The sequence below is a fragment of the Bubalus kerabau genome, chromosome 11 (assembly GCF_029407905.1).
Source record: "Bubalus kerabau isolate K-KA32 ecotype Philippines breed swamp buffalo chromosome 11, PCC_UOA_SB_1v2, whole genome shotgun sequence".
NCBI classification, from domain to species: Eukaryota; Metazoa; Chordata; class Mammalia; order Artiodactyla; family Bovidae; genus Bubalus; species Bubalus kerabau.
In genome coordinates, this window is record NC_073634.1 from 107,007,451 (window position 1) to 107,109,140 (window position 101,690).

General features: G+C 55.4%; 8 protein-coding genes and 5 non-coding genes across 18 annotated transcripts; 8 read left to right on the forward strand and 5 right to left on the reverse strand.

Moving 5' to 3' along the window:
• Positions 1-20,693: 20,693 nt before the first annotated feature.
• SURF6 (surfeit 6) lies at positions 20,694-32,119 on the reverse strand. Its single transcript, XM_055541569.1, has 5 exons — positions 31,831-32,119; positions 28,325-28,519; positions 27,698-27,786; positions 26,589-26,792; positions 20,694-26,469 (listed from the first exon to the last, which is right to left on the reverse strand). Exons 1-5 carry the CDS (start codon positions 31,922-31,924, stop codon positions 25,990-25,992), a joined length of 1,062 nt encoding a protein of 353 aa, XP_055397544.1. The 5' UTR covers positions 31,925-32,119; the 3' UTR covers positions 20,694-25,989.
• A 1,902-nt stretch (positions 32,120-34,021) lies between these two features.
• On the reverse strand, positions 34,022-40,700 carry MED22 (mediator complex subunit 22). 2 transcript variants are annotated; one of them, XM_055541579.1, is made up of 5 exons: positions 40,563-40,700; positions 39,914-40,075; positions 38,235-38,315; positions 37,234-37,442; positions 34,022-34,778 (listed from the first exon to the last, which is right to left on the reverse strand). In XM_055541579.1, the coding sequence occupies exons 2-5, from the start codon at positions 40,034-40,036 to the stop codon at positions 34,586-34,588; spliced, it is 606 nt and encodes a 201-aa protein (XP_055397554.1). In that variant the 5' UTR covers positions 40,037-40,075; positions 40,563-40,700; the 3' UTR covers positions 34,022-34,585. The 2 variants fall into 2 exon arrangements, with proteins under 2 accessions (XP_055397554.1, XP_055397553.1); XM_055541578.1 differs by having other exon boundaries at positions 38,223-38,315.
• RPL7A (ribosomal protein L7a) lies at positions 40,672-44,103 on the forward strand. The gene is made up of 8 exons (XM_055541577.1): positions 40,672-40,807; positions 41,465-41,585; positions 42,111-42,260; positions 42,540-42,680; positions 42,876-42,955; positions 43,270-43,400; positions 43,688-43,757; positions 43,945-44,103. The coding sequence occupies exons 1-8, from the start codon at positions 40,805-40,807 to the stop codon at positions 44,047-44,049; spliced, it is 801 nt and encodes a 266-aa protein (XP_055397552.1). The 5' UTR covers positions 40,672-40,804; the 3' UTR covers positions 44,050-44,103.
• On the forward strand, positions 41,239-41,313 carry LOC129623906 (small nucleolar RNA SNORD24). The gene has a single exon (XR_008700658.1). It is a non-coding gene; the product is annotated as a small nucleolar RNA SNORD24 (small nucleolar RNA).
• LOC129623907 (small nucleolar RNA SNORD24) lies at positions 41,962-42,032 on the forward strand. Its single transcript, XR_008700659.1, has one exon. It is a non-coding gene; the product is annotated as a small nucleolar RNA SNORD24 (small nucleolar RNA).
• On the forward strand, positions 42,727-42,801 carry LOC129623902 (small nucleolar RNA SNORD36). Its single transcript, XR_008700655.1, has one exon. It is a non-coding gene; the product is annotated as a small nucleolar RNA SNORD36 (small nucleolar RNA).
• On the forward strand, positions 43,126-43,198 carry LOC129623901 (small nucleolar RNA SNORD36). The gene has a single exon (XR_008700654.1). It is a non-coding gene; the product is annotated as a small nucleolar RNA SNORD36 (small nucleolar RNA).
• LOC129623903 (small nucleolar RNA SNORD36) lies at positions 43,524-43,588 on the forward strand. The gene has a single exon (XR_008700656.1). It is a non-coding gene; the product is annotated as a small nucleolar RNA SNORD36 (small nucleolar RNA).
• Positions 44,104-44,338: 235 nt separating the features above from the next.
• Positions 44,339-48,101, reverse strand: LOC129623727 (surfeit locus protein 1). Of its 2 annotated transcripts, XM_055541570.1 has the most exons (9): positions 47,991-48,101; positions 47,843-47,894; positions 46,804-46,937; positions 46,641-46,723; positions 45,819-46,010; positions 45,049-45,121; positions 44,809-44,971; positions 44,602-44,683; positions 44,339-44,514 (listed from the first exon to the last, which is right to left on the reverse strand). In XM_055541570.1, the coding sequence occupies exons 1-9, from the start codon at positions 48,063-48,065 to the stop codon at positions 44,445-44,447; spliced, it is 924 nt and encodes a 307-aa protein (XP_055397545.1). In that variant the 5' UTR covers positions 48,066-48,101; the 3' UTR covers positions 44,339-44,444. The 2 variants fall into 2 exon arrangements, with proteins under 2 accessions (XP_055397545.1, XP_055397547.1); XM_055541572.1 differs by lacking the exons at positions 46,804-46,937; positions 47,991-48,101 and having other exon boundaries at positions 47,843-47,864.
• A 14-nt stretch (positions 48,102-48,115) lies between these two features.
• On the forward strand, positions 48,116-52,100 carry SURF2 (surfeit 2). 3 transcript variants are annotated; one of them, XM_055541573.1, is made up of 6 exons: positions 48,116-48,271; positions 48,369-48,523; positions 49,712-49,815; positions 50,626-50,814; positions 50,969-51,135; positions 51,605-52,100. In XM_055541573.1, the coding sequence occupies exons 1-6, from the start codon at positions 48,194-48,196 to the stop codon at positions 51,770-51,772; spliced, it is 861 nt and encodes a 286-aa protein (XP_055397548.1). In that variant the 5' UTR covers positions 48,116-48,193; the 3' UTR covers positions 51,773-52,100. The 3 variants fall into 3 exon arrangements, with proteins under 3 accessions (XP_055397548.1, XP_055397550.1, XP_055397549.1); XM_055541574.1 differs by having other exon boundaries at positions 48,117-48,271; positions 51,689-52,100; XM_055541575.1 differs by lacking the exon at positions 50,626-50,814.
• A 910-nt stretch (positions 52,101-53,010) lies between these two features.
• SURF4 (surfeit 4) lies at positions 53,011-63,729 on the reverse strand. Its single transcript, XM_055541576.1, has 6 exons — positions 63,518-63,729; positions 56,687-56,873; positions 56,065-56,141; positions 55,514-55,557; positions 54,943-55,129; positions 53,011-54,315 (listed from the first exon to the last, which is right to left on the reverse strand). The coding sequence occupies exons 1-6, from the start codon at positions 63,563-63,565 to the stop codon at positions 54,049-54,051; spliced, it is 810 nt and encodes a 269-aa protein (XP_055397551.1). The 5' UTR covers positions 63,566-63,729; the 3' UTR covers positions 53,011-54,048.
• STKLD1 (serine/threonine kinase like domain containing 1) lies at positions 63,564-88,733 on the forward strand. The gene is made up of 22 exons (XM_055541781.1): positions 63,564-63,713; positions 64,003-64,104; positions 70,640-70,726; positions 72,721-72,765; positions 74,032-74,106; positions 74,829-74,930; positions 77,684-77,754; positions 78,429-78,544; positions 80,617-80,735; positions 81,190-81,353; positions 81,836-81,966; positions 82,633-82,716; positions 84,170-84,325; positions 85,152-85,391; positions 85,530-85,640; positions 85,711-85,842; positions 86,123-86,251; positions 86,789-86,917; positions 86,989-87,117; positions 88,158-88,298; positions 88,455-88,534; positions 88,656-88,733. The coding sequence occupies exons 1-22, from the start codon at positions 63,564-63,566 to the stop codon at positions 88,731-88,733; spliced, it is 2,571 nt and encodes an 856-aa protein (XP_055397756.1).
• Positions 88,734-88,883: 150 nt separating this feature from the next.
• On the reverse strand, positions 88,884-97,582 carry REXO4 (REX4 homolog, 3'-5' exonuclease). Of its 2 annotated transcripts, XM_055541581.1 has the most exons (8): positions 97,297-97,582; positions 94,947-95,281; positions 93,103-93,240; positions 92,724-92,917; positions 91,893-91,981; positions 90,988-91,062; positions 90,251-90,325; positions 88,884-89,825 (listed from the first exon to the last, which is right to left on the reverse strand). In XM_055541581.1, exons 1-8 carry the CDS (start codon positions 97,507-97,509, stop codon positions 89,712-89,714), a joined length of 1,233 nt encoding a protein of 410 aa, XP_055397556.1. In that variant the 5' UTR covers positions 97,510-97,582; the 3' UTR covers positions 88,884-89,711. The 2 variants fall into 2 exon arrangements, with proteins under 2 accessions (XP_055397556.1, XP_055397557.1); XM_055541582.1 differs by lacking the exons at positions 92,724-92,917; positions 93,103-93,240 and adding an exon at positions 96,830-96,838 and having other exon boundaries at positions 94,947-95,090; positions 97,293-97,582.
• Between the last annotated feature and the right edge of the window lie 4,108 nt (positions 97,583-101,690).

Sequence of the window (101,690 nt, forward strand, 5' to 3'; positions counted from 1 at the left end):
ATATATATATATATATATATATACACTGAATCTTTAGGATTCGTATATATCACAAAGGCTATATATACACGAATCTTTCCTATATACCTGAAACTAACACATTGTAAATAAACTATATTTCAATAAAATATTTTTAAAAAAGAGTTGAATGAAAATCATCTGTCACCTTTACCTCATACCATATACACAAAAGTTAAATCCCTTTTTAGTTAATTTTTGTGAACCTAAATATAAGAGCTTATAAATGAAAGCTCTTAGGGGAAAACAGAGGTTTCTTGACTTGGATTCAGTGATGGACCCTTAGATATGACTCCAGAAGCATAAGAACAAAAGAAAAAAAAGTAAGCTGCTTCATCTGATTTTGAAACTTTTGTGCGTCAAAGAACACTATTGAGAGAGGGAAAGCAATGCAGTGAAGGGGGGGTATTTGCAAACTGTAAATCTGATAAGGATCCAGTGTTCAGAATGTGTAAGGGACCTTTCACATCAGATCAGATCAGATCAGTCGCTCAGTCGTGTCCCCGACTCTTTGTGACCCCATGAATCGCAGCACACCAGGCCTCCCTGTCCATCACCAACTCCCGGAGTTCACTCAGACTCACGTCCATTGAGTCAGTGATGCCATCCAGCCATCTCATCCTCTGTCGTCCCCTTCTCCTCCTGCCCCCAATCCCTCCCAGCATCAGAGTCTTTTCCAGTGAGTCAACTCTTCACATGAGGTGGCCAAAGTACTGGAGTTTCAGCTTTAGCATCATTCCTTCCAAAGAAATCCCAGGGCTGAGCTCCTTCAGAATGGACTGGTTGGCTCTCCTTGCAGTCCAAGGGACTCTCAAGAGTCTTCTCCAACACCACAGTTCAAAAGCATCAATTCTTCAGTGCTCAGCCTTCTTCACAGTCCAACTCTCACATCCATACATGACCACTGGAAAAACCATAGCCTTGACTAGATGGACCTTTGTTGGCAAAGGAATGTCTCTGCTTTTGAATATGCTATCTAGGTTGGTCATAACTTTCCTTCCAAGGAGTAAGCATCTTTTAATTTCATGGCTGCAGTCACCATCTGTAGTGATTTTGGAGCCCAGAAAAATAAAGTCTGACACTGTTTCCACTGTTTCCCCATCTATTTCCCATGAAGTGATGGGACCGGATGCCATGATCTTCGTTTTCTGAATGTTGAGCTTTAAGCCAACTTTTTCACTCTCCTCTTTCACTTTCATCAAGAGGCTTGTGAGTTCCTCTTCACTTTCTTCCATAAGGGTGGTGTCATCTGCACATCTGAGGTTATTGATATTTCTCCCGGCAATCTTGATTCCAGCTTGTGCTTCATCCAGCCCAGCGTTTCTCATGATGTACTCTGCATATAAGTTAAATAAACAGGGTGACAATATACAGCCTTGACAAACTCCTTTTCATATTTGGAACCAGTCTGTTGTTCTATGTCCAGTTCTAACTGTTACATCCTGACCTGCATACAAATTTCTCAAGAGGCAGATCAGGTGGTCTGGTATTCCCATCTCTTTCAGAATTTTCCACAGTTTATTGTGATCCACACAGTCAAAGGCTTTGGCATAGTCAATAAAGCAGAAATAGGAACCTTTAGAACGCAGCAAACACCACTCAATTTCAAAATGGACAATTCTCAAAATACACATCGCCAATAAGCACGTGAAGAGATGCTCAGCCCCCCAGCCGTCAAGGACACACACACACATCAAAGCCACAATGAGACAACCCTTCACACCAAATCCAAAAAAAAAAAAGGAAAATGAAAAGTGATGTGAAGGTGTGGAGACATCGGAACCCTCACGCTTTGCCTGGGAATGGAAAGTGGTGCAGTTGCCGTGGTAAACTGTTTGGCAGTTCCCCCAAAATGTAAATGCGGAATTATCCTATGACCCAGCAATTCCACTCCTCAGTATAGACCCAAAGAAATTGAAAACAGACAAGTACACGCACCCAAACGTTCATAGCAACGCTGTTCACAGTAGCCAAAAGGTAGAAAGAACCCCAGTGTCCATTAACAGATAAATGATTAAACACAGTATGGTCTACTCTCACCACGGAGTGTCATTCAGCCATAAAGAAGAATGAAGTATTGATACATGCCACCTCGTGGATGGACCTCAAAAAACAATGTGATCAGTTAAAGAAACGAGACACAAGGGCCCAGATCAATCACGTAATTCCACTTATAAGAAGTACTCAGAAGAGGGGAGTCTGTAGAGATGAACCCGGACTGGTGGTTGGCGGGCGAGGACTAGGAGGGAACTGGGAGTGACTGTTCGCTGGGTCCTGGATCTTTTTAGGGCACAATGAAAATGTTCTGGACAAGATTCAGATGATGGCTCCATAGGATTGTGAATTGACTAGGCGCCACTGAATTGCACACTTTAAAATTATTAATGTTGTATGTGAACTTCCTCTTAACATTTTTTAAAAAATCGACTGTGTTGTATTTTCTACCACAGGCTCGTGATGAATAAATAAGGATATTTGCTTTCCCAGAAACCACGTCTCCCAGTTCCTGGGACTGGGTTTGTCTTACCAGGAGAAGTTTGGGCTTTGATGGGTCTGGCGGGGGATGTGGGGAGAGGCAGAGGGAGGGTCTCCAGTGCTCGCCAAGCCTGGGATGTCTGGACATCTGCTGGGGGCATGTGCAAGAGTACCCGTGGGGCTGGACACTGAGATGGAGGCCTGGGGAACAGAGCGTGGGACCCCAGAGGCCCAGCCTCAGGTCAGGGCTGAGGACGACCATGTGGCTGAAGGAGCAGTGGTCACCACGCGGCCAGGAGAGATAGGAACGGGGCACGCTCATGGGGCAATGACTCAAATTGGGTCGAAGTTCCAAATGCTAAGCACATAGGTTAGGGCAGTTAGGGCAGAGCCTAACTCAATGGAAATTAAGGAAAAATAAAGGTGATGTTGCTCAAGCCCGGCTGGCAAGGAGCCCATCCAAACAGGCTACAACCTCCCTACAGCTCTGGCTCTTTCCTCAAACTTTCTTCCGCCCTTGTCTTACCAAAGGGGGCATCCTGCGGGTCTTCTCTGTCTCTGTGCCCGGCCTGCCGGGCCCCTGCCCCTGGGCTCTGTGGTCGTGCTCCCCACGGTTGGCCCCAGCCTTGCCCCAAGCTGGTCTGGTCAATCCAATCTCCCCTGGCCAGGGCTCCTGGCACCTTATTTCCAGACTCTCGATACCCAGGACCATTTCCTTGTCGGCCGAATAAACGGCATTCGCTCCTTTCTCTCCACACCCCTCAGTCACCCAGCACCTACATGGCCAGGTCACCTTAGAGGAAAAGGCTTTGAACACAGGCCCACAGATCCAGCGTGCCCTCCATGTGACCCACTCACCCACCTTGGCTCCCCTGCTGCCTGAAGCCCACCGGAGAAAACTCCCTGTGGCCCCCCAGAAACCCTTCATCTCTCCCCTACCTCCACACCTGCCCCGGCACCCCTCCCCTCTGACTGGCCTCCAGGCCACCCTTAGGCACAGCTCCCCCGGGGTTCTCCCTGACTCCCCAGGCCTGTGGGCATCGGGCACTGCCCCATGGAAGGCCTGCCCACACCACTGAAGCACTTCGTGTCCCCTGCAGAATGCGAGCCTGAGGGCAGGCTGGCACACATTCTGTCGCCGTGTCCACAAGATGTCACATAAAGGTTCACGTAGTAGGTGACTGGGGTTGCAGCTGGCTGCGCGGCAGATGCTGTCGGAGGTAGGAGGTTCGGAGGTCTGGTGAAGAAAGGAGGGTAAGGACCCCTGCCCCTGTCTCTCCTCAGCACAGCAGCCTCCACCCAGCGCAGTGGCCTCGACCCTGTTCCCCCCACCATAAGCTAGGTGCCCCCCAGATGTCTGCCTCCTCCGTCCCTGCCTCCAGGAGCACTGTGGGCAGGCGGAATCACCCACTTGGACCACGTGGCTTCAGCACAGGCGTCCGCCCTCCAAGGAGCCTCAGGGCCTGCTCACAGGCCTGTCCCTGCCTCCCTCCCCGGCTGCCTTCATCTGTGCCGCTCTCTTTGCACCCAGCGGACGATCCCTTCTCCTGGTGCACCCCAGGCTCACCATGACTCCTGTCTTGTCTCCTCCACAAGCTCTGCAGGGACCCTCCACTCCAGCCAGTGGCCCCCACCCTCTGCTCCGCTGCACCCTCCTCTTGCCACCCATCTCCCGCCCGAGCCTTGCTCCCTCCCCTCCCCGGGCTGGACACAAGCTCTCTGCAGTGCGCCCCTGCATCTAGTTATCCGTTCGATTTTTTTTAAAATAAGGGAAATGCCTGAAACAGGTTCACAATGTTAAGAAGCAATAATAGATTCTGCTCCAAACGTTCTCCACCCCCAAGCCCCCCACCCCCCAGAGGCCATTTCCATGTTGTTCCTGATTTTTCTGGAATTTGCATCCATATTTTAATAACTCGCATCTATGTATTTCTTTATGAATCTACTTTGGGGTGTTTTTTTATTTTCTCTTCCAGTTTTATGGAGATATAATCGACACACAGCTCTGTGTAAGTCCAAGGTGTGCAGCATAATGACCTGATCATCACAGTAAGTTTCCTGAACGTCCATCATCTTATATAAATACAATATTAAAGAAGTAGAAAAAATTGTTCCTTGTGATGAGAACAATTAGGGTTTACTCGTAACAATTTTCATATATAACATACAGCCGTGTTAATTGTATTTATTATGTTGTGCATCAGATCTCCAGTATTTATCTTAGAACTGGAACTCTGTACCTTTTCAATGCCTTCCTCCAATTCCCCCCCGCCCTCCACCCTCTTCCTTCGGCAAACACAAGTCTGATCTCTTTTTCTATTAGCCTCTTTGTTTTTGATGTATAATTGACGTCCAACACAGTTAGTTCCTATTACACAACATAGTGATTTGGAATCTCTATGCATTTCAAAATGATTGCCATAAGTCTAGTTACAGCATCAGTTCAGTTCAGTCGCTCAGTCGTGTCCAACTCTTTGCGACCCCATGGACTGCAGCATGCCAGGCCTCCCTGTCCATCACCAACTCCAGAGGTTTACTTAAACTCATGTCCATCAAGTCTGTGATGTCATCCAACCATCAATCCTCTGCCTTCAATCTTTCCCAGCATCAGGGTCTTTTCTAGTGAGTCAGTTCTTCGCATCAGGTGGCCAGAGTATTGGAGTTTCAGTTTCAGCATCAGTCCTTCCAATGAATATTCAGGACTGATTTCCTTTAGGATAGAATTCCATCAGGAGGGTCTTTAGTTCCTCTTCTCTTTCTGCCATAAGGGTGATGTTATCTGCATATCTGAGGTTATTGATATTTCTCCCAGCAATCTTGATTCCAGCTTGTGCTTCATCCAGCCTAGCATTTCACAAGAGGTGCTCTGCATATAAGTTAAACAAGCAGGGTGACAATATGCAGCCTTGCTGAACTCCTTTCCCAATTTGGAACCAGTCTGTTGTTCCATGTCCAGTTCTAATTGTGGCTTCTTGACGTGCATACAGATTTCTCAGAAGGCAGGTCAGGTGGTCTGATATTCCCATCTCTTTCAGAATTTTCCACAGTTTGTTGTGATCCACACAGTTAAAGACTTTAGTGTAGTCAATGAAGCAGAAGTGTATGTTTTTCTGAAATTCTCTTGCTTTTTCTATGGTCCATGTTGGCAATTTGATCTCTGGTTCCTCTGCCTTTTCTAAATCCAGCTTGAACATCTGTGACTTGTCAGTTTATGTACTGTTGAAGCCTAGCTTGGAGAATTTTGAGCATTACTTTGCTGCGTGTGAGATGAGTGCAATTGTGCGGTAGTTTGAGCATTCTTTGGCCTTGCCTTTCTTTGGGATTGGAATGAAAACTGACCTTTTCCAGTCCTGTGGCCACTGCTGAGTTTTCCAAATTTGCTGGCATATTGAGTGCAGCACTTTCACAGCATCATCTTTCAGGATTTGAAATAGCTCAACTGGAATTCCATCACTTCCACTAGCTTTGTTCGTAGTGATGCTTCCTAAGGCCCACTTGACTTCTCACTCCAGGATGTCTGGCTCTAGGTGAGTGATCACACACACCATCGTGGTTATCTGGATCTTTTTTTGTATAGATCTTCTGTGTATTCTTGCAACCTTTTCTTAGTATCATCTGCTTCTGTTGGGTTCATACCGTTTCTGTCCTTAATTATGCCCATCTATGCATGAAATGTTCCCTTGGTATCTTTAATTTTCTTGAAGAGATCTTTAGTCTTTCCCATTCTATTTTTTTTCTCTATTATCTTTGCACTGATCACTGAGGAAGGCTTTCTTATCTCTCCTTGCTCTTCTTTGGAACTCTGCATTCAGATGGTTATATCTTTCCTTTTCTCCTTTGCCTTTTGCTTCTCTTCTCTTCTCAGCTATTTGTAAGGCCTCATCAGACAACCATTTTGCCTTTTTGCATTTCTTTTTCTTGGGGATGGTCTTGATCACTGCCTCCTGTACAGTGTCACGAACCTCCGGCCATAGTTCTTCAGGCACTATCAGATCTAATCCCTTGAATTTATTTGTCACTTCCACTGTACAATCATAAGGGATTTGATTTAGGTCATACCTGAATGGTCTAGTGGTTTTCCCTACTTTCTTCAATTTAAGTCTGAATTTGGCAATAAGGGGTTCATGATTTGAGCCACAGTCAGCTCTTGGTCTTGTTTTTGCTGACTGTACAGAGCTTCTCTGCCGGGGTCCAGCCCCGGGTGATCCAGGGTATTCGAAGGAGAGACGGCTAGGCGACCTATTCAAATGTTAATTAGAGATAATAAAGAGGAATAGAATGAGGATAGCTCAGTAGGAAAATTCAGTGGAGAAAAGAAGCTGAGTGGCTTGGTTTACGCAGAAAATCAATATAACCCGTGACACCAGGTTAGCTCTGACCACGGAGGCCGCAGGCGCCCTCTCGAATAGCGGAAGGTGCCCCACCTTAGACACCTTCTCGAGTGGGTCTTAGAAGCCCAGGCAAATAAATGGTCGCAGAGGATATCCACGCTCCAGATGGACACTCAGCTGGAAGTTAAAGGGAAGAATGACATGGGGAGACCAAGCGTTGGTGAGCAAGGCCCATAGCTTTATTTTCAACAGGGGCTTTTATACCCTAAGTTACACATAGAGGATAATAGGGGATGCAAAATCAGCAGTCTTTGATGCTTATCAAAAACCAGGGTTTCTTTCCTGCAGATTTATCGTATACAAATGGTTTAGGTGATTTACATCATCTTCTGGCCAGAGGCCTATTAACATTTTATGACTCTTGACAAGCACTTATCAACAAAGACTTATTTTCTCTAAGAGTAATTATTTTAAGGTTTGGCGCCATCTTCCGAAGATAAGATTACGTTCCTATAGGGTGGATGTGTAATGGGTTTACAAAGGAAAGAATTTACTACCTTAAGGGTCTAAAGTTACTAACACCAGGCCACTACTTATTTTTTCTACATACCAACTATATTAATTAATGCACATTCAAGGATACAATTCAGGGGATGTGAAAACTTGGCAACAAACATTGGCTCATCAATGAAATCTTTTACTAGTTTTATTCTGACAGTTTCTAATTCTCTGAGAGGCTCTAAGCTATTTGAATATCTTAAGCTTCCCGTGCCTCTGGAGGCTGGGAGACTGTAAACAATCGTATGCATAGCTGTAGGTGTCCGGGTAAACTTGTCAGGCGAGTTAGAGAGCCATCTGAGGGGTTTGGATTTAAACACTCCTAATTGCCCAGGAACTTTATTAATTGGAGCTGTAAGTTAACTCTTTGACAGAGAGAGTGAGATGGTGGTGGGGGACAGCCCCCAGTAAAGTCAGAGGTGAGAGCACAAAGCAATAAAGTAGGCAGACTCTGGTTTTTTGGGGGGTAGATGCTCGAGAATATCCGGGGGCACTCCCGAGGCTCGATCCCGCCTTTGCGTATGCCGAGCCCCCTTCCTCATGACCTTTGTCACGAGTGGAATGTCTCTCGCCGGCTCCCGGCACTTCTCCATCTTTGGCTGTAAAGAATATAATCAACCTGATTTCAATATTGACCATCTGGTGATGTCCATGTGTAGAGTCTTCTCTTGTGTTGTTGGAAGAGGGTGTTTGCTATGACCAGTGCATTCCTTGGCAAAACTCTGTTAGCCTTTGCCCTGCTTCATTTTGTACTCCAAGGCCAAATTTGCCTGTTACTCCAGGTATCTCTTGACTTCCTACTTTTGCATTCCAGTCCCCCATAATGAAAAGGACATTTTTGGGGGGTGTTAGTTCTAGAAGGTCTTGTAGGTCTTCACAGAACCATTCGACTTCAGCTTCTTCAGCATTACTGGTTGGGGCACAGACTTGAATTACTGTGATATTGAATGGTTTGCCTTGGAAATGAACAGAGATCATTCTGTCGTTTTTGAGATTGCATCCAAGTACTGCATTTTGGACTCTTTTGTTGACCATGATGGCCACTCCATTTCTTGTAAGGGATTCTTGCCCACAGTAGGAGATATAATGGTCATCTGAGTTAAATTCATCCATTCCAGTCCATTTTAGTTTGCTGATTCCTAGAATGTCGATATTCACTCTTGCCATCTCCTGTTTGATCACTTCCAATTTATCTTGATTCCTGGACCTGACATTCCAGGTTCCTATGCAATATTGCTCTTTACAGCATCGGACTTTACTTCCATCACAGTCACATCCACAGCTGGGTGTTGTTTTTGCTTTGGCTCTGTCTCTTCATTCTTTCTGGAGTTATTTCTCCACTGATCTCCAGGACCATATTGGGCACCTCCCGATGTGATGAGTTTATCTTTCAGTGTTCTGTCTTTTCCCCTTTTCATACTGTTCATGGGGTTCTCAAGGCAAGAATAGTGAAGTGGTTTGCCATTTCCTTCTCCAGTGGACCATATTTTGTCAGAATTCTCCACCATGACCCATCTGTCTTGGGTGGCCCTACACGGCATGGCCCAGTTTCATTGAGTTAGTCAAGGCTGTGGTTCATGTGATCAGTTTGGTTAGTTTTCTGTGACTGTGGTTGTCAGTCTGTCTGCCCTCTGATGGAGAAGGATAAGAGGCTTACGGAAGCTTCCTGATGGGAGAGACTGACTGAGGGGGAAACTGGGTCTTGTTCTAATGGGCCGGGCCATGCTCAGTAAATCTTTTATCTAGTTTTCTGTTGACAGAATGTGGTCCACTGGAGAAGGGACTGGCAAACCACTTCAGTATTCTTGCCTTGAGAACCCCATGAACAGTATGAAAAGGCAAAATGATAGGATACTGAAAGAGAAACTCCCCAAGTCAGTAGGTGCCCAATATGCTACTGGAGATCAGTGGAGAAATAACTCCAGAAAGAATGAAGGGATGGAGCCAAAGCAAAAAGAACACCCAGCTGTGGATGTGACTGGTGATAGAAGCAAGGTCCGATGCTGTAAAGAACAATATTGCATAGGAACCTGGAATGTCGGGTCCATGAATCAAGATAAATTGGAAGTGGAGATGGCAAGAGTGAATGTCGACATTCTAGGAATCAGTGAACTGAAATGGACTGGAATGGGTGAATTTAACTCAGATGACCATTATATCTACTACTGCGGGCAGGAATCCCTCAGAAGAAATGGAGTGGCCATCATGGTCAACAAAAGGGTCTGAAATGCAGTACTTGGATGCAATCTCAAAAACGACAGAATGATCTCTGTTTGTTTCCAAGGCAAACCATTCAATATCACAGTAATCCAAGTCTATGCCCCAACCGGTAATGCTGAAGAAGCTGAAGTTGAACGGTTCTATGAAGACCTACAAGACCTTTCAGAACTAACACCCAAAAAAGATGTCCTTTTCATTATAGGGGACTGGAATGCAAAAGTAGGAAGTCAAGAAACACCTGGAGTAACAGGCAAATTTGGCCTTGGAATACGGAATGAAGCAGGGCAAAGACTAATAGAGTTTTGCCAAGAAAATGCACTGGTCATAACAAACACCCTCTTCCAACAACACAAGAGAAGACTCTATACATGGACATCACCAGATGGTCAACACTGAAATCAGATTGATTATATTCTTTGCAGCCAAAGATGGAGAAGCTCTATACAGTCAGCAAAAACAAGACCAGGAGCTGACTGTGGCTCAGACCATGAACTCCTTATTGCCAAATTCAGACTTAAATTGAAGAAAGTAGGGAAAACCACTAGACCATTCAGGTATGACCTAAATCAAATCCCTTATGATTATACAGTGGAAGTGAGAAATAGATTTAAGGGCCTAGATCTGATAGATAGAGTTCCTGATGAACTATGCAATGAGGTTCGTGACATTGTACAGGAGACAGGGATCAAGACCATCCCCATGGAAAAGAAATGCAAAAAAGCAAAATGGCTGTCTGGGGAGGCCTTACAAATAGCTGTGAAAAGAAGAGAAGCGAAAAGCAAAGGAGAAAAGGAAAGATATAAACATCTGAATGCAGAGTTCCAAAGAATAGCAAGAAGAGATAAGAAAGCCTTCTTCATCGATCAATGCAAAGAAATAGAGGAAAACAACAGAATGGGAAAGACTAGGGATCTCTTCAAGAAAATCAGAGATACCAAAGGAACATTTCATGCAAAGATGGGCTCGATAAAGGACAGAAATGGTATGGACCTAACAGAAGCAGAAGATATTAAGAAGAGATGGCAGGAATACACAGAAGAACTGTACAAAAAAGATCTTCACGACCCAGATAATCACGATGGTGTGATCACTGACCTAGAGCCAGACATCCTGGAATGTGAAGTCCAGTGGGCCTTAGAAAGCATCACTACGAACAAAGCTAGTGGAGGTGATGGCATTCCAGTGGAGCTATTCCAAATCCTGAAAGATGATGCTGTGAAAGTGCTGCACTCAATATGCCAGCAAATTTGGAAAACTCAGCAGTGGCCACAGGACTGGAAAAGGTCAGTTTTCATTTCAATCCCAAAGAAAGGCAATGCCAAAGAATGCTCAAACTACCGCACAATTGCACTCATCTCACACGCTAGTAAAGCAATGCTCAAAATTCTCCAAGCCAGGCTTCAGCAATATGTGATCTGTGAACTTCCTGATGTTCAAGCTGGTTTTAGAAAAGGCAGAGGAACCAGAGATCAAATTGCCAACATCTGCTGGATCATGGAAAAAGCAAGAGAGTTCCAGAAAAGCATCTATTTCTGCTTTATTCACTATGCCAAAGCCTTTGACTGTATGGATTACAATAAACTGTGGAAAATTCTGAAAAAGATGGGAATACCAGACCACCTGGTCTGCCTCTTGAGAAATTTGTATGCAGGTCAGGAAGCAACAGTTAGACCTGGACGTGGAACAACAGACTGGTTCCAATAGGAAAAGGAGTTCGTCAAGGCTGTATATTGTCACCCTGTTTATTTAACTTATATGCAGAGTACATCATGAGAAACGCTGGACTGGAAGAAACACAAGCTGGAATCAACATTGCCGGGAGAAATATCAATAACCTCAGATATGCAGATGATACCACCCTTGTGGCAGAAAGTGAAGAGGAACTCACAAGCCTCTTGATGAAAGTGAAAGTGGAGAGTGAAAAAGTTGGCTTAAAGCTCAACACTCAAAAACGAAGATCATGGCATCTGGTCCCATCACTTCATGGGAAATAGATGGGGAAACAGTGGAAACAGTGTCAGACTTTATTTTCCTGGGCTCCAAAATTACTGCAGATGGTGACTGCAGCCATGAAATTAAAAGATGCTTACTCCTTGGAAGGAAAGTTATGACCAACCTAGATAGCATATTCAAAAGCAGAGACATTACTTTGCCAACAAAAGTTCGTCTAGTCAAGGCTATGGTTTTTCCTGTGGTCATATATGGATGTGAGAGTTGGACTGTGAAGAAGGTTGAGCGCTGAAGAATTGATGCTTTTGAACTGTGGTGTTGGAGAAGACTCTTGAGAGTCCCTTGGACTGCAAGGAGAGCCAACCGGTCCATTCTGAAGGAGATCAGCCCTGGGATTTCTTTGGAAGGAATGATGCTAAAGCTGAAACTCCAGTACTTTGGCCACCTCATGTGAAGAGTTGACTCATTGGAAAAGACTCTGATGCTGGGAGGGATTGGGGGCAGGAGGAGAAGGGGATGACAGGGGATGAGATGGCTGGATGGCATCACGACTCTATGGATGTGAGTCTGGGTGAACTCCGGGAGTTGGTGATGGACAGGGTGGCCTGGCGTGCTGCCATTCATGGGGTTGCAAAGAGTCGGACACGATTGAGCGACTGATCTGATCTGATCTGTTGATGGAAGGGGCTGTGTTCCCTCCCTGTTGTTTGACCTGAGGCCAAACTATGGTGGAGGTGGTGAGGATAATGGCGACCTCCTTCAGCAGGTCCTGCACGCACTGCTGCACTCAGTGCCCCCGACCCTGCAGCAGGCCACCGCCGACCCACGCCTCCACCAGAGACTCCCGGGCAAGCCTGGGGCAGTCTCTTGTGGGGTCACTGCTCCTTTCTCCTGGGTCCTGGTGTGCAAGGTTCTTTTTGTGCCCTCCCAGAGTCTGTTTCCCAGTCCTGGGTAAGTTCTGATGGCTCTGTGGTGAGGTTAATGGCGACCTCCTCCAAGAGGGCTTGTGCCATACCCAGGTCTGCTGCACCCAGAGCCCCTGCCCGTGTGGCAGGCCACTGCTGGCCTGTACCCCCACAGGAGACATGCAAACACAGTTCTGGCTCAGTCTCTGTGGGCTCCTGGTGCGCATAAGCTTTGACTGAGCCCTCTGAGCGTCTCTGGCAGGTATGGGGTTTGATTCTAAATGCAATTTTGCCCCTCCTACTGTCTTGCTGGGGCTTCTCCTTTGCCCTTGGACATGGGGTATCTTTTTTTGATGGGATCCAACATTCTCCTGTCAACGGTTGTTTAGCAGCGAGTTGTAATTTTGGAATTCTCGCAGGAGAGCACGTTCTGCTTTGCCATTTTGTAGTCCCATCAACATGCCACCATCAAAAGGTATTCAGAGTTATTCACTACATTCCCCCATTTACACACACACACATATGCATTTGTTCTTGCAGTTGTTGTTCAGTGACTAAGTCCTGTCCAATTCTTTGTGCCCCATGGACTGCAGCACACCAGGTTCCCCTGTCCTTCACTATCTCCCAGAGCTTGTGCAAACTCATGTCCGTTGAGTTGGTGATGCCATCTAACCATCTCATCCTCTGTCGTCCCCTTCTCCTCCTGCCTTCAATCTTTCCCAGCATCAGGGTCTTTTCCAATCAGTCAGCTCTTTGCATCAAGTGGGCAAAGTATTGGAGCTTCAGCATCAGTCCTTTCAATGAATATTTAGGTTTGCTTTCCTTTAGGATTGACTGATTTGATCTCCTTGCTGTCCAAGGGACTCTCAAGAGTCTTCTCCAGCACCACAGTTCAAAAGCATCAATCCGTCAGGGCTCAGCCTTCTTTGTGATCCAACTCTCATATCTTTATGTGACTACTGGAAAGAACATAGCTTTGTCTATATAGACTTTTGTTGGCAAAGTGACATCTCTGTTTTTTAATACCCTGTCTAGGTTTGTCACGGCTTTCCTTCCAAGGAGCAAGCGTCTTTTCATTTCATGGCTGCAGCCACTGTCTCAGCGATTCTGGAGCCAGGAGAAGGAAGCCTGTGACTGCTCCATGTCTTCCCCTTCTGTTTGCATGAAGTGATGGGGCTGGATGTCATGATCTTAGTTTTTTGAATGTTGAGTTTTAAGCCAGCTTTTTCACTCTCCTCTTTAACCCTCATCAAGAAGCTCTTTAGTTCCTCTTTGCTTTTTGCCATTAGAGTGGTATATTCTGCATATCTGAGGTTGTTGATTTCTCCCGGCAATCTTGATTCCAGCTTGTGAGTGGTCCAGTCTGGCATTTTGCATGATGTACCCTGCATATAAGTTAAACAGGCAGGGTTCCAATATACAGCCTTGACGTAATCCTTTCCCAATTTTGAACCAGTTTGTGTTCCATATCCAGTTCTAATTGTTGCTTCTTGTTCTGCATACAGATTTCTCAGGAGGCAGGTAATGTGGTCTGGTATTCCCACCACTTTAAGAATTTTCCACAGTTTGTTGATCCACACAGTCAAAGGCTTTCGTGTAGTCAATGAAGCAGAAGGAAGTGTTTTCCTGGAAATCCCCTTGCTTTCTCTATGATCCAACAGATGTTGGCAATTTGATCTCTGATTCCCCTGCCTTTTCTAAACCAGCTTGAACATCTGGAAGTTCTCGGTTCGCATACTGCTGAAGCCTAGCTTAAGGGATTTTGAACATAATCTTCCCAGCATTTTAACAACCCTTCGTTTTTACTACACCACTCTCAACATTTAGTTTTTGACATCTTTGTGTGTGTGTATATCCCTTAACTACTTATTTTGGATATAGATGACCTTTTAACCTTCCTACTATCGTTGACATGTTTGCCTTTACCAGGGAGCTTTAGCTGTGGCCTTCTCTTTTCAACTTGGAGAGGTTCTTTTAACACTTCTTGTAAAGCTGGTTTGATGGTGCTGACCTCTTTTAGTTTTTGTCTGTAAAACTTTCGATCTTTCCATGAAATGTGATTAAAGCCTTGCTGAGTCTTCTTGGTTGCAGGTTATTCCTTTTCATCACTTTAAGTATATCATGCCACTCACTCTCTTCTGGCTTAGAGTTTCTGCTGAAAAGTTAGCTTAATGGGAGTTACCTTGTATGTTACTTTTCCCTGTTGATTACAATACTGTCTCCTTATCTTTAATCTTTGCCCTTTTAATTACAGTGTGTCTTGGTGTGACCCTTTTTGGGTTTATTCCCTTTGAGATTGCCTTTGCTTCCTGGACTGGATGTCTGCTTCCATTCCCAGGTTAGGGGAATTTTCAGCTATTATGTCTTCAAATATGCTCTCAGCCTCTTTCTTCCTGCCTGCTTCTTCTGGGACTCCTATAATCATGACTTTCCCCCCCATGTCCCTTACAGTGTTTTTAGGAGGGTTTATTCTTTCATATGGAGAAGGCAATGGCACCCCACTCCAGTACTCTTGCCTGGAGAATCCCAGGGACGGGGGATCCTGGTGGGCTGCCATCTCTGGGGTCGCAGAGTTGGACACGACTGAAGCGACTTAGCAGCAGCAGCAGCAGCATTCTTTCATATGGGCTTCCCTGGTGGCTCAGATGGTAAAGAATCTGCCTGCGATGTGGGAGACCCGGGTTCTATCCCTGGGTCAGGAAGATCCTCTGTAGAAGGGAATGGCTACACACTCCAGTGTTCTTGCCTGGAGAATCCCAGGGACAGAGGAGCCTGGTGGGCTAGAGCCGCTGGGGTCACCTCGACGAACACAACACAGCCAGCCATCCTTTCATATGCTAATTCTAATTTTACTTAATTTCTGTGATGATTTTTTTCCACTGAGTTTGTCTCACTTAGATTTTTAAACCCTTCTGTTGACTATTTCCTCCATAAGCTCATATTTTTCTGTTTTGTGCTTTAAGGAGGAGATTGCTTCATTTTTTGAAAATTCATGGAGAAATATCAGACAAAAGTCCATCTGTTTTTTTTTTTAATTTTATTTTTAAACTTTACATAATTGTATTAGTTTTGCCAAATATCAAAATGAATCCGCCACAGGTATACATGTGTTCCCCATCCTGAACCCTCCTCCCTCCTCCCTCCCCATTCCATCCCTCTGGGTCGTCCCAGTGCACCAGCCCCAAGCATCCAGTATCGTGCATCAAACCTGGACTGGCAACTCGTTTCATACATGATATTTTACATGTTTCAATGCCATTCTCCCAAATCTTCCCACCCTCTCCCTCTCTCACAGAGTCCATAAGACTGTTCTATACATCAGTGTCTCTTTTACTGTCCATCTGTTTTATAAATTTTTTTTGGTATGGCTTCTTCATTTTCCACAAGTTTCACCTTTTCTTTTCTTCCTTTTAATCCTGTAGGTTATTACATAGATCCTCTGCTATTTCCCATTTTGAAACTCATCCACACATAAGGAATTTCCTGGCATAGATAGTTGCACAAGTGTCCTTGTGGGAGGGAACAAGATCATAATTAAGGGCAATAAGGATTTCCTTGATGTGTCAGTTCCTTTAGCCTTTACTTCCCTGAGTCAGAGGAAGCTTTAAGGGTGTTCCCAGTGCAATCACTCTCTAACCCCAGCCTCCAACACGGCCCTGCAAATAGGCCTCATCATGTAGGTCTCCATTCAGCGCCCAGCCCCCTGCTGCTCAGAAGCAGAGCTCCACGCAGGCTCTGGCTGCTGCATCGCCCATGCCATCCTCATTGCCAGAGCAGGATTTGGGGTTTGCACCTTGGAGAAGGGGGCTCACCAGTGCTTCCGGAGCTTTGGAGCCAAGCACAACCCTTGCTCCCTTCATTTGGCTCTCCTGATGCCCCACACCCTGTCCACTTCTGTATGGTCCAGGATATTAAATGCATCGTTAGTTACCTCTAGGAGGTGGTTTCTGTTTTTTTTTTTTTCCTCTCCAAGTTGCTCTGTGGTACTTTCTGAAAGGAGACTAGAGGAATATTTAAGTTGGACATGCCCTAATATCTTTTTAATAAATCCCCTTTCTGCTTAAATTAATGCAATTAATTGCACCTAAGAGTCCTGACTGACATAAACATTTGTGCCAAGACTGGCGGCAGGTGGCACTTGCTTAGGAGGCATCAGGGCCTAAGAACACCCTTGCTCTCTCTTTCCAGGCCCCGGGAAGAATTGTAGCCATGTGACTTGCTTTGGGCAGTGAAGTGTGACCAGAAGTGATACACCACACTTCCAGGGAAAAGCGTTCAGTTTCAATGATCACTCTGTTTTTTCAACTAATAAACTTTATTATTACTACTTTTTTGGCCATGGCAAGCAGCATGTGGGATCTTAGTTCACTGACCAGGGACTGAAACCATGCCCCTTGCAGTGGAGGCATGAAGGCTTAACCACTGGACTGCCAGGGAAGTCCCTAAATTTTTTTTTCAAGAGCAGTTTTAGGTTCACAGCAAAATTGAGTGCAAACAGTTCCCATAAAACCTCTTGTCTCCACACACACGGCCTTCCCCACTATGGACGTCCTGCACCACAGATGATGATCAATGAACCTACAGTGACACGGAAGGTCCAGTTTACATTAAGATTCACTCTTGGTGCTGTACATTCTTCAAAAGTGAAAAGTGAAAGCATTAGTCACTCTGTCGTGCCCGACTCTTTGTGGCCCCAAGGACTGTAGCCCGCCAGGCTCCTCTGCCCATGGCATTCTCCAGCCAAGAATTCTGGAGGGGGTATCCATTCCCTTCTCCAGGGGCTCTTCCTGACCCAGGGATCGAACCCTGGCCTCACACGTTGCAGGTGGACTCTTGGCCATCTGAGCCGCCAGGGAAGCCCCCGTGCAGCCAATGGGTTTTGACACATGTATAATGGCGTGTGCCCTCCATCACAGGATTGTGCAGAATCGTTTCAGTGCCCTAAACATCCTCTGTGCTCTGCCTTTTAGCCCCTCCACCTCCCCTTACTCCCTGGCAACCACTGATCTTTCTACTGTCTGCATGGTTTTGCCTTTTCCAGACTGTCATAAATAGCTGGAATCAATCAGTCTGTAGCCTTTTCAGATTGGGCTCTTTCACTTAGTACTATGTATTCATGTTGGGCTGAATGGACCAACATTTATTTATTGGTCTCCTTAAGGACATCTTTTTTTTTTTTTTTGAGGATAATTGCTTTCCAATATTGTGTTGCTTTCTGCCATACATGGACATGAATCAGTCACAACTATACATATGTTCCCTCCCTTGTGAGCGCCCCTCCCATCGCCCACCCCACCCCGCTCCTCTAGGTTGCCACAGGGCGTCAGGTTGACCTCCCTGGGTCACACAGCAAACTCCCACTTGCTATCTGTCTTCCATATGGTAATGTATATGTTTCAATGCTACTCTCTGAGTTCATCCCCCCTCCTTCCCCTACTGTGTCCACAAGTCCGCTCTCTATGTCTGCATCTCCATTGCTGCCCTACAAATAGGTTCATCAATACCATCTTTCTAGATTCCACACACGTGTGTTAATACACAGTATTTGTCTTTCTCTTTCTGACTTACTTCACACTGTATAATAGGCTCTGCATTCATCCACCTCATTAGGACTGACTTGAATACATTCTTTTTTATAGTTGTGTGAATCACAACAAACTGTGGAAAATTCTTAAAGATTTGGGAATATCATACCACCTTACCTGCCTCCTGAGAAATCTGTATACAGGTCAAGAAGCAACAGTTAGAATTGGAAATGAACAATAGACTGGTTCCAAATCTGGAAAGGAGCACGTCAAGGCTGTATATTGTCACCCTGCTTATTTAATTTATTTAACTTTCACAGAGTACATCATGAGAAACACTGGGCTGGATGAAGCACAAGCTGGAATCAAGATTACCAGGAGAAATACCAATAACCTCAGATATGCAGATGACACCACCCTATGACAGAAAGTGAAGGAGAACTAAAGAGCCTCTTGATGAAAGTGAAAGAGGAGAGTGAAAAAGTTGGCTTAAAGCTCAACATTCAGAAAACGAAGATCATGGCATCTGGTCCCATCACTTCACAGCAAATAGACGTGGAAACAGTGAGAGACTTTATTTTTGGAGCTCCAAAATCACTGCAGATGGTGACTGCAGCCATGAAATTAAAAGATGCTTGCTCCTTGGAAGAAAAGCTATGACCAACCTAGACAGCATATTCAAAAGCGGAGACATTACTTTGTCAACAAAGGTCCGTCTACTCAAAGCTATGGTTTTTCCAGTAGTCATGTATGGATGTGAGAGTTGGACTATAAAGAAAGCTGACCACCAAAGAATTGATGCTTTTGAACTGTGGTGTTGGAGAAGACTCTTGAGAGTCCATTGGACTGCAAGGAGATCAAACCAGTCAATCCTAAAGGAAATCAGTCCTGAATAATCATTGGAAGGACTGATGCTGAAACCACAATGCTTTGGCCACCTGATGCGAAGAACTGATTCATTGGAAAAGACCCTGATGCTGGGAAATATTGAAGGCAGGAGGAGAAGGGGCCGACAAGAGGATAAGATGTTTGGATGGCATTACCGACTCAGTGGACATGAATTTGAGCAAGCTCTGGGAGTTGGTGATGGACAGGGAAGCCTGGAGTGCTGCAGTCCATGGGGTCCCAAGAGTCAGACACGACTAAGCAACTGAACTTCTGACCTACTTCATTCTGCATAATAGGCTCTAGGTTCATCCACCTCTTTAGGATTGACTTGAATATATTCTTTTTTATAGTTGAGTAATATTCCATTGTATATATGTACCACAATTTTTTTCTCTACTCATCTGTCAATGGACATCTAGGTTGCTCTGAAGGACATTTTGATTGCTTCTAAGTTTTGGCAATTGTAAATAAGGCTGTTATAAACATCCTTCTGCAGGATTTTGTATGGACATAAATTTTCACTTTATTTGGGTGAATACTAAGGAGTATGATTGCTGGGTCATACAGTAAGAATTTGTTTCATTTTGTAAGAAACTGCCAGTGTATTTTTTTTTTAACACAGCTGTATCATTTTGCATTCTGGCAGCGAATGAAACTGTACTGCTCCATATCTTCACCAGAATCCAATGTTGTCAGTGTTCTGCATTCTGGCCATTTCTAACAGGTGTGTTAGGGCTTCCCTGGTGGCTCAGATGGTAAAGTGTCTGCCTGCAATCTGGGAGACCCAGGTTCGATCCCTGGGTGAGGAAGATCCCCTGGAGAAGGAAATGGCAATCCACTCCAGCACTCTTGTCTGGAAAATCCCATGGATGGAGGAGCCCGATAGGCTACAGTCCATGGGGTCACAAAGAGTCAGACATGACTGAGTGACTTCACTTTAACAGGTGTGTTAGTGACAACCAGTTATTTCACCACCACCACCAACAAAAGTAAGCCTATTCAGGAGCAGCAAATAATTGCAATTCAGGACATGCAACTATGGTGAACTGCATGCAAGTCCAGTAAAGGAGACTTTTCAAACAGTTACTGGCTGCATCAGGCCTTCGCTGCAGCATGTAGGATCCTCTGTCATATGGGACCTTCTCCTTGCAGTCCGTGGACCCTCCAGTTGTGGTGCACGGGCTCAGCAGCTCTTCCTTGTGGACTAGGGTGCTCTATGGCATGTGGGATCTTAGTTCCCTGACCAACGTTTGAACGCACATACCCTGCATTGCAAGGCAAACTCTTTACCACCGGGCCACCGTGGAAGTTGCAAGGAAACTCTTTTATAGAGCAGAAGGGGAAGTTGGAAAGGGCTACTAAAAATTAAATGTCCATTGGAGTAACTGGGACTTGACACACAGTGGATTTTCATCGGCTGAGTTGTGACAGCCTGACGTTGAGCCATCACCAGGCAAGGAGGAATCCTCTCCCTCCTGTCGGCAGTAGCGGTATCATTCCTGCCTGAGGCAAGGCCCAGCCCTACTGACACTCTATTGAGTGATATGTGCACGAGAGCTTCCGCTTCTGTCCTTTCAGCTCCGTTTCCGCGAGAGCGCCCTTTACAGGCACAGCTCTCCCTGCGCTTTGCCTTACTGCGCGTCAAGGACACTGCTTCCTTAAACTGAAGGCTTGCGCGCCAAGCGTCTGTCAGCACCATTTTCCCAGCAGCGCTCCCTTACTTCACGCCTCTGTGTCCCGTTTGTGACTCTCACCATCTTGAAAGAAATGTTACACTGTTATTGTGTTTGTTACAGTGATCTGTGATCTTTGATTTTAACACAACTCACTGCAGGTTCAGATGATGGGTAGCATTTTTTGCTAATATTTAAAAAATTAAGGTGTGGGTATGTGAATTTTTAGACATTAATGTTATTGCATACTTAATAACTGACCACAATATAGTGTAAACGTAACTTTTATATGCTCTGGGAAACAAAAGAAAAAGGTGTGACTTTATTGCAATATTCACTTTATTGTGGTGGTCTATCTGCAATATCTGGATATTGCAATAAATGGCAATATATCTGGGGTATGCTTATATCGATTTTCATAGTGTAAATGATAATATGTTATTGATTTTAAAGCCCACTTGTTCATTACTGGTATACAGGACAGCGGCTGACTTTTACATTTATTTTGTACACCGCAACCCTGATATAGTCACTTATGCGTTTCAGGTTTTGTCGTCTTTTGGATGTTTATATAGATGATCATGTCATTTGCAAAGACAGTTTGACTTCTTCCTTCCCAATCTGCATGTTTTATTTTTCTTGTCTTATTGCGTGTGCTAGGACTTCTAGTGTGACACTGAAAAGCAGCTATGAGAAGAGACATTCTTGCCTTGTTCTTCATCTTAGCAAGAAAACTTGGATGATGGTATTAAGTATGATGGTATTTTTACACTTTTGGTAAACTTTTACCCAATTGAGGACACTTTCCTCTATTCCTGGTTGCTAAGACATATCCAGTCATCAGCGTGGCTTTTAACTACTAGTTTTGTTAAAAAGCACTTTTGTGGACGCAACACAACATGACCTGTCATGAATGAGTCAGGGAAAACCTGGGATTTGTTATCTGGCTGGATTTTAGCTGTGTATGCTAAGGTGCTTCTGTCGTACTGACCCTTAGCAACCCTATGGGTTGTAGCCCACCAGGCTCCTCTGTCCGTGGGATTCTCCAGGTAAGAATACTGGAGTGGGTTGCCATGCCCTCTACAGGGGATCGTCCCAATCCAGGGACTGAACCCACATTTCTTGTCTTCTGCGTCACCACGGGGGCTCCTTACCACTAGTGCCGCCGGGGAAGCCTATGATTTTAGCAGAGGGCAGTGATCTAGATAGCACCAAGGGAGGGGACCCTGGATATACTGGCACACAGCTACAAAACAACTTATCTGGAGATGTGGACACCAGAGACAAATATCTTTTGAAGGCAAGACTTTGAGACTAGCTGACACCACCTTAAAAACAGTAAGACTTGAGAAACTCAAGGACTACTCAAGGCGGCTGGGGATGGGGAGGTCTCCCTTAACAGTGCTGGGTAGTCAATAGACAATGACAGGCTCCAAGTCCTAAAGTTTCAGGTTAAGACAAGAGCTGAGAATCAAGAACTTTCTCTTACTTTGTAGTAGAATCTCTGAGTTTGCAACTGCCAAGACTGAATTAACAGAAAACTGAAGTTTTAGCTAGTTCACTGGCAAATCCTACCAACAAGTGAATTCACAACCTTACCAGATCTCTCATGGGAGAGCTGGAGCACTCATCAGTCCTGGGAATTGAGATGGGGGTATTTGGACAATCTTGGGTACCTCGGGTACCCTGAATATCCAACCTACCGAGGACCACCTTGAGAAATCAGTCCCTGCCATATCTAAAAACTCATCTGAGGAGTCACTTCCAAGGTGAAACGAGTCTCCTCCATTTCACCCCCATCTCACCTTGTCTCTATACTGATACATAAGAGAGAGATCTCAGCAGGACCCACGTGGTCAATTACAAAGTCAAAGTCAGAAGAGTTTGAGGGGCTTCCCTGGTGGTAGAGAATTTGCCAGCCAATGCAGATGACATGGGTTCGATCCCTGATCCGGGAGGGTCTCACATGGCAAAGAGCAACTAAGTCAGTGTCTCCCAACTACTAAGCCTGTGCTCCACGAGAGGCCACTGAAATAAAGCCATTTAGAGAGGAGCCCCCATTCACCACAACTAGAGAAAAGCCTGAGCAGTAATGAAGACCCAACACAGCCAAAAAAAAATAAACTCTTCTTTTTTTAAAGGGAGAAGAGCTCCCTTAAAAAAAAAAAAGAAAAAAAAGTTTGGAAAAAAAAAAAATCATGTAACTATGTGGGAACTAATTCTAGAAGTGCTTGGCCAAGAAAGGAGTGGTGCAGTTTCAGATATGGTTCCTTCCAGAAGCAAGATCTAGTGGGCTGGCTAGGGAACTGGAAAAGTTCCCATTACTTCCTTTGGTGCTCAGCCAAAACCTGGAACCCACAGTGGCCCAAGCTAAGGTTAAGTGAACTTTACAGAAATCCCTAGGAATAACTTACAAGAGCTAAGAACTCTCAGTCGAGGGCCAGGCTTGTTGGAGGGTCTTAACTGTGTTACCTGCTCATCCACCTCATAGGTTGGGGAGCCTACCGAAGACTCATCCTCTCCCAAGGTCCTGGGAAAAGCACCAGAGAGGCACCACAGTGGCTCTTTGAAGGCTGGATGGAATGCCGTGGGAGACACAGGGGTAGAACCAAGTTCCCCGGCCAGTGCAGACCGGGGACCTGAGGGCAGCAGGGAACACGTTGTGACATGGTTGTGTGAGGTTCCTCTACTGTTGGCCAAGCTAGTGCTCAGTGCAATGACCCAAATGAGCCAGCCCATGGGGGTCTGGAGACAGCTCTCTGCCCTCTGCACCTGGACGGCAGCTCTGGTGAACAAGAGCTTCACTGAGCTACTCAATTGCTTACAGCCCCTCACTGAATTTCTAACCATGAGTTCATTCAAGTCCTGGAGCCCCCAAGGAGAAGGAAAGGCTGGCTGGGAGCCTTCTTCCCAGCTTCACCCAAGGGGGGCCAGTGGACTAAGAGTACCGTCTTTGCAGGACTGTTGGAACCCCAGATCCTGGTGAATGTGTCCTGTTTGGGGTTATTTTTATCCAACTCACTGGATAGACCAGGAAGGGGGCCTTCTGACCTGGAGACTCTTGTCATTTGGTCCTGAAAATATGAGATATGAGGCCTGTTGGAAGTTTTCTCTTTACTCTGCATTTCACTTTCTGCGCTCGAGGCACACAGCACCCAATAAGTTGGCATCAAGCTTCCTAGACTCAACCAGTGATGTTCTCTTCCCTGCAGGTGAGATGCTTCTATTGCCCTGAATCCTGTGTGGCGCGTCCTTGCTTCTGTGCACCACCAGCTCCCAGCCCTGGCTCAGACAGGAGCGGGCAGCCCAGCCCAGGGCGGCTGCAGTGTTGTTCTATACTTGGACACAGATGGGCTCCCACCAGGTGAATGCTCCATACCTCCTCACCCTTCCTTCCCTCTAACTCCTATTGTCCAGGGCTGCCTGATGCTACCTGCCACCAAAGCGCACCATTTGCTCGCTTCGCACACGAGCTACATGAAACTAAGGCCACAGCAGCACTCTAGGGTGGAGGGGCGTGCTTCCTGGCCTTCCAGGCTTCAGGGAAGGAGCGGAATACCCAATGACACATACCCACCAGGCCTTGGGAGATGCTCCTTCAACTCCCACAGGGGGTTACACTCTCCCAACTCTCCTGCCTGCAACGTGTGGACGTTAATTTGGGAGCAACTGCCAGGGGCAGAGTGGGTCAGCAGAACCCAGGAATGAGGCTCTAGGTCAAGCAGAAAATTGTGCTGCATGGTGGACTCACTTCCTAAAACTTACAATCAAGGACACACGTAAGCACAGCTTTGCGGCTATGAAGCGCTTTTGGCACCGTCTCAGCTGAGGCCCACAAATGTTGATGCACGCTGCTTCCATTATTTGCCAATCCTAAACAGTCTCTCACGTCTATGAGGATTCTTTGACAGGTAATTTAGAAGTGTGTTTTTAAATTTCCAAACATGTAACTTTACAGTTACCTCTGGAATTTAAAAACTGTTTTATGGCCCAATAACACACTTTGTATGATGCCGAAGCTTTGAAATATGCCTTGCTTTGTGGGCCAGGTGATGGTCAGTTTTCACCACTGTTCCGTGTGTGCTTGAGGTTTTTTTTTAATTTCTTAAAAAAAATTTGGCCACACCCTGCAGAATCCGGGATCTTAAGTTTCCCAACCAGGGATTGAACCCATACCCCTGCACTGGAACAGAGTCCATCACCAACTTGATGGACGTGAGTGTGAGCAAGCTCCAGGAGTTGGTGATGGACAGGAAAGCCTGGTGTTGTGCTGTAGTCCAAGGGGGAGCAAAGAGTTGGACGTGACGGAGCGACTGAACTAAACCACTGGACCACCAAGGAAATCCCAATACACAGTTTTCAGACACACAGGTCTGTGTGTCCATTAGACCAAGCTTATAAACGCTCTCATTTGAACCTTCCAGATCCATCTGATTTTGTCTACTTGACCATCTCTCCCTAGAGCAGATGTTAAGCATCTCCCACTTGGGTTTGTGAACTGACTTCTTGCAGAGTGTCAGCTTCTGTTAAACAGATCTGAAGCTGTTTCTGGGGCAAGGCTGTTTACCTTCCAGGTGATCTGAACCCGTTTCATTATTCAGTGACATCCTTTCTCTCTAGCAATACCTTTAAAATTCTAGTAACACATCATCATCTAATGATAGTCACACCAGTTTCGTTTTGGTTACCATCTGTTTCTTAACTGGAATTTAGTCTAAAGAATGTTACGAACAGCCTTCCTGAAACACAATCCACGTACCATACAATTCACACGCGCGCGTTCACGCTGCCTGCCTGTGGGCTTGCAGTCACCTGTCCGTCATTGCGGACCCTCCATCCACCCCACATAGTTCTCCAGGTTTTACCCCTTCTCTCCCACCTCCCCCTAGACTGATACTATCCAGCCAACTCCAATTTCTTTTCCCTCCTACTCCAATAACACTATCTTTTAGTAGTTAGAATTTTTAATAACCATCTTCACCTTAAATTCTACTCCTTATACACTTTCCACATCAACTTGTGTAACTCAATCACAGGCGCCTGAGGACGCCCTCCTGCTCCGTTACCAAGCCCATCACCTCCGCTGAAACTCTGCCGCAGGAGCTGCTTCCATCCTTCCCAAGCGCACCTGGGGCCAACTCTGCAGTCACAAAGGCCGTGCCCTTCCTGCTCCTGCGACAGTGAGAAGAGGGGGCAGCCAGCAAAGCCCCCCAGGTGCCCGCTCCCTCCTCACAGCTCCCTGGGCCACTACCCCACCAGCTGCAGGGAGCCTCTGGTCTAATAAGAGGAGGTTGGAGCTGGATCCGGGTCAGCCCCTTCCCCGGATCTGAAGGCTCTTCTGCGCGGGGGTGCCTGAGCCCCGGACAAACCGGTGAGAGGCACGTGGCAGAGTCCACTTTCTGCCGGAGCCTGCACCACCCGAGATGGGGGTTGGGCAGCCAGGGCCTCAGGCCAGGCCGGCGCGCTCCAGGTCTTGGGGCAGGATGCGGCCCTTCTTGCGAGCCTTCTCCAGGCGGCGCTCGGCCTTGGCCGCCTTCTTCTTGCGCAGGTTCTGCCGCCGCCGGTCCTGCCGCTGCTGCATCTTGCCCACCACGTGCGCCGTGCGCTTCTCCCAGGCGCGCTGGCGCTGCGCGCGCCGCTTCTCCTTGCGCTTCAGGGCCTCCTGCAGCAGGCGCTCGTCGTCGCGGATCCTCACGCCCTCGGCCTTGTACAGCAGGTTGGTCCAGCGCATCTTGGCCTCGAGCTCCTGGGCCTGCCCCGCGTCCCGGTCCCGCAGCTCCTCCAGCCGGACCTGCCGCGCCTGCAGGCGCTCCAGCAGCTGCCGGTAGTTCCTGCCCGTCAGCGGTGTCAGGTTCCCCTTCAGCTTCTGCCTCTTCTCCTTACGGCGCTGGGCCTTGCTGGCCGGCTCCTCCTCGGTCACCTCCACCTCGGGGGAGAGGGCGACACGAGCTGAGGGCCGCTCCCCGCCCGCCCCGGCGGGGGCCCACTTCCGCCCGCCCCAAGGCAGCACAGGGCACGCACTCAGCCCAGCGGCACGGCGCTCACCTTGTTGAAGAGCAGCCCCTGCCGGGCCTGGGCCTCCTCCGCGGGCACCTGAGAGTCCGGCTCGGTGGCCTCTGCCCCCTCCAGTGCCTTGGCCGCCTTCTCCTTTGCTCTCAGCTCCCTCCGTTTCCTCTTTTTCCGGTCGCGCTCCTGCTTCCTCCGGCGTCTTTTCTCCAAAACAGCGGCGGACAGCTCCTTGGCGCTGCCCTGTGGGGTGATCCCGCGCTCACTCATAAGGTTCTCATAACGGGGCCCCCGGCTTAGCACGTGCAGTCAGGTCAGGACCAGGGCCGGCGGGGTGCAGCGTTCCACCCCGAGATGACCTGGCCCCAGAGTGCGCCCAAAACAAGGATGAGGGGACCCTCTGAGAACCCCACCTTCCAGATGCCAGGCACAGACCACCTGCCAGGGTACTTCCCAAAAGGGGGCCACTAAGTCTACCCGATGACCCAGCAAGGGGCACACTGGCCTCCATCTGGTCAGACGGGGTGAGGGCAGGGGGCTGAGGCCCCGCCGCCACCAGATGGGGAGGTTCGGTTGGGACAAGGCAGTGCTGTCCGTGCAGACCCCGGCGCTACTGAGCCCCGCCCAGCAGACAAGAGCACTCTGGACCACCGCAGGAAGGCAGGGCCCTCGCGCCTGTCCCCCACGGCAGAGGCCTGGGGAGGTCCCCAGGGAAAGGAGGGGGAGGCGACCCCACTAAGCACTCGGCACTGAGGCTGGTTCACATCCCGGAGCGTCAGTCCCGTGGCAGTCCCCTAGGGCAGGTTGCCTCACCTCAGGCCCTGGCTTACCTCAGGGGCCGTCAGGACAATCAGAAGAACGAACGCCCAGGAAGTGCTGCTGAGAGAGGAGCCCAAGCCTCTCAAAGGCCGCAGCAGAGAAGAAGCAGCAGCTCAACATGGGGGCTGAGCCTGCACCGACCCCCCAGATGACGAGAAGAGCACCTGACCTCCCGCAGAACAGAGCTGCTGAGACCCTCCTGCCCAGGCCCACGATGGCCGGCAGAACAGGGAGCCAACCTCGGAGAGCACCGGGGTGTCTCCTCCAGGTGGGGTGGGGAAAGCCCTGCAGCACCCAGAGAGCCTTGCCCGCCCCCATCCCACACCTACCTGGCCCCGTGCCTCCTGAATCTTCTCATGCAGGCGCTGCCGCAGAACATCCAAGGCAAATAAAGAGTCAGGCTCTGCGGCCAGGCCATCTGCAAAGGAGGATCAGAAATCCGAAAGGAGAGCCCCTCCCAACCTTCCTGTGCCCCCCTCCCCCACAAAAGGGGCCGGATTCAAAGCCTGAGCCTCCGTGTGCACCCCACACCCCTACTCCCGCCCAGCGGCCACTGGTGGACCTGCAGGGCCTCTTCAAGCTGGATTGGCCTCCGGGGTAGGGCTTGCTTGTGTAGCGCGGGCCAAACCCATCTCTGGATTCTTCCAACTCCTGCGGCACCCACCCACACCCAGAGGCAGCTCCCAGGACATCACTTCAGAGACTTGAGAGCAGCGAAGCTCGGCATGCCGGGCCGCTGAGGATCTTAGAGGACACAGCCATGCCCCTCTCCGTCCCGGTTACTATACGACCTGGGGCTTCTGTGCCCTTCCTGAGCTGCCCATCCACCCAGAGACCCTGCGATCTGTCCTCTACAAAGCCTCACACCATCCCAGTGTACCTGATCTTGCTGTTATAACCAGAGAGGGCCACATGCACACCTATCCCAGATCCCAGATCCCTGCCTGCCCCCTCACCTGCCGGGGCCCTGGTGGAGCTGGCGGCTCCCTCCTCCTCCTTGGCCGCCTCTGGCTTCCTGGCCTCAGACTTCTCCGCAGAGGCCTGGGCCTTGGGCTTTGCAGTCTTCTTCTCCCGCTCCCGGGATTTCTTCTGCGCTTTCTTCCTCTTCTTCCTGGGGGGCGCAGCAGCTTCTGAGACTTGAGTTTTGCCAGCTGAAACAAGAAACAAGAAAGGGCTGCCACTTCAATCCCCATGACCCAGTCAGTAGGTAAGAAGGTCCTGCAAAGGTTTTGATTCCAGAAGGATGCCAAAAGCCAGTTGAGACGGGAGTTGTGGGGACCCTCATCCACTGAGCTCAGAACCACACACCTCCTGGAAAGCAGACCGGTCACACTCATCAATCCCTGATGAGTGTAATATGCTGACCCACCGCAAACACCCACACGCTGACCCAGCGGTCTACTTGTATCCATCCTCAGGGACAATGAAGGCACGTCCCACAACAAACTATATAGCCCAGAATGGGGTATATCATTTTGGGCTTCCCAGGTGGCGCTAGTGGTAAAGAATCCACTTGGCAAAGAGATGCGGGTTCAATCCTTGTGTCAGCAAGGTGCCCTGGAGGAGGAAAAGGCAACCTGCTCCAGAACTCTTGCCTGGAAAAACCCCATGGACAGGGGAGCCTGGCAGGCTACAGTACACGGGGTTCGCAAAGAGCTGGACACATTGAGCTGGCTGAACACACACACACACACACACGCCTTCAAATTAAAAGGTGGAAAGGGAATTCCCTGACAGTCCAGGCAAAATGGCTGTCTGGGGAGGCCTTACAAATAGCTGAGAAAAGAAGAGAAGCAAAAGACAAAGGAGAAAAGGAAAGATATACCCACTTGAACGCAGAGTTCCAAAGAACAGCACAGAAAACCTTCCTAAGTGATCAATGCAAAGAAATACAGGAAAACAACAGAATGGGAAAGAAAGAGATCTCTTCAAGAAAATTAAGAGACACCATGGAAACATTTCATGCAAGATGGGCACAATAAAAGACAGAAACAGCATGGACCTAACAGAAGCAGAATATATTAAGAAGAGGTGGCAAAGATACACAGAACTATACAAAAGAGATCTTCATGATCCAGATAACCATGATGGTGTGATCACTCACCTAGAGCCAAACATCCTGTAGTGTGAAGTCAAGTGGGCCTTAGAAAGCATCACTACAAACAAAGCTAGTGGAGGTGATGGAATTCCAGCTGAGCTACTTCAAATCCTAAAAGATGATGCTGTAAAAGTGCTGCATTCAATATGTCAGCAAATTTGGAAAACAGCAGTGGCCACAGGACTGGAAAAGGTCAGTTTTCATTCCAATCCCAAAGAAAGGCAATGCCAAAGAATGCTCAAACTACCGCACAATTGCACTCATCTCACCTGCTAGCAAAGTAATGCTCAAAATTCTCCAAGCCAGGTTTCAACAGTACATAAACTGACAGGTTTCAGATGTTCAAGCTGAATTTAGAAAAGGCAGAGGAACCAGAGATCAAATTGCCAACATCCACTGGATCATCGAAAAAGCACGGGGATTTCCAGGAAAACACCTACATCTGCTTCATTGACTAAAGTCTTTGACTGTGTGGATCACAACAAACTGTGGAAAATTTTTAAAGAGATGGGAATACCAGACCACCTTACCTGCCTCCTGAGAAATCTGTATGCAGGTCAAGAAGCAACAGTTAGAACCAGACATGGAAAAATGAACTGGTTCAAAATTGGGATACGTCAAGGCTGTATATTGTCACTCCGCTTATTTAACTTATATGCAGAGTACATCATGCAAAATGCCGGACTGGATGAAGCACAAGCTGGAATCAAGATTGCCAGCAGAAATATCAATAACCTGAGATATGCAGATACCATCCTTATGGCAGAAAGCAAAAAGGAACTAAAGAGCTTCTTGATGAAAGTGAAAGAAGAGAGTGAAAAAGCTGGCTTAAAACTCAACATTCAAAAAATGAAGACCATGGCTCCAGTCCCATCACTTCATGGCAAACAGATGGGGAAACAGTGCAAACAGTGACAGATTTTATTTTCTTGGGCTCCAAAACGACTGCAGCCATGAAATTAAAAGACACTTACTTCTTGGAAGAAAAGCTATGACTAACCTAGACAGCATATTAAAAAGCAGAGACATCACTTTGCCAGCAAAGGTCCATATAGTCAAAGGCTATGGTTTTTCCAGTAGTCATGTGTGGATGTGAGAGTTGGACCATAAAGAAAGCTGAGCACCAAAGAATTGATGCTTTTGAACTGTGGTGTTGGAGAAGACTCCTGAGAGTCCCTTGGACTGCAGAGAGATCAAACCAGTCAATCCTAAAGGAAATCAGTCCTGACTATTCATTGGAAGGACTGATGTTGAAGCTCCAATACTTTGGCCACCTGATGTGAAGAACTGACTCACTGAAAAAGACCCTGATGCTGGGAAAGACTGAAGGCAGGAGGAGAGGGGACGACAGAGGATGAGATGGCTGGATGGTATGACCAATTCGATGGACAGAAGTTTGAGCAAGCTCTGGGAATTGGTGATGGACAGGGAAGCCTGGGGTGCTGCAGTCCATGGGGGTGGAAAAGACCCAGACAGGACTGAGCAGCTGAACTGAACGGAGTCAGTGGTTAGGACCCCACACTCTCACTGCCAAGGGCTGAGTTCAATGTGTGGTTGGAGAACTAAGATCCCATAAGTGATGTGGCAAAGAAAAGGTGTAGAAAATGTTTATATTTTAAAAGGAAAATGAGAAATGAGTGCACCAAGTAGGGACCCGATTGGTTCAGGGAGAAATACACAGCAAAGGAACTAGAAAGACACAGATCTAACTTTTCACTGAGTGATGAGAAATTCACTTAACCCCTAGAGTGAACAGGTTTTCCTGGTGTAACGAAAGTCCGTTTCTCCTCTGGTAGGTCCACGCCCGTCCCTGCCGCTCTCCCTCTCCTCCAAGGCTGGACAGGACTTAGGAGCCCCGGCTCCGCACAGGGCAGCTTTTGTCTGCTTCGCCCATTTGTGTGTATGAGGGGCCCTGTCACCCCTGGCACGTACACGACCATTGGCAGGGCCATCTTCTTCCTCCCTTCTCCCCACACTACCCCAGAAATGGGCTGAATAAGTCATTTTTCTCATCAACGCTCACACCAGCCTTTCTACTCCATGCGGAGAGCTGGCCGAGCCTGTTCCGCAGTCACCTCCTCCAAACCCCGGCCGAGATTCGCGCCTGGTGGGGCGCACGGCTGAGCCCCCTCGGACCCCGAGACGGGGGCCCCCAGCGGGCCGGGGCAGCGGCGCGGCCCTGAGCGTCTCTCACGGTGTCTCCCTCGGGAACTTCGCAGGCCCGCTTCACGCGTCTGCGGGTCTGCTCCGCCTGAAGACGGCTCAGGGGCGGTGCAGGGGGGCGGGGACGCGAGCGCCGCGAGGGCGGACGGGGTACCCTTTCCGAAGCCCTCTCCGACCCGGCCCCCCGGGCTGCGCCTTTACCCGATGTGCGCTTCTGCGGCTCGGCGCTGGGCTGGGAGCAGATCTTCTTGGCCAGGCCCTGCAAGTAAGCGTCCTTCGCCAGCAGGGAAGTCATGGCCGGAGGCTCGGGGGTCGGCCGGGGTTCGCTCACCGTCCTGCTCGGAGCGAGGAGGACCGGGGTGCAGCGTTCCGGGCCGCCACCGGGCCCACAGGGCCCTCAGCACGAGACAAGACCCTCACCCGCCCAGCGGCGCTCGCCGGAAATCACCACGTGCGCAGGCGCGGCTGGCCGAGCGCCGAGCCGCCAGCGCGCGGCGATCGATTAACCGGGCCTCGGTGCCGCCGGAAGAAGCCTTTGGGGCGGGAAACGCAAAGCACTGTGGGGCGGAACGCAAAGCACTGTGGGGCGGGACGCAAAGCATTGTGGGCAGAGGCGGGTCCCCGTAGGCGGCGGGCTCCCGGTAACCTATGGGGGCGACTGAAATCAGTTCAGTTCCATTCAGTCGCGTCCGACTCTTTGCGACCCCATGAATCCCAGCACGCCAGGCCTCCCTGTCCATCACCAACTCCCGGAGTTCACCCAGACTCACGTCCATCGAGTCAGTGGTGCCATCCAGCCATCTCATCCTCTGTCGTCCCCTTCTCCTCCTGCCCCCAATCCCTCCCAGCATCAGAGTCTTTTCCAATGAGTCAGCTCTTCGCAGGAGGTGGCCAAAGGACTGGAGTTTCAGCGTTAGCATCATTCCTTCCAAAGAACACCCAGGGCTGATCGCCTTTAGAATGGACTGGTTGGATCTCCTTGCAGTCCAAGGGACTCTCAAGAGGCTTCTCCAACACCACAGTTCAAAAGCATCAATTCTTCGGCGCTCAGCTTTCTTCACAGTCCAACTCTCATCCATACATGACAACTGGAAAAACCATAGCCTTGACTAGACGGACCTTTGTTGGCAAAGTAATGTCTGCTTTTCAATATGCTGTCTAGGTTGCTCATAACTTTCCTTCCAAGGAGTAAGCGTCTTTTAATTATATGGTTGCAGTCACCATCTGCAGTGATTTTGGAGCCCCAAAAAATAAAGTCTGACACTGTTTCCCCATCTATTTCCCATGAAGTGATAGGACTGGATGCCATGATCTTCGTTTTCTGAATGTTGAGCTTTAAGCCAACTTTTTCACTCTCCACTTTCACTTTCATCAAGAGGCTTTTGAGTTCCTCTTCACTTTCTGCCATAAGGGTGGTGTCATCTGCATATCTGAGGTTATTGATATTTCTCCTGGCAATCTTGATTCCAGCTTGTGTTTCTTCCAGTCCAGCGTTTCTCATGATGTACTCTGCATAGCAGTTAAATAAGCAGGGTGACAATATACAGCTTTGACGTACTCCTTTTCCTATTTGGAACCAGTCTGTTGTTTCATGTCCAGTTCTAACTGTTGCTTCCTGACCTGCATACAGACTGTAGTAATTGAGGCCTGTTTGGAGCTCAGCCCCCAAGAGGAAGCTGGCGAGACCGCGTTGGTCTGGAAAGGACATGAGCGCCCGGCAAGTTCCAAGCCCCGGGGATGTGAGCGATGAAGAAAACACGCGGTGGTGTCCCTGTCGAGTGTGTGGCTCCTTGGTGACTAGTGATAAACTCCGAGTATCGCAGGTGTCAGGTCGCGGGCTGCCGCTTCCTCCGTACACTGGGATGCTGACCTCCCTCTGGGAAGGAGAGCGGGCGCAGGGTTGACGTCCCGGCTCTTCTGGGGTAACAGCCCCCACCGCCCCCAGGTGAGCCTGGCTCTGGGCACAGGGCCTCGTGTTCCACCTGGGCTGAGTCCTGCCCCTCTCACTGCAGTCCCCAGCTCGCAGACCACGGGGCACAACACTTCACCCCCTTCAGAGCTCCTCCCTCCGAGATGCGGGTAACCACAGCCCCGACCTGGGGGCAACCGGAGGTTCAGGTGCCCGGGCCATGTGACATGCAGTAACGGTAGCAGTTTCTCATACGTTCACGAAGTACTACTATCAAGGCCCTTCTAGGTCCTAGCCGGCTCTCTCCAGGCAGTGGAAATGCAGCCATGAACCCCATGCTGATATAGCCCCCCCAGGGCCAGAAAGCTGACCTGCAGGCCGAGGTTGACTAGGCAGAGCCCAGGGGCTCTTTCCTGACAGCCACTGGGAGACCGAGTGGTCCAAAAGCAAGAAAGGGAACCAACCGATGCCAAAGGGCAGAGATGGTTTTATTCAACAGTCTTTTATTACAAAAAAACACAAACATATGCAGCAGCAGAATAAGGAAGAACCCTGCCTGACTTCCATGAGAGTGGGAAGCCCCCTTTCCCCACAGCTCTGCAGGGGCAGTCAGCTAGCAGAGGAGCCTCAACGTGAGGTAGTGTGCAGAGCTGTGCGTGGAGGCCGGTCCTTGGCTAGTACTGTCCACTATGAGCACCTCCCCCTCCCCCCATGGTAAACAGTATGCACAGATCAGGTTTCCCAACACTGGGCATCCTCCTGCCCTGCTGCTAGGGCCTCAACGGGACAAACTCTCCTGGAAACGCCCTCCTGGCCAGCCCAGAAAGTAGCAAATCAGAAGGATAGGCCACCCTGGGATGGTGGGGGCACTCCTCCCCCCAGCACTCCTAGGTGGGCTGTCCCTGGGCTGACAAGGTTCCCAAAGAAGCCACAGTGGCTCCCCAAGTGGGAACCAGGGCTGCAGGGAGTTGAGCCTGTGGTGAGGACTGGATGTCGTTCCGAAGATCCCGGGGCCCGGGGGTGGGGGGTAGGGGAGCTCTGGGGGGCTCAGGCGTGCTCCGTGGGCCCGGGGCCACCAGCGTGGGAGTGGGTGGGGGCTGCAGCCTGCAGGGGGCCGCCAGCACTGGGCTCCGGGGATGCGAGCAGAGGGGCTGAGAGGCAGTCAGTGGAGTCTGTGTCCGGGTCCAGCCTCCAGTAAGCTTCGCACAGAGGCAGATCATTAGCTTCGCATAGACTTGAGCTTTTCCACCACCAGAAACCCAGGGAGAGACAGGAGCAGGCAGAGGTGAAGCCAGGGAAGGAAAGCGAGATAGAAGCAGTTCAGGAACACAGACCACCGCAGACCCGCGTTCCCCTCCCCCCCCATGTGCAGGCGCCTCCCGCGTTCCCCTCCCTCCGTGTGCAGGCCCCTCCACCAAGTAGGCTTGGCTGGGGGGAGGCATGGCGCTGCCCCTGCTTCCGGGCCCTCAAGGGGCTCCACAGGGACCCATTTGGGACCAGCCACTGGCAGGCTGTGTGACTTCGGCAGGTCCTGGCAGGGTCCACTGACCCATCCTTCCGCATCCTTCCTGCCATCCCCTCCTGTCCTGGCTCCAGCTGCCTTCCTCTAGCAGGGAGCTGCCAGCCTGAACACACGCTCCATTCTCCAGTTGCAGGAACTAGCGTCTAGAAGTGGTCTCCACAGTCCCTGTGCTTCTCAAGGCCCCTGGGGACAGAGACGCTGTCTCCTCTCTGGGCCTGGGACTCAGCCTGAATGGGGGGGTGGTTAGGAGCAGAGGCCCTGGCATTCTGTCCTGCAGCCCTGCACCAGCTGTGTGACCTCAAACAGGACGCCAGCGCCTTGAACTCAGGCTCCCGTCTCTAACACGGGGACAATCTGTGGCCACGCCACACTGAACGCATCAGATCTCGTCTAGTGTGGGGACAGCACGGCTGGCCTCTCAGCAAGGATGCACGTGGACAGAGCATGGCTCGCAGAGGGCATCGAGGGGGCAAGTGGGGCCTGCCCCTCCCCACACATCTCGCTGGCTTCCTCCCGAATCCTGCCTCGCGCTCCCTCCCTTGCTCCCGCCCCCAGCATCCAGCCTCAGAACCATCCTGGACACAGAGCAGAGTTTCGAGGAGAGTGGAAGGCGAGAGGGAGAGAAAGAGAAAATCGTGAGCAGAAAGCGGGAGAGCGAGCCTGTGGGCAGCAGGGACGCACGTGGAGAATGGGCTGAGTGCCGGTGGCTTGGTGGGGGGCGGGACACGCCGCCTGTGTAGGGAACAAGCAGAGAGGGGCCCACAGCCGGCTGGCCCTGACTCAGCTGAGCCCCAGCCACCACAGGCATTTACAGACGGAGGGCCTCAGCCTCTCGAAGACCCCAGGCTGGACTAGAAACCCCTCTGGGCCAGACTGATAGCCCGGAGCCAGGACAGGAGGAGCCTGGCTCTCAGGCATTCCCCTGCAGCCCTCTCTGCCCTCAGCCTCAAAAGGCAGGCCTAAGCTGCTCTCCTGCAGACATTCAGTCCGTGGCCCGGGCCCATGGGGGCCACAGGGGGACAAACAAGGCCATAAGGAGCAATGTCCCCAGCAGGGTCTGAAACCCCCCAGGGACCACTCTGGACCCCTCCCTGAAGGCTGGTATGTAGGAGGCACTTGCTACATGTCTGCTGAGCCAACAGGCATCAGGGATGAGAGGTGACCCCAGAACCCTCTGGAAGAGTTTAAACCACTCCCACTGAGCAGTGACGTCTGTCCCTTCCCACGAAGGTAAAGGTGGGAGGGACCGTGAGGGGTGGCACTGGAACGCACACAGAGAAATCCAGCCTCAGACCACAGACACGCTGGCTCTGGGCATCTGTGGCTCCAGCCTGGCCGCCACCAGACAGAAAGGAGCAATGAAAATCCATGACAAGAAAGACACATTTGTCCAGCGAGGGCAAGGGGCTGCCAACCCGGTGTCCGCTGGACTGAGTCTTGATTTTTCCAAGCTAACAAGGACAGATGTGCGAGGCCTCTCCAGCCTCAGCTTCCCCGTGAGTAAATTACACCTGGATTCTGATTCCTGGGGCCCCTCCAGCTCAAACTGCCTTGGTTTCGGGATTCTAAGCAGGCCACACGCTGGTGTCACAGGCCTTGCCCACTGCTGTAACTGGGTCCAGCGTGCAGGAGGGCTGTGGTCTGTGACGGTGAACTGAATGAGAACTCAGTGGTGTAAGTGCCCAGGCCTGGCGTTCAACGCCACACTCTGCTTGGATTTTCTCCTCCTCCTTCCCAGGAACCTGCACCCTGACACACACACACAGTGTGGGCGTTCAGTGACACCCACGGTGAATCACAGCCCTGGGCAAGCACTGGGGTCCTGGACAGGGGCTGGGTAGCCAAGGGCGCTGGCCCTGCACGGCTAGGATATTTAGGTCTGGATGAGACGGTTATTTCGGACAGACGGGCCCCCAGACAGAAACGCTGGCCTGGCCCTCCCAACCCTCGAGGTTCTGATTTTCATTCTGACGCCCGGGCCCCAGGAGGCAGCATCAGTTGTCTGTTGATCAGACGCTCTGACCCTGAGGTCTGCTGTGAAGCCAGACAAAGGGTTCTGTTGCTGAGACCATGAAGGATTTGGAAACGAGGCTGCCAGGTGGGGCTGGGCACCCCTGCTGGCCGGGCCCAGATCTGCAGGTCCACCGTGCAAGGGGTCCAGCCCTATTTGTACCTGGACGAGTAATACTCCTCCTCCAGCTCGTACAGGTCGATGGAGACCTCGTCCCGCAGCGCGATGAGCTTCCGGTCACACTCCTCCTGCAGGGCTCGCAGCTGCTGGTTACGCTGGTCGATGGCCTCGTTCACCGACGGGAAGTCGTTGAGGATGAGGAACTGCTTGAGGTCAGACACCAGCTTCATCAGGGACTCGCCGGCTCGGACCTGCGGCCGTGGGGATCAGGGTGCGTGGTGAGGGACTGCCTGCCTCCGTGTGCCTGACGCTGGGTAGGAAATGGCAGCAGTGGCCTCATCCGCGAAGTGGGGCTGCAGCACTCACACAGGGTCCTTGTCAGAAGTGAGGGACTAGAAGGTGAGCGAGGGGAGGGCAGGGTCCCTGGCAGCCGCCGCAGGCACGTGAATTGTTGCCAAGGCAGGTGCCATCGGGCCTCTGGCTTCCACTCCTGCAGGTGTGATGGCCAATTGCACACTTTATTCAATCACGTATTCTGCTTCTGAAAACCTCAAACCCCAGACAAAACTGCGGTCCATTTAACCTGCCCTGTTCTTCCTCAGGGCCAGCATACCTGCCAGCTGGCGGGGACTCGTTTAGGACCCTGCACTATGCATTTCCATCATGGGTGTGGGCCCATGGAAACGCGTGGTAGCTAGGCTTATTCTGTGGCATTGAAAGGGATCAAGACGCCTGTCCTGTTTCATCTAGCCCTTTGCTTCCTGCATTTACAGAACCTTCACTTACAAGGAACCTTCGTTTATAGAGAGCCTGCACTTACAGAGGACCTTCAGAGAGGAAGGGCTGACCTCTTTGTAACCCCTGCCCAGCACTCGACATCGTGACCGTACCCACTACCTGCCAGCCCCTTCTTCAGCTGCCGAGGAAAGCCCTCCTCTCAAAGGGAGTCTCCTGAGAAGTGGTTTGCCCCTCTGCCCCCCGGGAACCCAGTAGGGGCCAAAGGCTTCTGGAGCCCAGACTGTCCCCTCCACCTGGTGACTCACGATGTTGGCAGCTCTCACGTGCATCTCGTAGTTGTCCTGCTCGCCCTGAGTGGCCCTCGACACCTGCGTCTCGTCCTCAATCTGGGGAGCAAACGAGAAAGTCCAGCGTGGGCAGGTGCCCTGGCCCGCAGGCGCCCGGCGGCGACGGCAGCGCACCCACACTGGCCACACCGTGCCCTACCATGCCCTCTGCCCCAGGCGCCGCCCCAGACATCGGGCTGCGTGCACCGGCACCCCCCGCCCCATTCTAAGGGGTAATGGGCACCCTCACAGGGCCAACAGATGCCTGAGTACGAGGGCTGCTGTGCCAGGTGCAAGGAGGGGTTGGCCCCATCTTTTTAGTTTGGGCAGTCAGTGACCTGCTGAATGGATGAATAAAAGGACAATGTACTTTTTTAAGTGACCGTTTACTGAGCCCTTTCTGGGTGCCAGGCACTGTGTTAAGCACCTGACCGTCGTCTTAGGAAACTCACTGAAGCCTGGACATTCTCCCTCGTGGGCAAACCCGAAGCCGGGACAGACCTGAGTGCACTCCAGGTGTCTCAGACAGTCAGCAGAGGGGCCGGGAGTCTTGCCCGCCTGTCCTGTGCAAGGTCCGGGCTACTAACTGTCCCAACGCACCCACCAGGCCAAGATGCGGGCAGGGGTCAGGGCACCCTAAGTGGTAGGGACCCAGATTTCCCAGGTCCTAATCCCAGCCCTGCTGGATATTCGCAGAATATCCTGACTTGGGGCAGGATGCTAAAGCTTCTGAGTCCCTGTTCCCTCCTCTGAAAAGGAACTGGAGAGCGATGACCTGCCCTACAGCATTCTTGTGACCATTAAATGGGACGGCACACAAAGGGCCCTCACAGCTCAGCCTAACACTGAAAGTTAGTGAAAGTGAAGTCGCTCAGTCGAGTCCAATTCTTTGCGACCCCGTGGACTGTAGCCTACCAGGCTCCTCCATCCGTGGGATTCTCCAGGCAAGAACACTGGAGTAGGTTGCCATTTCCTTCTCCAGGGGATCTTCCTGACCCAGGGATCAAACCCAGGTGTCCCACAATGCAGGCAGACGCTTTACCCTCTAAGCCCCTAGGGAAGCCCAACCCATAGCACTAGCTGTCATCGTCACTATTAAGGCTCAAACGAGCTACAGGACTGGAACAGTCATGCAGAGTTCTGGCCCACTCCAGTCAGTGGGCTTGCCTGCCCGGAACCGACCGCTGACCCTCTCTCTGCCCACGTGAGGAGCTTTCCCCAGCTTTTCTCAGCGACCACATGTGCTCACAACAGTCCCCACAGTGACCGCTTTACGTGGATAAACTCATCCAGCCATACAAGGATGCCATGCTGCAGGGTACACTGAGGCACTGAGACGTCAAGACGTCATCCAACCCCTTGCTGCTAGTAAGTGATGCTGGATCCGGGCATTATGACTGGAGCCCCCTACAAATGCCTCCCCAGGGCCTGTAATTAGCCAGATGACTCACTTGCCTCCCTGTTTGCTGCGGTCACCGCCCCGCCCCCATCCCCGGCCCTCCCAAACGTTCTCCCCATGGGGACAAGGGCCCTGCCTATGGGCTCACTGCAGTATGGCCACCACCTGGCTGGGAGGTTGAAAGCGGACGCCCCGACTCAGCTCTGCTCACCACTGTATTGGTCTCCAAGGGAGCCGGAGACCGGTGGCCCCCACCCACCTTGGCGGTCTTGATGATCTCAGTGAAGTTGTCCATGATGGACTTGACATCGTCCTTAAGCCGCTTGTTGTAAGACTGCAGCAGCGTCTCCTTGCTCTGCGGCAGGGCTCTCTGCTGGGCCATGGCGGGGCCTCAGGCAGCGCAGGACGTGGAGCGGGGCACCTGGAACCGAGTCTGGGTGTGAGCAGGCCAGCTCCGGCCTTTCTCCCCGCTGCAGGCGCCAGCCTGGGTAGGACCCTCGGGTAGGCTCTGCGGAGATGCCTTTCTGCCAAACGCGCTATGGGCTCTCCTCTGGTCCGCGCCCCCTTGGCCGGACCCCGACGACTACCCGGCCGGCGCCGGCGCAGCCCTCTCGGAGGCCAGGCTCACGCACGTCCCCGCCGAGCCGCTCGGGTCCTATTTCGACTCTGCCGCCCCCGTCTCCACGCCGGGGACCCTAGAGGGCCGCCCCACGAGGCGTCGGGGCTCCTCCGTCCCGGGACCGCCGCCCTGCCGCCCCGCGCCAGGTGCCTCCGGACTACGCGCGCTCCCGCCCGGCGAGGCCCCCGACCGAATTCGCGGGGGAGTAAACCCCACCAGAAGGACGCCGACCGAGCCACGACACCCCAGCTCCCTCAGTGGGCCCGCAGAGCCAGGGCCCGCTGGGTACCTCGCTAGGGGCGGAGTTGGGGGACAAGCGCGAGCCCCTGCGGGTCAGTCTCCGCGGCCCTTCCCCGGGCCTCCCACGGCTCTTCCTGCTTTAGGCACCGCCCCCGACCGCGCAGGAGGGCAAAGGGAGTTCTTTCTCTTTAAATCCGAAATCCCGCGCAGGCGCCAATTCTCGCGATCTCCGAGGACGCCTACAAATTACCCACAATACCTGGTCCTTTCTCTCTACGCCAGCCCTTCAAGATGGTGAGCTTCCCTTTTTCTCGTGGTGCCGGGTCTGCCGTCTGAGCTCTATCCGCCGCCATCCTCCTCGGAGCGCGACCGCGCCGGGGTGCCTCCACTGCCCAGAGCGAGGGGCGCCCCGCAGGACCTCGCTCAGCGGCCTTGGGGCTGGATAACACTCCCGGACTTCGCCTGGCGGGCGGGGGGGGATGATGAGGATCCGAGGAGAGCAGCGCCGCAGTGCGGGGCTCGGGGACGGACGGGGCGGAAGCGCGCCGGTGCCCCGGGGGTGGGGGGGCTCCTCCATTTCTTGGGTGCCCGCTCAGGGGGTCTTGGCCCGCGCGGTGTCTTCGCTCGCCTCTGCTGTTTGGAGCCTGCCGGTCCCCGAAGAGGGGGCCCGCTGCCCCGTCGCGGGGAAGGGGCGGCGCCGCGGGTTCGCGGGCCCGCTGGGCTCGTGCAGATGATGTGAAAGAATATTTGCTATCTGAGTGATGGTGAGGACTGTCCTGACCACCAAGATCGCTGATGTACGAGCTGGGGGCGGCCTCCGGGCCCGCGCGGCGCCGACACAGGAGTCGGGCTTGCCCTCGCGGGTGGCGGGGTCGCCCGCCGTCCGCACCCGCCCCTCTGCAGAGAAACCGGCAGAGGCGGCGGCGAAAACTGGTGTTTCTTCTCGCCCAGCCGAAGGGAAAGAAGGCCAAGGGGAAGAAGGTGGCCCCGGCCCCGGCCGTGGTGAAGAAGCAGGAGGCCAAGAAGGTGGTCAACCCCCTGTTCGAGAAGAGGCCCAAGAATTTTGGCATTGGTGAGTAAGAAACGGGAGGAGATGTGTTTTCACGTAGTCCTCGATGGAGAAAAAGAATAGTTGAACATAAGTTCCTGTCCTATTCTAGATTTCACTGGGTTTGGAGTCGAGGCTTACTTGGGCTGGAATTCTCACGTTTTTGCCACTTTCTAACTAAATTGTGCCTGGCTCTTAGTCTCTGGCTTTGAGAGGGGGGCACAGTGATGGTCGTTTTTCGGTGGCCTCACTGTAAGCCCAGTCTTGTGTCACCGTGGAGCCCGGGTGCTGGCCATCAAGGAACGGGCGTTCCCAGAGCAGAGGTGATGGGGCTGGCTGCACCTTGGCTGCATGAACAAGGGGTGGCGCTGTAGTCTCCCTGGGTTCTTAGGTGTTGGTGTGCAAGTGATGCAAAAGTATGTTACCTGGAACATGGTGATGACATTTTAAACCACCAAGATCGCTGATGCACCTACATCCGTAAGTGTGTGTCTATCCCTGAACTCAGCAAGGAGCTTGAGCCTCACCTAGTTACTTTTTACTTCACAGGACAGGACATCCAACCCAAGAGGGACCTCACCCGCTTTGTCAAATGGCCCCGCTACATCCGGCTGCAGCGGCAAAGGGCTATTCTCTATAAGCGGCTGAAAGTGCCTCCTGCAATTAACCAGTTCACCCAGGCCTTGGACCGACAAACAGGTGCGGCTCTGTGGCCTAGAAACACTGCTGGGGGGTATTTCTTGGGCATGGTTGCCACCCTTTCTTGGACCTGCTAGAACTCAGGCGTTTGAAGGGGCAGTGGGTATTTTTAGTAGGCTGGTTTTCCTTGTCTAGTCCACAACATGATACACTGATGGGATAATGAACTGGGTCTGAGATCTCTTGGATTGTGGTTGTACTCGGGACAGTGATCTAGCATTTGTTAAGTGACAAATATTGCAACTTCACATCTGAACGGTGGTCTTTTTTTTTTGTCAGCTACTCAACTGCTTAAGCTGGCCCACAAATACAGACCAGAGACAAAGCAAGAGAAGAAGCAGAGGCTGCTGGCCCGAGCTGAGAAGAAAGCCGCCGGCAAAGGCGATGTCCCCACCAAGAGGCCACCTGTCCTTCGAGCAGGTGAGTGAACCTCTCCTTGAAGAGGGTGAGTTGTGGGACAGGCTGTTGGCAATGATGCATGAATTTCTTCACCTGGAATCACTGTGGAGAGTAAAATCCGAGCTTTTTAACGCTGAGTCACAGCCAGGCTGCAGTGACGCTGCTCTTGGGAACAGCAGCCCACGCCGCCTCACGCCAACTGGCTGTGTGTTCTAGGGGTCAACACGGTCACCACCCTGGTGGAGAACAAGAAGGCTCAGCTGGTGGTGATCGCTCACGACGTGGATCCCATTGAGGTACGTGTGGCCGCTGCTCCTGTGTCCCTGCTGGGCTTAGATGGGTGGGTGCGTGTCTGTCCCAGGAAGAGCGCCAAGCTAGACGCTGGGTCTGACAGGCCCTGGTGGAATGGCAGGGATGTCAGCTTTTCTCATAAGGAAGTCCTGACAAGGAATGCAGTTCCTGGCTTTTGCGATGATGTGAACTTCTTACTGAATTAAACCTTGAAGTGCAAACACATGAGCTTTTTAACCCTGAGCAATTGCTGCCACGTTAGCCCTTTTATAGTACTGTTTTTGCTTCAGATAACTCGAGCGCTAACGCTGTCTTCCAGCTCGTGGTCTTCCTGCCTGCCCTGTGCCGCAAGATGGGGGTTCCCTACTGCATCATCAAGGGCAAGGCCCGGCTGGGGCGCCTGGTCCACAGGAAGACGTGCACCACCGTAGCCTTCACGCAAGTCAACTCGTAAGTGCACGCGGCCCGGCGTTCCCGTCACTGGGGACCGCCCCGCCCCCACTCCAGGTTCCCGTAATTTCTCAGGATCTTACCTTAAAGCCCAAGCTTTAAAAAGAACATTTTCTGAATCTTTGCCAATGATGGTTATGAATTTCTTCACCTGAATAAGCCATGTGGTCATGCTATATCTGAGGCAAGAGACTTGTGTTGGAGCTAAATTGATGTCATGTCTGCTTTGAGGGAGGGGGGTAACCTGTGAAGGCCAGTGACCTGAATTTCCCCCTCTGCTTTGTCAGGGAGGACAAGAGTGCCCTGGCTAAGCTGGTGGAAGCCATCAGGACCAATTACAACGACAGATACGACGAGGTAAGAAACACATTCATACAAATACTGTCTTTGGGTAGAGCCTTTAGTCAAAGACCGGCTGCTCTTGGCTCTGAGCCGTTGTATATGCCAGTCAACTTGGAACAGTGAGGTAGAGCTGCATGAACTATTGTGGTTTGAAAGCCTCAGAAAACGACACAGCAGGCTGATTGCCTCTCTCCTCCCACAGATCCGTCGTCACTGGGGAGGCAACGTCCTGGGGCCGAAGTCAGTGGCTCGCATCGCCAAGCTGGAAAAGGCGAAGGCCAAAGAGCTGGCCACCAAGCTGGGCTGAGTGTGCACTATGGAGTTTTCTGTACATAAAAGTAATAAAAAAGATTCTCCTTCAGCTGGTGTCAAGCGTTCTGGAATGAGTTTGGGGATAGTGGCAATGCTTTGATTGGTTTTGTTTTCGTTTGCTGCGTGGCGCTTTGCCCTCTATCTGTGGCGAGCAGGGGCCACTCCAGCTGTGTGTGGGCTTCTCATGGCAGGGCTTCCCTGCTGCGCCACCACGGAAGCCCTGTATGTGTCTCCAGCTGTCTTAGGTGGTACATTGGAGTTTGGGTGGAAAGAAAGGCACTTCGTGTGGTGTAGAGATTTATTTATACCAAGAGCATGTGATGAGCATAAAACCACATCTCTTGAAGTGGCTTCAGTTGTTCAGGGACAGGCTGACTTCAGCGAACCTCCTCACACACCAGGAGTCCGACTTAGGAACTTCTTGCACCAGAGGTATGATGTGGCCGCACAGAGTCCGTACCTTGGGTTGAAAAGCAGGGCGCACTGTCACGGTCTGGGGCGGGGAGCGGAGGGTGGGGGCGGTGGGCGAGGCCAGGCCCCGGCTTACCAGGTGATGATGTACTGCAGGTGCTCGTTCCGCAGGGTGACTCTGGTCTGCCCTCCGATGGGCCCTCCAGGGACTGTGCTCTCTGCAGGAACACAGAAGGGTGTCCTCACAGTGGCTGTGGGGCACACTCCCACCACCGACACACGCTGGGGTGTAGAGGACAGGAGGGGAGGAGGGAAGGATTGGGGTGTGCTGGTCATGGCATACTGAAGTCAGCATCGATGAAGACGGGCTCTGCGCCCGTGAGCCTGGCCATGGCCTCCAGGTCCCGGTAATGCCAGTGGTTCCGCTCGGGGTTATTCTCGGGGACAAAAGGCTTCCTGGTCTCTGTGAGCCTCACCATCCCCACCAGATCGACTTCTCCCTCAACCTGTGAGGAAAGGCGCGAAATGCCGTCTCTGCAGAGCTGGGACGGCTCCTCCCGGAGAGGACAGTCCAGCCCCTCACCTGGCCTTTATGCCGTGTGTCTGGATTCACCTTCCTCCTGGGCACAAACCCTCTGTTTACCAGAATGGTGATTCTAGAGTAGTAAGAACACTGTTTCAGGCAGGGAAGAGGTTCTGAATGCAAGTGATGACTAGTGGTCACTGGGTGCCCCAGGGAAGACGGAAGCAGAGGGAGCTGGGGGGGGGGTAACGCCCTCCACACCGCCAACCTCTGCTGTTGGCCTGCTGTGACACAGCCAGCGACGGGCGTCTCCCCACTGCCTCGCCCTTCAACTCCTGCCCTCAGTCCCGTCCTGTCCTAGCTGCAGCACCGGGGCCCATCCTGCACCTGAAGCCAGAAGGCGGAGGCTGAGGCCCTGGGTTTTCCTTCTTGGGCTGATGCTCTAGTTTTGGATCTTGGGGGGCGGGGGGAAGCGGTGCTGCGGGGGTGGTGCTGAGTACATACCACTTCCTACTCAAACACTCCTGGGAAGGCTCCCCTGACCCGAAACCCTCCACGCAAGGCTGGGGCTCCTCTGCTGGCCCCTCTTGTCGCCCCATGATCACTAAATATGTCAGCCACTAAACGGTTGTCTCCAAAGGGGCCTGTTTCATTCCCCTTCCCCTTTGGAGCTCGATAACGCGGACGAAGTTCAGTAATTAGTTGTCTTACTGACACCAGGATGATATTTCCAACTCTCCGAGGAGTTGAGCTGTCTGGGTAGCTTGGATTCCCCGGGGCTGGGGGCTGAGAAGGAACGTGGGAACCAGTACCTCTGCCACGCCACTCACCCCAGCTCAGTGCAGTGGAAGGGAGTGACCACGTAGGCCCCGCTCTCAGCTGCTGATGAGAGCCGGCCAGCCTCCCGGGCCTCCCGGGCAGGGTCCACCATTGTCCGTGGCATCATGTACAGCTCCTTGGAGTGGTCAAAGTGCCCCCTGACCTTCACGGGCCTGTACTCCAGGTTCTTCAGTTCCATTGGGCTATATGGGGTGGGAGAAGGGGAGCCGAGACCCACTTGAGGGTCTGCAGACCACGACACCCACCGTGGCCTGAGCAGGTGATGCACAAGCACCGTGGGGGTTGCAAGGCTGCATGCTGTGCCCTCTAAGTGGGGCTGAGTCCTTGGAAGCCACGTGGGAACAAGGATCTATGCTGCCAAAAGGTTCTCGTTTTCAAGAAAAGCTTAAAGCTGTGGACTCTTGTGTGAACTCAGTAAAACGGGCCAAAGAGACCACCTGCAAGGCAACGTCGACCCACTGTCTGCTTCCTTGAATGGGAGGCATCAAGATGACAGCTCTCCGTGCTTTTACAGGAGGGAAGGCAGGAGAATCGCTAGGCATTTTCAAACACCACTCATGTCCAGACGCGACAGACGCCTGCCTGCACGCCCGCCACCTAAGAACTACTGCTACGGAAGGCCGTCAGCACTGCGGGAGCCCTCAGTACACTGGGCCTGGAAACGGGTGAAGCCCAAAGGCCTTTCTACACGTGTGTGTCAGGCAGCAGCTGGGTGTCAACAAGAAGCCTAGCAGGACCAGGCAAGCTGCAGCCAGGCCCCGCTGCTGACCTTGAGCGAGCCCAGCCCCAGCTGGGCAGCCGCACAAACTCACTCTGTGGGCAGTGGGATGGGCTCGGCCATAACTCTGGACTCTAACTCTGCGATCAGCTGTAGCTTCCACTTCCGACGCTGGACCTGTGGGCACAGGGCGTAAGCCCAAGTGGGCGGCAGCACGGTCAAGGGCTCAGGGCCAGGAGAGCCACATCAGCCTTTACCTGCCACGTCCCCAGGCCAAAGGCAGTCACAGGAATGAGCAGCAGAAACCAGCGCAGGAAGGACTCATCTTCGGTTTTTGTGGCAGTTGCTTCGGCTGAAGAGCTGCCACACCTGCCGGGCCTCCAGGCCAGCCCTAGGAAATGTCACAGCACGGGCATGGGGCCGGAAGCCCTGGAACGAAGAACCGGAGCGGCCAGTTCCTCGAAGCTGCCCTGACTGCCTGAGAGAACGTGGAACAGGAGGAGGGCCGGGCCAGGACGGGCAGTCTCAGCCAACCAGCAGCACCTGCGTCCAGCCCAGCTCCTAACCCAGCGCCCGGCGTAGGACACCCACTCAGCGGACAGTCACCGACTGAATGAGATCCAGCAACTAGGGCCTGGCTCTGCCACCCACCATGATCCCGGGTAACTCATGGAACCACCTCATGGCTTTCCTGCAAGGACATGCTAAGACGTATCCTGTCACTTAGACGCAAAGACTTGCCCATGCTCTGCAGAGAGAGAACGTGATACACTTCAGGAGAGTGGTTTACAGAGCTCTCAGAACGATAATCGCTCATAAATTTAAAGTTGGAAAAACGTACGCAAGAGGTACCTTTAAGCTCTCAGAGCGTGAGTTCCATCAACGGAAAGCATCCTACGTCTTAGGGATGGTTAAAAAAAGGCAGGCCTGGAGTAGACTTACAGCCGCCTTTCCAGGGTGCACAGCGCTCTATACACAAACACCCTTTGCTGAACCTCGGGGACCACATGCAAACTGTACAGACAAGCCATGCTTTCCTTTAGGATCCCAGACGGCTTCGGTCTCGAGTCGGCCCCGCCTCAGCCCGAGGGGGCCTCGGGCAGTGGCTGCCCTTGGCCGGGTGCGGCGGGAGGGCGGCAGCACCGAGAACCGCGCGCGCACCCAGGGCCTGACTCCCGAGGCTGGGGCGGCAGTTTCAGAGCTTATCGCGACGCCCTCGCCCCCCCCCAGCAAAGTGGACGCACGGACTGAAACGGTTCCCTGGGGCGCCTGGGGCGTCCCTGCCGGAGAACTCACCTGCGCGCGGGGCGATCCCCAGGACGCTCCTCCAGACGACGCTGGCCGGGGCCTGCGGAGACGCGAGGGGCCGGCTGAGCGCGCTCACTCCGAGGGCGCGCCCGGCCGGCCGCAACCCCGCTCGGCCGCACCGCCCCTGCCCGCTCACCTGCCCCGCGCCCGCCACGCACAGTAGCGGCCGCAGCCCCGCCGCGCGCATCCCCAGCTGCCGCGCCGCCGCCATCGCCCCGCCCGCCCACTTCCGGGCCCTGGAGGCGTGTGCTTCCCGGGCGCCGTTAGGCCCCGCCCCGGCCCCGCCCCCTGCCCACGTGGTTCCGGCGAAGGTCGGCGCCCAGCTCCGCTCGCCGAGCCATGAGCGAGCTGCCGGCAGACGTGCGCGCCTTTCTGCGCGAGCACCCGAGCCTGCGGCTGGAGCCCGGCGCCTGCAAGGTGGGAGCGGGGCGGGGGTGGGGTGCGGGAACCCCACGGCGGGCCCCGAGACCCCCAGCGCCCGGACCCCGTGACCGCGCCGCGCTCCCGCCCGCAGGTGCGGTGCGCTCTGACCGGCCACGAGCTGCCTTGTCGCCTGCCCGAGCTCCAGGTCTACACCCGCGGCAAGAAGTACCAGCGGCTGGTCCGCGCCTCCCCGGCCTTCGACTACGCCGAGTTCGAGCCGCACATCGTGCCCAGCACCAAGAATCCGTACGTGGCCAGGCCGGGGTGGGGCGGCCGGGTACTGCCGGGGAGGGACAGTTCCTAGTGCTGAGTCTGGCCGGGACTGGGTAGACTCCGGAGCCCCGACCCCTCTGCGCAGAGTGAGCGCTCCTCAGAGATGCGGCCAGTCTGGCAGCGCCCACCCTCCCGTCTGATAGGAGACCTGAGATGCAGGTGGGAGTTCTGGAGCTGTGAGTCACCTGGGACCCCAAGTGAGGCCCCCGTCTCGCTCATGTCTGTATGTGTGTGTGTTCAGTCGCTCAGTCGTGTCCGACTCTTTGCGACCCCGTGGGCTGCAGTGCACGGGGCTTTCCTGTCCTTCACCATCTCCTGGAGTTTGCTCAAATTCCTGTCCATTGAGTCGGTGATGCTAGCTAACCATCTCATCCTCTGTCATCCCCTTCTCCCCTTGCTTTGAATCTTTCCCAATTTAAGGGTCTTTTCCACTGAGTCGGCTCTGTGCATGAGGTGGCCAAAGTATTGGAGCTTCAGCTTCAGCATCAGTTCTTCTAGTGAATATTCAGGGTTCACTAGAAGTGACTGGTTTGATTTTGCTGTAGAAGGGACTCTCAAAGGTCTTCTCGAGCATCACAATTCAAAAGCATCAGTTCTTCCACACTCAGCTTTCTTCATGGTCCAGCTCTCACATTCATACGTGACTGCTGGGTGGTAGTGCATTACAGTGGTACCCTCTGCATATCTGAAGTTGACATTTCGTTTTCTTTTTGTAAACACGAGGTTTGCCACCTGGGCCTGTGTGCTCCGTAGAGGGTTGGCCCACTTGTGCTTTGTCACCTGAGGTTCTGAAGGCGGTCATTTTCCTTCTTTAGTTTAAGGAGAGCTTTGATTTAGCCGAGAGGGCACGGTTGACAGTAGTCAAGGCGAAGGGGGTGGCAGACAGTCCCACGGTCCAGCACTTTGTAAAGCGGTGGTCCACATGCCTCTCCTGCTGGAGCAGTCTGGGGAGGCTGGCCAGGCTGTCTACGCCTGTTTTCTGGGTGGACGGTGAGGTTGTCTGGAGGAGTGGCAGGCTGCAGTTGCTTGGAAGCTTGGAAGAATCCTGATGCCTAAGCCACACGGCAGACCTCCCCCATCATACTCTCTGGGGGTGATTCTAAGACGTGGCCGTGGTAGAGAGCTGTGGGTCTGGACCCTGGCTTGTGAACTGTCCCTTAGGCACCAGCTGTTCTGCAAACTCACCCTGCGACACATCAACAAGTCCCCAGAGCACGTGCTGAGGCACACCCAGGGCCGGCGGTACCAGAGGGCGCTGCGGAAGTGTAAGTAGCCTTGGGGGACGTGGGTGTCCGGGTGCTTGCGTGCTCTCCCCAGGACCAGCACCCCTAGAAGGCAGAAGCAGCAGCCCGGTCAGCCTTTGGGGGCCCTTGGTGGGTGCACCAGGCCCGGTCCCGGCACGGTGAGGAGAGGGCGATGGTAGAGGCAGCGCAGGGCAGGCAGCGAACTCCAGAGCGGCGCAGGCGAGGTCAAGTGCTCTGAAGAAGGTGGTGCTGAGCCCGGTGGGCCTGCCTGACACAGGCGGCTGTCTGAGGGTTTCTCTTCAGACAGGACCTGAGGAGCTGCGGGGAGAGTGCTCGGCCTGGCTGGGGGGATGGTTCTGTAGGACCGCTACTGTGCCACCAGGCAAGGTGGGCTTAGAAAGGCAGGTGGGGACAAGACCACAGAGGGTCTTGGCAGCTTTGGATGGGAGTGCGCTGGAGGCTTAGAGCCGGGACTTTATGGAGCGCACCATCCAGGGAGGGGTCCCAGCTGCTGTGCTTGAGGGGACTTCAGTCTCCGGGTGGCAGGCTGGCGTGGCTTCCTGTGCCTGCTTGGCACTCTCCCAGGCACAGCTTCCTGGAAACTGGCTGGAGCTGACGGAATGGGCGCTCCAGGCCCGTTTGGTCTCCGCTGTCCTGCCCCTGGCCTGCACCCCCACGCACCTGGCTGCTCTCCCAGGAGGAGCCGAGCTGAAGGCTCTCCTGACGTTTCCCTGGGGAGTAGGGTGGCAGGGCCTGGCCGAGCCCAGCTGTGTGCCGGAGGACGGTGGGGAGGCGCGAGGGAGCCAGGCAGCTTACCGGTCTGTCTCGCAGATGAGGAGTGTCAGGAGCGGGGGGTGGAGTTCGTGCCGGCCTGCCTCCTGCACAAGAGGAGGAGGAGGGAAGACCAGCAGGACAGTGACGGGCCGCCTCGTCCTAGAGAAGCGTTCTGGGAGCCCCCGTCCAGCGATGACGGCGCCGCCCCGAGCGACAGCGGCGACAGCATGACAGACCTGTACCCGCGTAAGCTGGAGCGCCGCCCACCCGTCCTCCCGGCGGGTTCCATCCGCAAGCAGCTCCCTCCCGCTGCGTGTCCGCCTCTGGTCCTACGCCTGGCTGACCCCTGGGCACAGGTGGTGCACTTGACCTCAGACAGCCCCAACCTCTACCCCTGCAGCTGAGCTGTTCACCAAGAAGGACCCAGAAGCGACTGGGCCTGGGGACAGCACTGACGACTTTCAGACCGAGGACGAGGATGAGAAGCCGAGGTGCCCGCGAGAGCCGGGCCGTGAAGACAGCAGGGCCCTGGGAGCGGGCCGGGAGCGCGTCCTCAAGCGCAGGAAGGTAGTGCTGGCCCCCGCGCTGCGGACGCGGCAGCGGCTTCCTGTAGCCGTGGGTTTCAGCTTCTTTAGAAAAAAATCAGATACCTTTTTCTTAAAAGCTGAAATTTCAAGCCAGCAGTATACAAGCCGCGCTGGCGGGGCTACCCGGTGGGGGCGGGGCTGCTTCCTGGTCTGCGCCTGCGCAGAAGGGGCTGCAGGGAGCAGGCTCAGGGCCCGCGCTCTAAGGCAGGGCGGCCAGAGCGCAGCGCAGGAACCTCGAGGAAGGGACTCGATCACAGCCCCCGGAACCTCTGAGACTGGGGCAGGAAAGAAGTTCCGTCAGTGGCGTAGCACTGGGCTGGTAGAGGGCGGGGCAGGGCTGTGCGCTTGGGGTCCGAGTGCTGCCTTTTAACTGTCCGGCCGAGTCGTCACGGAAGCCGCAGGCGGAAAGCTGCCCAGGGGTTCCCACCAAAGTCCCTTCCTCCCTGCAGGCTGGGGTTGGGAGGCAGGCTCACAGCACCCCGGTATTGCGTCCGAATGCCCCCGCTGACGGGAATTCTCCGTTTGTGCCACAGAAGCGGTCCAGCTCCTTGAAAAAGAAGTTCAAAAATCACCACCGCAAACCTAAGAGCTTCAGCTCTTTTAAACAGTCAGGTTGATGAAAGGTCGCTCATCGGAAGCTGCCCGCCAGGGTCCCCGCTGATCCAGTTCCCAAGACCTGCTCCACGCACTCCTCGTTTGCTGCCCCTGCCTGCACGGCTAGGGTCTGACCCCACACCCAGGGAGCAGCAGGGACCCCGAAGGAAGACCTCCGTCTGGATGTGGTCTCCGGCGAAGAGCCCTGGCCAGGCCCCACCTGGCTGGAGGACACCAGAGGACCACACTGCATACAACAAATGCCATTATTTATTCTGACGTGTCTCCAAAAATCAAAATGTTTTCAAACACAACTAAGATATAAAATACAGCATGAGATTTATACCTATTTCCCACAGAGAGCAAAAAAAAGTTTTTTTTTTTTTTTTTCAGAAATTCTTTTTGCTAAAACCAATTTAATAGGTCCTTTTCCTCTTCTTACATAAGCATCTACCCCTGCCCCGAGCACTAGTCCACTCAGGGACAGGGGAGGTGGACTGGGGACCACCAGGGGTCAGTCTCAGTTTTTACAAACCAAAAACTGGACCCTGCCAAAAACAAAGCCACAGAGCAGCTGCGGCCTAGCCAAGTGGGCTGTTCCCTGGGGCCGGGAGGCTGGGGTAGCTGGGTGGGGGTATGCTGAGAGAGACCACCCTGCCTAGACTGAAACAGAGTCAGAACTCCCTTCACGTGGGAGCACCCCAGGGACGGAAGTAGAAAGTCCTCCATCCTCATAAATACGTGGGGAGTAGGGAAGGGGGCTCCTGGGGGTGGGCTATAAGGAGCCTCTGCAGTGGGGGGCTAGGGGCGGGTGGGGGCACACGGGTGGTGCTGCAAGGGCAGCAATGGTTCCCCTCAGGTCAGCTGGGGCCAGACTGGACGGAAGGTTCTGGCAGCTCTAGTGAGGAAGAGCCAGCCTCCCCCCGCCCTGTGAAGCTGGCCAGGGGCTTGAGTGGGTCGGGGTGGGGGTTGCTCCCCTCACCCTGGCTCAACACGAAGGTCCGTGTGGATCTGGGTTCAGGATGGGCCCCAGAAGCCCCAGGAAAGGCCCTCGGGTCAGGCGCGCACCCCTAGCAGATGAATCCAGAGAAGATGGGGCCCGCTCCAAGGCAAGTCTTGTGAGACCTTGGAGGGCCTGGCCCCAGGAGGACCTGGGGCGGCACAGGGGTTGCCGTCACCTCATGGCCTCTGCTACCAGGTGGACAAGTGAAGAACAGCGAGAAGAGCTCACGGCCCCACCCCCAAGAAGAGAAACACAGTATAAGGCAATGTTAGAAAACTTTAAATACAGGATCAAGATCCAATCGGTAAGGCATCACAGATCGTAAAAAGTAACTGGGGCTGCATTCAGCATAGCAAATAGACAATCTGAGCAAGCAGCAGCCTCGTGAGGGCAGGGAGCGAGCGGGCCGGGGGCGCCGGGCAGTGGGTGCCGGCTGCGGCTCTGGGACAGGTCGGCCTGAGGTAACGTCTGAGTGCCCGCTCCGGTCCAGCCCTGCCTGCAGTGGCGGCTGCTCCCCATCTGGGCAGGCGGGCACTGACGAGGCCCACACATGCCGCCAGGCCTGGGCTCCGGCCCCTGCAGGCTCTGGGCGGCCTTAGAGGGCCTCGTCCCCCCCGTGAGCCCCTCGCGCTCCCAGGCAGCACCCCGCGGAAACTGCACCGACCCCGGCCGCTTCTCTGAGGAACGCCCTGGCCGTAAACCGCAGTTTTGGCTGCTGCTCTAATACTGCCTTATTCTTGGGGTCTGGGGTTTCTCTACACGCTCTCACCGGCCCTATAAAAGGATCACAGCGCAGGGCGGAGCCCACGGGGAAGGCACTGGTGCGGGCCTGAACCAGTGTGTTGATGTTGCGCTGCGCCACCCCAAATCATTGAGTAGTTAGCTAAAAAGGTAAACTTCAAAAAAAAAAAATAAGAGGGAGACTGCTTTGAATGATACACAAATGTATCTGCTCACAGTACAGCTTCAAGGTCCCCCACCCCAAAAAAGAAGAAAAAAAAGTTGGGCTGACAGGCCACAGCCAAGCAAGATGCTCACTCCAACAAGCCAGGCCCTGCCCCAGGGCGGGGGCGCTGGCCTGGGCCGGCCGGCTCCGCACACTCAGGTGCCAGGCTGTGGGTCCTTAGCAGGTTTAGCCATTAATGATCAGGTGTCTGCAAATAAAGTTCTCAAAACATCTGTGCCTTTACCAAGGGAGGGAAGGAAAGAGGGTACAGGAGATGCTGGCAGTTACTCAAATCCACCCTGAACCAGTCCTCGACAGCCGCGGGTCCCAGCCAGGCAGGGAGGACTCCGTTACCATTCTTTCTTCTTCTCGTCCATGGACACACCCCCGGGGCCCAGGGCCACCACCAGGAGCAAGCCTCCGATCACCGACATGGTCTGGAAGAAGTCATACTTGAGGAAGTCGTGCATGGGCTTGTAGACGGGAACGGTCCAGAAGGCATTGAAGTACACGTTGATGGCAAGCAGCCAGACGACAAGAGTCAAGGCGGCCAGCTTGGTCTTGAAGCCGACGGCCACCAGAATCATCAGAGCCGTGCCCACGATGTTCTGCAGGATCTGCACAGGTTGAAAGGCATGGAATGAGAATGAATGTGAAGAAGAGACGTGTCCTGTTTGATACGCAGGCCGGTTCCAGCTGCCCGCGTCCCTGCGGGCCCCGCGCCAGGGTGGAGTAACTCGGGGCGTGCTGAGAGCCGGCATCACAAGCAAGGAAGGAAGCGGTGAGGGCAGCAGATGGCCGCCCTGGACAGAGAGAGGTCTGCAGTTCACAGGCAGGGTTATTAGCGGGACTCACTCACGGCTGACCCTGGGACCACACTCCCCGGAGCTGCTCAGGACCAACCGCTCCCTGCCCTCAGTGCCAAGAGCCCTCCTGGCGACCCTGCCCAGCCAGGGCCCTGGCTCTATGAGCTCCTAGGGCCAAGGATGAAGCCTTCGACTCTGCAGCCCCAACCCCCGGCGTGCAGTGCCCACTGCAGGTGTGCGTGCCGGAGGGTGCAGGCGTGCGCGCTGAGAGCCTGCGTCCCCAGCTGGAGGGGCCCTGCGGCGAGGCCAGGGCAGCTTCCTGGCCCCAAGAACTCGGCAGTGTCAAGGTCCCATCTGATGGCCCCTCGGCGGTGTGCAGCATGCAGAGGAGGGGGCAGTGCCCTTCCAGAAGGTCGGGGCTCAACCGGGGAGACGTACCGAGAAGAAGCTGGCGTCAAAGTGGAGCAGCGTCATGAACATCAGGACCAGCAGGACTCGGCCTCCGAGCTGCATGTACTGCTTGGGGGAGCTCTCACGCATGGTGGGGACGCCCGCAAACATGCTCTTGCCTTCAGATCGGGACTCGGCCAGCAGCAGCAGCAAGCCTCCTCCGAGGGCCAGGTTCCTGCAGGACACACCCCCGCAGGGGTCACTCAGGCCCCCTGGCCCCGCCAGTGCCAGGCGGACCGGGCCGGAGGCCCCAGCAGGAAGGGGACCCCGCTGACCCCTATGGACAGGACCAGAGACACAGATGCATCTGCACCCATTGCGGGGCCTGCACAGGGCTCTCCTGATGACCAGCGCTCCCCCGGGACCCGTGAGCCCTCGTGAGACGTGGGTTTCTCACCTGTGTTCTCGGGGTTCGGGGATGGGGTGGAAAAGGCCTCACCAACGTCCGCTACAGAGTCTAAGAAGCATGGTTTTGACCCAGAGAAACTCACTTCAACCAACAGCTACTGACTTTAGAGACACGAAGAGATACACTAGTCACCAACCAGAAGATACCTACCTCATCAGAAACTTCAAGTCCCATAAAATGCTGTAGGCGATCGTCTGAGGGAAGAGGAAAGACAAACTGCAGTCTCAGCGTTTTCAGACAAATTTCTGTTTCTACAGAATTAACAGCATCAGGCAATTCTTCCAACATACATGAGAAATCTAAATAACAAGACAGACAAAACCCTTTCGGAACATCAACAGCCCGAAACTCAGCAACGGGCTCAGCGTCCCTTGGGGTGGGTGGTGGCCCGGACCTGTCAACAAGCCCTTGCTTCCTCAGAGCTGGGCCCAGACGGTTCTGGAGGACAAGACCCGATCCAGGTGAAATGTGAGCTAAACATTTCATGAGTAGCTACGCGTTCTCTGTGAAGTAGAGAATCTTGTGACCTGCTGCCTTGTCACAAGGAACTTGGGGAAGTGGCCAACGGTGGAAGCCCAGAGCTCGGCCCCAAGCAGTTCCAGGCAGACACAAGCGGGCTGAAGGGGAGTGGGGCCGAGTCCTCACGGCCTCTGCCCCAGGGGCTCGGTTCTAAGCAGGGCGAGAGGAGGGAGAACACTCACCTGGAGCGCGATGATGCCGAAGAGCCCAAAGCAGGCGTACTGCACGAAGTTCCTGCTCAGCACCAGGATGCAGCCGGCTGCAAGGGGGCTAAGGTCAGGGCTGCAGCCCTGCGCCGGCTGCTGGCGCCGCGGCAGCCCAGCCACCCACTCCAAGCCAAAAGCAGCCTCTGGCAGGGATGGCCTCTACCTATCCAAAGCCCTGGTCCAGAAAGTGGACTCCTGACCAGAGTCGCCGTGTTACAGGAGCTCTGCAGAGAGCTGCAGTCCTGTCCTGTGCCCCGAGGACAGGGGACGGTCAGCAGGAGCCGGGCCCAAAGCCCACGCGGCCGCACCGGCGTCCGAGGCCCACCCTTCTCCGTGTGCCACTCTCATCCGCCCAGACCCCAGGTTTAGGGTGCCTCGGCTCCACACTGGCCACTCCCAGTGCCCTACACCTCCTGCTCCGGGCACTGAGCCCAGGGCCGCAAAGCGATGCGGCCAGGACTAAACAGAGCAGCCAGCCGAGGGCCGGCAGGGCCTGCTTCCAGGCCTGCCCAGTGCCCTGCTGGGGGGAGCGGGTCGCAGACCGCCGCCCGGGAGACCCCGCAGCCTGGGAAACCGCAGGGGCGCGGGCGCCACTCACTCAGCTGTCCGAGCAGGTTGAGGAAGACGAAGGAGGAGGCCAGAAGGTAGCCGCAGTTCCAGGTGGTGTCTATGTAGTCCCGCTGCTCACTCCACTGGAACCACATGCGGATGCCGTCCTCCAGGAACGTGCTGATGAGGCAGAGGCGTGCCACGTGCGGCAGGTACTGCTTTGTGACGCGCAGGAACTGCAGGGCCGGGAAAGCCACGGTGAGGGCGGCGGGACGGAGTGGGGGGAGGCCTGTCGCCCGCTCCCAGCACTGCCCAGGGGGCGGTCCGGGCACCCTGCCTGGAGGCGAGGGAGACCTCCATCCGGCCCCCGGCCTCCTCTGTGGTCTCAGCCGGCGCGTGCGTGTCAGCTACTGTCATCACGTGTGCAACCGCTGTGGGACAGCACGCCCACCTCAGGCAGGGGCGTGGGAAGCCCGACCGGCCCATGACACACTCAGCGGGCCTCAGCGGCGCGCTGGCCCAGGGTCTCTCCACCGCAGAACTGCTGCCCCGGCATGCGCCCAGGGTCCGTCGCGGGGCGTCCACGAAGTGAGAACCTGCCTGGCCTCGCTACCCTCGAGCTGCTGGGACAGCCCTGCTCCCACGGTGGCAGCCAGCAACGCCCGCAGACACAGCTTCCTCCTGCCCCGTGCCAGCCAGGCCGTTTACGATAGCTAAGAAACACACACGCAACCCGAAACCGAGGCACGAGTGTCATTCGGGTGAACCACCGCACTTTCTCTTACCAAGCGCTCCAAGCGGAGAGACAAAGGGAAAGACGCCCTGTGATACACGGTGACAGCAGGAACTGGGGAGAAAGATCGGGTGCCCGCCCACGTGGCTTGTGTGCCAGCAGCCAGAGTCCGAAGGGCACCCGTGAATCTGACCCCTCGAAGGGACACCGGGTGTCACAACCTCTGAGGCTGCCAACCTACTGCTGGGATAGAAGACGGTGTGCCTGGGAGCGTTCCTTCCGCTTTGGTGTTTTGAAAAGCTGACTGCAAGTCCTAGGTGCTGCTAAAGCCATCCACCATGGTCAGCAAGCCACCAGCTGTGTGACCAACCTTTAGTTGTCCGTTCTGGCTTAGTCAGCACAGAGACGCCTCCCCTCCCCCGGGCTCTGGGCCACAGCAGCCTGGCCTGAGGACAGAGGGGTGACAAGCCAGGTGTCCACCCTCTCCGGGTCCCAGAGCCTGGGCCCCAAGGTGTTCACTTCTGCACGCATCTGCTTGGCCCCTGACCCCCACGGAATCACGCCAGAGTCCCAGTGGGAGAGGGAGATGCGCAGACAGGCGAGCAGGCGGGCCCGGGGCTGAGGCTGACGGCCGGTGCTCTCACCCTGGCTCTGACCCCGACGGCCACGCGCTGTGGACAAGCTGAGTGAATGCTCTGGTGGGGGCGGGGGTCTCTACTATCCTACAAAGTGAGGACCACTGGGTTAACAGTCGTGAAGATTCTTTCCAACTTTAATGAGCAGAGGAAAAAAGAGGACAATGGACCTTGTCTTTAAAAGGAGAAAAAAAAAGAGGTCCCAAATACACCTACATGAACTCTGGAGTCCACGTAGAGTAGAAGCACTTCAGATCAGGAGCTGTGGGAACAGCGGAGGCCACACACCCTCCCATTTCGGCCTCAGGGCCTGAATCAAAATGTCCAGCAATGGGGTAATCACCCAGCCCGGTAGGCTCAGCCACCAGCCAAGAAGCCCTGGCGACAACGCAGGCCTCAGCAGAGTGTTGAAACCTGGGGAAAGCCATATGAGGCTAGCACAGCCTGCCGGGAGGGCAGTGTGGACTGTGAACCCCAGGCGGGGGCTGACTCGCCTCCACTGGCCCCTAAACCGCAAGACGGAGGCAGTGTTTAAAGCCTCCATGGCACGTCTGCGCTCTTAATTTGAGTGTCTGGGTCAAGGGGATTAGAGAGCGGCGGAGAGAAGTTCTCTTCGGACAGGTAATTCACTCCTTCCTCAGAGTGCAGACATGCCAAGACAGACATCTCTGAGTTAGAAAACACTGCAAAAATTCAGGTATCTGTGCTCTGAACTAAGCACATCTCAGTGATAAAGAATCCACCTGTCAATGCAGGAGACGTGGGTTCGATTCCTGGGTTAGAAAGATTCCCTGGAGAAGGAAATGACAACCCACCCACCCCAGTATTCTTGCCTGGGAAATCCCATGGTCAGAGGAGCCCGGTGGGCTACAGCCACGGGGTCGCAAAGAGCTGGATGTGACTTAGCAGCTAAACAACGGCGTGGGCTGGGTTTGGGGCTGTTTTATACGTCAGGCCGATCCGGGCCTCTCTGAGACCAGCCGCCCTCTAGTGAGCACCTGTTTGGACTGAACGCGGAGGAAGGCGGCGGGGGGGGACGGCGTGAGAGCAGACCCGATGTGCACCTCGCCTGCACACGCTACGCTCTCGGCGCCCGGCCCCTGGGCCCACGCTGTGCTGCTGCAGACAGCGTCCCCCTGGCACGACCGAGGAGCCCCTGAAGCAGGCCCGCAGAGGCCACCTGGCCGCTGCTCACGCTAAGCTGGCCTCCTGCACACACCATGGGCCCCGAGGGCAGGGGCTGAGTGCGGCCCACGCACCCAGTGGTCACGCGCAGTGCACACTGTGCCCAGACAGAGGATCACGATGGGAAGGCTGGAAGGAGACGCTGAGTGGGCAGGGCCTGCAGGGCAAGGGACAGGGTCTGTCACCCTCTGGGGGTCAGGCCTTTCACAGGAATCTCACGGTCAAGCGTGGCATATGGGTCCTAAGCAAGACCCCATCTGAGGGCTCACCTACAGAGCTAAGGTTTCCATACATGGGGCTGTGGTTTCCGAGCAGCAGGGATTTAAGCAGCAGTTGTACCCAACCTGGGACGTAGCTCTGGGACACGGCCATCATGTAACACAGCCACCTGAAGCTCCCACAGAACACAGGGAAACCCACTCTCTCTGAGTGTTCAGGACAAAAGGGACTTGAGGAAAGCAGGCTGCAACTCTTGGTTCATGAGAACTTGCAGGCAGAGGCGGGTCAGGCTTCTGTGCACCCTGAGAACTGGGGCTGCCCTTCTCCAGGGCCGCTCCGAGCCTGCACACCCCAGAAGATTAAAGCCTGCGGCCAGTGACCTCTGGCCCATCAGTCTGAGTCAGGGCTGGTACCTGAGCCTGGTGACTCACAGGGGCACATCCACCAGGGCCCCCAGACCCCCAGCGAGTCTCCCTGAGTGCTCTGTAAGGCCACGCAGTACCTGGAGGTCCAGGAAGAGGTGTCGGTCAGCCCTGGGCTGGAGAGATGGCCTGGCTTCCCTACCAAAAACCCATACGGGACATAGCGCCACCGAGAGAAGAGCAGTGCCAGGCTGCTCATGGCCTTCCGGGATAAGCCCCGCTGCCCCCGCCCCCACGCCCACGCCTCCACCCTGCTCCCCAAGAGGTAGGGAGGCAGGACTCCTTCTCAGAACCTCCTGTCTGAGGTCAGAGCAGAGGACAGCAGTGAGTCAGCCGGCTCCTCTCTGCTCTCTCCCTGCTCCTTTTTGGTATAAGGCCGGAAGCCCTTGTGGGGGAGGGATGACAAAGGAACAGGCAGAGAACACGGAGAAGCCACCCAGCGCTGTCCCAAACTCTACCCACACCGGTGGCTTCACGTGGGGTTAAGGCACAGCCCCGAGACCTGGGGGCTACGGAGGCCCGGCTCAGTGTCCCGCCAGAGCCATCCCCTGCTCCCCAGCGCTTGACCAGGGGCCAAAGGGAGCTCCTGGAGGTGAGAGCTCCCAGGACTGGCTCTGTTCTGCCAGGGGACATGTGGAAATACCAAAGGCCACACGGAAACCAAGGCCTCATGCGGCTTATCTGTCACCTTGGTGACACAGCCCATTAAGTGCTAATACTCCTATTTACTGGGGCAAATGTACTTGGGAGCCATAGCCTGCAGCCTGGCCCTGAGTCCCAGCTGCAGGGGATGGGCGTCATTTTGGATTGCTGAGTTCATTAGTCTCTGGCCCCTTCAGACCCAGGCTCAGATGGCTTCCGAATGCCAGCTTCCGCAGACAGCTCTCTCAGCACTTTCTCCAGCAGGAGGACGCTGTCCCTGCCACCCAGGGCAAGAAGCCTGATGCCAAAGAGGCAGCTGAGCCTGCTGGCTGCAAGGCGCCAGACCACTCACCCGCACTCATGCCTCTGCAGGCCTGAAGGAAGGTCGCAGCTCGCCGACTCAGTGTGGCGGGCCACCACGTGCCGCGCAAGACCACACAGACCTCCCTCTCTGCATCTGGAGATGGAAGTGCTGTGGCCCAAGCTCCCGGGACCCTCGGGCAACACAAGGAGTGTGCACGGACGGCCTGGCCCCATGTCGGAGCAGCGAAGGTTCCGGGTCACTGCCGTGGCTCTCAGGGGACACAGGGCCCTTCTGAGACCCTGCTGACTTCTGGCTGACTTTCTGTCTCTCATTTTTGCTGTTGTTTTCTGAGATGAGGTTGGAAGACAGGCATGTCATGTTTGTATTTATTGGTCGCATCAGTGACTGTCGTGACACCCCCACCCCTGCAAGTGAGGTCACTTCATCTTAAAAGCCCGGACTCTGCACCTTTACTCTTGGCAGCTGCTTTAACGCCATGTGGATCAACGTCAAAAAACAAAAGCACCAGCCTGTGGCCAGATTCTGCCCACAGGAAGCCATCACTTTCGCTCTGCACCCCATCGCCTGTCCATGCCTTTCTCTCACACCAGGCCAGGCAGCAGAAGCAGCTCCTAACTTCGGCGCTGACAGCGCGGCCCGGCCCCGCCCCCCACGGAAGGGCACGGAGGTGTCTGTGGACACCTGTCACCAGCAAGGTGGGCTCTGGCCCTCAAAAACTGACCGCAGGAGCCTGCCCTGCCCGGTAGATGCGGCCTTGTTTTTCCAGATCTTAGGCAGTGTGCTCTCTTACAGAAAAACAGCAGGCCTGAGAAGCATGTTGCGTGTGGGCTTTGCCCAGGGCTGTGGCCCCAGGCCCCGGGAGCCTCAGCAGTGAAACCGGTACAGGTTGATCCTGTGTGCCCCTCGAGGACCTTTCCAGTTCCAAGATTCTGCTTCTTTCATTTAAAGCAAACAAAATGCATGGAAAAAAAAAAGAAAGGATTACGTAAAGAGAGTCTGGTTTTTTTTTTTTTGGCAGGAGGAGGGTTTATCATTTGATAGTTGGCAGCAACTTGAGTGGAGACATTTTATCTAGATTCAGTTATGAAATTCACTTGCAAAACCGGGGTTTTTCCGGGCTGCAGAGAGTGTACGAGGCTCTCACAGCTACCATGGCTGAACTGAGGCATCTTTTTAGGTAGCGGCTACTTGGGGAAACAAAACTGGGTCACTAAAATCATGTCAGCGAAAGCGGACAAAGTCGGCTGGCTTGGTTTTTGAGCGCTTTCTATACAAATTGTTTTTGCAAGGGATACAATTTTTAGATTGTTAACACAAAATCGTGACCTAAGGGAAAAACATTTCTTCAAGTTGACTGTTTTAGCCCCACGGTTTTATAACATAAGCAGCTCATAAGAAAATGGGGCTGGGAGAACCCAACGGGGAGGCCACACTAGAGAGATCTCATCCGTCAGGGGAACAACAGGAAATCTTGTTCACCAATAACTGATTAGAAAACAGCTCACTTAACTATTGTTTAAAAATCTCTCACACACACACACCTTCCAGTGAGCCCAGCCTTGGAGTACGATGAATTATAACCACCCCCATAAAAACAGAAACTTAAAGCTCACTACTTTTAACTCTGACAAAGCCACACACCCATTAAGTAAACCAAAGAGAGCATGGTGGCTGGGCCAGCCGCAACTCCTCCTATAGTCTGTAGACATAACGGGACACTTTCAGAAGCAGAAGGCACACGGCTGAAGAATCACCGCCATGGTCTCGGGGCCACGCTTGGTCGAAGGAGACGGCGGGACAGCTCTGTCCCCTTGGCAGGACCCGGTTCTGTCCGTCTAGTTTCCGAACACCTTTAGCAGTGACTCAGTGGCCTGTTTCAAGGGCCGCTTCCCTGTTGCTAGGAATGCCACCTGGACACTCCTGGACTCCGAACAGGAAGGTAGGCGTCCCCCTCCCCCCAGCTGTATGTACAGACAGATATCCATTCATTTCATCGCGGGGCAGAGTCCAGACAGGGAAGGAAGATGGAAGGGAAGGGTCAAAGGGACCCCGTGAACCCAAGACGTCTGAGACAGAGAAAAGAATCAGTGCCGTGGCTTTCTGTAGCGGGGGTGCCTACCAGGGCGACCCCCTTTCCACCCGGAGGACCCCCTCAGGCCTCGGTCTGACCAACCCCCCGTTCAGGATCCGCCCCCTAAGAGTGCCCAGTGGAAGGAGAAGCGTGCAGGGACCACCCAGCGGTGCAGAAAGGCGAGGACGCTCCCCAAGCATCCCCCATCCCACCCCGGGGTCTCAGAACCCTTCTCGGGAGGCGGGGAGACAGCCGCTGGCGCCCCTCGGCGTCTAGAACGAGCCGGGCCGGATCAGGGAGGGAGGACAGGCCCACAGAGCCGGGCGTCCGAAGCCCGGGCCCGGGGAACACACCCAGGGCGCCCCGGCGCGCGGACGGCGCAAGGGCGGGCTGGGTCCCCGAGGCCGAGTTTGGGGGTGCCCCGGCCCGAGCAGGCGGCGAGCCCGGGAGGCAGGGCCCCGGCTGGGGGAGGGGGAGCGAGCCCGGCGAGGGCATCGGGAGGGGCCCGGCCCAGGCCTCGGGGCGGCCCGGGGGCCGGGGGCCGGCTCCGCGGGGCACGGGCGGGGCCCCGGAGGCACCCAGGTCGGGGGCCAGACAGGAGGGCCGGGGAGGAGGGGCGCCCCGAGCGGACGGGCCCGCAGGCCGCACCTGGTCGGCGAAGTCCTCGGCCGTGCCCATCAGGTCGTTCTGGCCCATGGCGGCGGCGGGAGGCTCGGCTCGCTCGCTCGCTCGCTCGCTCGCACCCTCGGCGCTCTGCCCGTCGGCGCCCGCGCCCGCTGCGGCCTCCACAGGAAGTACCCAGCGGCCGGCCTCGCTCCGCGTCCGCGGCTCCAGCGGCTGCCACGTAGGCCAAGCCTTAAAGGGGCCGCGCCGCGGGGCCCGCCCCGGCCGCGCCTTAAAGGGGCCGCGCGCGGCCCACCGCACCCAGGCCCCGCCCTCCCCGCCGCGTTCAGGCCCCGCCCTCCCCGCGCGAGGCCCCGCCCCTGAGGGCCGGCCTGCGGAAAGGACGCAGCTGCCGGCGCGGTTCAGGCAGAGAGGGCCCGGGTCGGCAAGCGAGCTCGCGGGGGCTGATGGGTGCCCCCCGGGTGGGGGATGGGCGAACACCGGACGCGGACCACACTGCGCATGCTCAGTCCGGGGTCCGACTGCGGCTCGGGCCAGAGGTGCACCCCAGTGCCCCGCGGAGGGACAGGGAGGCCGAGTCTTCCCCTGAAGACACTATGGAAAAGTACCAGGTGCCGAGCGGTCCCCTGGCGAATAGGCGGGGACGACGAGGGGCCGATGGTCAGGCCCGAGCCCAGGACCCGGCTCTGTGGCCACTGCCCCCAGCTCCTACCGGTTTAACGGTTACAGTCCCTGTGGCCCCCAAGGCTTCCCTGGTGGCTCAGCTGGTCAAGAATCCGCCCCGTACTGCGAGGGACCCCGGCTCGATCGGTGGGTGGGAAGATCCCCTGGAGGAGGGCACGGCAATCCACTCCAGTATTCTTGGCTGGAGAATCCCATGGACAGAGGAGCCTGGTGGGCTACCGTCCACGGGGGCTGCAAAGTGCTGGACACGACTGAGCAACTAAGCACAGCACACCTGAAAAGCCGCCCTGCTTCCACGTCTGACCCCAGGGAGGCAAGGTGCCCATGTTGAGCCAGTGTTTGCCTCTAGCTCATAGGGGACCTCCTGGGTGTCCCTTGCCCCTCTACATTGGGTTTCCCCCTCTCTAAAATGACGGATGAAATTAAGGCCTCTCCAGTCTGAATATCAGTTCAGTTCAGTTCAGTCGCTCAGTCGTGTCCAACGCTTTGCGACCCCATGAATCCCAGCACGCCAGGCCTCCCTGTCCATCACCAACTCCCGGAGTTCACCCAGACTCACGTCCATCGAGTCCGTGATGCCATCCAGCCATCTCATCCTCTGTCGTCCCCTTCTCCTTCTGCCCCCAATCCCTCCCAGCATCAGAGTCTTTTCCAATGAGTCAACTCTTCGCATGAGGTGGCCAAAGTACTGGAGTTTCAGCTTTAGCATCATTCCTTCCAAAGAAATCCCAGGGCTGATCTCCTTCAGAATGGACTGGTTGGATCTCCTTGCAGTCCAAGGGACTCTCAAGAGTCTTCTCCAACACCACAGTTCAAAAGCATCAATGCTTCGGCACTCAACCTTCTTCACAGTCCAACTCTCACATCCATACATGACCACTGGAAAAACCATAGCCTTGACTAGATGGACCTTTGTTGGCAAAGTAATGTCTCTGCTTTTGAATATGCTATCTAGGGTGGTCATAACTTAACTTCCAAGGAGTAAGCGTCTTTTAATTTCATGGCTGCGATCACCGTCTGCAGTGATTTTGGAGCCCCAAAACATAAAGTCTGCCACTGTTTCCACTGTTTCCCCTGTTTCCCCATCTATTTCCCATGAAGTGATGGGACTGGATGCCATGATCTTCGTTTTCTGAATGTTGAGCCTTAAGCCAACTTTTTCACTCTCCACTTTCACTTTCATCAAGAGGCCTTTTACTTCCTCTTCACTTTCTGCCATAAGGGTGGTGTCATCTGCATATCTGAGGTTATTGATATTTCTCCCGGCAATCTTGATTCCAGCTTGTGCTTCTTCCAGCCCAGTGTTTCTCATGATGTACTCTGCATATAAGTTAAATAAGCAGGGTGACAATATACAGCCTTGACGTACTCCTTTTCCTATTTGGAACCAGTCTGTTGTTCCATGTCCAGTTCTAACTGTTGCTTCCTGACCTGCATATAGGTTTCTCAAGAGGCAGGTCAGGTGGTCTGGTATTCCCATCTCTTTCAGAATTTTCCACAGTTTATTGTGATCCACACAGTCAAAGGCTTTGGCATAGTCAATAAAGCAGAAATGGATGTTTTTCTGGAACTCTCTTGCTTTTTCCATGCTAGAAAACAACCTCATCCTTTTTTCCCCACAGGTCCATGCGCTTCAGCTCCTGCAAACCCTAGAACATTCAGAATTCAACATCTGCAGCCCTCAGGCTCCTAAGACACCCTGTCAGTAGTCCCTAGCTGGGGGAGACTGGGCCTTTTCCAGGGCTTGTGAAAATGTTTAGGGCCTAAAAAATTCACAAAACAAAAGGAAAGTTGGAAAATAAAGAGAAATGAATGTTTCAGTTCAGTTCAGTCGCTCAGTTGTGTGCAACTCTTTGCAACCCCATGGACTGCAGCCTGCCAGGCCTCCCTGTCCATCACCAACTCCCGGAGCTTGTTCAGACTCATGTCCATCGAGTCGGTGATGCCATCCAAACAACTCATCCTCTGTCGTCCCCTTCTGCCACCTTCAATCTTTCTCATCCTCTGTCGTCCCCTTCTGCCGCCTTCAATCTTTCCCAGCATCAGGTCAGTTCTTCACATCAGCTGCCCAAAGTATAGGAGCTTCAGCTTCAGCATCAGTCCTTCCAATAAATATTCGGGACTGATTTCCTTTAGGATTGACTGGTTGGATGAGCTTGCAGTCCAAGGGACTCTCAAGAGTCTTCTCCAGCACCACAGTTCAAAAGCATCAATTCCGTGCTCAGCTTTCTTTATGGTCCAACTCTCACATCCATACATGACTACTGGAAAAATCATATCTTTGACTAGATGGGGGATTCCCTGTAGCTCAGTTGGTAAAGAATCTTCCTGCAACGGCATGAGACCCCAGTTTGATTCCTGGGTTGGGAAGATCTGTTGGAGAAGAAATAGGCTACCCATTCCAGTATTCTTGGGCTTCCCTGGTGGCTCAGCTGGTAAAGAATCCACCTGGAATTCAGGAGATCTGGGTTTGATCCCCGGGTTGGGAAGATTGCCTGGAGAAGGGAAAGGCCCCCCACTCCAGTGTTCTGGCCTGGAGAATTCCATGGACGGTATAGTCCATTGGATTGCAAAGAGTCAGACATGACTGAGCCACTTTCACTTTGACTAGATGGACCTTTGTTGGCAAAGTAATGTGTCTGCTTTTTAATATGCTGCCTAGGTTTGTCATAGTTTTTCTTCCAAGGAGCAAGTGTCTTTTAATTTCATGGCTGCAGTCACCATCTGCAGTGATTTTGGAGCCCCCAAAAATAAAGTCTCTCACTGTTTCTATTGTTTCCCCATCTGTTTGCCATGAACTGATGGGACGGATGCCATAATCTTAGTTTTCTGAATGTTGAATTTTAAACCAGTTTTTTCACTCTCCTCTTTCACTTTCATCAAGAGGCTCTTTAGTTCCTCTTCGCTTTCTGCAATAAGGGTGGTGTCATCTGCATATCTGAGGCTGTTGATATTTCTCCTGGCAAACTTGATTCCAGCTTGTGCTTCTTCCAGCCCAGCGTTTCACATGAAGTACTCTGCATAGAAGTTAAATAAGCAGGGTGACAATATGCAGCCTTGACGTACTCCTTTCTCAATTTGGTTCTAGTTCATTGTTCCAATCCGGTTCTAACCATTGCTTCTCGACCTGCACACAGATTTCTCAGGAGGCAGGTCAGGTGGTCTGGTATTCCCGTCTCTTGAGTAATTTTTCACAGTTTGTTTTGATCCACACAGTTAAAGGCTTTAGTGTAGTCAATGAAACAGAAGTATATGTTTTTCTGGAATTCTCTGGCTTTTTCGGTGATCCGACAAATGTTAGCAATTTGATCTCTGGTTCCTCTGCCTTTTCTAAATCCAGCTTGAACATCTGAAAGTTCTCAGTTCACATACTGTCAAAGCCTAGCTTGGAGAATTTTGAACATCACTTTGCTAGCATGTGAGATAAGTGCAATTGTGTGGTAGTCTGAACATTCTTTGGCATTATCTTTCTTTGGGATTGGAACAAGAACTGACCTTTTCCAGTCCTGTAGCCACTGCTGAGTTTTCCAAATTTGCTGGCATATTGAGTGCAGCACTTTCACAGCATCATGTTTTAGGATTTGAAATAGCTCAGCTGGAATTCTATCACCTCTACTAGCTTTGTTTGTAGTGATGCTACGTAAGGCCCACTTGACTTCGCATTCCAGGATGTCTGGCTCTAGATGAGTGATTGCACCATTGTGGTTATCTGGGTCATGAAGATCTTTTTTCTTTAGTTCTTCTGTGTATTCTTGTCTCCTTAATATCTTCTGCTTCTGTTAGGTCCATACTGTTTCTGTCCTATATTGTGCCCACCTTTGCATGAAATGTCCCCTCGGTATCTCTCACTTTCTTGAAGAGATCTCCAGTCTTTCCCATTCTATTGTTTTCCTCTATTTCCTCGCATTTATCAGTTGGGAAGGCTTTCTTCCCTCTCCTTACTAGTCTTTGGAACTCTGCATTCTGATGGCTGTATCTTTCCTTTTCTCCTTTCCCTTTTGCTTCTCTTCTTTTCACAGCTGTTTGTAAGGCCTCCTCAGACAGCCATTTGAATGTTTCAGTTCAGTTCAGTTCAGTTCAGTTGCTCAGTCGTGTCCAACTCTTTGCGACCCCATGAATCGCAGCACGCCAGGCCTCCCTGTCCATCACCAACCCCTGGAGTTCACTCAAACTCATGTCCATCGAGTCAGTGATGCCATCCAGCCATCTCATCCTCTGTCGTCCCCTTCTCCTCCTGCCCCCAATCCCTCCCAGCATCAGAGTCTTTTCCAATGAGTCAACTCTTCGCATGAGGTGGCCAAAGTACTGGAGTTTCAGCTTTAGCATCATTCCTTCCAAAGAAATCCCAGGGCTGAGCTCCTTCAGAATGGACTGGTTGGCTCTCCTTGCAGTCCAAGGGACTCTCAAGAGTCTTCTCCAACACCACAGTTCAAAAGCATCAATGCTTCGGCACTCAGCCTTCTTCACAGTCCAAATCTCACATCCATACATGACCACTGGAAAAACCATAGCCTTGACTAGACGAACTTTTGTTGGCAAAGTAATGTCTCTGCTTTTGAATATGCTATCTAGGGTGGTCATAACTTAACTTCCAAGGAGTAAGCGTCTTTTAATTTCATGGCTGCGATCACCATCTGCAGTGATTTTGGAGCCCCAAAACATAAAGTCTGACACTGTTTCCACTGTTTCCCCATCTATTTCCCATGAAGTGATGGGACCGGATGCCATGATCTTCGTTTTCTGAATGTTGAGCTTTAAGCCAACTTTTTCACTCTCCTCTTTCACTTTCATCAAGAGGCTCTTTAGTTCTTCACTTTCTGCCATAAGGGTGGTGTCATCTGCATATCTGAGGTTATTGATATTTCTCCCGGCAATCTTGATTCCAGCTTGTGCTTCTTCCAGCCCAGTGTTTCTCATGATGTACTCTGCATATAAGTTAAATAAGCAGGGTGACAATATACAGCCTTGACGTACTCCTTTTCCTATTTGGAACCAGTCTGTTGTTCCATGTCCAGTTCTAACTGTTGCTTCCTGACCTGCATATAGGTTTCTCAAGAGGCAGGTCAGGTGGTCTGGTATTCCCATCTCTTTCAGAATTTTCCACAGTTTATTGTGATCCACACAGTCAAAGGCTTTGGCATAGTCAATAAAGCAGAAATGGATGTTTTTCTGGAACTCTCTTGGTTTTTCGATGATCCAGTGGATTTTGGCAATTTGATCTCTGGTTCCTCTGCCTTTTCTAAAACCAGCTTGAACATCTGGAAGTTCACGGTTCACGTATTGCTGAAGCCTGGCTTGGAGAATTTTGAGCATTACTTTGCTATTGTGTGAGATGAGTGCATTTGAATGTTTACCAAATGCATAAGATGTCCACTTTATTAAATGTTAGAGTCAGTCTTTGTAAAAAGATTCGTTAATCTGACAATGATTTGTTAAGTTAGGTTTTGCTCACTTTGTGAGAATCCCCTTTTGTGTTGGAGCGACAGGGGAAGGGGTGGTCGGGGGTGGGGAGTGAGCCGGTGGTAAAGCAGAGGAGTTTCTGGGTGACCAGAGAATTTTAAAAACAAATTTACTTTTTAAGAGGAAAAAAAAGCCTTGATCTGAGACACGTGTGCGTTTTACTGTTTCATTTGCCTGCTGAGAGTGCCTGAGTGTGAGCCTTCTTGCAGGGGCATGAGTTGCTCAGGTCTCCACCCCGTCAGAACCCTAAAACTTCTCTGGACTCTGAGGGTCCATAGACTGAGGGCCCCACCACCTGGACGAACTCCTCTGCCTCCCGCAGCACCCTGTCCTTCATCCTCTGAGGAATGTGCTCGGGCCACCCAGCCTCATGCGTCCACGCACCATCTCTGGAGTCAGACTCCCGACTTCCAGTTCAGGCCAGGCCCTCTGAGATACTGGTGCTGTACCTTTGGGCAAGGACCCGGCTCCTGGTGTCTCAGTTTCCTCCAGTCTAAATGAGGAGATAAGCAACAGTGCCACCTGTGTGGGCAGCTGTAAAGCGCTTGGCACATGCCAGGCTCACATGGGGCCATGGCTTATGATTGCACCAATTATGGACCAGTTACTTTCTTGTTCGGTGGCTCAGTTTGGAGGTGGCCGCTGGAAGCTGGGATCCTAAGAGGCTACAGCGAGTGAAGAAACCCTGTGCCCCAGGGAGGTGCTGGCTCTCGGACGCCTGGCTGGTCCTAACCACAGATTGGAGAAGGGGCCTGGGGTGGTGGACGGAGCTCCAGAATCGGCCCCTGAGAGACGGGCTGTGGTGGACGGAGCTCCAGAATTGGCCCCTGAGAGACGGGCTCAGGTTCTGCCTTTGCAGGCCTCCTCAGCCTTCTGGGTCATTGCCTTCTTTGCCAGCCCACGAAGAAAGTTAGGAGGACCGGAACAGACCCTGGAGGTGGGCACACTCTGGGAAGTGCAAAGACGGGTACGTTTTCCTGAAAGCTTCTCTTTTGCTGGCAGATTTTGCACTGGCTGAATCCTGGGGCTTTGGGGGTGAACCTCGTGGTAGAGGAGACAAAAACCAAAGTAAAACGAGTGATAAAGCAGGTAAGGAGCCATGCCTGAGGCACTCCAGTGGGGCCAGCGCCCCAGACACACACGGACCTCCCCCACCCTAGAGGAAGGCTTCCTCATACGACAGCCGGGTTCCTATCTGCCAGCAGTCCTGGAGGCAATCCAGGGGTGGCGAGAGGCTGCGGGGGGAGCTGTGGGGGTGGTATGAGGCTCCTTGAGGTTCCCTGGAGACTCAACTCTTCCACCTTGATGGGGAAGGAATACTCATGTTTATTCCAGCAGCAACCACCACCATACTCCCCATTTACGTGGAGATGGTGCCAGGCATCCTTGTCATCTTATTTAACTGCCCACCAACTCAACAAAGTGGGACCAATGAGCCCTTATCCTTAGCCAAGGATAAGGAGGCTGGTTGGCATCACCGACTCAATGGACATGAGCTTGAGTAAGCTCCGGGAGTTGGCGATGGACAGGGAGGCCCGGTGTGCTACAGCCCATGGGGTTGCAAAGAGTCGGACATGACTGAGCGACTGAGCTGAACTGAACTGAAGGAGGCTGGCTGGGGAGTAGGGGCAGGGACTTGCCCAAGGTCACACAAGTTTAAGGGCAGGTCACCAACCCTGGGCCCTTCCCCTACCTCCTCACCAGGGCTGGCACGGCAGGGTGGAGTGCGCACTGCAGGGGGATGTGTAGTGTGCACCTTGGCATGTCCAAGCCCAGGTGGCCCAGAAGAATGGAGGGTCTAGGCCAGAGCTTTGCTGCTGGCTGCTGCCAACACCCTTCCGCTCTGCCAGACTTCCTGTCTCTGCAGCAGTTCCCCTGAGGCAGGCAGGCTGGGAATGCGTACAAGCCTCCTGCTCCTTTGTGGGCTGGCTTCCAGGACTGACCCCCCAGCTATCCACTCAGGACAACAAGCGCTAAAATTTTCTTGATTTTTCACTCTGTATAAGCAACTCTGATGGGGCTTCCCTGGTGACTCAGTGGTAAAGAATCCACCTTTATAGGAGACTTGAGTTCAATCCCTGAGTTGGGAAGATCCCCTGGGGGAGGAAATGGCAACCCACTCCAGTATTCTTTCCTGGGAAATCCCATGGACAGAGGAGCCTGGCGGGCTCCATGGGGTCTATAGGGTCACAAAGGGTCACAAACAACTTAGTGACCAAACAACAATAAGCAACCCTGATAAACAATCTTACAGTTAATTTTTTTTTTGAGGATCCATGGTCTCCTTGGGACAAATTCCTAGAGGTGGGATTTCCAGGTCAAAAAGAGGTGATAATTTTAAAGCTCTCAGCATGTTTTTGGCCAAAATGACTTAAGCACGAGCCCCTGAGCAGAAGAAAGGGATGCACAGGGCGCCTGTTTCAGGGTCTTCACACGGGTCTGAGAACCACTCTCCAACTGCAGTTTCATCTGTGGTCAGCTGATTACAGGAGTTCTCCACTGGTAAATCTTACGAGCGGAAGTTCTGGGTGAGGATCTGGTAAGATGTGGGGACAGTGTGCACCCACAGTCGTTGCCACCAAGGATGGTGCAGAGTCGAAGCTGGTGCTGCTCTGCCCGGCACCTGCCTCTCTCTGCACACGTTCCCCAGCAGCCACGTCCAGCGCCGGGGACAGCCCTCCCGGCCCGAGTGAGAAACGCAGGATAAGGCTGACACTTTGCCAAGCTCCTTGGCTCTCGGGGCGACACACTGTTTTCCTCCCGGCTTTCGAGATGGCCTGAAAATGGTTAATGATGCTTTGAAGTGTATGTTATGCTGTCCTAAACTTATCCTTGCAATAGGAGCAAAGATGATCTCACTGCTTAAAGTATTTCTGGATCCGTCCCTTAGAACCTCTCCAGGCCCATCTGGTGCTGTGTGGTGGGTTACGAATGATAGGAGCTTGGCACCCCTGGCGAATGATGGTGGTGGTGGCGGTGACGATGGCAGTGACTGGGATCTTGATGCTGGTGGTGGTGGGTGGGAGTCTTGACGGGGGTGCTCACTGCGTGTAGACCGACCGAGCTCTCTTGTGCTGCTCTAGGTGGAGTGCATTGATGAGCATCAGGCCAACGAGGCCCTGGAGGAGGTAACTCTCTGGGGGATCACCTCTCCAGAGGATGTGATGCAGGACGCACAGAGCCTGTTCTGTACCCGCCTGTGGAGTGAAGGGTGGAAGCTGCTGGGGGCTTGGAGAGTCAGGACCAGCTCTTGGCTGGTGCTGTGGAGCCAGATCCCTCATGTCATGAAGGGAGTCTGTGCCCCAAACATTTATTTCTAAATCCAGGTGCCGACAACTTAGAATACACATTCTCAGAGAAGATTACCTTTAAATGTTGGCTGGGTCCCTAGGCTGTTCTACCAATAACCATCTTTTAAAAGATCTTTTTCTTTAATTATGAAAGTATCAGTTACAACAGAAAATTTGGAAAATAGAGTATTGTCTAACAAAGAAAATGTAAACTCGTTTACATTCCTTAGATCTGCCTGTCGGCACTGACAGTAACATCCTGGTTTAGAATAAGAGCAGAAACAGCTGCGTATGCTTCAGTTTGCTGGGCAAAGGCTCTGAGTTGTTTTCTCTGCTCTTCTTGGATTTTACACGAAGCTAAATGTCTCCCCTTCCATCTAGTGGCCACCCGTTTCTCTTCTTTCTGGAATCACCAGCTTTTGAGCTTTACCAGCAGCTATTCCGTCCACAACGTGTCTGAGGCACAGTGGTGGACCCAGGCCACATTCATGGAAGAAAGAAGTGGGGGGCCATCCCGTACCCCACCAAGCATCACAGCCCTCCTGCCCAACTCCCTCCCACATCCTGCTAGGCCACTGCCTTTCACACCCAACCCGCCATCATGAGCAGCTGTCCATCTGGCTCCAAGTTGCTAAGGGAGCCACTTCTGCCGCCTCACTGCGATTGTTCTCAAAGCACTTGGAGCTCAGGGCAGGGGCCTGGGACCTCTAGTGCCCACAGCCAGGAGGCCAGGGGGCCAGGGCACAGCAGTACCCTCCTCCCTTCGGCCACACCCCTTCCTCCAGACATCCTGGACTCTGCTTGTTTCCGGGGGGCCAGCATTCTGCCGGCATCGGCTCACCTGGTCCTCCTGTCACCCCACGAGGCAGGTAACACGGGTACTGCTCTCTCCAGATGGGGCTGGGCGGCTCGGAGAGGTCGCGGAGCCTGTCCCCAGCCACACAGCACAGCCAGTACATCCTGGAGACAGGACTCACCCCGGGCCATCTGGCTCCTAACCTCCGGGCCGCCGGCCCTCCCGGGACCCTGCCCCTGCCCTGGGCGGAGGAGCTGGCTGAGATGCGGTCTTCCCCACACTTCCACCTCGTCTGCCCTTGTCCACAGCTGATGCCACTGCTGAAGCTTCAGCACGCCCACATCTCCATCTACCAGGAGCTCTTCATCATGTGGAACAGTGAGGTGGGTCAGAGCCAGCCCCGTGGACTCGGCGGGCATAGAGGGCCCCCCACCCCGCCGATTGTAACCCTGTGAGCGCCCATAGCAGGACCTCTGCAAGGCACCCCCTGGCTCTGCACCCTCCGGGTCATGCGGGGCTTCTGGGCAGCATCTTACCTGGGACCCTACAGCCTCTGCGTGGGGCTCATTATCCCACTTTCCAGGAGAAGGCTGGGAGAAACCAGCTGGCAACAACACAGTGTCTCTCAAGTCTGGGCCTGGCAGCCCCTAAGCCCTGTGCTGGGTCCCGGTGGCCATCTGACTCCTCGTCTTTCCAGGGACCCCGAGGCCTGCCTGCTGGTTACTCCAGATGGGGTTGAGCTAGGGGCTGCTGGGTCCCATCAGGCAAGGCCCCTTAGAGGGAGGAGTGGGTCTCAGCTGAGCCCTAAGGGATGAAGGTGCCAGGGCCCCAGGCGCCGTGGCCTGCGTGTGCCGTGGTGGACTCATGCACCTTTAAGAAAAGCCCAAGTGGGGCAGGAGCGGGGAGCCACTCGGGATGGGCGTGTCCACCCCCTGGGGGACGGGGGCAGTGCTGCCGTAGCCACCGCCGGTGGTGGCCTGGGGAAGGAAGGTCCTGGAGCAGTGATGGCCCAGGAGGTCCCAGGCCTGGGCTGCCGGGGGCCTGAACTTGGCACCTGGCTAAGGGGTCCAGGCGGGACCCGGCTAAGGGGCTGCGTCCTCAGCAGATCTCCTCTCTGTTCCTCTGCCTGGTGATGGAGTACCACAAGGAAAGCTTCCAGAATGTCATTGAGAAGAACAGGGCGGCAAAGACAGCCATAGACTCCGAGGTAAGACAGACTGTTGGGGATGCCAGGCCTGGGGCCCACCTGCACCTTGTGAGGCCCCACAGCGGGGGCAGAGGGGCACCGGCAGAGCAGGGGGCACGCACCACTGGAGCCCAGGCTCATTTCTTCCGACGCTTATGAATGAAGGTATTTGCCTACCGTAATGTACTCAGGGAGAAGGCAATGGCACCCCACTCCAGTACTCTTGCCTGGAAAATCCCATGGGCGGAGGAGCCTGGTAGGCTGCAGTCCATGGGGTCATGAAGAGTCAGACACAACTGAGCGACTTCACTTTCACTTTTCACTTTGATGTATTGGAGAAGGAAATGGCAACCCACTCCAGTGTTCTTGCCTGGAGAGTCCCAGGGATGGGGGAGCCTGGTGGGCCGCCGTCTATGGGGTCACACAGAGTCGGACACGACTGAAGCGACTTAGCAGTAGCAGCAATAATGTGCACAGATCTTAAGTGTAGAGCGGGCTGAATTTTGCATGGGCAGACACTCCATCCCCGCCTCCCATGAGGTCAGAGTGCTCCTGGCCCTCCAGAGGCCCCCAGCTGGTGCCCAGGGCCTGACTGCCGCCTCCGGAGATCCTCTGCCTGTCCCTGAAGTTCCCACAGATGGGCTCGGACAGCATGACATTCGCTTGTGTCTGGTTTCTCCTGTTTGTCCTGGTGCTTAGATTTACTCACCTGTGAGGGTGTCAGGTGACTCACGCCTGACTCACACCAGGTGATGCTTCTGAACTGTGGTGCTGGAGAAGACTCTTGAGAGAGCCTTGGAGATCAAACCAGTCAATCCTTAAGGAAATCAGTCCCAAATATTTATTGGAAGGACTGATGCTGAAGCTGAAGCTCCAATACTTTGGCCGCCTGATGCAAAGAACTGACCTGATGCTGGGAAAGATTGGAGGCAGGAGGAGAGGGGACGACAGAGGATGAGATGGCTGGATGGCATCACCAACTCGATGGACATGAGTTTGCATAAACTCCGGGAGTTGGTGATGGACAAGGAGGCCTGGTGTGCTGCAGTCCATGGGGTCGCAAAGAGTCGGACACGAATGAGCAACTGAACTGAATTGAGTGTGTCAGGAGAGCACGCCTGTCCACGGCCAGGCACGGCTCCATCGGATGGTCGCATCTCCATTGTGCACCTGGTCCAGAGCTGTGAGCATCTGCATTGCTTCCAGTTTGGGGCTGTTGTGAGCGAGGGCATGTGTCTGATGGACCGAAATATCCGTTTCCTGGGGGAGTCCCCCAGCGTGGAGTTGCCAGGTCACAGAGTGGCTGCGTGTGCTGCTGTGGCCAGCATCCCCAGTCTCCGGGATGGCTAGTCGACTTGGTGTTGACCCTCAAGTTGCAGCCCTCGGGCTCTGCATCCTGGCCCACCCTGCTCCGTGTCAGTCTTCTTCTTTTTAGTGTCTCTTCACGTGGCTGCATAGGGTCTTAGTAGCGGCTGGCGGGATCTTCGGTCTTCGCCCGGGGCTCGCGGGATCTTCGGTCTTCACTTGGGCATGCGCGATCTCTAGCTGTGCTGTGTGAACTCTCGCTTGTGGTCTATGGGAGCTCATTCCCGACCAGGGATCAAACCCACGCCCCCAGCATTGGGTGCCCAGAGTCCTAACCACAGGACGCCAGGGAAGCCGCAGACTTGTTAGTTTTAATTAAGAATCGCGTTTCGGCCTCACTGACTTTGAGCGCGGGCACGGCGAGCACTTCGTGGCCGTTTGGATGTCTCCTTTGGTGTCTGTTCAGGCCCTGGCCTGTTTAAACACGGGGCCATCCGTCTTACTGATCCGTACAAACGGACAAACGGTGTCTGTATTCTGGACACGGTGCCCAGGTGTCTCCTAGTCTGCGGCTGCCGGCTCACTTTCTTAGCTGTCACGAGCTGCGGTTCATCAGTGTTTCTCTGGTTGGTGCCTTCTGAGCCTTCAGGGCAGCTGTTCTTGGCCCAGGATTAGGATAATATTTTGCTCCGTTGCCCTCAGACTGGATCTATCTCGCTTTCACATTTAGGCCTGTGACCCATACCACATGACCTCTGTTCTGTGGGCCTCTGGGAACCGTCTCCCTGCTGGTGGTGTGTGGGTGGTGGTGGGGTGTTCCGAGGGGTACCCGGCTCCTCTCCCAAGGTGGGCCTCGAGACAGGCTCAGAGTGGGTTTCAAACTTCCTGTTTGTAGAACCCTGTCAAGCACAGGATGTTCTCAGAACCCCAGTAAGGAGATCAGAGGCACTCTACTCAGGGGCCTGGGGTCAGGAAGTCTGAGGTCCTGCCCCTCAGCCTCTCTCGAGCACCCTGGGTGGGGTCCAGGATCCCAAGGAACATGGTGTGAAAACCACTGTCCTAGAAACCACATGGATCTTGTTGCGGACACAAACTGCTTCCAGAATGTTCTCAGGGCTCTTTTCACTAATGACCTGGACATGGAAGTCCCAAGTGAGAGCTGAACACTCAGCATCTCTGGTACCCTAGATGGGTGGGTGCAGGTAGAGCTGGAACCCAGGGACAAGAGCGTGGGGCTGGAACCCAGGGCCTTGCAACTGACGAGGTCTTGCTGTCCTGAGAGCCCCCACACAGCCCTCAGCAGAAGCTCCCGCGCTGGCTCTGAGCTGTTGGCCACTGGCTTCAGGCCCATCTCGACCCACAGGGTGGGAACGGGCCGTGACCTCACGGGCTGCGCTGAGCAGCCCCTGAGCTGCCTGTGAAGGGCAGGCACTTGCTGGCCCCCCATCCCGGCATCTCTTTCTCCCCAGTGGCTGCAGAACATGCTAGGCCAGGCGCTGGACGCGCTGGACTACCTGCACCACTTGGACGTCATCCACAGGTGAGTGGGTGGCCAGGCCCCTCCCGGGGCTGGCACCTCCCAGGGCAGCGTCCACCAGGGGCAGGCCCATGGGAGGGAGGGGCAGCCAGACGAGGGTGGGCCCTACTCCTCCCGGAGCACCTCCCAGACTCAGAGGGAGTGCCACGCCCTCCACGACCCTCCCCAGGCACACAAGGGGCGGGAGGTTCTAAAGTGCAAGGAAAGCAGCAGATAGCAGCACCCGTGGCCTCCGGGCCCTCCCAGGCCGAGCTTTCGACCCTGGGAGTCGCAGTAGCGCAGCTGCACGCTCGAGTCACCATTGGAAGGACCCGCCCGTGGGTGAAGGAGAGAAAACCATGTGAACCAATACAGGCAGGGAGCGCTTGCGATCCTGTTACAGTCACGGATGGGAAGCCAGGCCCCAAACGAGCTCTCAGCTGAGATCTAGAAGGCTGCCAGTGGAGGGACTGCAGGCGGATTGCCCGTTTCCCTGCTCGTAGTTGCCTCGTTTTCCCCATTTGAAGTGACTGAGTGTACTTACACTTACGAGAAGTGGTATTTTAAAAGTGGTCCCAACAGGGCATTTACTGAGGCGGGTGGAGAAGGGGTGGGGGCCCTAGGTGTGGCGGGAGTGGAGGGTTTGCAGACGTAGCCCCGCCGGGCAGCAGGTGGAAGGGCACGCCTCTCGGTTGCAGGAACCTCAAGCCCTCCAACATCGCCCTTGTCAACAACGCCCACTGCAAACTGCAGGACCTGAGCTCCAGCACGCTCATGACCGACAAGGCCAAGTGGAACGTCCGGGCGGAGGAAGGTGGCTGGCCACCCCGGCCGGGGGCAGCAGTGGCTGGGAGCAGCGGGGGCCATCCCCTCGAGGGGGGTCCAAGGGCAGGGGCCACTCTAGGAGCTGGAACAGGGCAACAGCAAACCTCCCCTTGCTCAGAAGGTCCCCAGAGACCGGCCCCCACCCCAGACTTCTGTGGACTCCACAGAGACCCCCTTGCTTGGGCTGTAACCGAGCAGGGTGCAACCAAGCGGTGGGGCACACGCAGGGTCCAGAAGACACTCAGAGATGCTCCCCTTCATGGAGGGGAGGGAGGTCTCCAAAGGAAGGAAGGGGAGGGAAGCGCGGGGAGCCTGGTGGACACCGGGCACTAGCTCGGGTTGTATTTGTTTATATGTGGCCATGTGGGGTCTTCATCGCTGCACGGGCTTCCTCCAGTTCCAGACGGGGGTGCTGCTCTCTAAATGCGGTGCGCCGGCTTCTCACTGCGGGGGCTTCTCTTGTTGCGGAGCACAGGCTCTAGGCACACGGGCTTCAGCTGTTGGGGCCTGCGGGCCCTGGAGCGTGCAGGCTTCATGAGCTGCGACTCACAGGCTCCAGAACTCGGGCTCCGTAGTTGTGGTACCCAGGCTTGGTTGCTCCGCAGCCTGTGGGGTCTTCCCAGACCAGAAATTGAACCGGTATTCCCTGCACTGGCAGAGTTCTTATCTACTGCACCACCAGGGAAGCCCCTTGGGTTGGATTTCTTTACTGAGCCTCAGAGTAACCCAGGAGATGGTAGAGGTGAGGAGTCAGAGAGATGTTTCTATCCTCTGAAAAGACCACAGGGCAAAGGCAGCTGGGCTTCAAGCCTCACAGCTATCAGGGCGGTGAGAGGAGAGGGCGGCTCTCCACGGGAGAACGGCAGAATCCTGGGCTGGCAGGTGCTGGCGGCACGCTGCCCGTGGTGGGCGGGTGGACGGGCATGCAGACAGGTGGATGGACGGGTGGGTGGATGGACATGCAGACAGGAGGATGGACGGGCGGGTGGGTGGGTGGACGGACATGCAGACAGATGGATGGACGGGCGGGTGGGTGGACGGACATGCAGACAGGTGGATGGACGGGCGGGTGGGTGGGTGGACGGACATGCAGACAGGAGGATGGACGGGCGGGTGGACGGACATGCAGACAGGTGGATGGACGGGTGGACATGCAGACAGGTGGATGGACGGGCGGGTGGACGGACATGCAGACAGGAGGATGGACGGGCGGGTGGACGGACATGCAGACAGGAGGATGGACGGGTGGGCGGACGGACATGCAGACAGGAGGATGGACGGGTGGACATGCAGACAGGTGGATGGACGGGTGGGCGGGTGGACATGCAGACAGGTGGATGGACGGGCGGGTGGACGGACATGCAGACAGGTGGATGGACGGGTGGGTGGACGGACATGCAGACAGGTGGATGGACGGGCGGGCGGACGGACATGCAGACAGGAGGATGGACGGGCGGGTGGACGGACATGCAGACAGGTGGATGGACGGGTGGGTGGATGGACATACAGACAGGAGGATGGACGGGCGGGCGGGTGGACATGCAGACAGGAGGATGGACAGGCGGGTGGGCGGGCAGGTGCATGGATAGGCCGGTCTGCTGGCAGTATAAATGGCAGGGGTCCTTGGAGCCCCCCTTTACTCTGTCTGGGCAGCGGGGGTCCAGAAAGGCAGGGGTGCCCGAGATGGGTCAGGCCCTGAGAGCCAGACGGGGACCCTGCTCTGCTGGCTCCCCGTTTGGGCTTCAAGTTGGGAAACTGGAAAGGGACCTAGAGCTTTGCCTCGAGGTCCTGACACGCAGAGGCGATGCTGAGTGAGCACACGGTCTCAGCCTTCCTGGAGACGCCCCGTCCGAACGTTCCTGCAGCCACCGTGGGACTCAGGGGTGCACACGGCCGGCCTGGTGGGCCCCAGCCTTGCGGGCTAGGATCTTACTGACCCAGGGCCTTGGACAGCGTGTCTCTCCCTCCCCCAAGGAGAGTGACCAAGGGCCCATTTTCAAGCTGCTTGCTTCCCCGGGGAGCATGGGACTCACGCATGGCTCACCTCACTCCTGCCAACAGACCCCTTCCAGAAGTCCTGGATGGCGCCCGAAGCCCTCAGCTTCTCCTTCAGCCAGAAATCCGACATCTGGTCCCTGGGCTGCATCATCTTGGACATGGCCAGCTGCTCCTTCCTGGACGTGAGGGCCTCCCGCCCGCCCTCGCCCCTCAGCCCCCGGGAGCCCACCTTGGCCCTGAGAGGGGCGCACACCCCCATGGCATCCTCCCGCCGTGGGTGTGCCTGTGTGAAGCCCCCCGCGCTCCACCCCACTGGGCCCTCGTGTGGGGGCGATGCTGGTAACATGCCGACCTGGCCCCGCAGCAGCCCCTCGGGGACGAGATCCGCCGAGTTCAGGTGCGCTACCCGGCCCACCGTGGGGTCCCGGCCATGGAGGGAGGTTGTCCCCACTCCCTCCAGCCAGTGAGATGGCCACTGGCTTTTCTCCGTACCTGCATTTCTTCTTTGGACCAGAACTCCGGGGCACAGGTGGCTGGACCCCTTCCTGACAGCGGCAGCCACCGCAGCTCCCTCTGGCCGGGGTCAGGCCGCCTCCCTCCCGCAGGGAGAATATACACGGTCCTCTCTCCTCCTAGACGCTGGAAGCCATGCACCTGCGCAAGTCCATCCGGAGCTCCCCCGCCAGCCTGAGCGGCGTCCTGCGGACCATGGAGGAGAGGAAGGTCCCCGACGCGAAAACCTTCCAGGCCCTCTTGCCTCTGATGCTCCAGGCCGACCCCGCGGAGCGAGTCACCGTCAGGTGAGCTCAGGCTCCGGGGTCCCATCTCAGTCTTGTCTGCCACTGTCTTCCCCTCTCAATCTCTCAGCGGCTACTTGGGGTTTCAATGCCACAAAGTGCTTCATCCATGAACAATGGCTCCTCTGAGCTGGGCCGTCCCAAACTGCGGCCGCGTCTCTGAGCCCTGGCCCGACAGGGGCTATGGCCCCGGGCCCAGGAGCATGTTTGAATTCTAAGGTATTTTAAAGTCAGAAGAACAAAATGATCCATTCTGTGTTCTGTTCACCTTTACTGCAACACAGCCGGGAATTCTTTTTTTTTTCAGTCTACATTATGGAGGGAGGGGTCCACACGGGTGCGAGTGCTGGGTCCCTCCTGGACGGGATGTGCCGGGGTGCCTGCTGTGAGAGGTGCTTGCAAGGTGGGCTCCCACAGAAGGTGGGGGCCACGCGGCTGCCGGCGAGTGGGGCGTGGGCGCAGGCGGCGCTCTCTGCCCTCCCCAGGGACGTGATCCACGTCACCTCCGTGCGCAGCGACTTCCGGTCCTCCAGCATCGCCCTGGTTCTGCACCGGCAGGTGGTGCCCGAGTTCATCATCGACATGCTGCTCGAGAGCAACGTGGCCAGCATCTTCGGTGACCATGGGGGCCCCAGAGGCCAGCGCAGGGGGGCCCTGTGGCCTCTTTATAAAGCTGGGGGGTCCCGTGGACTGCTCCTCCTGTGCGGCTGGTGGGCTTGCCCCTCATCCATCCCAAGCGTTGCCCTGCTCAGTAGACCCCTCCACCTGCACCGGCCGGGGCCACACCTCTGCTTTTGTGTGGACGGTGGGTCTGGAGGTCACCTTCGGTTCAGGCCTGGCTCCACCCTCCTACCCCGCTGCCCCTGGTGTGGGTGGGCCATTCACTCCCTTCTCCCCTTCAGTGGCCCCCTGCCTGGGCTACAAGGGACTCCCTCCCACCCACCTACCCCCAGTGGACCACCGCTGCCTCCCTTTGTGGGGAAGGGGCACCCCCTGTGTCCTTGCGGCCCAGTCTCCCCATCTCTTTGTCATGGGCTTTGGAGGCAGACAGCTGGGTCCAGTTGAAGCCCATCACCTGCTAACTGAGTGGCCTCAAGGGAGTCGCCCGAATTGAACCCACTGGGTGGGCGCTGAGGCTGACCTTGGACTTTGGCCCGGTGGCTCTGCCCAGGAGGTGGGGATAAGGGCGTGGCCTCACGCCTGCTCACGTGTGTCTGTGTGGTGGGGGGCTCACAGATGGGCCCTGAGCCGAGACCTCCCCACACTGCCCTGTCCCCTGCAGAGGTCATGCAGAACTTCTCCAGCCGCCCTGAAGTCCAGCACAGGGCCCTGAAGAGGCTCCTGAGGATGCCTGAAGACCAGCTGGGTAGAGCCCCCGGCCCCAGCTCCACTCCGCCCCTGTACCCTTCCTGGGGAGCCCTACCTGCTCCAGTGCTCCTCACTGGACTCCTCTGAGGCCTGATCCGTCAGCATCCGCGGCTCCACCACCTGCTTGGAGCAGGAGCCTGGACTTCTCTTACTGAGCCAAGGGTGGCGGGTGGTGGATGGCTCGGGGTCAGAACCATCTCCTGTGGCCTCATTCCACCTGCTTTTCCTGGACGCTACACAGACACCCCACCTCTCTACCGTCCCTCTGGTCAGGCATCTGAGTGGCTGCTGATTTCCCAGGGTCATAACTGAGCTCATACGGACCACCTCGGGGTGTTTGTGAGCTCCATCTGCTTCTGCGTAGTAAAACCCCAGATGTGCAGGTCTGAGTACTTGACGTTTTCACAGACGCTGCTCACTGCCTGTACAGACGCACCAACCTACTCACCTCTCAAGAGTGCATCTCCGTCGAGTATTAATACTAATACCGTTAATTCTACCAAAAGATGGTTTTGGAAGATCTGCATTCAACCTGTCTCTCCAGCCTGAATATTGCATGCATGCACCCATCCACCCACCATCAGCCCCTTCCATCCACTGTCCATTTGTCCATCATCCATCCATCCACCCACCATCCGTCTCCTCCACTCACTGTGCATTGTCCAGTATCCCCCTCCACCCACCCACCACCTGTCCCCTCCGTCCATTGTCCATCCTCCTCCTCCACCCACCCACCATCCATTTGTCCATCATCCATCCTTCCATAGCAGGCTATCCCAGTGGCTGGGCTGCACAGATCACAGAGGCCAAGCCCCAGCCCCCTCATGAGGCCATGGAGACCTCCCCTTGGCCATTTCCCTTCCTTCCTCCCTCCCCACGATCCCATCGAGCTGGGCTGTGGCCAGGACAAACTCCATGGGCAAGGAGAGTCTGCTCCCGGGGAAGGTGAGGGCGGTGCTGGGTCCCTTCCGAAGGGGGTCTTGGTGGCCACCCCCACCTCAGGCACCTTGCCTGAAGACAGGCCGGCCACGACTCGGCTTCCTTGGCACCAGCACCTCTGACCTTGTCACTCTCACCACGGGGACACAGGCTGGGAGAGGGGACGGCAGTGGGAAGAGGCACAGCTGGGCCTGGACCCTGTCGCCATGGCCTGCTCCCCTCCCCGTGCTCGGCACAGGTCCCGGGCCGCCAAGCCGACAGTCTAAGGGGCCCGTAGACGTCCCCTCTGAGGGCAGCCGTAGCCAAGGGCGCTGGCGCTCTGGAGTCACACCAGCTGGGTTCTTCTGTCAGTGGAGGGTTGGCCTTGTAGAGCTGCTAGGATAGGAAGCCGGCTACAGCAGACCAGTGGCAGGCACTCCACACACCTGACGAACGGTGTCCGGCCACCCAGGGCCCACGCGTGACGCCCCCAACCCCCACCCCCCCCCACCTGCTCCTGTCCACCCACCCAGGTCTGCCGTGGCCGGCGGAGCTGGTGGAGCTGTTGCTCACCATCATGAAGCAGCACCAGAGGATCCTGGACATACAGCTGTGCGCCTGCGCCCTGCTGCTGCGCACCCTGGGCCGAGGTTGGCTTCCCCGGCCCCCCACACCCACCCTGGGCCCAGGTGGGCTCCCCCTACCCCGACACCCACCCTGGGCCCAGGTGGGCTCCCCCACCTCCCCGACACCTACCATGGGCCCAGGTGGGCTCCCCCTACCCTGACACCCACCCTGGACCTGGGTGGGCTCCCCCTACCCCCTGACACCCACCCTGAGCCCAGGTGGGCTCCCCCCCAACCCTCACCAGGTCCAGCCTTGGTGTCTGGACCCTTTGGGCGTTCTGCCACCCAACCTCACCCCAGGATGACGGCACAGTGTGGCCAGGAGACTGGGGCAGCACCCGGGGCCTGCCTGTGACCTGCTCTGGGGCCCTGGGCCAGCTCCTCCCTGGTCTGGCTGGTCTCCAGGCACGAAAGGAGGAGCTGGACTCAGGGGGTTCTGCAGTGTGACCACCCGCCCCACCCCAGGCAGGCTGGGCGGGGTCCTAGACGTGGGCTTCCAGGGGGGTCAGCTGAGGGGGTAAGCGAGAGAGGCTGGAGCCAACAGTCTGGGCTTCTCCTGGAGTCTTTAAACAAAGCTTTAAAATACCTGGCTTTTAAACTAGAATTATTTCACTACTTTTCTGAACTTTATTATTTAGGTTGAATTCCCATGTACGCTTTACTGCCCACTGTGATTAATGTCTACCCTGGCGTGGGCCCCCAGCCCCGCGGCCCTTGACTCGGTCACACAAGCACTTGTGGGGGCCTGCTTCGTGCCCCGACCTCAGCGTCCTCCCCCGACCTCAGCGTCCTCCCCCGACCTCAGCGTCTGTCCTCCCCCGACCTCAGCGCCCTCCCCTGACCTCAGCGTCCTCCCCCGACCTCAGCGTCCGTCCTCCCCCGACCTCAGCGTCCTCCCTCGACCTCAGCGTCCTCCCGCAATCATGGAGGCCCCCCTCCCCGAAGCCCCCAGCCTGGGGCAAACCCTCCTCTCTCGGGGCCCACGCAGCGCTGGCCCAGGACCCGGCGGCCACAGTAGCGGACACCGGCACCATAGCCGCTGTGCTGCTCAGCATCCTGCAGAGCCACCCCGCGGAGGAGCAGCTCCTGGCCATGGTCTACAGCCTGCTCACCATCGTGGCCAGCCAAGGTGGGTGCCACCTGGGCCGTCCTCGGGCACTGGGCACAGGGCGGGCGGCACCCGGCCCCTCCACGGGGGCACAGACACCGCCTCTGGCCGCCTTGCGCCCACGTGCGTCCCTCTGCCTACCCGCATGGGCCCTGCCAGGCAGTGACACCACTGTGGGCTTCAGGTTCCTGCCCCTCCGGCCCCTCCTGCCCCTCCGGCCCCTCCGCCCGCCTCACAATGGCCACCGGCGAGTCCTGGCCGAGGGGTGGCGTGGGGGAGAAGGTCACCCCCTAGGGCCTTACCCAAGTTGACGCCCATCTGACCACTCACCTCTGCAAAGGGAAGCTGGGGCCCCAGAGAGCCCAGGCCCTCACCTGGTGCCTGCCCACACTAACTGGCCCGCCACAGTCCACTGACCTCGTGGCGGGCAGTGAAAAGGGCTGCCATGCGCCTTCATGCTGGGACGACAGGCGTAAGTCAGGGCCGCTTGGCAATGTCCGCTCCCCACCCGAGAGAAAACACCTTGGAAGAGAAGCCCTGGAGGCTGGTCCCAGCCCAATGACGGGACACGAGGTGCTGGAATGGTGGCCCGGGGGATGGACCGGTAACACCCCTTTGTTTCCGAGCCCCACGCTGGGCGGAGGCTGGCCCAGAGCAGGCTCTAGTGACGAAGCACGCGTGAGATCGTGGTGCCCGAGGTCAGGAGAGGAGGGAGGGGCTCCCTGTGGCCTCACTCCAGGGCCCGCCCACAGGACTGGCCACAGATGAGCTGCAGAGGGCCCGGCTGTTTGAGGACATCCTGAAGCGCCTGGACAGCCTCCCCAGGAGCAGGGACATCTGTATCCACGGCCTGAGCCTGCTCTGGGCCCTGCTGGTAGATGGTGAGTGGGCACCCCTTCCCGCTGCTCCCTGACCACCCGAGAGCTGGGAGAAAGGAAGGGGCAGACCCTGACCCTAGGCCCGCCATCCACCCACCCCAGGAGGCCCTCTGCTCGCACACATCAGGGGCTTCCCTGGTCTCACAGGTTGGCTCTAGCACTGGCCGACCTCTCTTGACTTTTGATTCAGAAAGGGGGACCCCCGCCGGCCAAATGGCTTCCTCTCCAGGTCCCACTTAGCCCTCCAGCACCTGGACAGTCATTTTCCCAAGGAGAAGAGGTCTCCCAGCCTTGGAGGGCCCTGAGCACAGCTGGGTGCAAGATGCCCCAAGCCTCCCCGTGGGGTCTGATGCCTGCCCAGACTTGCTGAGCAGGCTGGAATCGGCCCTCCCATTTCCCCATCTCAGAGGACAGCAGACCTGGAACCCCATAGCTCCTGCTATTCCTGTGGCAGGCGGGGCCAGGGACCATGCACACAGCAGGCACTTCTCCCCTCGCCGGGAAGCAGGCGACCCCTCTTCTCACCCCTTCCCGTTGCAGCTATCATTGTGAACAAGGCCCCCTTGGAGAGAGCCCCAGCTCTCGTCGCCGAGGTACTGGCCACCTTCCCCAGGGACGCGGAGGTGGCCGAAGCTGGCTGTGCGGTTCTGTGGCTGCTGTCCTTGCTGGGTGAGCAGCTGGGGGCCCAGGGCTGGAGAGCTGGCCGGGCCCTGGACACAGGCGTGCTGGCCCCTCCACAGGCTGCATCCAGGAGCAGGAGTGTGCGGAGGTGGTGGACCTGCTCCTGCAGAGCATACAGCTGCACCAGGACCGAGTCCTGCTAGTGAACAATGCCTACCGCGGGCTGGCCAGCCTTGCCAAGATGTCCGGTGAGCCTGGATCCAACGGGGCTGCCGCTCTGAGGCGGAGGGGGGCGGGCTTCCCAGTGAAGCCTGCTGGTGGCCCACAGCACACACTCAAGGCAGGGAAAAGAGACACCCAGAGTCCCAGCACACAGGCGTCCTCTGGACCCACGTCACACTCGCTGGTGTGACCCTGTATCGTGACCACCTCCCCTGCCCAAGCACACGTGGTGTGAGCCGAGGTGCTCCTCCAGTCGTGGCTGTGAAGCCAGCGCAGCACACTGGGTCTGAACCCCCCGCCTGGGAGCCCTGGCTGTCCCTCAGCCCCCGGCCAGGCTCTGCGCCCGACTCAGGACCACAGCCCTCTAGGGATGCTTGGGGCCTGGAGTCTGGCCAAGGCTTCCAGCAGCGTCAGGGTGGTTCAGCCTGTGAAGTCTGGTCCGCTTGGATGCGCAGGCTAGATGGGGTGACCCTCGCTCCTGGAGAAGCTCTGGAGTGGGGCAGGGTCGCCCCTTTCTGATGCAGACAACTAGGCTGCAGGCCTGCCCCTACTCCGTCTGGGATCCCAGCAAACTGGGCGGGGACAGGGCCTGGAGCCCTGAGAGCAAAAGGCTCGTGGCTCAGCACACAGGAGCTGGGTCGTCAGAACCCAGTGAGCCACACCCGAGTCAGAGTCTGGGTTAGGGTTAGAGGATCTATCGACACCTTGGGGTGTCCACCTCCCCGGGACTCCAGAGGACCTGATGACACACGGCATCAGGAGCCGGGTCTAACCTGCCCTGACAGGCCTTCTCGCGTGGGGTGCTCCCCCGCCCCTCCGGCCTGGGAGACTGCTGGGGTGGAGAGACGGGTGCCCTCTGCCGGGGAACACCCCCAAGGTGCGCAGTGGTCAAGGCCTGACTGCTGCGGTCCCCGAGGCCACCGTGGTGTCCTCAGCCGGCTTAGGCTTGCTGCCCACAGCGCTCCGGGCTCTTGACAACCCCACAAACTCAGTATGGCTGTTCCCTGTCTCCTGGGGGACCCTGAGGCCCACCCATCAGGGAACGACCCCCCCCACCCCTGCCCAGAGCTGGCCGCCCTGCAGGTGGTGCTGCCCAGGGAGAGCGGCAGCGGCCTGGACCTCATCCAGGAGACGTACCAGCTGCACCGTGATGACCCAGAGGTGGTGGAGAGTGTGTGCCTGCTGCTGGCCCATTTGGCCACCTACAGTGAGGACCCCGGCTCGTGGCCGTCACTGACTGGGGGTGGGCGGGAACGTGCTGGGCCAGGCACTGTGCTCCTGAGTCCCAAGGGTTCTCACTGAGCCCTGAAGGGTCGGGGCCTGGCCCTCTCGCGCCGGCCTCAGGACCATCCTCTGCCCGCAGAGGAGATCCTGTCTGAGCTGGAGTCCAGCGGCATCCAGCCCCTGGTTGCGGAGATCCATGGACGCTTCACCTCCAGCCTGGTGAGCGCCGGTGGGCCCTCCCTGCTTCATCGCACGGCCCCGCCGGGGCTGTGGGACACCCCACAGGGCAGGGGCAGCGCCCAGACACCATCCAGGACAGCTGAGCCCCTTTTCCTTGCAGGAGCTCGTTTCTTACGTAGCCAGCGTGCTCCACGGACTGGAGGCGGCCGCCCAGCCCAGCTCCGAGGGCGGCCTGTAGATGCACCCTGGGGGCCGCCCGGCCCTCCTCTGCCCCTCGACCTGTACCTGAAGGGGCGCCCAGTGCCACGGGCGTCTCCTGGTGGGCAGGGGGGCAGAAGAGGTGGGACCCAGCTGTCCTCTCAGACACGGGGCCTCCACAAGGCGCAGCTCAAATAAAAACATGCGTTTATGTCACACGACCTTCGTGGTGGCTTCAGACTTTTCACACGGCTGGCGGGGGCTCAGCGTAGCCTAGGGCGCCGCACGCCCCCCTCAGTGCAGAAGGCTGTTCCTGTCCTCAGAGAGCCCGCACCCCAGGCCAGGTGGGGCGCTGCAGACACCCGCATTCACACGTCCATTCAGGTCGGGAGGCACCCACCTCCGGGAAAACCACGCTGAGCAGCCCAAGCCCCCTGCCTGCTGCGGGCTCTAACCGGGAACTTAAATATAGCGGGTGTGCACGGCGGGGGGGGGGGGGGCGGCGGTGTGCAGCGAGCAGAACCCCAGCCTCAGGAGACCCCCCAAGCCCCCGAGTGGCAGAGAAAACCCCTCAACGAGGGTGTGACGGGGCAGCTGTGCGGCCCACGGCCGAGTCCACGGAGTTCCTTCCTTCCCGTTGCTGACAGCGGTGAGGGAAAGGCCCTGAGAGGAAGGTGCCCCCGAGAGGACGGTGCCCCCGAGAGGAAGGTGCCCCCGAGAGGGCGGTGCCCCCGAGAGGACGGTGCCCCCGAGAGGGCGGTGCCCCCGAGAGGATGGTGATGGAGGCCCAGGGACAACCGGACGCTTCCCGCCCTGGCCCCTGCGTGGGAGAGGCCCGGACTCCACAACCAGACGGAGACATCAGCTCAGCTCAGCAGCACGCACGCCGCGCGCCTCTGCCACCATGATTCTGAAACCCGCCCTCAGTGTCCCGGCTCTGGGGGCTCCGGGGCTCCATCCATCGTCTGATGTGGCTGCGGCTCCCGCGGGCGCGAGGGTCACCGGGGGTGGGGCCCTGCTAGGCGTCCTGGCTGTGGGCCTTGGGGGCGGGGGGCCGCCTGTCCCCGGCGAGGCTCTCCCAGTCCCTCTTCACCAGGACATACAGCCTCATCGCCACCTGCGCGTCCTGGACCTGGGGGACACAGGGCATCACCACGGTCATCCTGCCGGTGACCGGTGTGGCCACACCCCTCCGTCCATCCTGCAGCTCCAGAGTCCCGCTGCCAGACGTGGGGCCATGACGACCACTGACGTGGCCCCCGCTCAGGGGAGGGATGGGCGTGCTGGCTCACGAGGGGCCCCAGACGCCACACAACTCGGAAGGCCACCCCCTGCCCAGGCCCCACCCGATTGTGGCGACGTGCTCCCACGTCCCATGGGCCCAGCCCGACACCCAGAGGGCCAGGCTCTGCGGGCCCGCAGCCTCACCCTCAGCCCTTGGGGACCTGCGATCTAGACGGGACCCGGGGGCCCGTCACCCCTGTCATCCAGGACCCGGAGGCCCATCACCCCCGTCACCCAGAGGCCCGTCGCCCCCGTCACCTGGGACACGCTTACCGAACAGTGCTCCGCCTGCTGCACCTGGATCCCCAGGATTCTCTCTGCAAGCAACTTCAGAGACGGCCGTCCACTCTGCCGAGGACAGGGGAGCACGTTGCCATATTCGGGTGGGGCCTGGGCAGGGGGTGGCCTGCCGAGCACTGACCCAAGGAACTGTGAGTGTCCCTCCCACGCGAAGTGGCCGTGTGGGCTGGTGACTGCCCGCTCAGCCTGCGGAGGACCAGGGAGGGACTGTGCATCGTTGGCCCCGGGCGGCCCTGCTCGTGGCAGGGTGGGGAGCGGCCCTGCTCGTCGTGGGATGGCCCTGCCTCTGGAACGCACACAACGTGCCTTATGAGCCTCGGCTGGGGGCGTGATCACAGACAAGAGCGGACCCACTGCCCTCAGCGGCACAAACTTTGGGTTGGCCAAGTCTTTTTTCTCTAAGATTACTTTTTTTAAAAAGGCCTAATTCTCCTTGTGATTCTCGTTTATTTATTCACTGGTTTTTTTTGGCTGAACCATGCAGCATGCAGGATCTCAGTTTCCTGAGCAGGGACTGACCCTGGGCCCCTGGCAATGGAAGCGCCAAGTCCCAGCCACTGGACAAGTAGGGAAGTCCCTCCTCTTAGTTTTAAGGGTTAAAAGAGAAAACCAAACCAAACCCAAACACCTCTAACCAGGACGCCAGCTTCCAGGGACCAGAACCCGTAATCATGTGAACCACGCCTTCAGAGCCACATGGCTTCAGGTACCTTCACTCGGGTCCTGAAAGGCTTGTACTTCTGAGTGTCCCGGATCTTCTTCTTCGGGTGGCCCAGAAACAGCGCCTGGAGGAGGAAGGTACGACAGGCGTTTTGGTGTTTGATGGCAGAAAGGTGCACGCCCTTCTCAGAATCCCACACCGAGCATGCAGACAGGACAAGGCACTGGTGAGAGCCTGAACTCCCGGGGGCGATTATCAGGGGACAGGTGATGCTCAGCAGGAAGAACGCGTGGACGGAAACACAGCCTTAAAAGCGGGGAAGGTGGAGACTTAGTCACCAAGGAACCAGTGACCATTCGTCCCGCATTTGAGTTTGCATCACATATGCACACGGGACGTCAGGGATGAAACGGGTCCCCCCGCGACCTTGAGACAGGCCCAGGAAGAGGGTGGGAGGCAAGTCTGCCCAGGTTACCAGGGTGGGGAGGGCATGGGGGCTGAAGGGGGAGCCTGAGGCGAGCCAGTGCGGCCCGGGGCAGAGACCCTGGCGGGCACAGGCCAAGCCCCACCCTCGGGGGCACAGGAGGGGGCCCTTGGAGCTGGCCTGCCGCCCGGCGTGCTGGCTATTGGGGGCCAGCCTGTGAGACGGCCTGCCTGGGGTTTCGAGGGAACAGGCACTGGGGGTGCCCCCGCCCGGGGAGGGGGCTCTGCCCTGAGGAGTGGGGCCGTCGCTGGGCAGGGAGGCAGCGTCAGCCACGGCTCTGTCTACCTGGTGTGTGAGGAGCCGCCCCCTGCCCCAGCTCTCCCTGTGGGCGCGTCACCCACATCAGGAGGCGCGCACAGCACCCCTGACGCCGCGGGACACAGAGGCGCAGGCGGCACCCCCGACGCCGCGGGACACAGAGGCGCGGGCGGCACCCCCGACGCCGCGGGACACAGAGGCGCGGGCGGCACCTTGAGGTCGTTGTGCAGTGCATGTCCGACCAGAATCCGGCCCTTGAGCAGCTCCGCGACTTCCCTCTGAACAACTTCAAACTCTTCTCCTGGAAGCCACACACAGGAGGGGTTTCAGGGCCACGTGGAGAGCGAGCGCTCCTGCCCCGTCAGACCCGGGGTGGGTGAGGCCCTCAGGAGCTGGGGGCCAAGGGGAGGCTGCGCGAACCATGCTCGTGCCCTCGGGCTGCCCGCCCGGCCCAGGCAGCACTGGCAGAGCCTGGGGCCGAAGAGCGGCCAGGCTGCAGCATGGGCCGTGCTCGAGGACCCGAGAGGTGTGGACGGCAGAGACCACGCGGCCGGAGGAGGGGGCAGCTGCCTCAAGCCCCCGCCCTTAGGATCCCTCCAGGCCCCAGATCTCAGGGCCCCGAGCACAGCTCACCCAAGGGCAAAGTCTACAGACCAGGCCCCCGGGTGTGTCCCAAGGTGGGACACCTCCGCCCACCCCCCAAACTCATTCCCAACGCCGCAGCCATAGGGATCCTGAGGGAACCTGCGAGAACCCACCCCAGGCCAGGCCTCCCGCTGCTCGCCCCATCCCCACGGCTTCCGAATAATCTAGAAGACCCTGCCACCTTTCCCGCCTCCCCAGGCCCATCTTTACCTCCCAGCGGCCTTCCTCCGACACCCACCTCCGTCCCCACTGCCCAGCGACACCGCAGTTCAGGAACACTGGCCCGGCTGACAGTCAGGTGGCCAAGAGGCAGCCAGGCCGACACAAAGCCCACCCACCCGGGAGGGAGGAGAGACCGCCGGGCCCCCGCAGCAGCCGTGCCCAGCTGAGCCACCCACCCTGCGCCAGGTCCGCGGGCCGGACCCCGCTGACCGCGGTCCTGTAGTCAGTCACCGGCTGGGTTGGCTTCACATGCTTGTCGTACACGCACCTCCCGTGCTGGTTCACCAGGGACACGCGGGCCACGATGCTCTCCTCCCCCTTGGGGCCCACGCCCACCATCTCGCAGTCCATGGCTAAGGCTTTAGTCAGCCTGGTGGGGAACCAAGGCTCCAGGTTAACCCCGCGGGACCCAGGACCCGGTTCCATCGCTCAGCGATGTGCTGAGGACCGGGCTCGGCCAGACGCCGAGGCGCCTGCCCACATGACGGGAGGGGAGGGAAGCAGCCCTTTTCTGAAGACCCCCTGGCCCCCCAAGGCTGAGCGCGCCCCGCGTACCCGCCGAAGGGCCGCTCCTTCACCAGCGTGCCGCTGCTCTCGCTCTGACCCAGCTGCTGCCTCGCTATGCTCGCTGCCTCCGGGCCGATGGCCGCTTCAATGTCCGCTGGGTCAACATCGTCAAACCAGATGTCGTCTCTAAGAGACAGAGGGGAGAACGGGCTGAGTGTGGTGGCGAGTGTGGCCCGCTCTCAGGGCGCTCAGGCCCGTGTGCCTGGCCGCCGGCCACGGTGATCACCTTGGCACTTTCCCATTTAATTAAAAACTACGCCCTTTAGCTAAAATGGAGGAACCACAGAGCAACACAAAGAACATGAAACAGAAATACACCTCCACCCCTGCTCGGGTGTGACGGCTGCTGACGTTTTCTTCTCAATGACAGAATGAACAGCTACCAGACATTTAGGAACCACAGATAAACATGCTGCCAGGAGAACGGAGAGTCAGACACCGCTTGGTGCCCGCGGCGTCCCCGTGCCGAGCCCGCAGACGGGGACGCCCAGGCTGCGATGCTCAGCAGCCAGGTCCTCTCCTCCGAGACGCACTGGCCGACCGGACAGGCCCCCTGGCGTCTGCCCGCATAGGCCCCTCCCTCGCGGGGCTGATCCCGACCACACCGCCGGCGTCACTGAAACGAACCAGCCTGTCGTCCATTCCCGCCCCCCGGCGGTCCCTTCTCCACGCAGAGCCCAGCTGGGACCGCTCTTTCCCAAGAGGGCGCCCGGCACCGGGACACACACAGGCCCTCAAACGCTGCTTCCCGAAACCTCCAGCCATCGTGTCCTCAATCCCCGGCAACACATAGCCAGGTAGACTTACAGACACGCCACCCCCTGCCGAGCCATGGACAGGCAGCTGCTGGCCGGTCCCCTGTGTGGGTGACACCCAGGCTTTGTTGAGTAACCACCAGGCACTGGGGCGGCATGGGCACCTCACAGACCTGCAGTGGTGACCAGGCTGCGGCTCAGGGCTCCTCAGGAACTTGCCCCAAACCACCCACTGGCAGGATGTGGGAGTCGGTTTTGAACTCAAGTCTTTCTGGCTTTGGTGTTCATTCATTCCACACGTCTTTCCTGGGGGCCCAAGAGGTGCCAAGCCCTGTTCTGGGCCCTGGAGATACAGCAGCTATGGGACAGGGTCAGCCTCCGCTATGCCTACGTTCTAGGGGAATAGACCTACCCTAGGTTAATTCTTGGAGAAGGCAATGGCAGCCCACTCCAGTACTCTTGCCTGGAAAATCCCATGGATGGAGGAGCCAGGTAGGCTGCAGTCCATGAGGTAGCGAAGAGTCAGACACAACTGAGCGACTTCACTTTTACTTTTTACTTTCACGCATTGGAGAAGGAAAGGGCAACCCACTCCAGTGTTCTTGCCTGGAGAATCCCAGGGACGGCCGAGCCTGGGATTTAGGAACCACAGATAAACACGCTACCAGGAGAACAGAGACTCAGACACCCCTTGGTGCCCATGGCGTCCCCGTGCCAAGCCCGCAGACGGGGACGCTCAGGCTGCGATGCTCAGCAGCCGGGTCCTCTCCTCCGAGACGCACTGGCCGACCGGACAGGCCCCCTGGCCTCTGCCCGCACAGGCCTGGTGGGCTGCCATCTGTGGGGTCACACAGAGCTGGACACGGCTGAAGTGACAGCAGTAGCAGCGGGTTGCTTCTGAATCGCCCGCATCGCCCGCATCGCCAAAGAAGCCCACACCCCAGGACAAGGTGGCAGAGGGGCCACCAGCCGCGGCCTCCTTAGGGAGAGAGGCCTCAGTCGCTGTGACCGGCTAGGAGGCTGAGGCACGGGGCGGCCAGGGACGCCGTGTCCGTCACCACGTCCCATGGTACTTACTTGGTGGGTGGGGCTGGAGGCGAGGGGGCGGTCGGCTCCTTCGCTTTCCGCTTCTTATGTTTGATGTCGCCTTGTTGCGGAGAAATGTCTCCATTGGTCCTTTTCTTGGCCCCTTTCTCCTTGGGCTGCGCCTGTATCTTCCTGCTCATCAGCGATCCCGAGGGCCCGGAGGCCCCTATGACCTCGGGGTCTGTGTTTTCCGTCCCCATCGCATCTCTCTTTGCTTTATCTGAGATCGAGTTTCTATTTTGTTGGACACGCTGGGGCTGCTTTTTGGAATCCGTTTGAGACAGAAGTGGAGGCTCTTGTGGAGTCTGTAATCTTTGTTTCAGCAGCTAATAGAACCCAAAACAAAATATACAACACGTTGTAATTTGGAAATCACACACTAGAGACTGAAAAAAAAGTGTGTCTGTGTCTAAAAGCAGCCTGTGCCCACGTTCACAGTTATTTTAGAGCTGACTCCTTCGCAGCTGGCGCGTGGTGGCCACTTCCTCAGTGAGATTTCTTGCTTTGCTCCTGCTGTGAGGGTCTCAGGAAGAGACGGTCACGTCCAATGACACGGGGTGGACCACCACACCCCTGCTCCCCTCCAGGGAGGGCTGAGGTCTCCCAGCCCAGCGCCCTGGGTTAAGACCCTGCTGTGCAGCAACCCGCTGAGTGAGGAGGCGGATCCTACCTACCTGTTCCTGTGATGTTTAAGGAACAGGAGAACTGCCTTTCTTGTATGAATTAGAGAAAACGTGAAGTTTCTTCCCACAATAAATATCCATCCTTCTGCTCGCTTCTTTTTGCTTTACTTTCTTGTGAGAAAGAGGCAGAGTTACAGCTCAGGAAGTCCGAGACCCCTGGGGTTGCCCGAGGGAATTTCACGGTCTCTGCGTCAGGACAGGAGAACGATCTGGATTTCCCCCTTAAGGCGCAGGTTACAGTCTCAGAAGCCCTTCTCTGCTCTCCCCCTCACACACTCTGAGGCTCCGGGAGAGATCTCAGGAGCTCAGAAGAGGCTGCAGAGACACCATGAGGGTCGGCAGCAGCAAAGAGTGCAATCTCTCACCCAGCCCTGTGCAGCTGTACCCCAGGTGCTGGCTGTGTGACCCTGGGCCTCGTCCCTCAGCTCCTCCCAGTCTCCTCATCCAGAAAACAGCGGTACAGCAGCAGCCAGCTCCGGCGGAGCTGGAGACAATTCACAAGTGAAGCACAGCCAACAAACAGCACTCAGGAGATAGTGACCGGTAAGTAATCTGCAAGTGAGCCTTGGCCCACTGATGGGCCAGAAAGGCAAGGAGGTATAACGTGACATTATGACCAGGGAGTTGGGCGGGGTGGAGGGGTCTGACTCCTGGTTCTGCTGACCTGGTTGCAATCTACTTAAACTTTCGGGCCCATTTCCTCATCTGTAAAATGCAGAAGATAAAAGATCTCAGAGTCAGTCTCAGGTTAAATATGAACACATCACCTCATCTCATCCAGCAGTGTCTAAAGCACATTTGAAGCGCTCAGTGATCAGTGGCATTGGTCACCGATTAAAGGCCCAGTGTTACCAGAATTTCATGGCTAATAGATGGGGAAATAGTGGCAACAGTGACAGACTTTATTTTTTGGAGCTCCAAAATCACTGCAGATGGTGACTGCAGCCATGAATTAAAAGGCGCTTAGTCCTTGGAAGGAAAGTTATGACAAACCTAGACAGCATATTAAAGAGCACAGATGTTACTTTGCTGACAGATGCCGATATGGTCAAAGCTGTGGTTTTTCCAGTAGTCATGTATGGATGTGAGAGTTGGGCCATAAAGAAAGCTGAGCGCCAAAGAATGGAAGCTTTTGAACTGTGGTGTTGGAGAAGACTCTTGAGAGTCCCTTGGACTGCAAGGAGATCCAACCAGTCCATCCTAAAGGAGATCAATCCTGGGTGTTCATTGGAAGGACTGATGCTGAGACTGACTGAAGCTCCAATACTTTGGCCACCTGATACGAAGAACTGACTCATCGGAAAAGACCCTGATGCTGGGAAAGATTGAAGGCGGGAGGAGAAGGGGACGACAGAGGATGAGATGGTTGGATGGCATCACCTACTCGATTGGACATGAGTTTGAGTGAACTCCAAGAGTTGGTGATGGACACGGAGGCCCGGTGTGCTGCAGTCCATGGGGTCGCGAAGAGTCGGACACGACTGAGCGACTAAACTGAACTGTTAGCAGGACCCTCTGCATCGAGCCTCTGCTGTTCAGCAGCCCACGCGCTCCGGCCCCTGCGATCGGCTCTGCTCCCCGAGTCCACACCAGCCCGCGCGCCCCGCGTGACCCACACACCGTCCCCCTCTTCGCCCGTAGGGCCCCTGCGGACTTGCCTCCTGCAGCGCCTTCCAGTTCGGGGAAAAGTCCTCCGGGGCCTTTGGGGGCCGCACCGCGACCACTCCGGGGTCGACCCCCGGCGTCCCGCCGGCTTCTCGGGCTTTGTTCTTCCAGACTCTTTTCTTCCGTCTCGGCTTCCTGACGGGCCCGGCGTCCGGCGCAGGGCCACGCGGCGCGCGCCCGGCGGCCGGGCCCCTCGCCTTCACCATGCCGGCCCCGGAGCCCGGCTCACTGCCCTCCGGGACCCCGGAAGCCGCCCGACACGCGTCCCCCTCACGTGGGCGCCGGTTTCCGGGAAGTGCTCGCTCTCTCCCCAATCGGGCTGGAAACCGGGCCTTCGCCTCTGGTTCCACACAGCCGGGAGAAGGGCGGGCCTCCTTGGCTGCTAAGGAGAAGGGCCGACGCCCTAGTGAGCGGCGTCCGCGGTTGGAGGCCACGGGTCGAGTTGGAAGAAGCCCGGGATGTCTCTGAGGGCCGGCCCGGGGCCGAGAAAGGCGAGCGCCGGAAGGGGAGCGAGGGGGACCGCTGTTGGTGTAGCACCGAGGCCGGGCCGGAGGGGAGCGCGGCAGGCGGCCGCCAGGGGGCGCTGGGCGGCCGGACCGGGGAGCGGCGGGCGCGGAGCCGCTGTCCCCCGGCAGCTGTCCCCACCCCGGCCGTCTTGCCTACGCGGCAGGGACACTCAGGCACAGGGCCGGGAGGGAGGACCCCAGGTGGCACAGCCTGCTCTCCGCGGCCCAGCAGCATCCGATAACAAGGATAAAGCGCTGGGACAAGTGTTGTCTGTTCAGTTCAGTTCAGTCGCTCAGTCGTGTCCAACTCTTGCGACCCCATGGACTGCAGCACGCCAGGCCTCCCTGTCCATCACCAACTCCCGGAGTTTATTCAAACTCATGTCCGTTGAGTCGGTGATGCCATCCAACCATGTCGTCCTCTGTCGTCCCCTTCTCCTCCCGCCTTCAATCTTTCCCAGCATCAGGGTCTTTTCCGATGAGTCAGCTTTTCACATCAGGTGGCCAAAGTATTGGAGTTTCAGCCTCAGCATCAGTCCTTCCAATGAACACTCAAGACTGATCTCCTTTAGGATGGACTGGTTGGATCTCCTTGCAGTCCAAGGGACTCTTCAAGAGTTTTCTCCAACACCACAGTTCAAAAGCATCCATTCTTCGCCGCTCAGCTTTCTTTATGGTCCAACTCTCACATCCATACATGACTACTGGAAAAAACATAGCTTTGACTAGATGAACCTTTTTTGGCAAAGTAATGTCTCTGCTTTTGAATATGCTGTCTAGGTTGGTCATAACTTTTCTTCCAAGGAGTGAGAGTGTTGTCTGTTATGTGACAACGATGATGTCACTCGCACCTCCTGCCTGGCTCTGACAACACCTGGAGGCCAGGCCTGCGTTTCCCCAAAGCTCCCATCCCAGCCTCTGTACCCGTGCTGGGGGGCCTTCAGGGAAATTCAGATACCAAATCAGCAGTTTTGTATCCTAGCAACTGCCACCAAGATGAGAAGATGAAATGCTGTGGTAGAGACCGAGGAAGGTTAAGGCTGCCAGAGAACACGCAGGACGCCCAGAGAAACAGGAATTTCAGATAAAGGATAATTTTTACCATAATATGTTCCATATAATAGCTACAATATGAGGGCATACTTCTTGTTTAGTTGCTAGGTTGTGTCCCAACTCTTGTGACCCCGTAGACGGTAGCCCGCCAGGTTTCTCTTGTCCATGAGCTTTCCCAAGGCAAGAATACTGGAGTGGGTTGCCATTTCTTTCTCCAGAGGATCTTTCAACCCAGGGATCCAACAACATCTCCCGCTTGGCAGGCAGATTCTTTGTCACTGAGCCACCTGGGAAGCCCTGAGGGCATCGTTGTTAATGTTCAGTTGCTAAGTCATGTCCAACTTTTTGCAACCCCATGGACTACAGCACACCAGGCTATCCTGTCCGACACCATCTCCCAGAGTTTGCTCAAACTCATATCTGTTGAGTTGATGATGCCATCTGTCCATCTCATCCTCTGTCATCCCCTTCTCCTCTTGCCCTCAATCTTTCCCAACATCAGGGTCTTTTCCAAGGAGTCGTCTCTTTGCATCAGGTTGCCAAATTATTGGAGCTTCAGCTTCAGCATCAGTCTTTCCAATGAATATTCCAGGTTAATTTCCTTTAGGACTGACTGGTTTGATCTTCTTGCTGTCCAAGGGACTCTCAAGAGTCTTCTTCAAAACCACAGTTTGAAACCATCAATTCTTTGGTGCTCAGACTTCTTTATGGTCCAACTCTCACATCCTGTACATCACTACTGGAAAAACCATAGCTTTGACTATACAGACCTTTGTCAGCAAAGTGATGTCTCTGCTTTTTAATACACCATCTAGGTTTGTCATAGCTTTCCTTCCAAGGACAAGCATCTTTTAATTTCATGACTGCAGTTACCATCCACAGTGATTTTGGAGCCGAAGAAAATAAAATCTGTCACTGCTTCCACTTTTTCCCCTTCTATTTGCCATGGGGTGATGGGACTGGATGCCATTATCTTAGTTTTATTTTTTAATTTATTTTTTTATTGAAGAATAATTGCTTTACAGAATTTTTCTGTTTTCTGTCAAACCCCAACACGAATCAGCCATAGGTACACATCTCTCCTCTCCCTTTTGACCCTCCCTCCCATCCCCCTCCCCACTCCACCCCTCTGGGTTGACACAGAGCCCCTGTTTGAGTTTCCTGAGCCAGACAGCAAATCCCCATTGGCTCCCCATTTTCCATATGGTAATGTAAGTTTCCCTGTTACTCTCTCCATGCATCGCACCCTCTCCTCCCCTCTCCCCATGTCCACAGATCTGTTCTCTATGTCTGTTTCTCCGTTGCTGCCCTGCAAATAAATTACTCAGAATCATTTTTCTAGATTCCGTAAATGTGCGTTAGAATACAATATTTATCTTTCTCTCTCTGAGTCACTTCAGCCGTTTAACAGGTTCTAGGTTCATCCACCTCATCAGAACTGACTCAAATGTGTTCCTTTTGGTGGCTGAGTAATATTCCACTGTGTGTATATCCACAGCTTCCTTGTCCATCCATCTGTCTATGGGCATGGAGGTTGCTTCCATGTTCTAGCTATTGCAAATAGTGCTGCAATGAGCAATGGGATACATGTGTATTTTTAATCTTAGTTTTTTCAATGTTGAATTTCAGGTCAGGTTTTTCACTCTCCTTATTCATCCTCATCAACAGGTCCTTTAGTTCCTCTTAATTTTCTGCTGTTAGAGTGGTGTCATCTGCATACCTGAGGTTCTTGATGTTTCTCCTGGCAACCTTGATTCCAGGTTGTGACTCATCCAACCCAGCATTTTCCACGATGTAGTGGAGGTGATGGAATTCCAGTTGAGCTATTTCAAATCCTGAAAGATGATGCTGTGAAAGTGCTGCACTCAATATGCCAGCAAATTTGGAAAACTCAGCAGTGGCCACGGGACTGGAAAAGGTCAGTTTTCATTCCAATCCCAAAGAAAGTCAATGCCAAAGAATGCTCAAACTACCGCACAATTGCACTCATCTCACACGCTAGGAAAGTAATGCTTAAAATTCTCCAAGCCAGGCTTCCGCAATACATGAACTGTGAACTTCCAGATGTTCAAGCTGAAAAGGCAGAGGAACCAGAGATCAAACTGCCAACATCCACTGGATCATCGAAAAAGCAAGAGAGTTCCAGATAAACATCTATTTCTGCTTTATTGACTATGCCAAAGCCTTTGACTGTGTGGATCACAATAAACTGTGGGAAATTCTGAAAGAGATGGGAATACCAGACCACCTGACCTGCCTCTTGAGAAACCTGTATGTAGGTCAGGAAGCAATAGTTAGAACTGGACATGGAACAACAGACTGGTTCCAAATAGGAAAAGGAGTGTGTCATGGCTGTATATTGTCACCCTGCTTATTTAACTTATATGCAGAGCACATCATGAGAAATGCTGGGATGGATGAAACACAAGCTGGAATCAAGGTTGCTGGGAGAAGTATCAATAACCTCAGATATGTAGATGACACCACCCATATGACAGAAAGTGAAGAAGAACTAAATAGCCTCTTGATGAAAGTGAAAGAGGAGAGTGAAAAAGTTGGCTTAAAGCTCAACATTCAGAAAACTAAGATCGTGGCATCCAGTCCCATCACTTCCTGGCAAATATATGCTGAAACAGTGGAAACAGTGTCAAACTTTATTTTTTGGGCTCCAAAATCACTGCAGATGGTGACTGCAGCCATGAAATTAAAACATGCTTGTTCCTTGGAAGGAAAGTTATGAGCAACCTAGATAGAATATTGAAAAACAGAGACATTACTTTGTCAACAAAGGTCCGTCTAGTCAAGGCTATGGTTTTTCCAGTAGTCAT

Coding starts and splice junctions, on each gene's coding strand:
- SURF4 (XM_055541576.1), bottom strand. CDS start 63,565: ATGGGCCAGAACGACCTGATGGGCACGGCCGAGGACTTCGCCGACCAG. Junction 56,142..56,686: donor CAACCTGCTCGGACAGCTGA/GTGAGTGGCGCC, acceptor GCCCCCTTGCAG/CCGGCTGCATCCTGGTGCTG. Junction 55,130..55,513: donor GACTTGAAGTTTCTGATGAG/GTAGGTATCTTC, acceptor TGTGTCCTGCAG/GAACCTGGCCCTCGGAGGAG.
- SURF6 (XM_055541569.1), bottom strand. CDS start 31,924: ATGACTTCCCTGCTGGCGAAGGACGCTTACTTGCAGGGCCTGGCCAAG. Junction 26,793..27,697: donor TTCAGGAGGCACGGGGCCAG/GTAGGTGTGGGA, acceptor ATCACCCCACAG/GGCAGCGCCAAGGAGCTGTC. Junction 26,470..26,588: donor AGGGGCTGCTCTTCAACAAG/GTGAGCGCCGTG, acceptor CTCTCCCCCGAG/GTGGAGGTGACCGAGGAGGA.
- MED22 (XM_055541578.1), bottom strand. CDS start 40,036: ATGGCCCAGCAGAGAGCCCTGCCGCAGAGCAAGGAGACGCTGCTGCAG. Junction 38,316..39,913: donor AGATCATCAAGACCGCCAAG/GTGGGTGGGGGC, acceptor TTTGCTCCCCAG/ATTGAGGACGAGACGCAGGT. Junction 34,779..37,233: donor GAGGAGTATTACTCGTCCAG/GTACAAATAGGG, acceptor GTGGTGGAAAAG/CTCAAGTCTATGCGAAGCTA.
- RPL7A (XM_055541577.1), top strand. Junction 41,586..42,110: donor GCCCAAGAATTTTGGCATTG/GTGAGTAAGAAA, acceptor TTTACTTCACAG/GACAGGACATCCAACCCAAG. Junction 43,758..43,944: donor ACAACGACAGATACGACGAG/GTAAGAAACACA, acceptor CTCCTCCCACAG/ATCCGTCGTCACTGGGGAGG.
- LOC129623727 (XM_055541570.1), bottom strand. CDS start 48,065: ATGGCGGCGGCGCGGCAGCTGGGGATGCGCGCGGCGGGGCTGCGGCCG. Junction 46,724..46,803: donor TTGGCCTGGGGACGTGGCAG/GTAAAGGCTGAT, acceptor CTGTGCCCACAG/GTCCAGCGTCGGAAGTGGAA. Junction 44,684..44,808: donor CTTCATCGATGCTGACTTCA/GTATGCCATGAC, acceptor GTGTTCCTGCAG/AGAGCACAGTCCCTGGAGGG.
- SURF2 (XM_055541573.1), top strand. CDS start 48,194: ATGAGCGAGCTGCCGGCAGACGTGCGCGCCTTTCTGCGCGAGCACCCG. Junction 48,524..49,711: donor GTGCCCAGCACCAAGAATCC/GTACGTGGCCAG, acceptor ACTGTCCCTTAG/GCACCAGCTGTTCTGCAAAC. Junction 51,136..51,604: donor GCGTCCTCAAGCGCAGGAAG/GTAGTGCTGGCC, acceptor TCCTCCCTGCAG/GCTGGGGTTGGGAGGCAGGC.
- STKLD1 (XM_055541781.1), top strand. CDS start 63,564: ATGGCGGCGGCGGGAGGCTCGGCTCGCTCGCTCGCTCGCTCGCTCGCA. Junction 80,736..81,189: donor CCAGCTGCTCCTTCCTGGAC/GTGAGGGCCTCC, acceptor CTCTCCTCCTAG/ACGCTGGAAGCCATGCACCT. Junction 81,967..82,632: donor CAACGTGGCCAGCATCTTCG/GTGACCATGGGG, acceptor TGTCCCCTGCAG/AGGTCATGCAGAACTTCTCC.
- REXO4 (XM_055541581.1), bottom strand. CDS start 97,509: ATGGTGAAGGCGAGGGGCCCGGCCGCCGGGCGCGCGCCGCGTGGCCCT. Junction 95,282..97,296: donor ACTGGAAGGCGCTGCAGGAG/GCAAGTCCGCAG, acceptor GGGTTCTATTAG/CTGCTGAAACAAAGATTACA. Junction 89,826..90,250: donor AGCAGGCGGAGCACTGTTCG/GTAAGCGTGTCC, acceptor TGTGTCCCCCAG/GTCCAGGACGCGCAGGTGGC.